The sequence below is a fragment of the Ovis canadensis genome, chromosome 5 (genome assembly GCF_042477335.2).
Source record: "Ovis canadensis isolate MfBH-ARS-UI-01 breed Bighorn chromosome 5, ARS-UI_OviCan_v2, whole genome shotgun sequence".
NCBI classification, from domain to species: Eukaryota; Metazoa; Chordata; class Mammalia; order Artiodactyla; family Bovidae; genus Ovis; species Ovis canadensis.
The window spans coordinates 81,978,066-82,122,244 of NC_091249.1; the positions used below are offsets into that span (position 1 = coordinate 81,978,066).

Consider the following 144,179-nt stretch of genomic DNA (forward strand, 5'->3'; position numbering starts at 1 on the left):
GGAAAAAAAAAAAAGGAAGTATGCTGCACAGAGAAGGAAGAACCAATCTGTATACCAACCAACATCCAGATGGGCATGAGTTCTGGCCACCTGGCTCTGACATTTCCTCAGGGCTGTGTCCTTAGTGCCCTGGGCAGTGAGTCAGCAGGACCCGAACACGCAACACATCCACTGTTGTGGAGGAAAGCCAGCAGATCAAGCACAAGTCAAGGCAGCATGTGGGAAGTGACTTTAAGTGCAGCTCTAAGGGGCCACATACCACACCTCCAGCAGGCTGCGTAACAGCACAGGCTTGGGAGTCAGAAGAGCTGCCAGGACCGTGGACCATTTTCTTCAACTCTGCTGAGCCCCTGTTTGCTCCTAATCTGGAAAATGAGGCATACACTGTGGATTTGTGTGTTATTTCAGTAGCACTTGATAAAGAGTATAGGCTCTCCTCCGACTCTTTCTTCTTTGAGCATGTCTGGCCTGGAAAAGATGGTGAGAGGCCCAAGTCCGCTGTTTCCTTGGCTGGGTTCAGTTTCCACCTGACTCTTTGAGTGTGTCCTAGTGTTTAAAGACTCAGGTCCATATAATTACACTCCACTTTGCATATATTTTATTATGTGCTATACATAACTCTATATGTTTATGCATATATAGTTGTATAGGCTTATATACACAAATCCATGACTACTTAAGGGATTTTCAAGGGCAATTCTGACACTACCCAATATCGGTCATATTCCTGCTTCTACAATCAAACCCAACACAAGCTGTAACTTCATTGTATAATAATTTCAACTGACAGGACAATCATGAGAATTCAATGGGAGAATGCCCCAAAACTTTTTAGCATAATGCCTGGCACATAGATGATCATAAAAGTTAATAGAACCTTGATTATAATATTATTATTATTTTTCACCCAGAGAGGGAACTATCAGTTTTAAGTGCCTACTCTGTTGTTATTATTGATATAATTATCCAAGGAAAGAGAGAGTGATCACTTCCCTATGTTCCTCAGTCTTCACAGAGAAGTATGGGTATTTCAACAGACAATGAGTCCAGGGGAAGGCGTCTAGGATCCCAGTTCAATGACGGAAGAACAGGCGCTGAACATGCCTGCACTGGGGAGCGGTCTCCTTTGGTTGGTGCATGTGAGCAGAGCCAGTGGATAAAATCTGGAGAGGTAGCCTGTAGTTAGACGGCCTTGAATATCTAGACTTGATTCAGTTGGGAATGTTATGAGTGGAGAAAGATGCATAAGATTTCTGAAATGAAGGGAAGATTAGAAACATGGAAACCAGTTAGGAAGCTGTTACAAGGTGTTTGTGAAAGTCTTTTTGAAATCAGATGAGAGTGGTGGCAGAGGGAATGGAAAAGATGTTAGTCGATTCAGAGCCATGTTACTGCTGCTGCTGCTGCTGCTAAGTCGCTTCAGTTGTGTCCGACTCTGTGCAACCCCATAGACGGCAGCCCACCAGCCTCCCCGTCCCTGGGATTCTCCAGGCAAGAACACTGGAGTGGGCTGCCATTTCCTTCTCCAATGCATGAAAATGAAAAGTGAAGGTGAAGTCGCTCAGTCGTGCCCGACTCTTAGCGACCCCAGGGACTGCAGCCTACCAGGCTCCTCTGTCCGTGGGATTTTCCAGGCAAAAGTACTGGAGTGGAGTGCCATTTGCCTTCTCCGCAGAGCCATATTAATCCTGTGTATTTCCTGAGCAGATCTTGTATATTTTATTGTTCTTTTTAGCTACAAAGAGTTATATAGTCTCATCTTTTCAAAGTTTTTGATGTTTTTTCCCATCCAATAACAAATTTTGAAAATTCCTTTTAAAGTATAAAATATGTAATTTTGAAAGCTACAATAGGAATTTAAATAATGACTTAGAATTACTGAATAATTTGATCAACCACAGCACTGATGGCTGGTTCCTGAGAATGCACCTGGGAAGCCCATAGAAAAATCCTCAGCATGGGGCCCATACTTGCCATATAACAATAAATTGTCTCAGATTGCTCCTAAATGAAACCAACTGAACCTATTATCTGCCACCAAACAGTTTTGGAACATGGTCTAGTAAAGGGGGAAAAAAGAATAATAAAAGGAGGTTGCTTCACACATATGTTACTGAATATTATTACTTACGTGTTCCGAGTTTAAGCTATTTGTTAGTGTTTAAGATATGCAGTTGTACATACGAGATGCATGATAATTTCTTAGGAAAATTTTTCTTTAAAAACAAAAATTGTTTTTGTCATTTTTGTATTGAAAATGCTACAAGTATAATTACATCTGCTTGATAGTATGGCATTAGAATTCCTTCAAATAAATGTCTCTCCTCCCATTCAGAGTTAGAGATTTTTATTGCATATCCAAATATATGATTTCCTACTAGTTTGTGACATAGAATATTATCATAGTTACATGAACAATACAACCTGTTCTTCCCTTCTAAACCACTTCCCTTTATCACTGAGTCTATCATTGGAAGTTTTTGGTATTTGACTTTGCATCTGTAATGTGAGCATATTAAATGGGATGGTAGATGTGGTGTCAATTTTTATATAGTTTTTTGGGGAAATGGATCTTACATTCCTACAAATAATGTAATAATTTCTGTGTAAGAATTCAAGGTAATGTTTTATTTAACAAAGGAGTTGCTTGCACACCTGAGAGATTACAGAATTTTACATTTGTATTTAATACTGTAGGTTCTTTCAAAGACAACCAAAATTCTCGATTTGTGACAGAATACCTCATTTGGAATAAAACACTTTTCCTGGCATAGGGAATGGGTGGGTCTTAATTCCCATTTTAAAATGTATTCCCATGGTATGCATTTTCACTTATTTTCCAGCCATGAAATGAGAAAAAAATCAAAATAAACAGAATAAAGTCTAAGAGCTTTCTTCTTGAAAAGACCAAGGGGAGAAAACGGAACCCAATCAAGGGCCCCATATCAAGGTAAGACGAACCAAAATCCAAAATAAGCCAAATGACACTTCCTAAAAAATTAAACACAGAATTATTACATGATCCAGTAATTTCACTTCTGAGTATATACCTAAAAGAACTGAAAGCAGGAACTCGAACAGATATTTGTGCACCCATGTTCATAGCAGCATTTTTCACAACAACCAGCAAGTGGAAACAGCGTACGTTTAACTAACAGGCAGAATTTCATTCCTCCTAGGGTCGCAAAGAATTGGACACAACCGAGCGACTGAACTGAACTGAACTGAACTGAACTCAGGCTGACTAATATTCTATTGTGTATACATACTTTTACAACAACAACAACCGAAAGCATGTACACAAAATAGAATGCTGTTCAGCCTTGAAAGGAATGAAATTCTGACATACTTTAAACTTTGGGTGAACTTTAAAACATGCCAAGTGAAATAAGTCAGAGAAGGCGATGGCACCCACTCCAGTACTCTTGCTTGGAAAACCCCATGGACGGAGGAGCCTGGTAGGCTGCAGTCCATGGGATCTCGAAGAGTCAGACACGACTGAGCAACTTCACTTTCACTTTTCACTTTCATGCATTGGAGAAGGAAATGGCAACCCAGTCCAGTGTTCTTGCCTGGAGAATCCCAGGGACGGGGGGAGCCTGGTGGGCTGCCGTCTATGGGGTCGCACAGAGTTGGACACGACTGAAGCAACTTAGCAGCAGCAGTAGCAGCAAGTGAAATAAGTCAGACACAAAAGGACACATACTATATGAATCCATTTATATCAGGTCTCTAGAGTAGTCAAATTCAGACAGAAAGTAGAATGGTGGTTTCCAGGGGCTGAGGTGAGGAGCAAGTGGGGAGTTAGAGTTTAATGAATTACAGCTTCAGTTGGGGAAGATGGACAAGTTCCAGAGATGGACGGTGATGATGGTTGCAAGATAATGTGAATGTACCTAAGCCATAGAACTGTACACTTTAAAATGATGAAAATGGCAAATTTGATGCTATTTTATCACATTTATACACATAAGTTTACCACATTATACACGTAAAATATATTATGTATTTTTTTTACCACAGTTTAAAACGATAAGCCAAATAAAATAGATAGTTGAATTTCTGAGAATTTACAATTTTCCCAATTGCCCTTAATATTCTCCCAAATATATATGTAAGCAGTTACTTCAGTGAAAACAGAGTGCTGGGTAGACATTTAGTTGTGAAAATGCAAGTTCTTAGGTCTAATATCCCCTCACTTAGGATATAATCTAAAACAAGTTTTTAATGCATATATCCCTCAAGAAATCTCATCAATAAACTCAGGAAGTGTGGTCCTGATCACACAACTATTAGATGGGTGTACCACTTACTTGAGTGTCTCATTTAGATTGGTCATCAATACCTGACTCCTACCTACATGGGGAGTGAGGGATGCCTTTGAGGGATCCAGCAGTCCCCAAGTTACCTGCAGACACATAGCATTTCCATTCCAAATAGTCTCTAATTCACTTCAAGTCCATTTTGTATCAACTTGAGCCTGATATTTCCTGCCTTTCCCATCTGGAAAAGCAAAGGCTTTCCCTGCCTTTCCTTTTGTCGTTGTTTAATTTCATTGGTTTTTGGCTGCGCTGGGTCTTCGTTGCTGTGCGGGCCTTTCTCTAGTTGTAGTGAGCAGGGGCTACTCTCTAGTTGTTTCTTGTTGCAGAGCACGGGCATGCGGGCTTCAGTAATTGCTGGTATGTAGGCTCAGTAGTCATGGTTCCCAGGCTTTAGGGAACAGGCTCAATAGTTGTGGGGCAGGGGCTTAGTTGGGCATGTGAGATCTTCCTGGACCAGGGATCAAACCTGTGTCTCCTGTACTGGCAGGTGGATTCTTCACCCCTGAGCCACCAGGAAAGCCCGAGACTCCTTTGCTTTAAGAATCTTGGCAAATGTGTGGTTTAGCAGAACACAATGGAAGGCATTTTTGAAGCATAGACATTGTAAGCCTCAAATCAGGCATGCAGGAGAAAGAAGTAGTTCTTAAGAAGTGTAGCCACTAGTTTGGGGAGAGTGTTAGCACAAGTATAGAGCTACAAAGACATGAGTCGCTAACAGTGGATTGTTAACCTCCCAAACTCGATTCAATGTGACAGTGACACTTCACAGCACGTTGCATCCAATCTCATTTGAAGCTGACAAAGATTGTTTCTGCTTTACATCTATTGGTTTATTAATGGTCTACAGCCTCTTAAGCAGATGCATATTCATTAGGTAGCCAGCTGTTAGGAGGTTCCCAGATGTCGAATGTAACTCTGTCTTGGAACATTTTTTTTTTTCCTTATCATGAAACAAAGTAATTGAGGCCTTATTAAAGAACTAGTTAATTACTAAAGTGATACCTTATGGCACCCTTTTTATCATTCAAATTTGAGAGCTCTTGGGATATCTAAAAATTTGGAGAAGAGACAGCATTTAAGAGCCAATCTTTATTATATAATAGTAAATATATATAGGCAGATATTTTACATGTGGAGATAATATATACATACTTTTCCATGTGGGAGAAGTTAAAAGAAAGTGAAACATTCCTAACAACTGAAAAATTTCAACTACAGTATCCTTTCCTTTGTTCAGTTAGGTCCAAAGGACTACACTGATAAGCCTACTAAATTAATTAAAGTTACTTTAATATTTCTTTTATCTAACCTTATCACTTTCCTATAAAAGATGACTTGAAAAATGGGTCTTTCTGTAACATGCCTCACTTACGCTTTCATTAAAGCTCCTATTTTTTCTGTCAAAAATAAGATAGTTCAATTACTGGCATGCAAACTAGGATTTTCAAATTGCCAAGTATCTCTAAATACCCTTTATAGCAGTCTGTATACATAGGGAGAGAGACTGTGCCATATATATATATGTATATGTGTTATATATGTGTGTGTGTATATATATATATATATATGATTGTGTTGTTGATCTCTTAATTTCAAATACATTTAAAAACTCTGTGTTTGTACTCTCCTCCTTTCACATTTACTGTTTTTGATGTCATATTTTACATCTAATTGTTTTATGTATCCCTTAGCTGCTGATTGTGGATATAGATAATTTTACTGCTTCTGTCTCATAACCTCCCTACTTAGCTTTGTGTATGGATGACTTCCTACCTTTACTGTATGTTCACCTGTACCAGTGAGTTTTTCATGTTGTAATTTTCTTATTTCTAGTTGTGGCATTTTCTTTTTTGCCTAGAGAAGTTTCTTTAACATTTGTTGAAAAGCTGGTTTGGTGGTGCTGAACTCTTTTAGCTTTTGCTTATCTGTAAGTCTTTTGATTCCTCCATCAATTCTGAAAGAGAACATTGCTGGGTAAAGTATTCTTGGTTCTCAGCTTTTCATCTTCCATCACTTTAAACATAGTACCACTCTGGCTGGACCAAAGAGTTTCTATCAAAAAATCAGCTGATAGCCTTATGGGAGTTCCCTTGTATGTTATTTGCTGCTTCTCCCTTGCTACTTTTAATATCTAATTTTTGTCATTTTGATTACAATGTGTCATGGTGTGTTCCATTTCGGCTTAATTCTATGTGGGACTCTTCGCTTCCTGGACTTGGGTGACTAATTCCTTTCCCAAGTTACGGATGTTTTTAGCTATTATGTCTTCAAATACCTCCTTAGACCCTTTATCTCTCTCTTCTCCTTTTGGGACCCCCTATGATATGAATATTAGTGTACTTGATGTTGTCCCAGAGGTTTCTTAAACTGTTCTCATTTCTTTTCATTTTTGCTTCTTTCTGATCAGCAGCAGTGATTTCCACTACTCTGTCTTCCAGCTTGTTGATTCATTTCTCTGTATCATTTACTCTATTGTTACATCTTTCTAGTGTATTTTTCCTTTCAGTTATCGTATTCTTCATCCCTGGGCTTTTAAAAATTATTTTCTTTTTGTTAAAAACTTCTTTGTGCATCCATTCTTCTTCTGAATTCTTTGAATATCTTTAGATCGTTACTCTGAACTCTTTCTCAGGTAGATTGCCTATCTCCACTTCACTTAGTTCTTCTCAGGTTTTTTCTTGTTCTTTCACATGGAGCATATTCCTCTGTCACCTCATTTTGTCTGAGTTGCTGTTTGTTTTATTTATGTCTGTGGTTAGTTATGTTTCTTGACCTTGGAGAAGTGGTCCTCTGTAGGAAGTGTCTTATGCATCCCAGCCGTGCACTCCCCTCTGGTCACCCAAGCTAAATGCTCTAGGGGTTCTGCCTAAGAGGGATGTGTGGGACCTTCTGAAGTGGTGACTGAGCATGTGGGTGGTCTGGTAGGCTTGACTGGCCCCTCACTTGGTTGATTGCCGGGCCCTGCTTTGTGTGGTTGCTGCTGGCTAGAAGGGTCTGGTTACTAGGTGGCTGTCTTTTAAACCCTAGAAGGCCCTGGGGCTAGTGCTAACTCACTGGTGGGTGAAGACAGGGTTCGGAAGAAGACTCTGGGGCTGTTGCTCACCCATGGGTGAGCCAGTGCCAGGCTACTGTTGGCAGGCAGAGCTGGGTCCTTGAGTCTGGCTGCAGGGCTCAGGGATCCCAGAGCTAGTGTCAGATCACTGAGGGTGGGACAAAGAGGAGGGGGCTGGTTCCTGGCACACATTTGGGTATGGGGCCTGGGGTATCCTGAAGCTTTTTGTTGGCCTGCTAGTGGGCAGGGCCAGGGCGCAGCTGGTCCCAGGGCAGGATCTGGCCTGCTCTGGGTGGACTGGGTCTGCAGGCTGTGGGATTGTGGTTTTCTTGTGCCTGGTGTCTGCCCCCTGGTGAGTGAGGCTGATCCAGAGGCTAGTTCAGGCTTCCTGGACGGCAGGGCTGGTGCCTGGCCACTGCTGGGTGGAATGGCGTCTCAGCCCTCTAGTGGGCAGCAGTGTGTCTAGGGGGCAGGTCTGGAGGTGGCTGAGGGCTTGAAAAGTCTTTAGACAGACTGTCTGCCGATGGGTGGAGCTGTGTCCGGTCTGGTCCCACTCAGTCTCTTCCTCTTTTTCCCTTCCTTCCTTCATCTTACTAAATTTTGCCTGGATTTGTATATTCCTTTCCAGTGGTCAAGGACTCCTGCCACTACTCGGCTGGTGTCTTCTGCACCTGAAGATATATTGCTGATGCATCCGTGTAAAGAGATGTGCTCCACATCCACCTACTCCTCGGCCATCTTGTCTTCCCCCTCCAGGGTTTTTCTACTCTGGCACCTTGGCCCCTGAATTTCTCCAAATGCCCTATAAAAATCCTATTTTATACATGCCAATTCAGATAGTCCCTTAAGAGCACCTTAAATCTAGAAAATCCATTTCTACTTTTATTTGATGACTGAGCATCTCAATTCTATTTCTCAAATGCAAGTATCACAGGAGCTAATTAAAAATTGCCAAGAGCACATAATCGTTAGAAAACATTGCAGTGCTCTTTTTGGAAATGGATTCCCTACCTAAACAAGTAATCCAAGGCCATCCAACTGTACTGTGGCTTGTTCTTTTTATGTCTTCCCATCCCTTGAGGAGCCTTTGTGTTATGCTACTCCAAATCTATTGGTTTTTCCTGCCTTTGAGGTTTGGTTAATGCCCTACACAAGTTATATCACTATTTCTACAAAAGAAGTAAAAGGTTTTATTCTTCAGAAGAGATTAGTTTTTATTTGCTCTTTGGCTCATATCCTGCTGGTAACCTTTAGAAAATGTAAATAGATTTTAGTGCTTACTTACAAAACATAGTAGTTAACAACCATTTACTAGCTGTTAATAACCATTTACTAGCTGTCTACTATGTATGGCATCTGGCCCATTGTGGTCAGAGATCAGGGATATGCAAGAAAAATCGACAATATCTCTGTAGGACATGACAGTCTTCAGATTAAAAGATCTGAAATATTAATAGAGTAGTAATGTGGGATAGTGGAATAATATTGGATTTGGATTCAAAAAACCTACCCTAGGAGATGTGGTTTCAGTCACAGCTTTGCTCTCTTGGAGCCTGTTTCCTCATCTTTAACAAGGAGATAATAACAGTTTTACCTTCTTAGCTTAGGACTATTATGAGTATCAAGGAGGAAATGACTGTGAAGCCATTCTGTAAACTAATATGCAAATGCAGGTTATGACTATTTGAAATACTCAGCTGGTCTTTCTTTATAAATGCCTCTGAGATACCAAAATTCATATCTTTCACATATAAATGCACTATTAATGTATTTCTGATTCAACAATAATTATCAAACCATTGCCATGCGGTTTGCCACTCAAGTTTTTAAAATGAACCCTATGACACTCTGCAATGACTTATATGGGAAAAGAATCTAAAAAAGAATAGATATATGTATAACTGATTGACTTTGCTGAACAGCAGAAGCTAACACAACATTGTAAAACAACTATACTCCAATGGAAAATTTAAAAATGAATAAATTGAGCCCTGTGACAACCATGGCAATGGAAACAGGCTAGAGCTTCAGAATACACTATCTCTGGTGGTCAAAATTCCCTCTGAGGAAATTTTGAGGAAAGTGAAGTAATTACTTACTTTAGCCCTCAAAGCACCAATTATTTTTTTTAAACTTTTAAATGCTTTAGCATAAATTATTAAAAGATTATAAAGTATACATTTTTAAAGGGAGGGATCTGTGACTTTTTAAAATTGAGGTATAGTTGACTTACTGCTGTACAGCAAAGTGATACAGTTACATGGACATGACTGAGTGGTTGAATTGAACTGAACATTTAAATTATATATATATATATATTCTTTTCCATTATGGTTTATGATAGAATAGCGGGAGACCAGGGATTGATCCCTGAGTCCAGAAGATCCTGTGGAGAAGGGAACGGCACTCCAGTTTTCCTGCCTGGAGAATTCCATGGACAGAGGAGCCTGGTAGGCTACAGGCCACGGGGTTGCAGAGTCGGACACGACTGAGCAACTAATATTTGCATATGGTTCTCTGTGCTAGGACCTTGTTGTTTATCCATTCTACATATAAAAGTTTACATCTGATGACTCCAGCCTCCCACTCTACCCCATCCCTCCCTCTGGGCAACCGCCATTTTGGTCTGTCTGTGATTCTGTTTCTGCTTCCACATATCATGTGGTATTTGTCTTTCTCTTTTTAACTTCACTTAGTATGATAATCTTTAGTTGCATCCATGGTGCTGCAAATTATTTCATTCTTTTTTATGGCTAGTGGTAGTCCATTATATATGTGTGTATATATATATATATAACCACATCTTTATCCATTCATCTGTTGATGGACATCCATATCTTGGCTGTTGTGAATAGTGCTGTTATGAACATAAGGGTGTGTATATCTTTTTGAATTACATAATTTGTCCAGATATATGCCCAGGAGTGGGATTGCTGGATCATATGGTAATTCTTAGTTTTCTGAGGAACCTCTATACTGTTTTTCAGAGTGACTGCACCAACTTACCTTCCCATCAACAGTGTATGAGGGTTCCCTTTTCCTCATACCCTTGCCAGCATTTGTTATTTGTAAAGTTTTTAATGACAGCCATTCTGATCAGCGTGAGGTGGTACCTCATCATAGTTTTGGTTTGCATTTTTAGCCATGTTGAGCATCTTTTAATGAGTCTCTTGGCCATCTATATTTCTTCTTTGGAGAAATGTCTATTTAGGTCTTCTGTCCGTTTTTGTATTGGCTGTTTTGTTGTTGAGTTATATGAGCTGTTTGTATATTTTGAAAATTAAGCCCTTATCTGTCACATCATTGGCAAATATTTCCTACCATTCTGTAGGTTCTCTTTTCGTTTTGTTTATGGTTTCCTTTGCTGCTGAAAAGCTTGCAAGTTTGATTAGGTCCCATTTTTGTTTGTTTTTCTGTTGCCTTGCCTTGGGAGATTGACTGAAGAAAATATTGGTGCCATTAATGTCAGAGAATATTTTGTCTGTGTTCTCTTTTTATGTTTAAGTCTTTAAGCCATTTTGAGTTTGTTTTTGTGTATGGTGAGAGGGTGTGCCCTGACTTCATTGATTTGCATGTGGCTGTCCAGTTTTCCCAACAACACTTGCCAAAGAGACTTTTCCTATTGCCGCGTTTGTTGACAATTAATTGACTGTAGGTATGTAGGCTTATTTGTGGGCTCTCTAGTCTGTTCCATTGATCCATATGTCTGTTTTCCTGCCAATATCATGCTGTCTTGATTACTGTAGTTTTGAGTAGTCTGAAGTCTGGGAAGATTATGCCTCTTGCTTTGTTCTTTTTCTTCAGGATTGGTTTGGCAATTCTGGGTCTTTTGTGGTTCCATATGAATTTTAGGATTATTTTTTCTAGTTCTGTGAAAAATGTCATGGGTAACTTGATAGGTAGATTGCCCAAAGCACCTACTGTCACCGTGTCCTTGCTTATCTCCCCAATCCCTATCCTTTCATATGGAGCTCTAGATACACCCTTCTAAACTTTTGATGTTACTTATCCACTTGGAGTTTTCACATGCGTAGTTCATAGGGCTGGCTCCTTCTCATTATTCTTCAGATCTCTGCACGAATAAACACATGGAAGAAAATGTGGGTAGTCGTTCTCTGGTTAAGTGACTCATTACCATATCGCAGTCTTGTTTCCCAGCTGGACGGGTTTGGACTTTCTACAATTCTATCATAACTGTTTTGGGACTGTTTTCTTTGATTTAATTTTTAATGATTAAGTAAAATATCATGAAAAAAAAATCTAGGAATACTTGAACACAGTCTACTACCTAATACTTTAGCTATGTTTTAGAAAATACAGTCCAATAAAACTGGTTTGTAAATTACCAGACACAAAAGATCGACTCAGAGACCTTCAGATTTGACCCATTTTCTCTTTCTTCTCAAAGGATGGTTGAACCTTGAAAGGAGGCTCAAAAGTGTCATAATTCACTCAGCACTCAACACCCAGTTTCTCATTCTAAGCTTTCCCCAAAAATATAGAGCAGGTAAGAAACTTAACTTCTTCGTAATTATAAGAAGCTAGTAAATATACACTATGTATCAGAAGAAATAATCTCAAAATCTGAGCAAAAGCTCTGGTGTCACTAATTTTTAATATTCAGGGCCCAGACAGCAATTTCATGACAGGCATTTTACTTGTGACTAAAGTGAAAGGCAAAACTAAATTCTTTGTACCTCAAGCAGATCACCTAATAATCAGAATGAATCAAGTAAATGGAGACGTAGTTAACAGGAAATACTTACCTATTAATTCTCAATGGATAGCAGCAGTTCCCCAAGTGTGGCCAGAGGACCACTAGAAAGCCCTGAGACCCATTCGGGGACCTATGAGGTTCCACCTTTTCCAACCACTTATTCCTGAGGCCGGATTTTTTTCATGTATTTCCACCAAAACAACATGGCATAACAGATTGAATGCAGAAGCAGGTAAGAGAATCCAGCTGTGTTTCATTAATCCAGGTAATAAAGAGAAATGTAAAACAATGCCACTCTTCCCACAAATTTATTTTGAAAAACATGTTTTTAAATAAAAGTGTAATTTGGCAGATAATGGGCTTGTTACTGTAAAACCAATTGATATTTTTAAAGATTTTTCTGTTTTAAAAAATGTTTTTAAGAAATATTTTACTTGTATTTATTTTTGCCCCAGCTGGGTGTTCATGGCTGCATGTGGGCTTTCTCTGGTTTTGCTGCCTGGGGGCTACTCTTTGTTGAGGTGCGCAGACTTCTCATTGTTGGCTTCTCTTGTTGCAGACCACGGGCTCTAGGCACCGTGGGCACAGTGGTTGCATCATGTGGGCACAGTGGTTGCTACCTGTGGGCTCTAAGGCATGCTGGCTTCCATTGTTGTGGCCCGTGGGCTCTAGAGTGCAGTCTCAGTAGTTGTGACTCAGGGGCTTAGTTGCTCCACATCATTTGGAACACATGCCCCCTGCATTGGCAAGTGGGTTCTTACTGTGCCATCAGCAAAGTCCCTAAAGTTTCTGTTTTTATTTCAAATACAGTTAATATTATTAGATATGACCCACATAAACAAAAGCTCTTTGGGGTCCTCATTAAAGGCATTAAAGGGGTCCTGAGGTCAAGCTACTCTATACACCAACTATAAGCACTTTTATCTCAAAAAGAATGTGCTTGGAGCTTATAAAGAATACAGACGCAAGATGGACAGTTAGAAGAATTAAATGGAAATGTAAGGTTCCATAGTCCAGGACTCCATTACTTAATGTAATGACACTTTATTACCTATTTTTTTGGCTGAGCCGTATGGCTTGTAGGATTGTAGTTCCCTGACAAATAACTGAACCCAGGCCACCACTACAGTGAAGTGCTGAGTCCTAACCACTGGACTGCCAGGGAATTCCTGACATTTATTTTAAAGAGTAACAAATTATGTTTGCCCATCAGAACTTTCAAATCCATCCCAAATTTCTGGGAAAGTAAACATTGAATTGGCTGCATGCTGATTCCTCACCTAGTGGGGTAAGCCAGGGCAGTGTGACAGAGTGCCAGGAGTTACAAGGCTGCCACTGTCTGAAGGATTAAGGTTATAATGAGGTAAAAGTACACATAAAATTCTTTTTTTTAAAAGTCAGATTGCTTCTCTGGATGTTAGAAGAAGAATAAGATCTTAGTTAACAAAATTGCAAGAAGTCAGTAGAAAAGTTGAGATCTCTACTGCTTCTAAAAGCTGCGAACATCCTAATGAGGGTTATCTGTGTGGCAAATCAAGAGCTCACTTTCACAGTAGTCTCCCTCACATCTGCACTAATGTAGTAAGTAGGAGTCAATACATTAACAAAACAGCTCACTTACAATTTTGTTAAAAAGAATTAAATGCAGGCAAATAGGAAAATCTTCAATTAGAAATCAACTGTCTCTCAGGCTTTAATTTTTATTTTTGGTTGTACTGGATCTTTGTTGTTCTATGCAGGCTTTTCATTGAGGTGGCTTCTCATTGTCGGGCACAGGCTCGGGCGAGGGTTTCCGTAGCTGCAGCACACAGGCTCAGCAGCTGCAGCTTCCGTGCTCGAGTGCAGGCTCAGGAGCTGCGCAGTACCAATCTAGTCGCTCCCTGGCATGTGCAATCGTCCCAGGCCAGGGACTGAACTGTTGTCGCCTGCATTGGCAGGCAGATTCTCATCCACTGTGGCACCAGGGGAAGTCCTTCTCATGCTTTCTTGAAAAGTAAAAGTGTTAGGTGCTCAGTCATGTCCGACTCTTTGCAACCCCATCGACTGTAGCCCGCCAGGCTCCTCTGTCCATAGCATTCTCCAGGCAAGAATACTGGAGTGGGATGCCGTTTCTTTAACTACACTCATATTCTAGGAATATGAGGTTTTGGGGTTTGACATATAGGTTAAAATGACATGTGGTGAAATGGTTGGCACAGTGACTGGTGCATAGGACATTCCTGACATTTAAGCACATTTACATAAATAATAAAAACGAGATGCAGAGAACAAACATTTACAGCATATATGTCAGTGCTGCTGAACTCACCATTTAATTACTCAACACTTTCAAATTTTAAATTCATTACAGAAAAAAATATAAAAGTCAGATAAATTGATCAAGGTGTCACACAGAAAGTGAGAGGCTGAAATAGGATTAGATCTGCTTCCAAGTCCATGCTCTTTCTACAATGCAATGCTGTCTCCTGGGACAGCACACAAAGCCAGTTTGTTTCAGAAATCTATTCACCGTTAAGGTGTGTTCTGTGCTCAGGACAGTTAGCCTTATTTCACTATTTCATAAATATTTGAGAGAAAAAAAGTATTAACCCTTCCCTCCAAATTAAGTAACTATAGGCCTCAATTTATTAGTGACTAGCCCTTAACCAATAGCATTATGGATATCATTCAGGCAATTTATTAAAATTTTTAAAAAAGTAAACATCCAAAGTACTGTACAAGAACACTGTATAAATTTATGGTTCCTAAAGATCATAACAGAGAAGTAAAAAACATCTGAAGAGGGAAAAAAAGTGAATCTGGAATGGCAGTGGAGAGTCACACAAGTGTATGTAAATTGCAAGAACAGTAACTAATTCTCCTTCACGCCCCCAAATATTAAGCAAATGTTCATTAAACTGAATGGAACCCCAATGAGGCAAGTTTTGTTTTCCTTTCATGGGCTCTGAAACAAAAACTACTAGTAAAACAGCAAACTGTATGTTGAGACACAGTAATAACTGAGGTAGGGGCTCACTTGTCTACAGAAGTACAGCACTGGAAGAAGCCATAGTACAAAAAATGCTTGAGATAAATCTCAGTTTTATTAAAAAAATTTTTTTAAACACAAAAGTTTAGAAACAACTATTTCTTTTAAGGACTGGATATATTTGAGAAGGTGATGCTATACTTCTCAATTTAAAGAAAAAATTCAAGATTACAGATTTCAAGTATCAGTGAAGATACTCTCCATGCTGCTTACCAGAGCCTGGTTTGATTGCTCTGAAGTAACAGCACTTGAAAGCTCCTATTCTTTGAAACTAATTTAAACACATTGAATTGTTGAAAGATTAAAAACCACAGTCAGCTAATTACACTCTCTCTCATCTCTTATTCAGCAAATGAATCACTTTTCATTACTGCTTAGCAGAAGTACATGAATTTCTGCCTAATTAGAAATGTTGTAGATGGAACATTAGCAAAAATGGAGCAGGTCAGGATATCTTTGCTGCTTCATTTTTAATTCCTAACAGTAGAGTCTGATAGGAAGGAATAGAGAAGTCATTAAATAATTTTAAATTATTTATAAAAATTACTTTACCCAAATTATAATTATTTTTTCCCCAAACGGTTTCAAATGTCTACCATAATGAAAGAAAAAGCAGTTCAACATTGATTTTAATGAACATTTTAATGTTATGTATAACAGAACTTTATGAATACAATGGAAACAAAGTTTCATCAATTTAATTAAAAAAATTTCAACACAAAGTGGGGAGGTAATAATTTGATACCTATATTATTCATTTTAAAAAATATTCCCAGCTTGAGGGTGAAACAATTTTGCATTCCAAACTCTAGAATCATGATTTTCATGTGAGCCTAATGCAGAATTACAGCAGGAAAACAAAAACATCTTAATTAATTTCCTTTATTTGCATTAAATCAATAAAATCTTTGACTGCTACAGGTCTCCTTTAATAATATAGATATTTAACTCGCCTCTATTGGAACCATATTGCTAATGCCATATTATATACACTCAAAACCAAAACAAAACAATACTGTATAAAATCTAAAAGCCAACATTGTTGAGTTCTTACATTTATATTTAAGGTCTTAATGAATTCTCACCTTTTCAATTTTTTTAAAAGACACCAAAAAAAATAAATATTTTTCTCTTTGACTGTTCCTATTATGTGGTGGCTACAAGGATAAACATGGAAGGGAAGTCTTACCAAGTTAATCACTGCAAAGTGTAAATAATGACTGCTAAAACCAAAAATACTGGAGGTTTTTTTTCTTTAAAGGAAACCATAGAGCAGTCCCGAAAAAAATATTTTTTCTAGTTCTGCACAGGATAATTATAGCAGAAGAAATGGGAAAAGTCCCATAGCTGTCACCAATTGCTTAAAGAGGTTTTGTTACAATAAAAATTTGGATAGTATAATAGCAGTGTTGTTGGAACATTAGCAAAAGTATATACATTCCAGTTACCTTTGATTTAGCCATAATCACATATGTATGCCTTTTTTGGACAAAAATATATATTTTTATAAAAAACTGATCATCCAACTTTAATGATTTCATATATGGACTCAAGAGTGGTAGTAAAAGGAACAGACCCAATTGTGACAAGGTGATTCAGGGACAGAAAAATCGAGTTCTTCAGGAAAAGAAAAGTATAAAATTAGATATTCAAACATGTTTATTCAGCCCTATTCTAGTCTTCCCACATATTATGATATTAAAATTGGCTCTTCAATTTATAAAGGCTTTCAACGATCTCACTACCCCATTTGTGGTCTCACTGGAAAAATGTTTCAGACTGCCTCATCAAGTGCCCTTGCCTGGCCATCTAAAATACTAGACATTTCACTTTTATAAAACAGCCTTTTTGGCTCTTAATGTAGGTTTATTTTAATTAATTGATAAAAGAAAGGGGAGTTGATTAGCATTTTCCATCCCAACATCACCTATCTACACCACTAAAAATCCTTCACTCAATCTGTTCCTTTATATTCTCTTATTTGCTAAAGTTGGCGAAATTTGCAAAGGCATCTTGCTTGGGTTGCACAGTTCCAGAAGTCATGGCTAAGCTGGGCATGCCCATTCCCATTGTGCCTGTCAGGCCCATCCCTGTAGTTGACATCCCTATGTTCATATTCATGCCCATCATGCTCTGGTTCATCATTGGACTATTTCCAAGAGGGGCCATTCCCATGGTGCCAGTCATCACATTGGGCATGCTCATAGGCATGGGTCCCCCCATCAAAGGATTAGTTTGAGGCCGGACAGGAAGCATGTTCGATGGAGAACTGAGGTTTACAGCTCCGAAACTTTGGGTCATCATATTCATAGGCTGTTGCATATCTAACAGAAGAAGAGACAAAAGAACTTTACCATTCTGAATTCTTAGACTTAGAGAGCAGAAAAATAATACAATCTTCCTGACCATCAATACTTGTAAGCCCCAATAAAATTACTTCATAGTGATTTTATAAGAGAAGTCAATTGTCAATTAACTTGTATTGATTACTCATGAGAAATATTCAGCGGCTGTCAGCTCTGGTTTCCCCAAGATGTAGAAACATAGGAGTGGCCTAGGGGAAAACATCAGGAAATTTAAAATCATTTCTATAAAATCTATTATTGAATCCAACCTAACAAGTTGTCAAGAGCTATTGTGTATCAAAACCTTTAAAAAGGTTTTATCCTTTGACTTGCTCTATTTTTAGAACATCATACTAAGGGGGAAAAAAATCACAAGTACAAAGATTTACACAAAATCATGGAGTCATTTATAGCAAAAAGCTGGAAACAATGGAAATAGAGGAACTGCACAGTAATACGATAGATAACTATAAAGATACAAAAATCATACTTTCTTAAGAATATTCAACATAGGAAAAACAACAATTTAATGTTGAATGTGAACTCCAAGAAATATAGACATAACGCTCTCAAGCATTAAAAATGCGGTTAGCAAAGATGGAATGTGAAGAAATATCAATTAATGGTGATTATCCCTGGATTATGGAGTTCAGATGAGTTTTGTTTCCTTGACATATTTACCTATGTTAAAAACAGTATTTTTTATTTTAGTGATCAGGCTCCCAAAACTCACCATCATACAATAAATGTTATCATGCTAAGACCAGAATACAAAGCAATTTAATGTGGCAGGAGGGATACCAGATCTTATGTGAAAAAAAATCTTAATGTGAACACAAAGCTGCCTTCAATATGTTTTAAAGTAGTCCTGGCATAAGGGGGATTACAAGCACACAAACAAATGGATGTCTTGCAGTAACTTACTCTGTTGTTGAATCATTGTATTGAGTGATGGCTGCTGGGGTTTGGAAGGCTGCATACCAGGTAGTAAGTTGTCTAGGCTGATGTTTACACTGGGGTCAGACCAAGTAGAGGGCAGGGTTTTGTTGACTGACTTCTGGACCATATCTGTATTCTGATTATAGAGAGGATTAGGCTTCTGCAGCACTGTGCTAACATTTTGCAAAGGCTGGAAAATAGAAAAATGCTCTAAAAATTAAGTATCTTATCTATAAAGATTATCAAATGGCAGGTTAATCACAGTAACTCCAAATACTGATATATACTAGACTTTGTAATAAACTTCTGAAACTTTTAATGTCCTATATTAAGGTCTTCAATACCCTTCCTGTACCACTAGCCTCCCATAATATTCCTCCTGAAGTCCAAATCATATTTGGAGAAAAAACTAAGATATCTACATTAACAATTATCCTCCCATCACCTCAAGTCTAGAAGCCACCATTCCAAGGTAACTACTAACTTCAGGTTAGTACAACTTTAAGTAAATACACAAGTGGAAATTTATTCTTACAAAATGGAATTCAGGGTATAAGTTCTCATGCTAAAAAAAAAAAAAAGCAAAACCATCAAGACAGCAAATTATACTCCAGAAAACCCGACTGATATATCCTTGCTCCATGTACATTTCTATTACCTAAAGTGAACAACACCAGTGGAACTTGCTATAATATGGACCAATTCAGGAGGAGAGATTCAGGAAAAAGAAGCAGAGGTACCTGGTCATTACTACCAGAATAACTGCACCAAGGACAGAAAAAGGGAGAGATAGGAGTAGGAGGAATAATTAAAAATGGACCAATGCAAAGAATCACAACACAGATGCAACTAAGATTATAAATAAGTAGACTGGCTTTATGATAAGACCATACGAAAGAAACGCTATAAAGAATAAACTAGCTTGGGCTTGTTCAGTTCAATTTAATGGCAATGGTATGGCTTTTATGTCCTTTGTTTTTAATGTTAGGTCTAATATCTGTTATACAGATGAGTCACCTTTCTGTTTCTTCCGTCTCTCCCTTCATCCTAACACCCCAAAGAAGGTAATCTACACATTAAACTGAATAATTAGCATCATAAGCAAATATTCTGAATAGCCTGAGTCAAAAATAGCCAAGTTCCTGGTACACTTTCAGACAAATATACACTTGTTTTAGTTCTGAGTATCAGGTGATTTAGATTTAATTTTTAAAAGTGAATTACAAAGTTCCTATTCAGTTGTCTTTAGGAAAGTGAGAGTTGAAAGCCTATATAAACAGTATATAATGTATAGGAGGCCTAGAATAGGGAAGTACATTATTTTAGAGAATAATCTTCTATATTAGCAATATATCTCTATTCCTTCTTCTTAAAAACACTTTTTTAAACTATTAAAATAAATACCAATTATTTGTTCAATAAAATTTTCAGCAAATGCCTCCTCTGTGAAAGGCATCACACTTGGCTTTGCATGGACAGCCAGATGGGTGGGAAAGCCTTGCCCCGGAGAACCAGAAGACTATTCCAGGGGAAAGGGCACAAGGTAAATGCAATGTACAAAAGCAATCATGTATCACATACTTATTTTTCTGTTTTATGCCAGCCTTCCATTAGATTAGTCACAGCACATCAAAAATTATGAATTACCATTTCCAAGGGAGGCAGGTAACTTACCTGTGATCTTGACATGGGCAAACCCAGCCCTACAGTATTAGTGCTCATCATAGAGAAATTCATACTCTGGGAAGATGTCATGGTTGCCTGTGATGAGCCCATAAGATCAAATAGGTCTGAGGAATTTGAGGCAGCTGGAGGTGGACCTAAAGCTGGTTGTGAGCTACTGACAAGCTCTACAGCTGGCTGTGAGGCACTGCCGAAGAGCTCGCCACTGGCAGCAACAGGGACTGATGGGGCTTGGTTGAAGGCACTCCAGTCACCAAAGTCTCCATTCCCACTTGTTGCTGTTACTGAGAAAAAAAGAATGATAAGGGTAAGAAAGTTTCTGAGATGCCCAGAACAAATGTAACAATCTACCAACTGAAACAAATTAGAGCTGATCTGTGTCCATCCAAATTAGCATCTGTAGGTACCATCTCCATCTGGATGTTATTTTTTCTCATGAATATTCCATGAGTGTTATTTAACAAGGTGGCAAAGAAAAAATAAAAACTTCCACATATAAAGTAAAATCCACCTCTGGCCATTGGCAGGTCTAAGGTAACAACAAGAAACAATAGAAACCAAAACTTTCCTTTAACCTAAGCATGCATATCAACTATGTTTCTAGCTAAATTAATATGAACTAGCCTGAGCTCCCCTCAAAACAAGAACAAAACTCTAAACTGGTTAAACCTTTTGCTGGGAGAGTTCATTCATTATTTGGAAAGGGTCAAAGAGAAAGCAAGCTATGACTTATACCATCTCATGGAAATAAAACCCCAAATTCATTAAAACATGAAACAAAAACACAACGAAATTAAGAGCAGGACTAGCAAATTTCTGTAAGAAGTTCTCACCCATGCTTCCACTTACAATACAAAGGCTACAGAGAGCTATGATATTATAACCTTAGAAAACTGCTCACTTCAAATGGAACTGTTCAATCTATTTACATTAAAAAGTGGGGCAAGTCTTAAGAGGGGAACTCCTGCTAATATTTTTTTAAAAAGGAACAAAACTATCACTATGCTTCAAAGTATAATAAGTTTAAGAACTTAAAAAAATTTTTTTAATTAGTCTATACAAAACAAACAAATCTTACTTCAAGAAAGGGACAAATAGATACATGTGAATTAATGGAAGTTGAAAAAAGCAAAGGTGAAGAAAGAGCTACATGTAAACTGTCATCTGAAAGTGAATAATATGCAGTTCCAAGTTAATTAACACCATTTCTTTGCTATCTTCACTTACAACTTGGAAATACATTTTGTCTAGCCTAAAAGGTAAGCAACCACTTCAATACTGTATCTCATTATGCTGAATATCAAAAGAGAACAATAACATTAAGTCTTTACAATTATATTCTTCTATTACCATATTATATTATAAGCACCCTCAAAAGAGAAAATAATTCATTAGAAACCCCAAGCTCTATCAACAATTTAATGTAAGAACTGGGCTAATATTCATTACCTCAGGGTTTTGCTAAAATATGTCTTTGATCTTCTTTACAAAAACGACTGAATTAAGTTTTACAATTAGTTCTATATATTAAACAATTTAAATTAATTTAAAGAAGACTTCTGGATAAAGGTAAACTGTATGCTGATTTTCTATCTACTTGATCTAGAAAACAGAGTAAGAATGGAAACTGGGGCAAAATGTGTTGCCCCTTCTGAAAACTTTATCTGAAATGATTAATCATGAGAGGAAGAGATTTCTAGTGAGGCATATATTGTTCAGAAATGATTAATCATTGTTGTAACAGTTTCAGCCCCTTGCGTAATGGTGATCAGGTTATATTAATCACACGCATACAGATGAAGAGATGCATCACTTACCAACATTAACATATTTGAATTATTTGCATAGTAGGCAACTTTATATACATAAAACTTTTGAGAATTACACAAGCAGCCTATAAAACCGGGGCAATGCTTATTTTCCACTTTGATTTGCCTAAAGTAAGGTATTAATGTTTAGAAGTCATAGTCACCCTTTTAAAATGAAGCACTTCATTACTCCACAATGCTAATGTCTGGGAAATACTTGGAATTTATACAAGTTGTCCAAATAACCCAACTCACATTAAAAACTATGCAACTTTCTTCCTAAATCCTCACAAACCTAAACTAGCTGTTACTAAATATAAATTTTAATCTAATTTAATGGGGACATACAACTCTACTTAAAATAAGACTAATTAAGTTAAATATTTTCTCCTTGCCTCACCTCATGCTTATGATTTTTAAATGTAAGTTTTTTATACTATCTCTCAAATTTGAGATCGACCAGATTTTATAGAAAAAACATTAGAACCAACACTTTACAACCTAAGAGACACTTAATAATGAACTTAAGACTCCATTCTACACATTTCTATGGACATTACCAAGAACCATGACAAGAAGCATTATTCCCAATCTTAGAAAGGTAGAGGCTCATATACTAAAGCATATGGCAGAGGCAGTAAGATAAAACATATTAATAAAAAGGGGGAAAAATACAAGCCCTTCACTCAATCCATGATGTTTAAGTCTGTATTTGCTTAGATGTTAGCACTTTTTTGCCATCAAAAAAAAAAACTGAGGGTCTAATTGATATGTAACATTCTGTTAGTTTCAGGTAGACAACATAATGATTTGATCTTTACAAATACTGTGAATGGATCACAGCAAATCTAGGGTATTTTAAAATTTCTTATTTAACTAACATGGAATGAGGAAGTTTTATTTTCTTCACATTCAAGGATATGTCAAAATGAAGTTCAGTTATTTTTCATAAAAATTCTCTTAAGATACCTAAATTTCAAAGAAATTAATTTTGGCAAAACAGTCTGCCCAATTCCAATGTCCTTGAATTTCATTCAAGAATATCAATATTTTCTTTTGCTAAGATGAGATTTATACTTATTCACACTCCTACCCACCTACCCCCACCCACTTCCTCCCTCCAGAGGAAACTAAACAAGAGTCACTTATGAGTGAGGAGAACTTTATTTAGGTGTACCTGAGTAGTCTGCAACGAAATTAATTCATTGGGCACATCTAGGATACTAGTCTAATAAAATACCTTTGTGAATAAATTATTTGATAAGTGGGAATTACAAATACTACAAGTAGAAAAATGGCCAAAAGAAGCAGATAGGGAATAGGGTGGGGGAAGAGCTGTTTTGGTAACCTTTTCACTGCCTCTAGATTTCTGGCCAGTCAAATCATATCATACCTTGGGAAGGGAAGTTGCCTGATGCAGCAGCTGAGCCAAAGTCAGCAAATCCTCCAAATAAATCAGCTGAGCCTCCTAGAAATTAAATATGAGGGAAAAATTGTTAGGACCACAGCACAATTGATAGCAGTTTTATTAGGAAGCTATTTTAGCACAGTACTCAAAAATTACTCAATATATTAGACCCCAAGACCTATCATAAAAGCTAGTTAGCTGATCTAGCTTTTTATGCCACCATGTTCCCTTTCATCTATCACCAACTCTCTAACATCCTCAGTTCTATATCTCTACTGATTGATACAACTGTTATTAAAGTTATCCCTTACTTAGACTTCACAAACCTAATGTAGGCATACAGTTTATCTGGCTAATCACGCCCTTTATAAGAATCTTCAATGGATGCTAAAACCTGGGAAACATGTTTCTGGGTAATAAGATAATCCCATATTCTCAAATCTTCACCCTATAGATTATTTACAAATAAAAAGGGATGAAGCTATTTTTACAATGCAGAAATTAGATGGATATCATCTTAAACAATGTCAGGTGCTCAAACTTAATGTCACTAATAACTGGAGAAAATAGTACTCATAGGCCTTCTAATGTAAGGGACTGAAAAAGAGATCATCACCCATGTAGAAATTCTTTCCCAGAATATTTAACGGGAATCCAGTCATGAGGAATAAATCAGACAAATACAAACTGAGGGATATTCTGCAAAACAACTCTCCAGACTTTTCAGAACATGTCATCATAAAAGACAAAAAAGACTGGGACCACTCCAGATTAAAGAAGCCTAAAGGAACATGACAAGTAAACGAAATGCATGAAATGATGTAATTGAGATACCAGGGAAATGCGAATATGGTCTATTATACAGTAATACTATTTTAATGTTAAATTCCCAAAGTATGATCATTATATTATGATGATGATGGAAAATGTCCTTGTTGTAAGGAGACATATACTCCTTATTTTATTTTAGGATAAAATGTCACAATGCTTGTAATTCTCTCTCAAACAGTGTACAATAAGAAAAAAAAAGAACTAGAAAGAGAAACTGTGACACATTTTCTGCAGCTTGATATTTTAAAAAATAGAAATAGGAAAAAAAAAAAACCTTGAAGTTGATCTGCACAGAAGTCAGTTTTAATAACTACAGGAAAAAGAATGAATGCAATGATTTAGGTGGACCTTTTTTTTCCTCCTACTATTTACTTGCAAATACATGCATTTTTAGTATTTGAAAAAATAGTAGCTTTCTGCTACTTCCAGACTGGTGTTTCTAAAGAGGTGAGATTCAAATCATAAGGCTGCAGGTCAAACTCTGCTTGCATAACATCACATTCTCATACAAATTTTCACTTGTAAACACTACATAAATAAGAATATTTCCTTTTATCTACAATTTGAACAGTAACATTGTTAAATTTTATATTCCACTTCTTAACTCAGTTACCAAGGAAATAGCACTAGTCAATAGATCTAAAACCTTAAATAGCTGTCCTTGTTTTTTGTTTGTCCTTAAAGATTTCACCTCTTAAAAAGAGTCACAACCTTAGAAATTTAGAGCAGCAGTTCAATTATAGTGCTTTTAGTGTTATGTGAACATTATATAGGTTACATCACAGCTGCTTAGCCTGCAGTGCTTAGAAACTAGCCAGGTGGGACTAGAACATCTGGGCTGCACTCAAACACCACCAGGGACAGCTTCCAACATCTGGTGCCATTTCTGAATTGTCTTATCGCTGCAAGACATTCTGTCCCATCTGCTACACTCAACTGGGTTAATTAAACTAGAACCATCTCCCCTTCTTAATAAATGGCCAGCAGTAATAAAAGGAACAAATCAGTTTCTGATACATGTATACTTGGTATTTCTTTTTAATGCACATTTACTATAGTCACCTATCAGCAGGTCTAACAAATTCCTCATTTCTTCACCTCATAAAAGATGCACAAATTCACATATATACCCATTCACCATGAACTAACGTCCATGAAGGCCAAGGTTCTCTACTCCGAGCAACAATTACAGCTCACATGTCTACTGCTTTATCTAAAGATAAATATCATAATGACTTCTCTCTAAAGGTACATATGTCATAATATATACAAAAGATGATGGGTACAAAAGATCAGTGAGCTATATTTTTTACCTATATAAACAAGCACATATGATCCAAGTATACAGTTAGGTAACAGAAAGATAATCTTTTATTATAGCATTAAGGGATTATTAATAGAAGGAAAACTGGGGATTATTTTCATTTTCTTCATTTAAGCAGTGAATAGATATCAATATGTAATTTATTATGCCAAATAAGTTAGGGATTTTCAAATCTTATCCAGTCTGGGCTACAAAGAAAATTCATGCTGTGAAGAAAAGCACTGAATAACGTGAAATCGTAATTTCACACTGGTGACATATTTTATTTTTGTCACATCCTGAATTTAATATTTCAAGTGAGAATCTATTTTAGTTATTCTACTGCTCTACCTTTTAACACTTAAACTAAAATTATACAATGTTCATAATGTGTCTACAGCAAATATTATTATTTTCTCCAACCATACTATAGGGAATTTAATTTTAAATATGACTAATTTAAGAATAATGGAGGGGAAAGAGTAGAAACACACATATAAATATTTTACAAATAGAAGCCACCTTTCCTTGAAAGGGATTTAACTTTTCTCCATCTTTTGAAGTACTGCAGATTATGCTTCTACTTATGTTTTACATAATGTTGTCCTCAACTTTGGAAACTATCTCAGAAATTAAAAAATCTCTTATTTCATTTAGAAAAGTTTCTCACTCTGAGAAGGGACTATCCATACCTATATGCATGATGTTATGTATACCAATGCTTAAATTTAACAAAATTTCTTTATTTAAGCATTTTTCTAGATAATATCTATCTAAGGAAATTTAAATAAGAATAATTTACCAAAAATTGCTGCATGGGGAAGACTGCTAAATTTCACAATAAGAGCTATCCTTCAAGATTCCCACATGAGAGGTGTCATTATAAATGAACCATTTCCATCTGCCTTTTCAGGGCAGCAAGGAGGTTATTTACAGTCACCAGCTGGGAACATGTATTTCCAAAGCAATACTGTGAACAGGAAAAACACAGCTGAACTAGACAGTGCTTTAACTACAAATGGACATTTTCTTTAACAAAGAATTTAGATTATATTATGAAAACTTTTCCAAGAGGAATTTTAATAAATACAAAATGAAAATGCAAAAAATTATAAATATATGATGAATAACTAATACAAATAAGTTTTTTTTTAAAAATAAGGATAAACAACCCCATTTTTTTTTTAAAAAAGGACTAAAGAAATGAATAGACAAGTTACAACTGGCATATAAAACATGAAGAGTTTCAAATTCAGTCATCAAACACATGCAAAATAAAATGAAATACTGTTTTTCTCCTTACCAAAATGCAGTATTTTCAGATACTATTTCCCTACTTTTATAACAGAGGAAAGTTTGGAAACAAAACCTAATGTCCAAAAAATAAGACGCTGCCCAGTCAAGTAGATTACAGCATATTTAGATAATGTTAAGATTATAAAGCAAAGGTCTGCAAATATCAACTATTTTTAAAGAATGGTCATGAGATTTTAAGTGAAAAAGAAATTTTTTAAAATGTAGTAATAATAAAAATCTTTATCTAGAAGTCTGAAAAAGATATGAAAGATAATACTTAAATATACCGACTATATAGAAAATATAAAATAAGAATATTCACCCCAATTTATTAACAGTTAACTTTATCTCAGTTACAGTAAATCACTTTTTTTCCATAAAATTTCTAAAATGAGCATACATTACTTTTAATTAGTGAAAACAGAATATGGTAAAACATTTTATTTTTAGTAAACTTGGTTTAAACTAGAGACAACTCCCATGAAAATTCTAATATATAAATTGGTTTCTAACAACCAGTAACTTGGCTATAACAAGGTAGTTCCTATCCTTGTAAATATCCTCAACTAACTGGGTACAGGGCAACAGGTTCAAATGTATATATAGTGAAGATTTTGGATTTGATGTATGTTAATCTTATATATTTTTTAACTTAAATTCAAAACATATTGCAAGCCTTGTAAAGTCTTTCGATTTTCTCTTCAACCTCATTAATTGTACTAGAAATAACTTACAGAGTAGTATGTTAATCAAGACCTAAATTCATTAATTACAAAAGGGACAAAGGAGACAACGTAAACTTTTAGGACAATATATACTAAAAAATGAAACAGAATGACTCCTGGCATTATATTTGTAACTGGCTTATTTTCTAAATACAGCAAATATACTATACATAAAAGTCATCAAAATATCATTTGAGTACAGATCTTAAAAGAACATCACCACAGTGGGATATATCAAGATAGTCTCAAGTAAATCTTGATAAATGGGTTTCATATGTGTATTTTTAAACTTGGTTGATATTCTGCAATGATTTTACCACATATACTTCTAAAGATGCTAACAAGAAGGATGTAACAACACATTAAAAAAAGAAAATCCATTTTCTCCGAGGAGACATTTTTCTGGTGAGTGGTACAGAAGTCATATCTGCTTAGGTTTACAGTTCATGCCCATATTACTTGCATGATGGCACCATTATAAACACAGGCACATCTGGTAAATGACACCCAAATGGCATACCAAACAGCAATGTTAGTATGGTAGATTCTTTAAGACTTTCTCACATACAGGTGCTAAAGATTTAAAATACAACTTTTTTTCCACTGCTGAATTCAATTTAAAATGTTATTATTACTAAAAATATTTAAATAGAAATTCATGGTAATGAAATTCATCTTACTGACTGGAGGGGGTTCTGCACAAACTGGTTAAACAAACTGTTTCAAATAGAAGAGAACTTTAAAAAATAATTAGGTTGTCAACCCACTATCAGATGGTTTTTAGAAAATATTAAAATAAAAAATTAAGACAAGAAATATTTTGGATTTCATTCAGACTTTGTCTCAATTACTCTATTAACTACTACTTCTATTTAATTAGTCAATCTACTGTTAGCACTGGAAAAGAAAAATCACTCAACGGTTTCTTGCCAAGCAAAGGAAGCATGTTGGATTTAGTAATTCTCTCTGTTCAAAGCAATCCTGATAATACCAAGGAAAAGTTAGATTCACTCATCTGACCTTTCTAGTTAATTCTTCTCTGACTGCTCCATTAAAACTTTCCACAGATACATGAAAGAGGCTCTTAAATATTTTATACCAGGAAGTCCAAAGTAGTTGATATTATGTAACACCAAGTCTCTAGTATATGATTACATGCTAACTACCAGTTAATACTACAGTTAAAATCTTCAGCATACAAAAAAACAGCACATAAATTGTTAAACAACTAATGTGGTTGTTTGTTACTTTGGGCATGACAGTTCAACAGAGTTTAAAGAATAATTTTAGGAACAGTTATAGTTACAGAAAAAGAGAGACTGGGAATTGAAGAATCTCAGACATTGGTTTGAACCAGACACCCTAGTACGTTAACACCCAATCTAAGAATTAATTTTATGGTAATAGGTAAGGAGTGGGAGAAAATAATCCCACTGTAAATTAGTAAAATAAATTAATCACATGTACTAAACTATCAGTGAGAAGTAATTTTCATCATAAACATCCACTTAAACTCTACTGTAAATTTTAAAATAATTAAGTTTTGAAAAATCATTACACACAACTAGAAACAATAGATTTACTTTGACATTATTTCTATGCCTATCTTGCCAGTTATATTTTAATGTGAAGTGAACTTTAAACAAAGATTTATTTATTACGCTACTTTGACTTGTAGTAGTTTATTATGACTCCACAATCCTCAAATGCAACCCTAAAATACCAATTTTCTTGAAAACAACTTATAGGGGATTAGTAAAAAAAAAATCTACCACATATTAGACATCAAACTGAAGAAATCATTGAACCTCTCTGTGAGAAAATCATGGTAAATGGACTATTATTCTTTTGATATAGCCCTCTTAAAATATGTAAGGTAGATAGTTACACACTTTCACAGAATGCCCCTTTCCTCTGTATGTCTGTAACTATTTGTGACTCTTTACTAAGCATTATATCAATACCTCAAGCACCCAGGCCAGTGTCTGGTTCAATAAATGTTTACTGAATAAATGAATGAAAAGTGTAAATGAACTCTAGGCATAGCTAATTTGAGAATATGAAAAGACAGTGAAATGGGAAGAGCAGTAAATTTCACTTACAGAGAAAGTAAAGGGACCCCAAATACTCAGGTCTAAGGAAATTGAGAGATTACTGAATTATCAAATACTCGTTTTCCTTATTTTAGGCAATTAAATATTTCCTCCTAAATAATGCTTAAGGCTCATTAATTTCACTTTAAAAGTAAATCTACTGTAAGAAAAATTTTTTTAAAATGTTCATTCCATCTCTTATTTGCCATTAAAAGAAATTACTTTGAAACCAACAAAAAGCCAGTGTCGAAGCTTACCTGTTGATTGGCTGGTGCCATCAAACAGATCGACAAGGTCACCAGATGACTTGCTGCTAGGCACTGAAGTCTGGAAACACACACAGAAACTAATAAGCTTAGGAAACAAATTTCTACTACTGAAAAAAAATCTGCTCTATTCATCTCTAATTCTCAACTTAGACACAAAAACCTGTGATTATCTGAATAAAGGCAGATTTCCTTTTCTGAATAAAGAAAAGTGAACTTGAATCCCTTTAAAGAGATATTTTTAAGTAATTCTATTCCTAACTTACCCACACTCCTCTTTCCCCTAACTCCTTTCTTTTCAGAAATCAGATGAGTTTGGCATGCCCACTACTCCTGGATTACTTTCTCAATTCTTTTCTTATTGTATTTCACTATGAGAAAACATACCTTCCAGATCCCACTCAAATATTAATGCAGAATCATTTGAGAAGCATACACACACACATATATTTTATATGTATATATACATATACATATATATACAATGTGCTGAATCATAACTGCCCAGGGTGGGATCCTGGTCTGTAAAGTCTTACAAAGCTCCCTTGGTAATTTCAATGTGTAAGGAGGTCTGAGATCTACTAGATTGGAGGCCAAGATCCTATCCAGCTCTAAAATTTTATGACTTTGTGAAGTTCAGCAACACTGTCTGTATATCATGTTTGTCAGTATAATTCTATATTGGTTTGATATACCTTGACATATGTTTTATATTTAGTTTCCAAACTAAACTGTGGGGCTAGAGTTGTAATGTAATTTCTCTCTTCTCCATAGTCCTAAACACTCTAATACATAGGTTCAATACGTTCAATACAAACACACTAAATTAGAACAAAAAGTGCTAGCAATAGGGAAACACTGTAAATAAGTAGGCATATTAATTTGAGGTTTGAAGATTAAAACACTGTATGCTGCTGCTAAGTCGCTTCAGTCGTGTCTGACTCTGTGCAACCCCACAGACAGCAGCCCACCAGGCTCCCCCATTCCTGGGATCCTCCAGGCAAGAATACTGGAGTGGGTAAAACACTGTATACTGTGGGTCAAAAAGGCCTTGAGATTGAAAGATATCTGAAGTGGTTGAGTAACTTTTCAAGAACTTGAGAGTTCAAGACATCTGTTCAGCAGTAAAAGAAAGTCAAAAAGCTTATATACTACAAATATAAAATATTTTTGGTGTGACATACATTCAGGCTGTACTACAAATTTATATTCAAAATCTTTTAAGATGAAAAAAGTTTCAGTTTATTGTTTAAAAAATATATACAGGTTGAATGATTGTCCCCATACAACCTGGAATGAATTCTCCATATGACAACCATCATGTATTTGGGTTTTAATTATGACTACCAAATCTTAGAGTCCTCAGTTAACTAACTGTATCCACAGCAGGGGAAAGCTAAGACCACAAAGAAATAACAGCACCATTTCCCCCTTTTAACTGCAACTAAAGTTGAGTTATAATTTTGAATTTTGAGGTTTTCATCAGATCTATACAGAGGACAGTATGAGTGAAACACCAGAAAATATTTGGGAAAAGTTGACACAGTTCTTGCCAGTAAGTAGGACTAGCTTTATTTTTAGAGTCACCTGCAGTTCACAGAAAACATTAGCAAAATATTTTCCGTAGGCTACATTTGATGAGAAGGTACAAACTGTGAGAACACTAGGAGGGGTATAGTAACAAAACAACTATTTAGCCTTTTGGGGTAAACCTCCCTCTTTGGCAGATTTCTCCCCAAAAGACTAGCTTGCAGTCAGGTATCTGGCGAGTGGATTTCATCTCTTTGGTGGAAAAAAAAACGATGACGGTACATGAAGTAATGCTGCTACTGATCAATACTGGCCACAAGGCAAATTAACCTCCCATCACAGGCACCATCCCTGTATTAAACAAGACCATTTCCCCTATAAGCTTGTCATATATACACATTGTCATTGCTTACAACTTTCCACTACCACGTTTGCCTTAATGAATCTGGCACTTGGCACCAGTGGTAGTGTCTAGTAGGAAATAAAGGCACTACATTCTGATTCACAACTTTTCCCAAATGAACCAAGAGTGTCATTACTATTTCCACAGAAAGTGCATAGATAATCTTTCAGCAACTGGACAGGTTTCTTCCTCCAAAGAGATTTCTTATTATTAATGACTGACTAATATATGCCAGTCACTTCACTTCAATATATGCCAGATGATGTATAATTAATAAGATTACCTAGAAATGCCTGAGACTACGAATGCAATAAATCTAAAAGTAATTTTTTAAGAATAAAGTTGTGTATAATGTGTAAACTTGTGCCATTCGCACCTTAAGTGAAGACTGAGGTGTATGAGTTGAAGCATTCTGATCTGGACTTGCTTTGTCCCCCGTGTAATGTGCTGCTGCGCCAAGATCAATGGTTTTGGAAGGATTTGCTGTGCGCTTGTGTCTTGTGGTGGTGGTCTCTGTGGCCTGTGTGATATGGATATGCTTTGTCGTCACAGTCTCCTCTTCATCTTTGAATTCACCTTTGGGAGATCTGCCTCTTCTTGCTTTCTTTTCCTCATCACTGTCACTAAAAGATATTTAAAATGAAGGAAAATAATAAGACAAGGGATTATTTTTAAATGGAGCCTTCAGTGATTTGAGCTAAAGAATTTCAAATGCAGTCACTCCAAAATTCTGTACTTTGACTTACTTGACAGTGATCAAGACAATGTTATCTAAGCTATCTGAATATGATATGTGTGCAACGGGGAGGGGAAGTGGGAACCCATCAAATTCCCCAGGTAAGACTAAAACACTGCTACAAAAAAGCATTTACATAAATGTGTACAAACAAAAAGGCCTGAAATAATTCAGGTGCTTATTTATTACAGATTTAAAGTTTAATTAAAAAATAAAATAGCTGAATTATTATCATATCAGAATCAACTAATGAGACCCTGGGAGCTCAAACAACTGCAAGTTACATTTTCTTGAAATGGATTTTGTGCAACAACTACAGTTTTATTTATATAATTCTGTCAGTGACTCTCATATACTAAGCAAATATATAATAAAATACTATAATTTCAATGAATATCTTCTAAATATCATCCTATCTGAATTCAAATGATTAAACTCTCATCTGTAAATGCAGAAAAAGGAGATAGTGCACTTTACAACAACTGTGCTCTAATTTACTATATACAGAATCAGGAGATCAAACTTTTACAAAACTATGAAAACTGTTCTACAGAAAATTTAAATGTATTTTAAATGTTTTGAAATAATTCTTTTTTGGGCACATTAAAAAAAAACCAAACTTCTTTTCCTTAACAGTGTGAAAGTAAAAAATAAAATAAAAATGCAGAATGAGTAAAAAATGCATATTTCATATGCCACGAATAGAAAATGTCAGCAATAATGTATTCTCCAGTAATGACGTATTGAGGGTTTTTTTTTCTGGTACAAGTAAGACAGAGAGAGAAACTACCTGAAATAGGTTCCATTACCTTTATTTCTTAATTTTAGAGTAGGTGGTTTAAATTATAAATATTCTGAAATAAAATACTTAAAATTCTCCTTAAAATTATGAGTATTACTACTGATACAAATTAACTAAGACTAAAGCAATATCTACTTAAATATAAATCAGTTTGGAGTCTGTATAAATCAAGAATCAAGAAGAATGACTTCCCACACTGAGTAAACGGGTTAAATGTATTTTTATCTACAAGCATTTTAAGGAATCTACTAGTTCTGATTAAGTATTCAAAAGCCCTTGTCACTAACTTCTAAGCAACAAATGACCTGAAGATTCCCATCATCAGTACTGTATCTAAAACTGAAATTTCTTACCTTTCTCATGTTCAATTTGATTCCAGAGCAAGATAACTTCTTTACAAGTTGAGAACAGAAACCTGACTAGCACACAATGAAATGGAAGCTTCATATATGATCAGTGTTCAAGAATTTCTAAATATAATGATGAACGAAAAGTCTGAAATTCTGATAACATGCCGAAGAGGTCCCATGCAACTTTGTCTAAAAATCCATTCTTCTCTCACAAATACTGCAAGATATAAAGTCCCTAGCGTGCTCTTTAGCTACTAAAACAAACAACACACACTGAATTTTCACTCTTTTAAACCTGAATACTCAAGATTTAGGAACTCTAACAGATCCTGTCTTAGAGGCAAACATAGAAAAAAAAAAAATCAAGGGAGAAACAGAAAGAAAGAAAAAGGAATAGGAAGACAAAGCAAAACAAAGCAAAACTGAATGTGGAGGGCAAAGAGAAAGTAATAGAACGAGAATGTACATAGTTAGATCTCTAACCAGCCTACCTACCTGATTGCCATACTTCTTCAGAATATAACAAGAGAATATGTGGCCATTATGTTTTCTAAATCAAACCAAAAATGTAAATGCTAAGGCCACAAGAACACTAATGAGGGAAAAATAGCACAGAGTATTTGAAGTAGGCATAATTTTCCAAAGTTCAACTATTTATTATTACTATATGCATATACTTTCAGTATAAAAGAGCTGGAAATCTAGTTGTAAAATATATTCAAACTATTAAAAATAAATTCTGATTCTTCAAAGACCATATTCCATAAATAGACAGGAATTCCATAGATGAACCTTAATAGTTTCAAAATTATATTTTTATTTCTTTTTCATGACCCCTAATCTGAACTGTCAAAGAGTGTTTTTAATAAGAGAAAAAGAGATGGTACTTAAGTTAAATGAACTCACTTGAAGTTGTGGTTGCATCTCTGTGTAACTTTAGGCAAGTTCCACACAGATGATTGGGCCTCAGGTTTTACTTCCAAAAAATAAGGGTAAAATCCTTGCTCTAGACTACCTACTAGCAATATGGTGAGACACAAATGACAAAGATCTTATAAAACTTGCTTTGCAAATTAAATGCTATATATTTTACCCTCTTAACTGGCAGAAAGACTAATTAATAGCTATCCTGATAGGTAAGAACAAAAAGTGAATGCTAAAAAGTTCCAAGTACTAGTCTATGTAAAACTAAATACAAATACCCCACCATCAGAAAATAAATCTATAAAAATACCGGCACTATGTGAAAATATTTTAGCTCAAAAATCAATCTGGATTTTTTTTTTTTCTGGTATACAGTGACACATAATTTAAATGAAATGTCGCAGAAAGAATTAAATTTCAACCCCCTTAACTTCTGTTTTAAACCTAATATACTAAACTTCATCATCCCTCACCAATACCTTAGGTCCCTGGATCATCAGATGCTCAAGTACAAAATAAACCATCAAAGTTCTTACCGGAAAAAAAAATCCAATTAAATAGCCTGAATAAAAACATATAGGAAATGTGATCAAATTTAGAAATAAATGGACATAGACAAGGAAAATGTGCCAATACTAAGTGCAAATAATGTCTGATCTAGCATCTTATAAACAGCTATACTGTATACATTATGTATGTATGTGTACACACACACACACACAATATATGCATAAATCAGCATATATAGAAACTGGAACAATACAGAGAAAACCTGCGTGTCCTGGGAACTGCCTGGTCATCCAGTGGTTAGGACTCAGCACTTTCACTGCCATGGCCTGTGTTCAATCCTTGGTTGGGGAACTAGACTAGTATGTCCCTGTGCAAGGACAAGAGTTCACAAACTATTCCATATTTTCACACAAGCACTTTTAGGAGAGTGAAACTACTCTGTGTGGTTCTGTAACGGTGGATACTATGCATTTGTCAACTGTACAACACTGTGAACCCTAATGCAAACTGAAGAGTTTAGTTAACAATACTGGTTCTCAATTGTTAATAAATGTACACATGAATGCAAGATGTCAGTAACAGGAGAAAGTGTGTGTGTGAGCACGTGCTTTTACTCAGAGAGGTGGGATTATGTGGCAGCTCCCTGTACTTCAGGCACAATTTTTCTATGAAACTAAAAATGCTTTAAAAAATAAAATCCATTAAATAAACAAACAACAAAAGCTGCATTTCAGATAATGCCAACACTCAAACACAAAAACCCAAGACCCACCTGAATAAATCTAGTACCCTTTCCCAGAGACCCAGGAGACAGAGTGTTAATACCTGCATCTTTCTGGAGAGTCTTCTCTATCTTTCCTCCGGAACTTGCTGATGGTGTCATCAATTGTGCTTCCAATTTTATCACTCAGTTCACCTAATTTATCACTGAATGGAAAAGCACTCTTGTTTTTATCCCACTCCTCATCCCATTTTGATTTGGGCTCAGGATCGTATCTTTCACCTATATAAAGCATTAAAAAGAGAAGCGAGTGTAAGGACATTAAATTCAAAAGGGGTCTATAGTCCTTATTTCTGAAGCTTTTCCTCATAATAAAATAGTTTTCAAAGGAAAACAGAAAGCTCCCACAGTGCTGAATCAACACAATTACAGCAAGGCACAGCATGTAGTGCCAGTCATTAAGTGGCAGGAATGCAGATTCAAAAGCTTTTGTTTATGAAAACTTACACAACCTTAATGCAAAGCACAGCATATCCAGAAGTTCTTAAGCGCTGTTGAAAGGAGTAGAAGAAAACACAAAAACCAACACAGGATGTATAAGCAAAAGAGAAATGGAAATCTTTTCGTTTTTATGTGGTTTTGTGGGGTTTTTTGTTTGTTTTGGCCATGAGGCACGTGGGATCTTAGTTCCCTGACAGGGATGGAACCTGCACTCCTGCAATGGAAGTGCAGAGTCTTAACCACTGGACTGCCTGGGAAGTCCTGAAATCTTTTTATTTTTACAGAAGTCACTTACTGCATTATATTTCATTCTCATCTCTTAATGGTTTTTCATTTATTGGGAAAGTATCTGGACAGCAACAATCTCTTAAAAGACACAAACTATAGGAAACACTATTCTGAATGCTACATATCTCAATATAGTGTAAAGACTCATAACTGTCATTCTTTACTATCAAACTAGAAAAATAAATGTCTTTCATCGCCTGGGAAAGCACCTTTCAATTATTTTAAAAAGAAAAGAATATTCTAACTACCAAAAACTATACAGACTAGAATGATGAAATATGCTCAAGTGGTTCAGAACAGTGATGATCTATACAAACACCAAGTCCAAACATATGCTGGGACTGGCAAAACCTAGGGAGCCTCTGTGTGAATTTGTGAATTGAGTCAGTAGATCAGTGGAAAAAAGCCCCCAAATCTGTTTTAGTCCTTGTCCTTGAGGGCCTAGAGGAGAGATAGGAATTGTAGGCATTAACTGGAACCTTTTCCATTTCCATGTCCAAACTTAAGAGCCAAGAGTAAAATGTTGGAGAAATCACGTGAGGTTAAAAAGAAGAAAAGACCGAAAACTAAGGCAGGGTGCAGAGAAAAAGAAGAGACCAATGAGAAACAGCAAAATAATCAAAAGGTGGATAACTGAGCTTTTATCTTAAAAGTTGGTTAACAAGTTCGGATGGCATACATGCTCATTGGAGATTGAACAAAATCATTTTGTTGAATTACTAAGTAAAACTACAGAGCAAAATTTTCTGTAAGAGGTAGAGGATTTAAAAATATGTCTACTAAATCTGAAAGTGATCACCAACTTAAAGAGAACATGACAAAATGTTTTCTAAACAAAATTTAAGCCAGGATGGTATTATAAAAGTGAGTAGCTTTCCAACAATGTATATGTACACTTTAGTAACAATGTGATGAACTAGGCATTGAAAAAAACAAGTTTATAGGAAAAAATGAAAAAAGCACATGAAAACTAAACTGATTAGCATGATAAGCATCATACTAAGAAAGTGTCAAAGAGACTGCATATTGGCAAAGACATTTTCTAATGTCAAAATGAAAACCAGGTAAAATAGTTACAAAGTTGACTACTTAAGTCTCTGAATAATACATATAGCATTAAAAACAATGTATAAAAGAAGCCAATGCAGATACACAGGACACCGAATTCTATCTCGAATGCAAATGCTGTAATTAGTTCACTCTGAAGTCTAAAAACTTATTCAATTGTCTAAATGCATCTAATTATATATTGCACTGATTTAAAAAAGGACTACTAGCAAGTAGAATGCGGAAATGAGTGGCAAATAGCTATTTCTGCTAAAAACCACATTGATCTGCTAAAGCTACCTTGAAAAATCTAAAGAATAGAGTATCTATTGAATATGTGGGTAAAAAATTAAAAGACTTACTTCCCTAAACAAGAACTCCAAAATATATTTATGTAATTTATTTGAGAAACATTTTTGCCAATTCAAGGACTGACTTGTATGTGCTATGAGACATAAAAGGAATTTTTCTGCCATTAGAAACATTAGCCTATTAAGTGTAGTACTTTTTCTTTAATGGCAAGAAAAGCAGAGGAGCAAAAGAGTGAAGATATTTTATAAATACTCACAAAGTAAGAAATAGAAGATTTTTACATGTTTACAATGAAGAATCACAAGATCTCAGTGAAATTCAAATATAAAAAACAGCTATGGTTGTGGATGGTTAGAGAGTTCCAATATGCAGCTGCTAAGCATACAAAGCATTGGCCAGTCCCTTACACAAAATGGCAAGGGACTGTCAGCATTCACAGAAGACAGAACGAGTCCAAAGGAACATATTGTGAAACAGAGTTCTTACTTTCTGTATCTGTTTCAAGCACCTACCTAGTGACCTATTTTAGGAAAACTATATTATACATTAAAAATAAACATGAGAGATGAATGTTCTAGCTGTCCTTAAATATATTAAGAACATATATGTGACAGGCCTAGATGAAAAACTGATGGGTATCGTTAACCTTTTTCTACATCAAATTAACATAGTGCTTAATTAAGGGAGGGAATTAAGGATGGACTAACTTGCAGCTCTATTTTTAGCCAAAAATATAACTAAACTGGTTTTGAATTAACAGGATGAATCTCCTGATCAAACTTTTTTTAATTGCTCTAAATGGTTAAGTTAGAGGAATCCTTTTCTTCTCAGAATGGGAACTCCAAGAGGAAAGGACATATATCTATTTTATTCTTTGTATGTTAACTCAAAGTTTGGTCATTCAATAATGCTTAATGATTAAAATCATATTCTCGAACCACAAAAGTAAAAAAATAGATCCAGAGGATCCAAAGGAAACAAAATGAGTATTACATACGTCTTAGTATCATATATATTCAAAATAGCATTTTTGTCTTCTGTGATTCTTAAAATATACCCAAGAAGCTAAACTGATGTTCAGGTGCTAATCTGTCTTTGATACTCACTATATCTGAATCCTCCAACACTGTCTGAGGAAACCCCAACATATTTGTCTTTGTTCTTCTTGGCTTTCTTTCGCTCTTCACGAAGCCTGTCATCATCCTGGGCAAATTCAACCAATTCTTTCACCTTCTGGCGAATATTTATACCCTGATCCTTGCCATGCTCATCTGTGAGGATGGTAAGGGAGAAACAAAACCTTAAGAATTCAGTTAATACGTATTACACCTTTTAACACACACGCAAAGACATGAAAATTTCAACGTAAGAAACCACCTTCAATATTTTTAAATTAATAAAAACAGGCAAACTGTGTTACTGAATTTTGTCTTTTCCTCATCAAATCCTAAGTCTTGAGAGGCAATTCTGGCTTATAAGAGCTTGCAGAAATGAACTAAAAAGGAGCACAGATAACGGTGCCATGCAAAATCAATTAAATATCCACTAAAAATGATTACTAACAATAACTATACAAAAATGGACTAATATCCAAAAATGTTTTCTCTTTCTATAGTATTTTAACAAAACAAAATCTACATTTTAATGACTGAAAAGCACCTAAATGCCTTCCTCTCCCCAATACAAGTTTGAAAACACTAATTACCAGGATTTAGTATAGCTGAAAAACTGAAATTTTAAAGTGTTTTCAACTGGGGTACACTACAAAATGAAATCTGGTTCATTCTGTATCCTCTTTCACATTCAAAACACACTCTGGCCTTGCTGCCTTTGCACAGTAAATATTATTTGGTGGGAGGAAAAAAACCCCAGCTTCAAACAGATGTGTGTGTTTTGGAGCTCTAACCTTTTCTTCCCATATGATTAAAGCTATTCCTTTATGGACACCACAGGGGACCAGTCTCCAGTGCATATTTTAATATAAACCCGAACACTCATGTTGTGTTGGTTCTGTTGTTATTAGCCAGTCTTTTCTGCAAGTTCTTGTCTTCACTAATTAATACTCTAGGGCCCCACGTCTTGGATTCTGCACTCGTCACACAACCAGCAACAGTCACATTCTAATTAGAGCAGAGAAGCTTCTAAGCTGGTTCAGGTGACTGACAACTCCAACTACTGTTTTAATTTGCTTATAAGGTTTTTCTATTGCTCACCTACAAAGTGGTAATTTTCCAGGGATCGCAAATCATAAATGTGTTCTCTGGCACTTGTAACAACACGCTCTGATCCATTCCTTATGAGGTAAGCTAGGAGCAGCAATGACTGTAAAAATACAAAGCACCAAATGATTTAACGAAATAAATTCTGGTAGAGCTCTGGTAAATAGCTTAAAAAAAATAAAATCTAACAGCAAATAAATAATCTGTGTGTGTGTGTGTGTGTATGTGTGTGTGTGTGTATGTGTGTGGGGGGGGGGGCTGGGCGGAGGGCGTTCTTTACCATACATTAGACTTTAAGTACATTTAAAACCTCGTATTTTCAATTTAGAGTTCCTCTTACACCAAGCATAATAAATAATTATAAAATGTCCACTGGATACATGTGTCAAAAGATTTTAAAAAAATTAGATGTTAGGAAAAATCTGAATGTATGAGATAAATGAACACTAAGCTTTTAGAAAGCTGATTCAGTTTTACTGTTAGAAACATTAGTTTAAAGAAAATAATTATTTGGTAATTATATGATCTCACAGCACTTTTCCCAAATAAAATTTAACTTGGGAGGTTTGTGATGTGGCTTTTGTTTAAAAAACTTGCTACCAACAAATATGAGAAAAAAACATTAAGAATTTCTTTTTGAGATGATGAAAACTGTTCTGATTTAGACAGTAGTAACAACGCACAACTTTGTGAATGCACTAAAAATCACTGAATTCTCAATTCTAAACTTTGTTTGGAACAAACCTCACATAAAGATGATTAGACCTATGAAAATCTAGTTAGGCTGGAGAATTGAGGGACAAAAAACTCATCTGAGCAGGAATTTATTCTTTAAAAAAGTAGTTTACTCTAGAATTATTAAAACAAAACCCTCTAATTATAAAAAATTAATTTATAGGAATTTAAACTATTTCATCACTACTGCTGTACAAGCTAAAGAAATGACAGTAAATGTTTTCAGAAACAAACAACATCAAAAACATAGAACTAAATAAAGCAACTAATTTTTAACGCTGAAAGCCAGAAATGTTACTTTTAAAGTTTCATATATGAATATTATAATGACATTTTGGAAAGCATAAAAAAACTTCGCAAGCAGCAAGAAAATATAGTGGAGGTGGAAGAACCGATTACTATCTTGTTTAGAATTCTACACTATATGATGAGATCAGAATTAAATGAAAGGAATCTAACAGAAGAGTACATATATGCAAGTTTTAAAATGTTAGAATTTTAATGATTTAGAATTTATTATATTTAAAAATGACACATTTCTGGTGCACAATACTCTAATACTACTGGAAAAGTTTTATGTAGAGATGACAAATGATATTAGAGGGTGGTTTTTATCTTAAATGCTCAAACACTAAACACAGATACTACTATAGATTCATTACTTTCAATATGCTCAAATATATGAATAGCTGTTTATGGTGACTAAAAAACACAACTCAAATAGCAAATCAATTTTTTATCTGCTTTAGAATATTCTATTCTAGGATTCAGTGTCCATCATAATCACTTCTGTATGTACACTTTAAAATTTCACGTCTTCTACATGTCAAGTAATAAACACAGACTAATACCCATACCTTATAAACTCTTCTCCAATTCTTTTTGTTGTCTTTTAACATTCGTGACCAAAGCATGTTCATAAGTTCTGGAAATTGTTCATACATAAAGGTAGCCCTGAAAAAAGAACAGTTTTCCTCAAGAGTTTGTAGTATGTTGATTTTGACAGTAGATGGCAGGCTTGTTCTAAGTTACTGTATTTTCCTAAATAGCTTTAAAAAATAAGTTTAATTAAAAAAAATTTAGATATGGTACCTTAAAAATGTCTATTTTATATAGTATCTAGCATGTAAATCCCACTAATATCATATTTCATAAGCCCTTCATTCAGTGGCATAGTCAGCCAGATGTTTGTCAGGAAAAAAATTTCCTAGTTTTAAGTCATTTTATATGCATTTGTCAAAATTTTACATAGTTAAGCTACAGGAAGTCTCTAAACTTCATTGAAAAAGAAAAATTTTGTTTTACTTTATTGAGCTAATATTTAGGAGGAATGGATCCTTATAAAATTTCCTGCACTGATATCAGAACGATTATATGCAAAATTTACTATATCTGGCAGTTGAACAGTTTAAAACTGAAAGCAAATTTCACATTTCTCGGTAAAGTTAGTTGCATTCTTTCTGCACCGCTGAGTCAAATTATCACTTACTTGGCAATCTCTCCCATGAGTTGCCCAGAAGGTCCCCAAGGATCGTCATTTGTTGCTTCTCGAACCTTAGACTCGATCTCTGAATAATTCATAACCACATTGGTGCTGAAGACAAAAAAAATGCAAGCACATACACACAAAGATTAGCATCAAAATTGAGAAACACATGAAAACTTAATAATGGCACTACTGGGTGTCCTAATGAGATACCTCTACAGGGTGGGAAAGAAAACATCTTTTGTGCACAAGCTACCCTTAGGACACTATATAACACATTTAAGTTATATTTAGGAAGATTTTACTATTCCATTAGCCTTCAAGAATATAAATGAGAGATTACATTAGAGCTGGCATAAGTCCAGTAAAAAATGGCTTTAGGTCAAATTAAAAAGGAAATTGAACATGCTAAAATCTATTATAAAACTAACTTGTCAGTTTGCTGACCAGACCTGGTTTACATTCAGTCTTAGGTTCCCTGTTTACAGAAATTCTTTAAGTTAATGAGCAAAATTATGTAGAAGCTGAATGTTATTTATACTGTATTTAAATTAACACACAATAAAAAAATCAAACATAACACTAAAGATGTCTAGAATCACTATGGATTTTAACTGTAATCCTTGCCTTTTTTCATTTACTGTACCACATACATTTTCTATGTCACTGTAACCCTTACTTTTAATGGCTACATAATATTCCATCAGAGGATTATATGACAATGTATTTAATTTTCACTTAAGACTTCATCAGTGGTCCAAAATATGGGTTCTAGGAGTCAGAGAGATCTGACTACAATTACTTTGTGATCTTTAGCAAAATTATTTTACTTCTCTTAGTTTTCCTAAATGTAAAAATGGGAATAAGGAGGAATACTATTTACTACCTCAAAGAGTAACATATCAAATGGTATACCATGGTACAGTGTCTAGCTAATATCCCCTATTAGAATTTTAAAATATTAAGTAATATTTTTATAAGAAAGAACTACCATTGAAAAAAAGCACCTTACAATTAAGATATGAGATGGCAAAACATCTGGTTGTTAAAAAAGAATTTCTCATGCTTAAATGGATTTAAGAATTCAAAAACATCCTGAGGAATAAATACTTTGAGAATGTGACATACTGCAGTAGTGCTCATTTGACATAGAGAGCTCCAATTATTACACAAAAAATTATTGTAACAGATGCCTGTGAATTTGGTAATTCAAATCTTCCACTTAAAACTGAGTTTTAGCAATAATCAAAAAGTGAGAATTTGTTAACTGCTACGGGCAGAGACATTACTTTGCCAACAAAGGTCCATATAGTCAAGGCTATGGTTGCCAGTGGTGACGTATGGATGTGAGAGTTGGACTATGAAGAAACCTGAGCGCCGAAGAATTGATGCTTTTGAACTGTGGTGTTGGAGAAGACTCTTGAGAGTCCCTTGGACTGCAAGGAGATCCAACCAGTCCATTCTGAAGGAGATCAGATTTCTTTGGAAGGAATGATGCTAAAGCTGAAACTCCAGTACTTTGGCCACCTCATGCGAAGAGTTGACTTACTGGAAAAGACTCTGATGCTGGGAGGGATTGGGGGCAGGAGGAGAAGGGGACGACGGAGGATGACATGGTTGGATGGCATCACTGACTCTATGGACGTGAGTCTGAGTGAACTCCGGGAGTTGGTGGTGGACAGGGAGGCCTGGCGTGCTGCGATTCATGGGGTCGCAAAGAGTCGGACACGACTGAGCGACTGAACTGAACTGATGGGCTTCCCTGATGGCTCAGATGGTGAAGAAGCTGCCTGTGATGCAGGAGACCCTAGTTCGAAGGTTGGGTTGGGAAGATTCCCTGGAGAAGGGAATGGCTACCAACTCTAGTATTCCTGCCTTGGAGAAACAATTCCCATGACAGAGGGGCCGGGTGGACTATAGTCCATGGGGTCACAAAGAATCAGACACGACTGAACAACTAAACATGATGTGACAATGACATTAGCTATATCTATCCCACTTTTGTTATATGGTTTTTCAGTTATCAAAAAAGTTACATGTTTTAAGTAATGAAGTTTTGTTAATAACTGGCACTCAAATCTCTCACATATAAACTTCAAATTTATTACAAATAATTAAATTAATAAACAGTACTAGTTCAAATCTTAAAGGAACCATTATGTATAAATGACTTGCCAAATCACAAAACTAATCTGGCTTCTAGGTTTACATTCAGAATTCAGTTCTATTAAGGTAGAAAAGTGAAATTCTATTACTTTCTTTCAAATCTTAGAGAAAGCTACACTGGTTTGATAACACAAATACAAATTATTTCCCTAGCACTAAAATAAATCCATGGTCTCTACTGCCTCTTTAAAATTTAAGACTATTAATGAATGGACTTTTATAAAAACCCAGTAATCATTCTATTGGCAATTTTATGTATAAATATAAACATAATTTTTTTCCTAATTTTTGCTAACAGTGGAACCAAAATAAAATCAAGGCAGCCAATGGCATATTTGCAATTTAAGATGCCACAAAATAACAGATTTCAAAATGCTTTTGTTTATCTTACTGGTTGAAAAATGCATGCATTAGGGAGTTAATAGTGTCAATGCAGTGTGGGAATGAACAATAGCAATTAGGATTATAATTCATCCAAGAATTTCATGACCAAGAAAGCACTTGAAATTGTTTGCACTGTTTAATTTGTTGAAGAACGAGATGAAAAGAGTTAATCTCTAGTCCATGTACATGAAATATTTTTACAAGAGCCTTCATAAATGCTGCAGCTTTCAGAACACTACTTTCCTTGTTCGAGTTACAAAAGCCCATGGGTCAAATGAGAAAGGTCCTGTTTCCCTAACCCTTCACAAGATCCTTAACTGAAGGCCTGTGTGTTTGAGCGCTGTGTGTTCAAGAGGAAGAGGTGGCAGAAAGCCAATAGCTTAAGAATCTCCTATTTCCTTGGTTGAAAAACAATGGCAACTATGTAAAAGGACAACTTGCCATTAGAATACACTCACAATACAAAATGGCAACAATATGGAAAAATATGGCAACAATAGTAAGAAAAAGTAACAAAGTTAGAAAACTCCATGAAAAGTATCAGGTTCTGTTTTGAAACCATTTTCCAATGAAACCATTGCTTTCCAGAAACTAAAACCACTCAGGATAAGATCTAATGGCATCAAGAATTCCAAAATGAAGTATTTTAAAGCTACACTTAATTCAGGAACAAATGTAAACTAAAACAAAATGACACCGTATAGTTTGGCCTTATTCCAGGTTATTTAAAAATAATTATTTCTAAAAAGGTAAAAATAGCGTTTTGATCCTTCCCGTCCATGTTTTCTATTGCCCCCAATCCACACCCTGCCCATAATTCTAGCGACCTTTTTAAGAAAGGAAAAGAACTCCCTGCTTTCTCCCATAAATGAAAAGCTAAAAAAAAAAAAAAAAAAAAAAACATGTCCAGATGTGAAAGGAAAACACAGCTAGCTTAATTCCTAAAACTTACCACTGACACAAATGTTTTAAGAATGGATAATTTGGACACTAGAGGGGGATCTCTCATCAGTTTTTTAAAACACAGAAAATTCAGACAAAGGTTGAGGATCCACTCCACAAACAAAATTACAGGAAATTACCAGGGAATGACCATGTGCTAAAGATTTTTACCTTAAAGCAATACAGAACTACTGCTTTTTATAAGGATAAAACCCACAATTGAAATCAAACCACTTATACACTTTCACATTTGCTCCTTATAACATCCCAGCAATAGGATACAAGACTGACTACCAGTCTCCAAGAGGAGTACTTAACTCTGAACAACCCAGCACTGCACTCAAATCACTGGATTTTCAATTTCCAACTACTAACAGTTACATCCTCAAGTCCTCTACATACACTTCTATGGCTATATGAACAGTCAATATTCAATTAAGGTCTAATATTCAGTTATTCAATTTGTAAACAATTAGTGTTTATTTTGGCCCTCCTCTTTATTCCCCATTTTCTACTTATTTCACTGGTCACTACTGATAAAATACCACATTATTTTACTTGGTAATAATTTTGGTCCAGGGTTTAGAGGCAAAATTGGTTGAAAGTAAAAGCTAAAATGGAGTTTTGACCTACAGATGGTCAATGATTCTTCCAACGTCCTTAAAGAAGAATCAGTAAAATAACAGACAAGAAAAAACAGTCTTATGGAATTTTTTTCCTGCCAAAAATTCAAGAATATTCTTTGCTAAAACAAAACTACAAACCAAGAGAAAAGGTAAAGTATGGGTATAATCCAGTCCTAACTGCTAACAAAGGATAATGAAAATTGAAACTGATTTAGTAAAAAGTCTTTTTCCTAGCCTGCTTTTTAATTTTACCTTTAAAAAATGAAATTAAATGGGTCCATATTTTTAATAGTTTCTACTTTTTGTTTCAAAGTTACTATAAAGACTATTCATTCTGAGTTCAGGAGAAAATATTTAGCAGTATTTTCTATTAGACGGTTTTCAGTTTGTGTTTTTTCATACGAACATCCACACTTACATACATAAGAGAGTCAGAAAAACAGAGGCAGAGACAAGAGACAAAAGCAGCATTCAAACTAATGGTTTTAAATAATGGGTTTTTTTTTTCTTCAAACTATTTTCTTTTTCCCATATTTTCCAAAATTTCCCCCATGAATATTATATTGTAACAAAGGGGAAAGTATTAAAATGCCATTAAGAATACAAATGAGTACTATATCATCATTAGCAACATTTTAACTATTAATAGGCAAATAAGCATCATGGTAGATCAAATGAGTATTATTTGTACTTCCAATGTCGGACTGAGCGATTGAACTGAACTGAACTCAACTGAATGTCTTATTATTATCAGACTAATAATTGCAGCAAACTAGTAACTACACATATGTATGTACACATCCTAAAATACGTATACTGAATGCTACCTGTGTAAAACCACAGGGATCAACTTAGGTACCCAATATTGAAATTAACTTGCTTTTAAAAACACTATTAGAGAAGAATGATTCTAGATATTAAAATCTATATTTAAAAGTGACCTCTCAATGCCACAAATTTCAGAATATACTTTTATGATATAGGTAAAATTATCATGCTCCCTTTAAAATATTAATCTTTTTAAAACATTAAAAACAATAACATACTCTTAAACACTGATAAAAGACAGTTTTCTCAGGTAACAAGTTACATAAACCAGGAAAATCTGTTCCTTTTTAAAAATGTTTCTAACCAAAATAGCAGGGAAATAATTTTAAAAATACTTGCTCTAAAAGCTAGTTAATGGACCATGTGACATTCATTTTTCATCAGGGGACGATGGTCTTCACCACATTGCCCTTATTTGCAAGCTGAACAATTACAGGTGCAATACTCATATTTTAAAACCAAGTTAGATGTTACTACAATCCTGTGAGTGGTATCAAATTTATGGTCAATAACCAAGAAGTCTAGTACTCCTAAATTCGACAAATACATAACTTTCATTTTTATCAAAAAATCTTAATGTATAGAAATGGGGAGGGGAGGTGGGAAAATTGGTTCATCTACTTGGCTGGGTATTTGCTACCCATTAAAAAAAAAAAGCCCTTTCTGGATCTGAAAATGAAACACAAAGCACTGAATAATGTCCTAACACAAGTAATGGTTCAGTACAGAAATTAATGCTGCTAAAGCCGATATTATCATGTTTGATTACATAGCATCTTAGTTATAAAATAGCTACAATGCTAAAACAAAGAAAAAAACTACAGTACTCCCTCCATAAGAAAACTAGTAAGTTAACTATTGAAAACTACCGAAGGAAAAAAAAAAAAAAGAGAGCTACCGAAGAAACAAAATAACAAGCTCAATGCTTTTGCCACTTTCTCTGCAGCACTGCCACTACTAGCGAAAGTCCCTCTACCAAAAAGTAATTTAAAGATTTGAGAGAGGAGGAAGGGAAAAATATTTAATAGCATCTCTTTAGTAGAGAAGTTTAAATAAACTTACACTCAGGATGAAAAGACTAGTAAATACCAATAGATATCCAAACTGTCAGGGTTTTGAATTCTAATTAAATGTAACCCATTTCCTATTATGCCATAATGCTATAGAATCAGAGAATTAATAATATCACCTAAGCTAAAAGTCTACTAGTTAATATAGTTTATATGTAAGATGATATCACAAGTTATGCTACAAAAAGAACTAAATGCTGAATTAATATTTTAAAAATATATTCTTGGTCATGGAAATTACATTTCCTTTGGTTTTACTAAAATTAAATACAAACAAACCAGTTAAAAGGAGGAAACCAATGTACTCCTCTCTTAAACATACATATTCTTAAAAGCCATGTAAAGAAAACATCAGTTTAAATAGGAAATAACTGAGACTGAAGACATCTAAAATCTGAGGCTCTGTTAACCATGCCCCTGCAGTAACAAGATTTCAGAAAAGAATAACCAAGCTACTTTTAAAAAATTACCTTATATCAATCTACTTCCACTTATAAATATGTACTGACAATATGCTCATGTGCATATTATTTATGACCACTTATTTACACAGTGGACTATGCTGATTATGTACCTTCGGTTTTCCTTTTCATTTTTCAAGAGAAGAACATTAAAATGCTAAAATATTTAACCTGCTACTTTTAAAAATAACCAACAAGAATAAGAGGCACTGAAATATTATATCTCATTCTTTAGCTCTCACAGTCAAGAAACATTAAAACCAAATAAATATTAAATAGCAATTTACCAGGTTTTATTGAGGGAGGAAGGGAGTCCCATAATCATTTTTAAAGCTTCTAACTTTTAAAATAATTCTGGATACTTAAAGATCAAGTTATGAAGCTCATACTATAGCCAGATACTGAATACATTTTAAAAATATGGCACAGGCAGAAAAACTAAGTCCAAAACTCAAGCAGTCTGCCTATATGACATTAAAACCACAGAAAATGTATTAATGTTCAGAAACACCATATTAATTATTCTCTCTCCACATAGTACTAGGTAATATAAAAGTTGTTGTTCAGCTGCTCAGTTGTGTTGCGAGCCCATGGACTGCAGCATGCCAGGCTTCCTTGTCCTTCACTATCTCCCAGAGCTTGCTCAAACTCATGTCCATAAAGTCGGTGATGCCATTCAACCATCTCATCCTCTGTCTTCCCCTTCTCCTCCCACCTTCAATCTTTCTTGGAATCAGGGTCTTTTCCAATTGGTCAGTTCTTTGCCTCAGGTGGCCAAAGTATTGGAGTTTTCAGCTTCAACATCAGTCCCTCCAATGAACATTCAGGATTGATTTCCTGTAGGACTTACTGGTTTGATCTTGCAGTCCAAGGGACTTGAGTCTTCTCAACACCACAGTTCAAAAGCATCAATTCTTTGGTGCTCAGCCTTCTTTATGGCCCAACTCTCACATCCATATATGACTACTGGAAAAACCACAGCTTTGACTAGACGGACCTTTGTTGGCAAAGCAGTATCTCTGGCTTTTTAAAATGCTGTCTAGGTTTGTCATAGTTGTTTTTCCAAGGAGCAAGCATCTTTTAATTTCATGGCTACAGTCACCATCTGCAGTGATTTTGGAGCCCAAGAAAATAAAGCTTCCATTGTTTCCCCATCTAATTGCCATTAAGTGATGGGGCCAGATGCCATCATCTTCGTTTTTTGAATACTGAGTTTTAATAGAAAAATACCCCTGATATACTTTTAAAAATTGTAATTAAGTTGTAAGAAAATTAAGGACTATATACTTTTTTTTAATCAAAAGCTATTATCACATCAATCCTACTACCAAATTCTTTGATGCATTCTGAGTGATGCTGGCCATCAATTTCAGTAACAGTTCAGACCAGTACTATTTTGAGGTTGGAAAACTGAACTATAGAATTTTAATCACCTGTGGTGTTTTCCTATTATTGAACACTGTTGATAGATACAGCTCAATATTCTTATAATCTTAACTCAAAATTTTACACTGCATTTTGTACTACATACAGATAAAGTGGAAGGATAAATTCTACAATACTATTTTCTATATAAGTATTTTTCATTGCAGTGGCATGGCGGGGGGGAGGGGGGAGGGCAGGGAGTAGCATGAACAGAGAACAAATGAAGCACTACTTTGAAGGCAGAAGAAGCTACAGAAATAAACCCCTAACATTGTTGAAAGATAAACTGAAGGACTTTGGGTATAAAAATACAGACTCCTGACAACCTCCCAAATTCAATCAAGAATTAACCATCCTCTGCATATTATACTTCCTCAATACAAGATAACCAATATTTAAATTAACCAAATTATATTTCTTAGGTAAGCAACTTTTGCATGGCAGAACATGTTCCATTAATTTCTTCCACTGATTCCATATAGATTTGATTGTGTCATCAATCCAAGTTACTACCAAACCCAATGTGTTCCTCTTTAAATATGTATAAAACTGCTATTTTCTATCTGTGAATTTTACAAGGCTCTGCCACATTCAATACCAATACTAAATACAGGCTTTCTGTGAGTCGTTTTTCACAAAAAAGCTAAGGTGTTACCACAGCCCGAGAGCTGGAACACAACAAAGCTGAGCTGCAAGATGGATACCAGTGACTGACTTAGCTAAGTGACTACTTTCCACACATGCAAGTCAGATTTGGATCATAAAAAAATTAAACATTATTTCCTGTTAACAAACCCTCTTTAGGAAGAGTTTAAAAACTCAAAACTCTGAAGAGAAAAATCTATCAAGACTCTACTGTACTTTAGAAAGAACGCTTACAACAGTAGGAAATGTAATGCAAAAAAAATTAATCTAAGAACTTTTATCAGTAACTGACACTAACCAATTTATAATGTACAATCTCTTTTAATCTCTAAAAACACCCATTACAGATTTTCAGTATTCTAAATGATATCTTTATCTAAAGATTACAAACTCAAAACCAGCACTCCAAAGCCACACAATTTCACAATGTGTGTTTAAAAAATAACTTAGTTCTTTGCTTTAGTAAATTTACCAAACATTCCATGAACATTTCCAGTATTGATTCAGTATCAGTTTGCATACGCCAAAACGAACCAGACCCACATCTACTATTTCTGAGATTTCTGATTTTTTCATCATTTAAGTGTAAACTGGTCCTAACATGTAACTAGTAGAAATAATTAATCTTACGAATTTCCTCCCCCCACAAAAGAAAAACACAGAAAAATCATTATTCTATGGTTTATGCAGAATTTAAGGTCAGGAAAGGGCAAAGTCGTTAAGGAAACCAACATTCCAAATTTAGTTTCAAATAGCAAACTTTGTACCAGACTAGAATGTATAAATAAACTGATCACTGGAAAGATAAAAACTTAACAGAAGCAGTAACTAAAATACCTCATTTTATACAAACGATCATTAAATATTTACAGTCCAACATAAAGTCTTTTGGGAAACACATTAGAAACCACATATAATTTTATTTCAATGCCTCAAAAAAATATAGGAATTGATCCAAAAAAAACCCCAAAACCTTAAATTGGGATGGTAGTTGGATTTCTGCCCCTCAGAGTCTGTCATTTAATTCTTTTTTCCAAAAGATACCACCCCTTGATCACTACTAGTGTGACAAACTGGCAACTTTTCAAGGAAGAAGTAGTTTAGTAATTTATGTAACAGATGTGCAAAGGAAAACTATATGGATCAGATAAGTCAAGAAAAACATCCTGATGTCCACAACTAAATTATGACCTGTAGGAGGAAGAAACTATAAAACTATTTCCCTTCCTGTACAACTTCAGAGGTTAGCAATACCAAATTAAACAATCCATTTGATGGCAGCCCATATTCAGACATTAAAACGGGCTTGGGCTTGACTCTGACTCTAGGAACTGGTCCAAAACACAAGGCCACACTAGAGGAAAATATTGTACAACCACTAATTTTCACAATCTGCTTCATCTCTTACGGCTGTTTTGTAGAAAACATGTATAGTAACTGACCAACAATTTATTAGAAACTAATAGGGCCCATATCTTATCTCTGATCCCTGGACAAATCAACCACTTATGTGTCTCAGCTACCTAATCTGACCTTGTATTACTGAGATTAAATTGAACGGCATGTAAAGCATTTAGCACACATGGTTATTTTTCTGCCAATATTTATCATTTTTAGTTTGAAGATACTCTTTATATGGCCCCTTAGAATATACTGGCATTAATACTTATTACTTACCTATGCTATTCATTGTTGTGGAACTTTATAATCAAGGTAACTGGCAGCCTATCTGACCCACAGTATACATGCTGAAATGAAGAGTTCAAAGATATAACTACACTTCAAGGCAGGATGACTAGTATTTAAAAATGGCCAAAGATCTGGAAATGAGTTTCTCTAAGGGACAGGACAAGTATCAATACAAGCCATTTTACAAACAGAGTTTGTATTTTGAAGTTCACTCTCTTTAATCTCAGTACCACCAACCACGTTCTAGGGTTTTATTTTACATTAAGCAGCAATTTCTCCTGTAGTGGTAATCTGTTATCATCTGATAATGTCTTTAACATTTTTTTGCATTTACTAAACTAACTCATCTGTATCAGCTACTCGAGACAGACATCCCAAAAGCAAATTATGTGAAAAACAAAACATTATTATAAAAAGAAACTTTCTCAGCATGAAGTTTACATCTACAATTTAGATACTGCAAGTTGTAGAATTTTAAGCTTTCAAAATGCCAAAAATAAGGTCCATGTAACTGATTCCATGAAGTGTCTACCTGAACAAAGGATGTTAGAAAAGCCACGACAACCAGTTTCTCCAATCGGTTTCCTGTGTAACAGCGCAAATTATTACCCTAGGAAGTGTCTGAATATTCACAGGTCTTATATGGAAGCCCTTCTCTCTAGCACAAGTGCTGCTAACATGAACTGGACAGCAGATGATAGGATCAGAGAAAAGCTTTCCCAACGTAGGCTAGTCCCATGATGCTACAAGTTATTATTTTCAGAGAGGCACTCTGGCAGCAGTAAGATTTGAGGAGGGTGGCAAAATGGAAGACTTTTATTGTGTGTGGTTCAGAAAAGCAGAATGAGAAGCTGCTCCCAAAATGTTGCAGCAGTGTGCTTGGAACAACATAGAAACAGAACAGGCAGAGGCAGCCACCAGCAGGAAATTCTTCCCTTCATAGCCATAAGAAGCTCTCACAATACAAAATTGTATGAACACTAACTATTACCAACTATATAAAAACAACTTTGTGCATGTGGACAAAGCCTAAAGTTAAAAAGCCCATAAAAAGTGTTGTGGTGGAGGCACACATTTAAAATTTCATTTATACACTGAAACAAAAACTAGTTTGGGGGGGAAGAAAAATAGTACTTCTATATACAACTTCTTTACACTTGCTAAGTGCCCGCCGGCTAGGCTGATTTAATTCTGCCGAGGATCGGCTTCCACTCCCCTGGCTCAGCAGCCTGTGTGTTGTATCAATGCCCGGTGTGCACAGATAAAAGCTTTCTGAAAAGACAGCTATGGATAGCAGGCCAGAAGATAGAAGTATCAAGTTACTCTCGGCCCCTTGGCTCCGAAGGACACTGCTGCCTCAAAAGGAGCCTGTTCCCAAGGAATGAATGCAAGCCCCAACCCAAAACCATTTTCTATTTCCAGATGACTTTTTTTTTTCCTTTAACACATATCTCTGTAACTGTTAAGATTTTCAGTTTTTATTTTCTTCTGAAACAGTACTCTAGTGTTTTGTGAAAAATACTCTGGGAGACATTAATAGGTGTTATGTGAGAAACGTGTTCCATGGTCAGGTTTAGGAAATGTTACATAAAACAAAGGCAACTTTATTACTGCAACACTTCTTGGAGACTTTACTATTCTCATGTGCATTATGAGTCTCCAAGAGGGGACTATATTAAATATTTCTAAAACTTTGGGGACAACATACCTTTTCCCTGGAGCATATTGTAAGTGTCCCAAGAAACCCATTTCAATGTATTTTTTAAAAATGGCCCTCTTCCCCCAAACTTCTAAAAATATTGTCAGCTGATACCTTTTATTTTACCATTGTTTTTACTTTCTATTATTTCTTATCGTTAACCTCATGAATAGCTTTTCCTTTAACCTTTTATGTTTTTAAATTGTTGGTTGGCTTTCAGCCTTTTGTCTTGCTTTACTTCTTACCTAGTTTTATCATACTTAAAAAACAAACAAAAAACCTTGACTGATCTTTATTGTTAATGTTAGTTTTTTTTTTTTCTTTTTTTAATATGGCCACATCACTCAGCTTGAGGGATCTTAGTTCTCTGACCAGGGATCAAACCGTGGCCCCGGCAGTGAAAACCCAAGTGCTAATCACTAGACTGCCAGGGAATTCCCTCAATACTATTTTAAGTCTCATCTGTTTTACTCTTTTTGAACCCTTTCTGCATTGGGTTTTTTAAATGTTTAAAACTTTATTCCAACCTTTCCAAAGTTTTCACTTTATTTTAGCATCAACTTTTAATTTCTTAATTTTCATTTAATAACCATGTTAAATCTTATTTAAATATCTTTATCAGTTAAATAAAGTTAAATATATTTATTTCCTGCATATTTTACTTATTATATGATATTTTATGACACATAGCTAAACAAAGAGCAAGAACACAGAAAAACAAAGAAACACAGCAAAGAGCTCAGCAAGAGATGGATGACCTCTCCCTACAGGCCTTACTCTCACACTAGTAGCTGCTTTTCTGGGCTCCCTCATGCAGACCTAACATTTTTCACAAGGATCAATACCCATATGAGATACCCCAATAGTCCCAAAGTGGAAAAAATGACTATTCTTACAAATTAGAGCTGGTTTTTAACAAGAAAATGTCTCTATGTATTTTAAGAGGTAGCAACACGGAAGCAGCTTCACCATTTTTCACCCTGATACATGATCTCAGAGCACATGATAAAAGCTGGGCAGGCTGGGTGCAGTTGTTGGGATGTTTGGAGTTATCTTTGGGAGTCTCTTCCCACAGTGCCTACTTCTTCTTAATTTCCAAAACCTGTTCATTCTGCATTTAAAATATAGGTACTCATCTCCAGCCTAGTCCTACAAAAGCACTTAACACTCTCTCCAATTCAGGTGTATTATCCTTTCATTCATCTTCCAAAGCAAAACAGATTTGTCTTCCTAGTGTTTAGTGTTGGTCATGTTAGCTTACCACAAACTCATTAAATCCATCTTCCCCTGAAACATCTTCCTCCTCCTGTGCAGTGGACAGTACCATCCAGGGTTACAGTTTGAATATCACTATTGATTACTTCTCTCCCCTCTTCTAGCCAGCATCCAATCCATTCCCAGGCCTTTTCAACTCCGTTTTCGAGGTATCTCTCCAATATGTCCATCTGCTTCTCCCACATGCACCTCCACTACCTTAGTCCAGGGTGACCACCATTACTCACAGGGACTATTGCCAACAACCACGTAACTAGTCTGCTTCCCATCCATCTCCCAACAGGCTAGAGCCAACATGAACTCCTGCCGAAATAAAAATCCTATCTATTTGACCTCCCATTTTAAATCCAGCAAAGATTTCCTTATTACCTTCAAGATGAAGTCCTCAATCCTTCATATGAGATATCAATTTATTTTTTCAGTCCCACCACTGCCATTCTCTCCAGGTCTTTGCACATACTTTCTTCTGCCCATCCATCCCATCCCCCCACCTAATTCCCACCTTATTAGATTTTAGCTTAAATGTTACTTCTTCCAAGAAATCTTCTTTCAACTTTGGGGAACTGCCTATATGCTCTACATAGCAAAGAACAGTATATGCTTTCTATTACCTTGAACTAAAACTAAAACTGGGGCACTATATAATGGGCATGTTTGTTTCCTTGCTTGTCTCACCTTCTAGACTGAAAACATCCAGAGGACACAAATTTGTCTTTCTCACTTAAGAACCTCAGTACCTGGAACAGGTTTAGTGACAGCAGATGTTTAGTAAATATTTATTAAGTAACTGATCAAAAGGATTATAATTCTTAAATATTTTCTTTCCTCTGACTAAAAAAGTCCTAACTGACTTTTGATAGTAGTCCTCAACCAATCTCTCCAGCCTTTTCTCCCACTACTTGTTTCATTTACTTTATGAGATAATCATAGTGTATTACTAGTTGAAATTTAAGCATGCTTCCCTGGTGGCTCAATGGTAAAGAAGCCACCTGCAATGCAGGAGACACGGGTTTGATTCCTGGATCAGGCAGATCCCATGGAGAAGGGAATGGTAACTCACTCCAGTATTCTTGCCTAGATAATTCCAGGGACAAGAGGAGCCTGTGGGCTACAGTGCATGGGGTTGCAACGAGTCAGACGCAACTAAACAACTAACACTTCACTTTACTTTCTTATCTGACTGTTTACTCCTGGAATCCCCACCTCTTCTTTCAGTTAAAATCAACCCTAATTTTAAACAAAGATGCAAAAATGAAGTCTTCCTGACTCTTTCCAACCCATAATCTTCCTTTCCTATGAAGAAATAAGCATTACATTTATAACTCTTATGAATTATATTCTGCCTTGTACAATGGTTATAACTGAGTTTAATTTCCTTAATATGTTTAAAAAGCAAGTAGAGTTGACTATTTGAGGACTCTGTTAGTGTATTTCCTCACCAAAATATATTTTTAACACCAAAATCAATATTCATAGCACTTTCATGGTCATTTGTGAACAGTGTGCAGCAAAACTCTGAGTTAACTGTCTTACAGTCCCAGATGAGGTCAAATAGGTGAGGCTCTCATTTCAGTTCCCATACTGTAAACAAATGTCCTTTCTCTGGCTTACTCAGTGTCATATTTTTTTACATCTTTATGATTTCTCTTGATTTTGTTATTTAACATGGCCCCCAAACTGGGTGCTGAAGTGCTGTCTAGTGTTTCCAAGAGGTTATGATGTGTATTATAGAAAAAATATCTTCATATAAGACATGTAATATAGTTGGCCTTGGGTTCAGTGTTAATGAATCAACAATATATGTAATCAAGAAGGTATCTTTAAACAGAAATATACATAAAACAAGGTTACATACTAACTGGTTGATGAAAATGTTGTGATCAGAGGCACACAGGAACCTAATCCTGTATTTCCTCTAAGAACAAAGATTCAGTGTTTGCAGTAACTTTTAAAAATATAACTACCTCAATTAATCAGAACTGACTGTACTATGTATTATGCATTTTTGTTTCCCTCTCAGTACCTAACAATGGATGCCTCACATAAAATGGGATATTTAATAACTGACCAGTGAATACATAAATGAAATCTATGATCTCTTGGTAACAGAGAGTAACAGAGAGGGGGGATGGAAGATAAGGACTTTGAGATTAAGATATGAATAGAGAGGACTAAAATAAATACCCGCTGACCAACATATACACAAACAGAATGACATGAGAAGTAATACCCTCACAAAATTTCTTTTTAAAGAGCTGTCACAGATGTTTCAATCCCAGGCTTTTTGGAGGCACAGTCTGAAAGATTTGTTAAATTATTATAAGCCCTAAAATTAGCTTATTGACCCCCAGTAAAGACTTCAAAAGGTAAGATACCTTGGCCTAAGACTTCTGTGTCCCATATAAATATATGAAAAGCTAAATATGAAATTTAAGGCTAAAAAATTTTGTTAAATCTCTTACTCATGCTCAGTATCAACTATGAATTGAAAGCATCATGGATTTCACTTCTCCAGATGCTGGAATTCTAATATACAAGGCTCCTTTCACATGGCATCTTGTTAACTGAAACTCCTACATATTGGACCAGGCTCTCACTTGGCACAATCTATTACCACAGAAGAACAAAGCAAAGCAAATACTGTATAACAGTAATTCTCATGTATTCTTTCCAAAGTAACACAAATAGGAGGCAAACACACACATTTTATTGCCCACTTTACATCCTATTCCATAACCGTTATGCTATAATCATGATTTTAACCAGTGCCCCTTTCTACTCATGTCCCCACCTCAACCTCCAATCCATTATTCAACTCAGCACCAACAGTAAGGTACATATATGGGATCACTTCACTCCTTTGCTTATCAAAATTCCACTGTTTAACATACTTAAAATAAATCCAAACTCCATGCAATGACCTACAAATCCCTGAGCCTACCACTCTTCTTCCACACGCTCTTGCCATACTGTTCTCTGATATTCTCACCAGCTCCTTCCTTATTTGCTCACTCTATGAGTGAAATACTCCAAGGATAAAACATTCTTCCTTTATTCTATGTGCTATAAATTCTTTACAAATACCACATCCGCAGAAAGGCCTACTGCTGCTGCTGCTAAGTCGCTTCAGTCGTGTCCAACTGTGTGTGACCCCACGGGACGGCAGCCCACCAGGCTCCTCCGTCCCTGGGATTCTCCAGGCAAGAACACTGGAGTGGATTGCCATTTCCTTCTGCAACGCACGCATGCATGTTAAATCGCTTCAGTCGTGTCCAACTCTATGTAACCCTATGGACAGCAGCTCACCAGGCTCCTCTGTCCACAAGATTCTCTAGGTAAGAATACTGGAGTGGGTTGCCATGTCCTTCTCCAAAAAGGCCTACTATCACCACCCTAAATGAAAGAGCCCCATTCATCACTCTCTACTTCAGTCCCTTTTCTTCATAACACTTGAAAAATGTAATTAATTTGCTTACTTTTTAGTCATCTCTCCCCACCAAAACTTGCTTACAACTGTACTTTAAGTATCTGAAAGAGTTCCAAATGCTCAGTGAACAGTCATTTAAGTGAATGCATACATGACACATGCTAAGTCACTTCAGTTGTGTCTGACTCTGTGCAACCCTACTGACTGTAGCCCACCAGGCTCCTCTGTCCATGGGATTCTCCAGACGAGAATATTGGAGCGGGTTGCCATACCCTCCTCCAAGGGATCTTCCCCACTTAGGGATTGAACCTGCATCTCTTAAGTCTCCTGCATTGGCAGGCGGGTTCTTCACCACTAGCGCTGCCTGGGAAGCCCTTGTAGGTGAATAAGCCAGGATATCCTGCAGCTTCCCTGCAACCTTTAGTGTACTTCATTCTCCTTGTCATATGAGTAATCTGACATGAGAAGCAGACCTATAATTTGAGTTTTCGTTATTAACAGATTATCTAAGTATTCGGTTCGGTTCAGTTCAGTTGCTCAGTCGTGTCCGACTCTTTGCGACCCCATGAATCGCAGCACGCCAGGCCTCCCTCTCCATCACCATCTCCCAGAGTTCACTCAGACTCACGTCCATCGAGTCCATGATGCCATCCAGCCATCTCATCCTCTGTCGTTGCCTTCTCCTCCTGCCCCCAATCCCTCCCAGCCTCAGAGTCTTTTCCAATGAGTCAACTCTTCCCATGAGGTGGCCAAAGTACTGGAGCTTCAGCTTTAGAATCATTCCTTCCTAAGAAATCCCAGGGTTGATCTCCTTCAGAATGGACTGGTTGGATCTCCTTGCAGTCCAAGGGACTCTCAAGAGTCTTCTCCAACACCACAGTTCAAAAGCATCAATTCTTCGGCGCTCAGCTTTCTTCACAGTCCAACTCTCACATCCATACATGACTACTGGAAAAACCATAACCTTGACTAGACAGACCTTAGTTGGCAAAGTAATGTCTCTGCTTTTGAATATACTATCTAGACTGGTCATAACTTTTCTTCCAAGGAGTAAGCGTCTCTTAATTTCATGGCTGCAGTCACCATCTGCAGTGATTTTGGAGCCCCCCAAAATAAAGTCTGACACTGTTTCTACTATTTCCCCATCTATTTCCCATGAAGTGATGGGACCAGATGCCATGATCTTCGTTTTCTGAATGCTGAGCTTTAAGCCAACTTTTTCGCCCCCCTCTTTCACTTTCCTCAAGAGGCTTTTTATTTCCTCTTCACTTTCTGCCATAAAGGTGGCATCATCTGCATATCTGAGGTTATTGAGATTTCTCCTGGCAATCTTGATTCCAGCTTGTGCTTCTTCCAGTCCAACGTTTCTCATGATGTACTCTGCATATAATTTAAATAAGCAGGGTGACAATATACAGCCTTGACGTACTCCTTTTCCTATTTGGAACCAGTCTGTTGTTCCATGTCCAGTTCTAACTGTTGCTTCCTGACCTGCATACAGATTTTTCAAGAGGCAGGTTAGGTGGTCTGGTATTCCCATCTCTTTCAGAATTTTCCACAGTTTATTGTGATTCACACAGTCAAAGGCTTTGGCATAGTCAATAAAGCAGAAATAGATGTTTTTCTGGAACTCTCTAGCTTTTTTGATGATCCAGCAGATGTTGGCAATTTGATCTCTGGGTCCTCTGCCTTTTCTAAAACCAACTTGAACATCAGGGAGTTCACGGTTCACGTATTGCTGAAGCCTGGCTTGGAGAATTTTGAGCATTACTTTACTAGCATGTGAGATGAGTGCAATTGTGCGGTAGTTTAAACATTGTTTGGCATTGCCTTTCTTTGGAATTGGAATGAAAACTGACCTTTTCCAGTCCTGTGGCCACTGCTGAGTTTTCCAAATTTGCTGGCATATTGAGTGCAGCACTTTCACAGCATCATCTTTCAGGATTTGAAACAGCTCAACTGGAATTCCATCACCTCCACTAGCTTTGTTCATAGTGATGCTTTCTAAGGCCCACTTGACTTCACATTCCAAGATGTCTGGCTCTAGATGAGTGATCACACCATCGTGATTATCTGGGTCGTGAAGATCTTTTTTGTACAGTTCTTCTGTGTATTCCTGCCACCTCTTCTTAATATCTTCTGCTTCTGTTAGGTCCATACCATCTCTGTCCTTTATCAAGCCCATCTTTGCATTGAAATGTTCCCTTGGTATCTCTAATTTTCTTGACGAGATCGCTAGTCTTTCCCATTCTGTTGTTTTCCTCTATTTCTTTGCATTGATAGCTGAAGAAAGCTCTCTTATCTCTTCTTACTGTTCTTTGGAACTCTGCATTCAGATGCTTATATCCTTCCTTTTCTCCTTTGCTTTTCGCCTCTCTTCTTTTCACAGCTATAAGTATTAAGAATATATAACTCATTCATGAAAAGATTATCACCATTTATTCTAGAAAACTCATATCTTAAAAATGTTATCATTCTAGGATTGTTTCTCTTGTGTTGCCAGAATGCCTCTGTATCTCTGCCCCCTTGTCCCCTCTGGCTATCTCTTTCTGAAAATAAAATGATGGATCTTCAGCAAAAAAAAAAAAAACCTTATCAGTCTAAAAGGAATGTTAATTATATATTGTTATTGTTTTCAGCTTATTCCTTATATATCTCAACACAGCCAAAGGCAGATTACCTATGTTAAATTCCAACACCAGGGCTATATCTCCAGCAAATTTCTCAAGTTCTTTTAACTCTTAATGTTCATATTACTTGTATTTGTTTTAATTATTTAATATTATATAATCTTGCTGCTTTTTACATTTATACATATATAATTAATTTGTTAATTGTTCAGAAAATGAGATTCTCAACATATGGACCAGTTCTTTCCAATTTAGGTCAAAAGGATTTCATATTCCAAATGAGTTATCTATTTGGTTTGGGAGTAAAGTAGGTATTATGTCTACACTTAAGATAGATATCCTAAGATTATCTACAGAAAATTATTCTTCAATACTTATTTCCACAAATGTCACAAACAAGTATTTTATATTTGCTTGCTAAATAAAGTGCCAACATTCAGCACTCTAATTAGAATAGTACTGCCATAATTAAGTGAGACTTAAATTACTCAGTAATCAGCTGCTAGTATAAACAATTCAAAAGCCAAACAGGAATTTAGTATATGAATTACAGGTTGTAACATGAAATACCATTAGGAAAAGTACATTCTAGAGGGCATTTTATTGACATAATCACATTATCTACAATATATATACTTGTACAGAAAATGCTTTGCTATTTGTCTTTTCATACTTAAGTGATTTACAGAAAGTAAATTACATTGTTGGGGAGAGAATGGCAATGTAGCACCCTTCACAAATCTTAATTATCTTAAGGTTTAAAAATATGAAACAAAAATGTAAAACCTTAATTATTCAAAAGAAAAATACCACCACTGTACTTCCAAAGAGGTCTTTATCCCATGTGCCAACTCTTTTACTGTAGGTGTTCCTACACATAGGAAATTCTAGCAACATCTTAACTGTGACAGAAAAATTTCTCTAGTCCACCATACATTTCCTTTAAAAATGTGTCCCACTGCTAAAAACAACCAAAGCCAGGGATCCTTGCAGAAACTGCCAACTCCAGGGCTGAAGTAGTGAAAATACAGGATAAGCTTGAAACAGCTTGTACCAGAATGTTAGAAAGTGCTCAGAAAAATAAAACAGCATGACAAATATAATCATTCCTCCATTAAAGCATTAAAGAGTTTTAATAGAGTGAACATTTTATGTTATGCTTTTAGATACAGAATGCATCAATTTTAATGTAAAGGAAGTTTATAGTTATAACATGATATTTAGGCTCACCTGATTTTTTATAATTAATGTCATTTTATAATTAAATTACAATAAAAAGGAATAACTAGTAATATAATATAGGAAAATCTTATTTTTTTGGTACATCAACCATCACACCCCTTGTCTCACACCAGGTTAACATGTCAAGCAATCTTATTCATATGAGTAAAAAATCCTAAAGGTTAAACATTTCAAGCAACTAATAGGCCAATCAACCTCAATGACTCTATAGGATTATTCTAGTTACAAAGTGTTCATGAAAAATAGTAATCTATTATTATTTTTAATGACAAAAGTTAATAAAAGCTAGTAAAATGTTACATTTAGATACAACAGTAATATTCTATTTATGACTTTGAATAACTAGAGCACAGATTCCCACTTGCCAGAATAACTTTTAGTGAAATATTCAGCATAAAACATTTGTTTGAAAATTGTTCTGGAAATACCAGTCATTATAAACTCAACTATATATGTTATGACACACATTATCAATGCAAGCACACGTTTCTCAAATGCCATTTCTAATAAATTTTGAAAGCATATGCTCCTGAGGTCCATATTTTTTTTTAAGTACAGGAATATTATTTCTATTCAAAAACCAGAAACAGTCCTATTCTGTACTTAAAGCAGCTTCAGACTTACATTGTTTTGTGTATAAGTTTACTTGTGAAACTATCTTTCCTATTGCTGACAACTGCTTAAGGTCACTTAAATAGGTTATTTAGTAAATCAATTTCTTCTCAAAAAAGAAAGGACAGTGTGATGTTTATCTTTACCAAGAGATGTGTATGTTAAACTGGTCTCAGAAACAAATCAAACATCCCAGGGTATTAAAAAATGGATATAGCATAAGAATTATTAGCATTATACATCCCAATTCTAGTTTTTACAGGTACAATAAAATAGTAGCTACTAAAATTAATAGTAAAGATTTTGTTAAGGGGGTTTATGGTTTATTAAAAAGTTTTGCCAACTTTTAAATTCCTACTCTTTGGAACTAATCTAAGGAGTGAGTTTTTGTTCACCTTTATCTTTTAGTTTACAGCTTTTTAAGGTTACCTCATGACTAAACAAGACCAAAGAACCAGAATTTATTGACAACACAATGGTAAACCTTTTTATAATATATTATTTCATTTAATTCTAATGGTCCTAGAAGGTAGTAGATCTTATCCCCATTCTATACAGAAATGTACAAAGTCTCTTGACTTATGTCCTCCCTCAAATTACTCCTTCCACCCCTCATTTAAAAACAAAATTAAAACTCAAGCTAGCTCAGCTTGGGCATACTCATAACAAATCATCTTTTAAAATATGTGGCAACCTATTTAAAATATCCTATTAACATAATTTTATTAACTGTATTGGGTTTCCCTGGTGATTCAGTGGTAAAGAATCCACCTGCCAGTGCAGAGGATGCAGGTTCAATCCCTTCTTCAGATCCCCTGGAGAAGAAAATGGCAACCCACTCCAGTATTCTTGCCTGGGAAATCCCATGGACGAAGGAGCCTGGTGGGTTACATACAGTCCATGCGGTCACAAAAGAGTCAAGACACGACTTAGTGACTAAACAACAACAATTATTAACTGTATTATCAGACTCCTTCAGGAAAATAATGTAAAATAAAGTACCAAAATTAGTTAAGCTTTAAGGAAAAGCATAAAACCCTTCTAAGAGGAGAAAATGATGAAAGATCCTACACTGGGACAACATATGAAAATTACACCTTTGTAGACACAAATGCTTGACACTGTACAGTTTGACCACATCACTTATAGGTATTTCCACTTCTATGTGATTAAGTTCAGATGTACTCCCAAATATCAAACACTAACTAAAAGAATATAAGACATCCTATCAATAGAATAATGAGAAATCCTGCACCTCAGCAGTGATAGTTTGAGTTTATAGAACTACCCGTAAGTGAACTCTAATACTTATTATTTTTAAATTTTAAGTGTTATTTAAAATTTTTAAATTAAGTCAGCAATATTTTCTCCCACTTTCATCCATGATTAAACTTAGATTTACTCAAATGACATTCGAATCCCAAAAACTAGACTCAACTTTTCTGACATTAAAGAAACTGTTCCCAGAACGTTACTACTAAAATTCTGAAACCTATACAATTTATTTCCCCTCGAAGTCTCAAACAAACACACACCATCAAACACCAGTACTTTATTTAATCTGGATTATCTGGGGATAAAAGGGGAACTTCCTTTTGAAACAGAACAGCTTCTGAGACAGTATCACTGATGTCATCCTCTGCTTGGAACCATTCAGCAGTAGGTTCTTATTAGCGACCACATCATTTGACCTGTGTTTCAGATGTTTCATTCCATGTTTAATACCTTTTTCGGCCTTATTGTCCTTTCGGCAGATACGCATTTTTGAAATCCCAGGATTTATCTATTTCATTAAGCTTTTGCTCAGTCTTAATTGTTCTTTCCATTCCCTGAATTTCTACAGTATTTATCTATACCACAAATTTGGCTATCATAGCATCTTATATTATTCTGTCTTTTTCATGTGCATCCACTTAACAGAACCATAAGCTGCCCTGGAACCGTAAGGTCTGTCACTCAGTTTACAGTGCTATCCAGTGCTCATGGTAGATATTTAATAAGCACTCACTGAAGGATCCCTATAAGATTAGTAAGAATACCAGCAATGTACTTTCAGCTATTGTATACCATTTAGATATTTACAACCTATGCCATCCTCCTTGGATAGGCACATACTGAACTAAGGAAAATTATTTTCAAATTACCCAATTTAAGCTGAGTAAAGTTGGGAAACTCTGGACATATATCAGGGATTAATACAACACAGCACTACAGGCACAGCTAACTGACATAATATGAAGATCAAAGAATTGAGGGAAGTTTATTAAAGCTGTGGAAGCTGATTACAGGGTAATTTTGAACCTATGATACAGCTTATGACTGTCATGAACTTTTTTTTAGGATTAATTACAATAAGTAAGTTCATTATAATAGCTAAGATTTCCTTTTCCACTGACAAAACAACTGTTTGCTTCTCGACCATTGAAGGGCATCCTACTTATAGACAATATTCAGAGTCTAGAAAAATTTTCTTTTATGATCAGTACCCATAGGGGAAAAAAGAATAAAATGCTTATTGAATTTGATTCAGAAGCTTATAAACTTCTTCCAAGTAATTTTTAACTGCTTTAAGTAAAACCAGTAATTCACCTTTATTACAGTAATGTCTTGTACAAGTTAACAAAAACTGTGAAATATATGTTCTAAAAGCTCACACTAGATTTAAATCTAGACTCTATTTTCTAGATGTGTTATTTCAGGCAAGTTTCTGGACTTACCTGTGGCCAATTTTCTCAACCACAAACTAATACTAATAATAATGCTGTCACTATTGTTACTGGCACATGGCAAATACTCAATAATGATTTATTAGAAGTATCTGGACTTGCCCTCAAGAGGCTTACATCCCAGAGGCAGCAGATGGACAGACGTGAATAAAAGTAGCAGAAGTGGCTTGTGCTAAAATAATAGCAGAGCAGCTTCTGTGAATGCAGGCATCTTATTAGACTGACACAGAACAGTGAATGAGGGAGAGTGGTGGTACATGAGGTCAGAGGGAGCCGCAGAGCTAGACCATGTAGAGGCTGGTAAGCAGCAAAATAAAAAGTGGCCGGAGAGTTCTGAACCAATGTGACTTAAACAGTTTTAAAGAATCACCCTTGTTGCTATGTGCATATTACAGGATTACAATTTTTATCTGGCTTCATGAGAAATGGGCCACACTTCAGAAACCCATTCAATACCAAACTTATAACTATAAACCAAACATATCATACCATTATGGTTTAACTGTTAATAAAAAGTTTTAATCATACTTAAGTTACTTTTAAAAATTACAAGTGATGAATGTTCTTTAATGATTGCTAATATTGTATGAAAACAAATAGCAAGAAAAACAAATTGAATTTTCAATGTATATCTTCTTTCTCTTACAAAAATAAAGGCTATCTAAGGGAATTCCTTGGTGGGCTAGTGGTTAGGACTCCACGTTTTCACTGAGAGGGTCTGATTCAAGGCCTGGTGGGAAAACTAAGATCCCACACGCCACGATGGTACAGCCAAAGAGAAAAACAAAAGTGGGGCCAGGGTGGGGTGTGTCGCCAGTATCTAGATAAGAATTTTTTTTTTTGAGTGAAAAATTTTACCTGATGTGTGGAAGTTTGTGTGGAAGTTATAAAATGTTGGGCTTCCCTTGTGGCTCAGCTGGTAAAGAATCTGCCTGCAATGCAGGAGGCCTGGGTTTGATCCCTGGGTTGGGAAGATCCCCTGGCGAAGGGAAAGGCGACCCACTCCAGTATTCTGGCTTGCAGAATTTCATGGACTCTATAGTCCACGGGATTGCAAAGAGTTGGACACGACTGAGTGATTTTCACTATAAAAAAGTATTCATAATTAGAATTATGTATAACTTACTAAAGCTGAAACTCCAGTACTTTGGCCACCTCATGCGAAGAGTTGGCTCACTGGAGAAGACTCTGATGCTGGGAGGGATTGGAGGCAGGAGGAGAAGGGGACGACCTAGGATGAGATGGCTGGATGGCATCACTGACTCGATGGATCTGAGTTTCAGTGAACTCCGAGAGTTGGTGATGGACAGGGAGGCCTGGTGTGCTGCGATTCATGGGGTAGCAAAGAGTCGGACACGACTGAGCGACTGAACTGAACTGAACTGATAACTTACTCTCCGGGTGTGTGCATGTGTGATCAGCTGTATTTAACTCTTTGAGACTCCATGGACTATAGCCAGCCAGGCTCCTCTGTTCATGGAATTTTCCAGGTAAAGAATACTGGAGTGGGTTGCCATTTCCTTCTCCAGGGGATCTTCCCAACCCAGGGATTGAAACTTACTCTCCTGAGAATTTATAAACTAAGCAAAATTCCTATGTCAAAAAAAGACACTTCAAAACAGGGCTAACTGGACTTAATCTTAAGTACAAAACACGCCTGGCTATTGTTGCACATTAACAAAATTATTCATATTTAATAATTCATTAGCTAGATCTATGCACAGTCATGAGGAGCTACCAACTTGTTCCAATGTAGGAATGCATTATGTTACTCTACCTATATTTAATTTTCTGGCTAATGGATTCTGGTAAGCCAAAATGAAGCCAAAATGATTTCTTACCAACTTGGGACAGCGTATCGAAAAACTGGAAAGCACACTGTAACGTGCTTTCCTTGTACGTGTGTGCTCACTCAGTTGTGTCTGACTCTTCACAACCCCATGGGGACTGCAGCCCACCAGGCTCCTCTGTCCATGGGATTTCCCAGGAAAGAATACCGGAGTGGGTTGCCATTTCCTTCTCCAGGGGATCTTCCTGACCCAGGGATTGATCCCATGCTTTCTGCATCTCCTGCATTGGCAGGCAGGTTCCTTATCCACAGAGCCACCTGGGAAGCTCCCTTTCTTGCATATACTGCTCATCTACTATCAGAGACTATGAACTGGGAATCACATTTTAGAGTTACTTTTCTTGATTCTGTTCAGTTTCTTTAAGGATAGATTGTCCACTTCAATTTGCCTTCATAAGTCTTTATAAATTTTAGAAGAAATATTTTATATTAGTAGCATCTTTAAAACCTTGAGAAATACAAAACAAGCTGAAAAGAAATGAGCAGATTGAAACTGCAATATGTCTTTCCAAAGACTTTATTCCTCAACGTGTTTTTCAAAAGACTTTCTGTAATATGCTTTACAGTATTAAAGGCATTTGTGATTTGCTAAACACAACACAAGGCATACATAACAGAGATATTTTTATGAGTTCTATGGGTTGCTTAATGTGTCTATTTAGGTGAATACACATTGAAAATAATGATTTATGGATTAAGACACAGTTCTTACACACTTGTAAATAATTTAGTTTTGACATTTTCTTTATTCCTTCAAACACTATATCTTTTGATTTTTTTCTACAGGTTATAAACTGTTATAAATTATTTTGTGCTTTGCACAATAAAAGTAGCATTTCAAGAGTTTATTTTATGTCAAGCACTATGCTAAGTGTTTCAAATTTAATTCTCACAAGAACTCTGTAAAACAAAATATCATCCTATTTTATAGATGGGAAAGTTTGGAGATACTGTCCCAATCCCCAGGATCACTATTTCTTAGTGATGGACCTAGGATTTCAATCCAGTTCTGATCTCTGAATCACAAACTTCTTCCCAGTTTCACTCAATACCAGATGGAAGTACCTAAGTATAAGACAGTGCATATAGCTAGAAAAGTAATATAAAAATATATACAGGGACTAGCATACATAATTAGACTTAACAATGAAAGGTCATAAGAAGTGACACCTTAAAAAAAAAAAGATAAACAGTTAAGTATACTGTCCCAGAATGTTAGGTAATGTCAGCTAAGACTAAAAAGAGATAATCTTTATACATAAGACTTATTAAAAGTACTACAAATGTACTTTGACTCTATGAAGTAGTCCTGTTGTCCCCAAAATTGGAATTTGAATTTATCAAGTGAGTAGATACAATTACCAAATTGCAGGACACACAGACGTTAGAGAAACAAACAACCTTACGGGAACCAACTAACAAAATCCAAAACTGAAGAAAGTACAAAAAACTTAATTTCTTCAGCAAATAAACAGTATGAGTGAAAAAAAAGACCAGGATTGAACTTAGACAAAAAGAGAATCAAGAGATACACCCACCAACTCAGAAACATCAAAGAAGAATCATGAGGTAAATGAGAAAGGAATGATGACTGGACATTCGATATAAAGTAATCATCTTTTTTAAAAGGCATGATAATGATATTATGGTTATAATAAAAAAAAGATGACTCTTTACCTTTTGGAGATTGATACAAATGAAATGATACATTGTCTTGAATCTGCTTCAAAATAACATGGAGTGGGGATTGTAGGCAGAGACAGAGATAAAGCAAGACTAGCCAAACTTTGAAGCTAGGTCTGCGTAAGCAGGGATTCACTACCTCCATTTTTGGATATATTTAATTTTCCAAAATAAAAGCCCAAAATTAAATTCCAATTAGATCTAAATATGAAACATAAAATTTCTTCACGATTAAAAGAAGTTACTTAAGTTGCCTATACTCTTTCTTTTTTCTTAAAGGAAATATTAAACACTGGAAATAGGAAGAAAATAACACAAGAGCACAGAAAAAGGTTCAACTATGGAGCCATACTGTAAAACCTAGGAGTATTAGTTAGAGGTACCTAAAATTTAAAAAGCCAACTACGTTTAGTGGATGTATCAGCGAACAGACAAAAAACTACTTGAAAACACTAGGGCACAGGAAAACATAAGACGCAGCTAAGAGCTTTTAAGAAGCACCTTGGCAACAGTACTAACTAGGCTAATTTAAACTAAAGAAAAATCACTCCTAAGATATGGTCGCAAGATAAAACTCCTCTTTCTTTGGAATTTAATTCTTAGTATTTACTTGTGTCCAGTTACTAGAAGAGAGGAAGAAAGAATAATGAATTTACTGTTTCAGCAATAACAATTGGTTTAAAGAAAAGTTGATATGGAGAGACTAGAAAGCTGAAAATCACCTTTATTTTCAAATTCTAAGAAGCAAACTGAACAGAGATTTACTGGTAAGATAGGGAAGTTAGGGGGAATACATCTGAGGACTGAAAGGGAAAACCAATGATAAGTTCAAGTTGTAGCATATCTGTACTGGCAAATTTTTTTAAGACAGGTATTGTATTTTTCAAGTCCAGAAAATACAGTACTATTCCAATAAATAATAAATGTATTATCTGTTGAAATAACTGAATGAAATATTTTCTATTAAAAGCAAAGGGTTCTCCTTCTGGGGTCAGCTAGATTAGAATAGCAATTTGCACAATTCTATTATGTTATGCAAACATTTAGAAACTAAAAACATGCAAATACACCAACAAAAATCATCTTAAAGGGGAAAAAATGCAAGTTTATGCTTAACAGAATAACTTAAAATGGACAATCTATAGCAATTGCTAGCACTGTTTGAATCACTATCTTAAAAAGAATAAGGGCCACTGATGAAATAGATTTACCATTAATATTACTCCCTGCATGAAAGAGAAGCGTTGGTTGGCCTTGAACAGGAAGCAGTAGTAAGTGGTTTGATTCTCCACTACCAGGTTATCTTCACTGCATTTCCAAAATTTGAAGACGACAACAGAACTGCAGCAACTTTCAGTTTATACCAAAAATGGGATAACAAAAAATAAAAGTGCTCAATTTTATTTCACCATCACATGAAGGGAGGCAGGTCAAAGGATGACAGTGGTCAAGCTAGTCCCAGTTGGTGGGAGTGGTGCCACTTATCCTTTCCTGCCACAGCTCCCTTTAATGCAACTTGAGTACAAGTGGGAGGAAACTGGCACTCCAAGCTCTGGTGAGCTTTTATCTGCTTTTCCTCAGTTCCACAATGTCCTGCAAAACAGAGGCATTTAATACCACGAGCAGGTTCAAAACTTGTGGAAAGTATCTCCCTAACCCTCTGTGAAAGTTTTCAAATTCTCAAAAGTCAATATTTAAAATATATCATTATACTTAAGAACTGCCATCATACTGGATCTAACAGTAGCTTCAGAGGACACAAAAGCACATTTTTCCTTCTGAAGTAAACCTCATTGGGTAGGGATATATACTAAATAAAAGTCCTAATTTTCCAGAGTCATGGATTGCACTTATTTATTGCATAAAGCAATTAAATATAACATTTATTGATTGTCACATAAAAAAAAAGTCTTTTCAGCTGAAACTGTCTCTGGTGGATAATGATTTTCTAAAATGTATCTGCTGTTATGAAATACTTGCTCCATTTTTCCCCTGACAGAAATTTGTATCTCCAAAATGCCAACAAGGTTGGAAAAAGTCATTCTAACACAATCCCATCATTTTAAAGATAAGGAATCCAAGCTCTGGAGAGTCATATGATTCTGCCTCAAATTATACATATGGCTAATTTAAAAAGCAGTATCAGAATGTGAACCTAGGTCTCCCCAAACCTCTGCTGCTGCGGCTAAGTAACTTTAGTCGTGTCCGACTCTGTGCGGCTCCATAGATGGCAGCCCACAAGGCTCTCCGGTCCCTGGGATTCTCCAGGCAAGAACACTGGAGTGGGTTGCCATTCCCTTCTCCAATGCATGAAAGAGAAAAGTGATCCAGTGCTATATCATATAAAGCCTCATTTCTATTCAACACAGCTCTCAGAGCAGTCCTTAATCACTTTATTATTTCCTCTTTTGCAAGTTTCCTCATCACCTTATCCCCTTGATAATCTGAATAGCTGTTCTATGGATCTGTTTCACTTCCATTATGGCAATTTAAGGTGAACAGTCTAAATGGGCATAATGCCACAGGTACTGGTTTTGTAAAATGTTTGTATTTGGGGAGGAAGAACTATTTCTTTTCTGCCAGTGAAAGATGAAAATTAAGTACTCATCAGTAAAATAACCTCATGTTCTAATCCTAATATGTGTCAGACACCACTGAAAGTTTTTTAAAAAGTCCTTGGTGGCAACATTTTTACATGTTCTTGAGTAACTTGGTTTAAATTTCCATTCTCTTTAAAAATTTTTAAGATACTTATTTGGCTGCACCTAGTCTTAGTTGCTTGCCTAGAGAGTCCTGTGGACAGAGGAGCCTGGTGGACTACTGGCCATAGGTCTGCAGAGAGTTAGACATGGCTGGAGAGACTTAGCATGCATGCATGAACTGGAGGAAGAAATGGCAACCCACTCCAATATTCTTGCTTGGAGAATCCCAGGGACAGAGGAGCCTGGTGGGCTGCTGTCTATGGGGTCGCACAGAGTTGAACATGACTGAAGCAACTTAGCAGCAGCAGTCTTAGTTGCTGCATGTGGGATCTAGTTCTCTGACCAGGGATGGAACCCGGCCGGGCCCCCTGCACTGAAGCCCCAAGTCTTTGTCACTGGACCACCAGGGAAATCCCCAGGTTTCCATTCTTATTTGGGTAGTAAAAAGGAAGACTGAAGTTATTTTTCAACAGCAGCTCTTCCATTAGATTGACTTGATAGCTATTTATGTGACAAATTTAATCTGAGGTACTTGAAACTTAGTAACAAAGGTGAGAACAACAACATGAAAAGAACAAGAGCAAGAATATTGCCTTGATTTGTCTCCTGAAAAAGTGTACCTTGTCTTCAAATTTTTGAGTACCACAAATTTAGTCCCCTAAGGTAAGAAGGTGGTTTTTTAGTGATTTTTCTTCCACCGACCTCTGGTTAAGAAATAGTTTTGTAGAGATTTTTGGATCTTCAAAGACTGTTTAAGCTAGTAGCCTTTACACCAATAAACTTGGATTAAAAAAAACAAACATGATTTTATTTTTACCTTTGGAAAGCAAAGGATATATAAATAGCAAAACAAAACCAAAATAAAGGACCAAGGACTTAATGGTCAAATAAATGGTTGACAAAGCAAAACCACCAAATCACTTTTCAAACATGGATTTTTTCTCTTAACGAATTTTAATATTACTCTTGATGTAGAACATGAGCTATAATTATCAAAAGCATACTGATCTAAACTTACTGCGTTATGGCCTTTATACGCTATTTAAGTTCTTCACCCTTAATTCTCACAACATTCTAAGGTAAATATTCATCACTATTTTCATATTTCACCTGAGAAAACTGGGACACTTCAAGGTTAAGTAATTTGCCAAGGTTACAGAGCTTGAATCCAGCTCTGCAGGTTCAGAAATCTGTGCTCCTCAGGCATTCTACTGCGTTCTCGATAGCACAGAAAACTTGAAAATACAGTCGAACTGTAAATTCTATGTGATGCATTATCCAAGCCACTGAATTTTTTCTTACTGAAGTATAGTTGATTTATTAGTTTCAGGTGTACAAACAGTAATTTGATAATTTAACAGATTATACTGTTTATAGTTATTATAAAATGGTGGCTGTATTTCCTGTGCTGTACATTATATGCTTGGATCTAATTTATTTTATACATAGCAGTTTACAATAAGTTATTTTTTGGGAGGTTCAAGAAAGCCAAGAATTTGCCATCCTCACTTCCTGATTTTAGATCGGATGAGTGGCACAAATGAACTGTTTTTGCCATTACTTATTATATCATCACTAAAACCTGAAAAGAAGGGGACGAGTTAAATTCTTAAACTTTACTTCCTGCTGTTCTAGAAGACCTTACTTAACCACTGTTTTAATCTATATGATACACTCAATATAAATGTTAAGGTTTCCCTAGGGTAGTAACATACTAAAGTGATCACTTAAATCTTAAAGAGTATCAGCTATGCATTAGTCATTTTACCTGTCTGTACTTACAAGCAGATCAACAGGATATAAACCTTGGTTGTTTCCTTTTTAGGAGCCATTTCTTGTTAATTCAATGATTAGTTAACTAAACCAAATGGAACAAATGGCCCTCCAAAAATGAAATGTAGTGGAAAAGGAAATAGAGGAAAGGAATCACAGTAAGTTACACGGTGATCCACTCTCACTAGTGTTAGAAAAGCAAAGGAGAGAGTCTTGAGTAACTTCAGTCTGACCACAATGACCACTTGTTACACCTACCACCCACTACAATATCTCAGGCTCATTAGGAATTAAAAGCAGCTCAGCAAGGTAAAGGACACATCCCAACCAGGCCTAAGGTCTCTACAACCGCTGAGGAGCACAGGGAGCCACTGAAGTAAGTTTCCCCACCCTCAAGCTTTCACTGCTGCCCAGGAGGCAAAGACCAAAAGCCAGGGGCCAAGACAGTTCTCCGGCCAGGGCAGTGACCCAGCTCGAGACAACCCTCCCCCGCCCCTGATCAAAGTGTCCGCGCCTAGAGGGGTGGGGTAGCTGCAGGGTGAGGAAGGCCTGGATAGGAGATAAGGGGACTAAGATGTTTCGACAGAGAAAAGGTCCCTTCGGTTGGCGGATCGGGACGCGGGCCCGGGTCGAGAAGAGTCGCCCGCCGCCATGATAGGGCCGGCCCATCTGGGGGGCGTGACGCGGCCAGCCCGGAGCGCAGAACCGGCTCCCCTTTCCCCCCGCCCCTCCCCCGCGTGGGCCTCGGCCACAACTGCCCCCCGATACTCACGCTTTGTCCACCAGCTCCCGCACCTTCCACATGTTCAACATCTTGCCCGAGCGGGCCGGGCCTCCACCTCCCTCTCCTGTACGCCACGGACCCCGGAACACTTCCGCGCCGGGGCAGATCCAGGCCGGGGTCGCTGCCGCTGTCGCCGCCGCCGCCCGCCGCCTCAAACTCCCCCAGTCAGCTCCTTCTCTGGCCACAGCCGCGGCGCCGCCAGTGACACGTCGAGACGCGGGGGCAGAGGCGCTGCGTGGGGCGGAAGTGCCTGACTTTCCGCCCGCTGCGCACGGGGCACGCTGGGACTTGTAGTTCTCTGTGCGCCAAATTAGGCTGAGAGTTTCAGAGGAAAGCTAAAGTTAAGATTCTTCGGTAAAAGAGCTCTCTGGATTCTCCGCACCCCTCCGCAGTAGTCATGTATGGATGTATGGATGTGAAAGTTGGGCCGTAAAGAAAGCTGAGAGCAGAAGAATTGATCCTTTTGAACTGTGGTGTTGGAGAAGACGCTTTAGAGTCCCTTGGACTGCAAGGAGATCCAACCAGTCAGTCCTAAAGGAAATCGGTCCTGAATGTTCATTGGAGGGACTGATGCTGAAGCTGAAACTCCAATACTTTGGCCACCTGATGCGAAGAAATGACTCATTAGAAAAAACCCTGATGCTGGGAAAGATTGAAGGCGGGAGGAGGAGGGGAATTCAGAGGATGAGACGGTTGAGTGGCGTCACCAACTCGATAGACATGAGTTTGAGCAAGCTCCAGGAGATGGTGAAGGACAGGGAAGACTGGTGTGCTGTAGTCGATGGGGTCGCAAAGAGTCGGACACGACTGAGTGGCTGAGCAACAACAACAATGGACAGAGGAACCTGCCAGGCTGCAGTCCATAGGATCTCAGAGTCGGAAACGACTGAAGTGACAGCAAGCACGCGATGACTATAAGAAGTATAATTGGCATATGTACTCCTCATTGACAGAAGTAATTCTGTAGTTGGTTCCAAATGCCCAAATATACTTCCTTCCCTGGGCTTTAGTTTCCATCCTTGTACATTGAAAAGGCTGTATCTTAAAACCTATTCCATTCTAATTCTACCATACAGTGCTCTTATATTTAGACAGATACTTAATATCCTTGTTAGATACTTACTATAAAGTTCAGAACCTCAGTTCACACTCCATGGGAAATTGTAGAAAAACAACACCAGGACATTAGGACGGGCCCAAGAAGCTGACACGTGTATATTCTCAAAGTGTAGATATACATCTATGCTGCATTCATTGTTTTATTGCAATGATTATTGTCACTTTATTTTTCACTTATTTTTTGACAATGTTCATGTTAGAGCCACAAACACTCTTAAAGTTCATTTGGTCAAACTGCTTAAATTTTACAGTTCTTTACATTCTACAAATTTTTATTGAATATTTTCTATGTGCCAGGAGTGTGGAGAAGGAGAAGGGGATGACAGAGGATGAGATGGTTGGATGGTATCACTGACTCAGTGGACATGAGTTTGAGTAAACGCTGAGAGCTGGTGGTGGACAGGGAGGCCTGGTGTGCTGCAGTCCGTGGGGTCGCAAAGAGTTGGACACAACTGAGTGACTGAACCGAACTGAACTGAAGGAGTGGAGAACCCAGCTGGGAAGAAGACAGGCAAGGCCTCAGCTCTCTTGGATCTTAAAGGTCTTTGGAGGCAAACATAGTAATTGAGGGAACATTTAAGATAATTGCTGATAGAAAGTGCTTGAAGAAAACAGAAGATAATATTATAGAGAATGATGTTAGAGGAAAATAGTATTAGGGAATATTTAGGGTGTCTTTGAGAAGGCAATGGCACCCCACTCCAGTGCTCTTGCCTGGAAAATCCCATGGATGGAGGAGCCTGGTAGGCTGCAGTCCATGGGCTCGCTAAGAGTCGGACATGACTGAGTGACTTCACTTTCACTTTTCACTTTCATGCATTGGAGAAGGAAATGGCAACCCACTCCAGTGTTCTTGCCTGGAGAATCCCGGCAACGGGGGAGCCTGGTGGGCTGCCATCTATGGGGTTGCACAGAGTTGGACACGACTGAAGTGACTTGGCAATAGCAATAGCAGGGTGTCTTTGAGGACAGTTTTTTTAGGGGGGAGGTAGGATCTTAGTTCCCCCACCTGGGATTGAACCCACCCCCCTGCAGTGAATGCATGGGAAGTCCCCTGAGGACATTTTATTTAAGCTGAAACTTGAATGCTATAAAGGAAATGGCAAAAAAAATTTTTTTTTAATCTGCAAGAAAAGAATTTCTATTGAGGACTGATTCACAAAGGAGACATGAAATTGATTGCTGCTAGTCATGAAGCTAGGTAAAAATGATCCCAAATCAAGAATCTAGAACACCTGACCCTTAGTTCTTCAGGTCAAATCAGTTCCTCATACTGCATTCATTAAATAACTGGAAGGAGCTCTGGAAGATTTCCTGAGAAATCTGTATGCAGGTTCAAAAGCAACAGTTAGAACTGGACATGGAACAACAGACTTGTTCCAAATCAGGAAAAAAAAGTATGTCAAGACTGTATATTGTCACCCTGCTTATTTAACTTATATGCAGAATACATCATGCAAAATGCTGGGCTGGTTGAAGCACAAGCTAGAATCAAGATTGCCAGGAGAAATATCAGTAACCTCAGATATGAAGATGACACCACCGTTATGGCAGAAAGTGAAGAAGAACTAAAGAGCCTCTTGATGAAAGTGAAAGAGGAGAGTGAAAAAGTTGGCAAAAAACTCAACATTTGGAAAACTAAGATCATGGCCAACATTCAGAAAACTAAGATCATGGTATCTGGTCCCATCGCTTTATGGCAAATAGATGGGGAAAATGTGTAAACAGTGGCTGACTTTATTTCTCTGAGCTCCAAAATCACTGCAGATGGTGATTGCAGCCATGAAATTAAAAGACGCTTACTCCTTGGAAGGAAAGTTATGACCAACCTAGACAGCATATTAAAAAGCAGAGACATTACTTTGTCAACAAAGGTCCATCTAGTTAAGGCTATGGTTTTTCCAGTAGTCATGTATGGATGTGAGAATTGGACTATAAAGAAAGCTGAGCACTAAAGAATTGATGCTTTTGAACTGTGGTGTTGGAGAAGACTCTTGAGAGTCCCTTGAACTGCAAGGCGATCCAACCAGTCCATCCTAAAGGATATCAGTCCTGGGTGTTCATTGGAAGGACTGATGTTGAAGATGAAACTCCAATACTTTGGCCACCTGATGCGAAGAGCTGACTCATCTGAAAAGTTCCTAATGCTGGGAAAGATTGAGCACAGGAGGAGAAAGGGACAACAGAGGATGAGATGGTTGGATGGCATCACCAACTCAATGGACATGGGTTTGGGTGGACTCAGGGTGTTGGTGATGGACAGGGAGGCCTGGCGTGCTGCGGTTTGTGGGGTCACATAGAGTTGGACACAACTGAGCAACTGAACTGAACTGAACTGAAGATCATGGGATCTGGTCCCATCACTTCATGGCAAATAAATGGGGAGCAATAGAAACAGGGACAGACTTTATATTTTGGGGTTCCAGAATCACTGCAGATGGTAACTGCTGCTGCTGCTGCTGCTAAGTCGCTTCAGTCATGTCCAACTCTGTGCGACCCCATGAACCGCAGATGGTAACTACAGCCATGAAATTAAAAGACGCTTGCTCCTTGGAAGAAGAGCTATGACCAACCTAAATAGCCTATTAAAAACCAGAGACATTACTTTGCCAACAAAGGTCCGTCTAGTCAAAGCGATGGTTTTTCCAGTAGTCATGTATGGATGTGAGAGTTGGACCATAAAGAAAGCTGAGCACTGAAAAACTGATGCTTTTGAACTGTGGTGCTGGAGAAGACTCTTGAGAGTCCCTTGGACTGCAAGGAGATCCAACCAGTAAATCCTAAAGGAAATCAGTCCTGAATGTTCATTGGAAGGACTGATGTTAAAGCTCAAACTCCAACACTTTGGCCACCTAAAAAGAACTGACTTACTGGAAAAGACCCTGATGCTGGGAAAGATTGAAGGTGGGAGGAGAAGGGGAAGGCAGAGGACAAAATGGTTGGATGGCATCACTGACTTGATGGACATGAGTTTGAGCAAGCTCCGGGAGTTGGTGATAGACAGGGAAGCCTGGCATGCTGCAGTCCATGGGGTCACGAAGAGTTGGACAGGACTGAGCGACTGAACTGACTGACTGAGCTCTAGAAGGGCTTTCAGTAAGACTTCAGGATTTTAAAAAGACAAATTGAAAGAATTGCCAGGCAGAAAAGTATAAAAAGCACAAATCAGATCAAAACTGAGAGCTTTGTCAAGATAGGAGTGCTCAGGCAGATAGAAGTAAAGTGAGTCGAAGAGGTGGGTGGGGAGGTGCATGTAGAGATAGGCAGAGAAACAGGGCTTTCAAGTGAGAATTTTGTGTTTCATATTGAATGGACTGTCCAGCTCAAGATTCAGAGGGTGGAATGTGGCCAGGGAAGATAAGAAAGAGAACCTGCTTTCCGTAAATAAGAGCTCAGCAAGTTAACTTTCAAACAAGCAGGTCCAGGGTACACCAGCAGAAAGAGCCTGGCATGAAAATAACCGCCTTCCCCGCCCTAGGCCTGTTTACACATTCATAGTAATTCATGATCAACTTCACCAGAGTTACCCAATGAGTACAATGTTGTCACCTGCTTTGCCTGTTCCGATAACAAGTTTGAAAGTGTCTAGACTTATTCCAATGTTGTCACCTGTGGTCTGTTCACAGTTGACCAGTGCCATCTAGAATGTAACACCAAAACCCTGCGTGTCTACCTTTGATTCAAAAGAGCCTTTAATAGAAGAACCAAACAAGGAGAGTTTGTTAAAAAGTGGTCTGGTCTCCAAAGACTAATCATTTGCATTTTAACAAAGTGTTCCATTTTTACCCTTTATCTTGCAACTTTTAGAGCAGTTTCCATAGTAACATAGTTGTGGCAATTTAAATGTGTCCACAGTAGAAAAATAAACAAGAAAATGTCCCACCTACCCCTCTTCAGGAAAACATATTTTTTACTAAATGGGTTTTTAGTGAGGCCAAACTGGCACAAGGTTTGAAAGCAAATGTACTCAGCAGTGTTACTTATGTGTGAGGAGCAATTATAAGTATGCTTATCTCCTATGGTTGGCTCCTTGGTGTATCCTTCAGAGGAGTTTAATTCCTAGTACAAGACTGTGGTAGCCATGGGAAGGCACCTCCCAGATCTTTCTTCAAGAGAACCCATTGAGGGGAGTGTGGATGGCCAACAGCTCCAGCAGCCACGTCTACTTCTTGGGAATGAGGCACAGCATTTATGCCAAGGCTGTGCTGTCAATGGGCTACTCCCAGGCAATGACTGAACAAGGTGTTCTGGAGCCAGCCATTGCAAGACTCCTCTGCTGGGCCAGCAATTGCCTTCGGCTCCCCCCAACCGCAACCTGGCCTACATTTCCTCAGTTTTGCTGCAACTGAACGGATTATCTTCCAACCCAATCTTCCTTCCTTCTCCTTTCTCCCTTGACAGAACTTCTTGTAGCTTGAGACTCTTCCCGTGTACTCTTGTTCCTTCTTCCATTTAGCTATCCTTTAATACATCTCTAATCTATTCTTCTAATTTCAGCTTGGCTTCTGCTTCTTGCAGTATCCAAACTGAAACAAGAGGAAAAGAGTTATACCTTGGTTTCAGTATTTGACCCAGTGACTGTTGTTTTTGATCACACATAACTGCTTTTCTCTAGAAGTCTAGATACTTGGTTTCTGATATTAATATGAGGGTTGCCACAAGAGGTAGGCAGAATATGTATTGTACAACCCCAGAGTCCTATTTATATGTAGTACCGTGAGCTGTCAGTTAACCACAGAGAGAAAGTATAAAGTAGTGGTTCAAGAGTGCAGGATCTGTACTCAAACAAACCTAGGTCCAAATTCTGTATCTGCTATTCAGTAGCTTGGTCATTCTGGATAAATTAAGTAAACTCGTAAAGCATAGAGGTTGTGAATTAGATCTCTGGAGCCAGATTGCCTGGGTTTGAATCTTAGTTTTGCTACTTACTAGCTGTAAATATATGACTTTGGAATTATTTGACGTCTCATATAGATCAGTTGGTAAAGAGTCTGCCTACAGTGCTGGAGACCTGGATTCAGTTCCTCAGTTAGGAAGATCCCCTGGAGAAGGAAATGGCAACCCATTCCAGTATTCTTGCCTGGAAAATCCCAAGGACAGAGGAGCCTGGCAGGCTACAGTCCACTGGGTTGCAAGAGTCGGACACAACTTAAGTGTTATCTTTTCTTTTCTGTGACTTAGTTTTCTTATTATAATGAGGAATAACAGAAACTCATCTTAAAAACTTTCTCAGATAATTAAATAAGCTAAAGTTTAAAAATAACTTAGAATAAAATCTAACACAAAGTAAACACTCAGTAAATGTTAGTGATCCTCCTGCTACTTGGGCTTCCCAGGTGTTGCTTATGGTAAAGAACCTGCCTGCCAACGCAGGAGATGTAAGAGACCCAGGTTCAATCTCTGGGTCAGGGAGACCCCTGGAGAAGGGCATGGCAACCCACTCCAGTATTGCCTAGAGAATCCCATGGACAGAGAAGCCTGGTGGGCTCTGGTCCATAGGGGTGCAGAGAGTCGGACACAACTGAAGTGACCTAGCACAGCACACTGCTGCTACTAATACAATTACTGCTGCTAGTAATTATATTAATCTTCAAAATTTATTCAATATTACAAGTATTTAGTAAGCTCCTACTATGTTCTACACACTGTGCTAGGTGGTGAGGTGGTGGGCATATAGTCAGAGATAAAATAGACATATTAAACAAGCAAATAGATTTGGTAAACATAGTAAATTCAAAGTGATATGCTGAGGATTGAATGAGGTAGTACATCTAACTCATTTCACACTGTGTCCTGCACGCAGTAAGTCCTCACTAAATTCTGCCTTATCATTATTATCAATCTGTTATGTGGATCTCTGGCTTCCCTGGTGGCTCAGATGGTAAAGAACCTGCTTGCAATGCAGAAGACCCAAGTTTGATCCCTGGGTTGTGAAAATCCCCTGGAGAAGGGAAAGGTAACCCACTCCAGTATTCTTGCCTGGAGAATTCCATGGACAGAGGAGCCTGGCAGGATACAGTCCATGGGGTCGCAAAGAGTCAGATAGGACTAAGCGATTAACACTTTCACTTTTTTTACTATGTGGATCTCAACTTTTTCCTTATAATGAAGAGTTGGTCTATCAGAGTATCCTAAGCCTAACCAGAGTAAGAGAATTTATTGACCCAGGAGACAGAGAAGTTCATAGATTGAATTTACCTCAGGATCTTAGCAAATACTGGAGAAGGCAATGGCACCCCACTCCAGTACTCTTGCCTGGAAAATCCCATGGATGGAGGAGCCTGGTAGGCTGCAGTCCATGGGCTTGCTAAGAGTTGGACATGACTGAGCGACTTCACTTTCACTTTTCACTTTCATGCATTGGAGAAGGAAATGGCAACCCACTCCAGTGTTCTTGCCTGGAGAATCCCAGGGACGGGGGAGCCTGGTGGGCCGCCATCTATGGGGTCACACAGAGTCGGACACGACTGAAGCGACTTGCCGGCAGCAGCGGCAGCAGCTTAGCAAATATAGTCAGAACTCTCTCTGATTTTCATGTTCCTTTATTGCAGTTAAGTTTCTTCTAGATGGCAGGAAATAGGGCATTAGCTTGTGGAGAATAGGTTCCATTTTTTGGTTAGGCAACCAATAGGAAAGAAGCACTTTAGTCTTTCATCCACTGAGTCTAATAGCACAGGGAATGACTGACTGGCCCAATTTGGCTCTTGTTGCCATGCATTTTGTGATCGCTAGCTCTAGGAGAACTGTGTAGAGTGAAAACCAAAAAGCTCTCTGAAGACACTGAAGAAAGCCATAGTAGTTTACACAGACAAAAGCAATAGTTGTTAACTACTCTAAGTCTAAGTTAGGGTCTGCGTGAATGCGTGCATGCTCTGTCGCTCAGTGGTGTCCAATTCTTTGCGTTTTTTTTTTTTTTTAAATTTGGTCTACATTACAGAAAAGTTGGGTTGTGGAGGGCGAAAGAGAAAAGAATGCCATGGAGGATAACTGAAGAGAAAAGGAGGCAGTGAAGAAGGAAGGAGTTAAATGGAGCCACAGCATCATGTAGCAGGCAAGCTGGTAGCCGGGCGTACCCTTGCCAACTCTCTGTTCTGGTCTTGGCTGAAGTGCAGTTTCATTTCAGGGCTGTCAGCAGGGCTCAGGTGGATCTATGCAGAGGCCCTGGTATGGGCTCCAAAGGGCTAACACATTCCATTCTTGGAGTCCTCTGCAAGAGTGTGCAGGTGCTGGCAGGAGTGAGATGGGGGCAGAGGTGCTCTTGGAATCATTTTCCTGTCTTCTGGAGTGCTCTCTCTCCTTCTGTCCCCTGGCCACAGGTGAGCCCAGAGTAGGTGCACTGTTTCTAGTGGTTGGATCTCTGAAAAGTCCATTCACAGGAAGCCAGAGTGCCATCAATGAAGCAACTATGTGGCTTGTGACTGTGGGAACTTATCTGACTGTCAGTCAAGTCAGATTCAGGAGTGACTGGGGTGGATATCAGAAAGGATAGGCTGGCTGGTGTCTGAGGCAGAGTCTTTCTGGATAAAGTCAAATGTCCTGGTAAAGCCCCCAGATGTCCAGACTTCACAAGAGACTTTGCTGATCCTTGAACTCTTATCAGTTCAGTAAAAGAATTGTGCTCTAGGAAGAGCACACTGCAGTGGACACCGAGAGTCCAACTGGCAAATCACTGCTCTTTAATAAACAGAATGAATGTGGCTAAAGTCTGGGAGTAGGGCAAGAGGTCGGTCAGCACAAGTCACTCCTTTCTGGTAGCAAAGAGCTGACATTTGGTGTCTATAGGGCATCATGTGCAGTGGGGTTAAACAGATAACTGAAACCTGTTGTTATCCAAGGGGATTGTAGTCTAATATGGAAGACAGATTCATAAACAAATAAGAGCACTGAATGGTATTTATGAGGCAGTATAAAGGGGGAGGAGCAGGGAGGAAGGTAAGGGCACTGTCTAAGGTATCGGTAGAATCTGGTTTACACCATAAAGCTGTATGATGTTGATTAGTCATCAACTGGTGCCCTCATTGAAAAATAGGGCTGAAAAGAGTCCCTGACTCAAAGGGTTGTTGTAGGCAGTGAATGAGATCAGTTCAGTTCAGCTCAGTCGCTCAGTTGTGTCTGACTCTTTGCGAGCCCATGGACTGCAGCATGCCGGGCCTCCTTGTCCAACACCAACTCCTGGAGCTTGCTCAAACTCATGTCCATCGAGTCAGTGATGCCATCCAACCATCTCATCCTCTGTCATCCCTTCTCCTCCTGCCTTCAGTCTTTCTCAGCATCAGGGTCTTTTCAAATGAGTCAGTTCTACATATCAGGTGGCAAAAGTATTGGAGTTTCAGTTTCAGCATCAGTCCCTCCAATGAGCATTCAGGACTGATTTCCTTTAAGATGGACTGGTTGGAACTCCTTGCAATCCAAGGGACTCTTAAGAGTCTTCGCCAACACCACAGTTCAAAAGCATCAGTTCTTTGGCTCTCAGCTTTCTTTATAGTCCGACTCTCACATCCATACATGACTACCGGGAAAACCATAGCCTTAACTAGACAGACCTTTGTTGGCAAAGTAATAAATCTGCCTTTTTATGTGCTGTCTAGGTTGGTTATAACTTTTCTTCCAAGGAATAAGCGCCTTTTAATTTCATGGCTGTAGTTACCATCTGCAGTGATTTTGGAGCCCCCCAAAATAAAGTCTGTCACTGTTTCCCCATCTATTTGACATAAAGTGATGGGACCAGATGCCATGATCTTAGTTTTCTGAATGTTGAGCTTTAAGCCAACTTTTTCACTCTCCTTTTTCACTTTGATCAAGAGGCTCTTTAGGTCTTCTTCATTTTCTGCCATCAGGGTGGTGTCATCTGCATATCTGAGGTTATTGATATTTCTCCCAGCAATCTTGATTCCAGCTTGTGCTTCATCCAGCCCAGCATTTCTCATGATGTACTCTGCATAGAAGTTAAATAAGCAGGGTGACAATATACAGCCTTGACGTATCCCTTTCTTAATTTGGAACCAGTCTGTTGTTCCATGTCCAGTTCTAACTGTTGCTTCCTGACCTGCATACAGATTTCTCAAGAGGCAGGTCAAGTGATCTGGTATTCCCATCTCATTAAGAATATTCCACAGTTTGTTGTGATCCACACAGTCAAAGGCTTTGGCATAGTCAATAAAGCAGATCATTCTGTCGTTTTTGAGATTGCATCCAAGTACTGCATTTCAGACTCTTTTGTTGACTATGGTGGCTATTCCATTTCTTCTAAGGGATTCTTGCCCACAGTAGTAGATATAATGGTCATCTGAGTTAAAATTCACCCATTCCAGTCCATTTTAGTTTGCTGTTTCCTAAAATGTCAATGTTTACTCTTGCCGTCTTCTGTTTGACCACTTCCAATTTGCCTTGGTACATGGACCTAACATTCCAGGTTCCTATGCAATATTGCTCTTTACAGGATCAGACTTTGCTTCTATCACCAGTCACCTCCACAACTGGGTGTTGTTTTTTCTTTGGCCCCATCTCTTCATTCTTTGTGGAGTTATTTCTCCACTGATCTCCAGTAGCATATTGGGCATCTACCAACCTGGAGAGCTCATCTTTCAGTGTCCTGTCTTTTTGCCTTTTCATATTGTTCATAGAGTTCTCAAGGCAAGAATACTGAAATGGTTTGCCATTCCCTTTTCCAGTGGACCACATTTTGTCAGAACTCTCCACCATGACCTGTCCATCTTGGGTGGCCCTACATGGCTCATAGTTTCACTGAGTTAGACAAGACGCTGGTCCATGTGATCAGATTGGTTAGTTTTCTGTGATTGTGGCTTTCAGTTTGTCTGCCTCTGATGGAGAAGGATAAGAGACTTATGGAAGCTTCCTGATGGGAGAGACTGACGGGGAAACTGAGTCTTGTTCTGATGGGTGGGGCCATGCTCAGTAAATCTTTAATCCAGTTTTCTGTTGGTGGGTGGAGCTGTGTTTCCTCCCTGCTATTTACCTGAGTGAATGAGATGGTATACATTAAATTCCTAGCACAGTGATTGACATGTAACAGATTAAATAAGATCTATTATCATTGCTACACTGTTAGTATCCAGAGATCATGGGTGATGTGGAGAGGGTGCTAGAACAGGTTCATTAAGTCTTAAAATAAATATACATTGATATTTGGGCATTTTTCCCATTGCAAGAACTGTACTGTGAAAGATAGAAAGTTAAGTCGCTCAGTTGTGTCCAACTCTTTGCAACCCCGTGGACTGTAGCCCACCAGGCTCCTCCATCCATGGGATTCTCCAGGCAAGAATACTGGAGTGGGTTGCCATTTCCTTCTCCAGGGTATCTTCCCAACCCAGGGATCGAACCCAGGTCTCCCGCATTAGAGGCAGACGCTTTAACCTCTGAGCCATGAAAATAGACACAAATTCACGTTCTCATGAAATTTAGTCTGAGGGTAGATGGATGTTAAAGAAATCATTCCTTGATAAATCTGTCATTATGTGTGATAAAGAATGCTGTAGGAGAAAAGAACAGGGTGGTCATAGCTAAAAGATCCCCTGTTTTACAGCTAAGACCTGATACAGTCAAATAAATGAATTTCTTTTAAAAAGAAAAGGAAAAAAAAAAAACCACCAAGGTGCTATGAGAGAATGAATGTAATGGTGGTGTTTCCTTCAGGTGGGATAAGACCTCTCTGGGAATGAGACATTTAAAGTGAAGGTGAAAATACAATTTTGAGTTAATGAGGTGGAGAGGGGAAGAGTACTCCAGACAGGAAGAACAGCTTGTGCCCAGGCCCAAGGCAGCATGCAGCTTGACTTGTTTCTAGATGTGAAAGAAGGCCCAGTGGTGGGAGCGGGGACAGGAAGAGTGATCAGAGATGAGCCGAGGAGGTGAGCACGGCTTGTTGGTGATTTTCTGGCTCAACCCACTGCCATGGATTTTTCTGCTTTGCTCTGTGCCCTCCTGACCTCTGTGCACAGCATCGGACTTTGAATGAATGCAGTTCATCACCTGCATTCTCGTATGTCAGGTTAAAAACATGGCCTTTAGATTTCTATCTGCAGTGTAACAAGAAAGCACAAACATGCTATAGTCATTTCCTTGTCACTTTATCTTCTTCCTGCTACAGCCCCGTTTCTCTGCTCTCTTTAAAGAAGGTTGTCTTCTTCACAGATAGGCTCCTTGTCATTGCTCCTCAAGTCACAGTGGATAACTTCTTCCTTCTCAAACACTCCTTCTCTCTTGGCTTTCCTGACCCCGTAGTCTTTCAGGCCTACATGTCAGCTACTTCAGAAATCCTCTGTTCCTCTCCTTGGCTTGTAGATGTTGAAGGGCTCTCTAGGGCTTCTCTCGCACTGCCACCGCTGACCTTAAGTATCTCTCACCTGAACTACTGCAAATGCCTCCTAATTTATTCCTCCAAGACCTTTTCAGTTCTTATATCAGACCATGTTACTACTTGCACAAAATAATTCATTGGCTTCCCATGATACTTAGAACCCAAACTTGAACTGTAAGAGACCCATCTCTGGTCCAAACAGCCATATCCTAGAGGAAATACTGATACTCTGACCCTCCTATGGGTTAAAACTCGAGGCCACTTCTAAGAAAAAGGGTGACAGTGGGCCATGGGTTTAGCAGGTACCCCTAAAATCTGTTATTGATGGTGTGAAAGTGAAAGTGAAGTCGCTCAGTCGTGTCTGACTCTTTGCGACCCCATGGATACCAGGCTTCTCCATCCATGGGGTTTTCTAGGCAAGTGTAGCAGTGCCCTTTAATTAACACTTTTAAAAAAGCGTTTATTCTAGCCAATTTTTCCTAGAATAGGTTTTCATTGTTATTGACTGGATTTTTGTAGCATTCTGGACTTTCAGTTTAAGTTTGGCAAGTTACCAAGGTTTAGTTCACAGTTTGTTTATAAACTCTCCCTTGCAGTAGGGTTACTTCTGCTACTGTTTTTCTTGATGTATTGATTTGACTCAGTTCTTCTTTTTCATGCTAAGTATCTGTTCTGGTGGCATCTTGTTATTATAGAAAAGGAGTGTTATGAGTTTTGTTTTGAAGTTTCCGATTATGGAAGCTGCTTTTCTTGTGTGTTAGCAGTTCTCTTAAATTATCATTTGAATCTGAAGGCTTCTCATGGGTGTTATCTAAATCAAGTTCCTGTTGAGCAAGTATAGCATTAGAATTTCCTCATCTTTGATGATTCATCCTGAAAAGTAGTGGGTCACTGGTCTGGCCTGGGAAGCCTAAGAACTGACAGACAGACGCGAACACCTATTGGGAGGGGAGGGAGTAGCAATGATTATTATCTTTTTGAAGTACAGATTCATTTTCTTTCTTCAAAGTTTTCATTGGAAATGTTTTTATTGTTTTTTTTTTAAATTTTCAATAGTAAAATATGTTCTTGCATCCTTATATATCTATCATTTGAGTCAGTAATTCAAATACTAGGTATGTATCCAAGAGAAATGGAAATCTATGTCAAAATTCTTGTGCAACAGAGAACTATATTTATCTTTTGATAAACCATAATAGAAAAGAATATAAAAAAGGATGTGTGTATATGTATAACTAAATCACTTCTCTGTATAGCAGATAGTAACGTAACATTGTAAACCAACTATACTTCAATAAAAAAATTATTGTGCAAGAATGTTCACAGCAGCTTTATTCACAATAGTCAAAATCTAGAAACAACCCAAATGTCCATTAGCAGGATGTGGACAAATTGTAATATACCACTTGAATGGAATGCAACTTAGCAACAAAAAGAAATGAACTACAAATATATACAACAATCTGGATGAATCTCATAGACACAGCAGTGAACCAAAAGAAGCCAGACACAAAAATGTATGAACCCATTTATGTAAAATTCTAGAACAGTTTAAATTAATCTAAAGTGAAACAAATTAGGTCTGCTTGCCTAAGGTGAAAAGAGGGGTGGGGACAGGAGAACTAAATATGAATGTGACATATACTCAGCAAGTGAAACAATCCAAAAATACATAAAGGAACTGTAATCCTTTTCCATTTGCTTTCACCCCACTAAGGTAATCTTGTTAAAGCATGATAGGTATTTTTCTGTACTGTCTCCATGTTCATACAAATATAAACAAATTTATGTACACATATGTAAGTTTTGCTTTAGGATCATGCTATACATGATGCTTGCTAAGGCAGTGACACCCCACTCCAGTACTCTTGCCTGGAAAATCCCATGGATGGAGGAGCCTGGTAGGCTGCAGTCCATGCTAAGGGTCGGACACGACTGGGCAACTTCCCTTTCACTTTTCACTTTCATGCATTGGAGAAGGAAATGGCAACCCACTCCAGTGTTCTTGCCTGGAGAATCCCAGGGACGGGGGAGCCTGGTGGGCTGCCATCTATGGGGTCACACAGAGTCGGACACGACTGAAGTGACTTAGCAGCAGCAGCTTTTTAAAATATCTGCTTAATAGTAGATTATAAATACCCCTTCAGTTCAATAAATACAGATCTAACTCATTCTTTTTCATACAAGTGTGATCCCTTGTGAATCACACTTAATGTGAATGTCCCATAATTTATTGAACCATTTTCTTATTGGTGGATAATCAGGTTGTTCCTACTTTTTATTTTTGCCACTGTAAACAGTATTGCAATAAAATAGATCTTTGTACCTCCATCTTTACATATGGTGGTTAGAATAGATTCTCAAAAGTGGGGCCAGGGAAAGATATGTTGCATGGTTTTTAAAAAAAATTTATTTAAAGATGTTGGCAAATTTTGTACCAAAGAGAGGATAGCAGTTCTTACTCTCACCAAGCCACATATTGAAAAGCCTACTTTGTCACATCCTCATCAGCACTAGATGCTATTGCTCTCTACAGTTTTTGCCAATTGTATTGATAAAAATATGTTGCCTTAATTTCAAATTACTTCTAACTGTGGGAAAAAATATGCTTTCATACCTTACATAAAAGTCCCTTTTAACGTCCTTCCCATTTTTTAGTCCTGGCTCTTCTTGGGCAGTATGGCTCACACCCATCAAAGTTGTACTTTCAAGACTTCCCTGATGGTACAGTGGATAAGAATCCACCTGCCATTTCAGGGGACATGGGTTCAATCCCTGGTAAGGGAAGATTCTGCATGCCACAGGAGACTAAAGCCCATGCACCACAACCACTGAGCCCGAGCGCCTCAAGTCTGTGCTCTGCAACAAGAGAAGCCCCGCAATCAGGGGTCTGTGCACCACAACAAAGAATAGCCCCTGCTCACCACAACTAGAGAAGGTCAGAGAGCAGTGACTAAGACCCAGTGTAACCAAAATAAATAAATAAATTTAAAAAATCATACTTTCAGGTATATTGGGAGATGAGAGGAAGCATACATGGCAGGGAAAGAGCTGTTCCCATTCTTTCTGTTTTTCTTCTACTTCAAATATCCCGCCTAGTGGGACAAATGAAATGAGTACTATACCCAGAAATATGAAAGCAATTCCAAGCTGTAGCTCTGTGGCCCGGGGCAGAGACACCACTCTTTCTTGTGAAACAGAACTCAAAAGGGTTTATTTCAAGAGAATGAAGTCAATGTACCATTCATGGAGTCAAGGTCAGGGTTAAGGGTATTAATAAGGATGCCGACTATTTGGGACTAGCAGCAGTGAGGACCCATTACTGTCAGTTTCAGTTGTCTGTTGCTGTGTAACAGATTGCCCACCACTTGGTAACTTAAAAAAATAGCCACCATTTATTTGCTCACAGTTATTCAATTTGAGTAGGGGTTGGTAGAAATGGCTTATCTCCACTCTCTACTTGATAGAGCTGGCTGGGGAAATTCACCTGGAGCTGAGTGAGGATCCAAGATGGGTGCATTCATACATCTGCTGCCTCTGTGCTGGAGCGGCTGGACTGGTGAGTGTTGGACTAGGCCTATATCTCTTTCTCTCCTTATTTAATAATTTAGCCTGAGCACTTATTAGGTGTCTGGGTCCCAGGAAAGTCAAAGTGGAAGCTGCTGGGCCTCTTAAGGACTTACCCCAGAACTGACAGAGCATAACATTTGCCACATTTTCCTGGTCAAAGCAAGTCAAAAGGCAAGTCCAGTTTCAAGGGGGAGGTGAACTGGATACTACCTATTAAGAAGAGGATCAGTATGAACATAAAGGGTTGAAATGAATCATTGGTAGCTATCATCTCAGATAATCTTCCTTTCTTCCTTGGTGGCTCAGATGGTAAAAAAATCTGCCTGCAACGCAGGAGACCGGGTTCAATCTCTGGGTCAGGAGTATCCCCTGGAGGAGGAAATGGCAGCCTACTCCAGTATTCTTGCTTGGGAAATCCTATGGACAAAGGGACCTGACAGGCTTCAGTCCCTGGGGTTGCAGAGTTGGATACAACTAAGCAACTAACTCTTTCAGATAATTTACCACATGTGCTTTGGTATAAAAAGTCAGAGGAAGAAAGTAGAATTTCCAATGAGATCTGGCACTGTTGAGAAAGTCTATTTTATAGGAGATGTAGTAGCTGAAATCTGCCAGAACTGTAGGGCTGAGGCAGGGAGAAGAAATACCCTGATCTCTCTCTTCTTGCTGCCTGTTTCCTGCTTGTAAAAGGGAGTCTGGTTTATACCATCCACAGACATGCACCCCACCTCTCTAGAAGCAGATCAGAAAAAGCTATTGAATAGATTGGGAATGGGAAGGCCCTTGAAGACATTTTCATATTAGAATATGAGTTTAATCAATGGAGAAGAACATCCATCTTGATCATGATGGATTCCCTGGGTCTAAGAAGTATCTGGCACCTCAATAAAATATACTGAATGAATTGAGTTCATTTATATGAGAAGGAGTCATGACCTTGACCTTGCTTCTTTCTGATACTGTGGAGGAAACATCTGAAAGATGGCAAGATGGAGGTTAATGAGATCAGCTTTGTCCTAAGACTGTAGCCTCACTTTGGGGCTGGTCATGGTATAAGCATGATGCAGATTTCCTAGAGACTGATGCGGAGTGCTCCTAGAATACTTTTAGAATCTTAACAGCCAAACTGAGCTCTCTGGTGGTTTTCTGAACATTATTCTTTTCTTACTGGGTTCCCTGATGATGGTTTTGTGTGCTAAGCCATTTCAGTCATGTTCAACTCTGCAAATCTATTAACTGTAGCCTGTCAGGCTTCTCTGTTCATGGGATTCTCCAGGCATGAATACTGGAGTGGGTTGCCATGCCCTCCTCCAGGGGATCTTCCCAACTCAGGAATCAAACCTGCCTCTCTTAAGTCTCCTGCATTAGCCTGCAAGTTCTTTACCACTAGCGCCACCTGGGAAGCCCCAGGTGATGGGTTTGCTGCTGCTGCTAAGACGCTTTATAGACAGCAGCCCACCAGGCTCCCCTGTCCCTGGGATTCGCCAGGCAAGAACACTGGAGTGGGTTGCCATTTCCTTCTCCAATGCATGCAAGTGAAAAGTGAAAGTGAAGTCCCTCAGTCGTGTCTGATTCTTTGCGACCCCATGGACGGCAGCCTACCAGGCTCCTCCATCCATGGGATTTTCCAGGCAAGAGTACTGGAGTGGGGTGCCATCGTCTTCTTCAAATGTACTCTGCATATAAGTAAAATAAGTAGGGTGACAATATACAGCCTTAATGTCCTTCTTTCCCTATTTGGAACCAGTCTGTTGTTCCATGTCCAGTTTCTAACTGTTGCTTCCTGACCTGTATATAGATTTCTCAAGCGGCAGGTCAGGTGGTCTGGTATTCGCATCTCTTTAAAAATTTCCCATAGTTTGTTGTGATCCACTCAGTCAAAGGCTTTAATAGCATAGTCAATAAAGCAGAAATAGATGTTTTTCTAGAATTCCCTTGCTTTTTCTATGATCCAATGGATGTTGGCAATTTGATCTCTGGTTCCTCTGCCTTTTCTAAATCCAGCTTGAACATCTGGAAGTTCCCGGTTCACGTATTGTTGAAACTTAGCTTAAAGGATTTTAGACATTACCTTGCTAGCATGTGAAATGAGTACAATTGTGCAGTAGTTTGAACATTCTTTGGTATTGTCCTTCTTTGGAATTGGAATGAAAACTGACCTTTTCTAGTCCTGTGGCCACTGCTGAGTTTTCCAAATTTTCTGGTATATTGAATGCAGCACTTTAACGGCATAATTTTTAGGATTTGAAATAGCTCAGCTGGAATTCCATTACCTCCACTAGCTTTGTTCGTAGTGATGCTTCCTAAGGCCCACTTGACTTCACACTTTAGGATGTCTGGCTCTAGTCCAGTGATCACACCATTGTGGTTATCCAGGTCATTAAGACCTTTTTTGTACTGTTCTTCTGTGTATTCTTGCCACCTCTTCTTAATATGTTTTGCTTCTCTTAGTTCCATACCATTTCTGTCCTTTATTGTGCCCATTTTTGCATGAAATGTTCCCTTGGTATCTCTAATTTTCTTGAAGACATCTCTAGTCTTTCCCACTCTATTGTTTTCCTCTATTTCTTTGCTTATTCACATCCCACTGTGTAATTCCTGAACATTGTCATCAAACCCATATTTATTAGCAGTCACTTACCATCTCCCTCTCCTCCCAGCCCCTGGCAACCACTAATATACTTTCTGTCTCTGTGCCTTTGCCTATTGTGAACATCTTATATAAATGGAATCATGTGATATGTGACCTTTTGTGTCTGGCTTCTTAAACTAAGCATGATCTTTTCAAGGTTCATTCATTTATGGCATATATCAGTTCTTCATTTCTCTTTCATGGCTGAATATTATTCTATTGTATGAATATGCCATATTTTGTATATCTATACATCAATTAAGGTACATTCTTTCTGCTTTTTGGCTACTTTGAATAATTGTAATGTGAACATTTGTGTACAACCTTTTGTATGTACATATGTTAATTTCTTGAGTATAAACCCAGGAGCAGAAACCCAGTCACATGATACTTTTTTGTTTATCTTTTTGAGAAACTGACAGAGTGTTTTCCAAAGTGGCTGCACTATTCCACATTCCTACCAGCAATGTATGGAGGGTTTGTTCACATTCTCTTTAAGTCTTGATTATAGCCATCCTAGTAGGTACAAAGTGGTACCTCGTTGTGGTTTTGATTTGTGTTTCCCTGGTGGCTAATGATGTTGAACATCTTTTTATGTGCTTATAAGCCATTGTTATCTTTTCCAAAGAATTATGTATTCAAGTCCTTTGCCCATATATTCATTGAATTTTTTTTGTCTTTTTATGGTTAAGTTGTAAGATTTCTTTGTATATTCTAGATATACGTCCTTTATTAGCTAGATGATTTGCAAATGATTTGCAAATACTTTTTCCCATTCTATGCATTGTCTTTTTACTTTCTTGATATTGTCTTCAGAGACAATGTCCTCTGAAGCACGACATTTAAAAATTTTGATGAAGGCCAACTTATCAATGTTTTCTTTGGTTACTTGTCCTTTTGGTGCGGATTCTAAGAAAGTATTGATTATTTCAGGGTCCCAAAGCTCTACCTCTGTATTTTCTTCTAAGAGTTTTATAGTTTTAATTCTTAGATTCAGGCCCTTGATTCATTTTGAGCTAATCTTGTATAATGATACAGGGCCCAATTTCATTCTTCATGTGTGAATATCCAGTGCAAATGTCTCAACACCATTTGTTGAAAATATTATTCTTTCCCCAATGACATATTTTAGTTGATTGATGATAACTCTCAGAAGTTATTCCTAATGTCAATAATAATATCTAGAATTCTTTTTTTGCTGGCTCCTAGTTTCCATAAGGAATTTTTGTCTTCTCCAATTTGAGTATTTTTCTTTCAGATGTCATTCCAGGATCTCAGACTTGTATTCTTTTTTCCCCATGTCTACCTTTTAATTTTTATTTTATTGGGATATAGTTGCTTTACAATTTTGTGTTAGTTTTTGCTATAGTGAAGTCAATCAGTTATACACATAAGTATATCCACTCTATTTTAGATTTCTTTCCCATTTAGATCACCACAGATCATTGATTAGAGTTTCCTGTGCTATACAGCATGTTCTCATTAGTTACCTATTTTATACATCATAGTGTATATATATCACACTTGTATTCTTGATTAACACACTGCTGAACCCACTAAGGGAAGTGGCTGAGGAAAGACAATGATGTAAGTTCCAGGCCTAGTCCGAAAGCCCAAGAGCCAGGAGTTCTGATGTCGCTGGCAGGAGAAGAAGGATATTCCAGCTCACAGGCAGAGATAGCAAATTCACCCTTCCTCCACTTTTTTGTTTTATTTGGGTCCTCAACAGATTGGATAATGTCCACCCACATTGAGGAGGGCCATCTGCTTTACTCAGTTCACCAATTCATATGTTCACCTCTTCTGGAAACACCCTCAGAGACATTCACAGAAGCAGTGTTTTACCAGCTATCTGGGCATTCTTTAGCCTAGTCAACTTGATGCATAAGATTAACAATCACAAGGATTAAATGAGTTTTAATAGATGCCTTTAGAACTATACATTAGGGGAAGAACTGAAATGCTTTACAGATATTGAGAAGGCAAACATCAGTGCTTTGGCAAGAGCTGGACTAGGCTGTCTGAAAGCAAGCTTTGCACGTTAATTAGCTGAGTGACCTTGCCCAATCACTTAAATGTTCAATTTCCTGTTCTACTGAACGCAAGTAATAATGCCAAGTCTAACGACCTTTCTGCATTGTCATGAGACTGAAACAATGTAGTTGGTGTAAAAGTGCTTTGGAGAACTTATTATTCTGTGCATTGCTTTCATTCTGAAAACTGACCTTGAATTGTTTATAGTGCCAATCTATCCCTGTGTTTAAGCCAGCCCCAAATAATGTTTATCATAATAAAACATCAACACGAGATTTCTTACCACTTAGCTGGGTAAGGGCCAAGCCCTGGTACTTACCTTAGAGAGAGTAGTTATACAGTATTTATTAACAACCAAGCCCTCAGGGATCTCTCAAATACTTTTGGTGCTGGGGTAAAATGTAACTGGGTAATATCAACCACAATCTTTTACTGATGTCTTAGAATACAGAGGAAGTATGTTTTTAAAAAAAGTCTCAGATGACCTTATTTATACTGTGGTGGGGCTGGAAGACCTAAGCCTTCATACCCTTGCCGACATACTTCCTTTCCACCCCAGACAGTTATGGAGAGGAAGATGGTTTGCCTAAGGGAACCATACTGAGGGGTGGGGGCAGTGAACCCAATCAAGGAACCACAGTAATTCAGAGCACTAACTCTAGTGTTGAGACAGATACACTTGCAAATTATGAAGCATTTTGGTACAGTTCTTTGTAACCCTATGGTTTAGATTTAACTGCCTCTGATGATTAATGTTAAGCTTAGGGAGATACAGGTAGATTCAACAGTTATTGACAGGCCAAGATAGTCAATCTTGAACTGTCACCTATCATGTCAGAGAGACACCAAAGAGGGCTGGACACCTGGAGTACCAACATCCTGCTCCCCTACTGCCCTCCTCCTTGACTTCTGAGTGTTATGCCGGACTGTGTAACTTAGAATTTGAGATATTTTCTCTAGTGGCAACCCTCTCCAATTTTCTTGCCTGGAAATTTCCATGGACAGAGGAGCCTGGCAGGCTACAGACTGTGGGGTCGCAAAGCGTCAGACGTGACTGAGCATGAAGGCACTCCCTAGTGGAAAGGTCAGAGAGGAGGTATGGCCCTGTAAGAACAGTCCCTGTAAGGAAAGGTGGGTTTTCTAGAGATTGGTAGAGAGGAGAGCTGTTTCTTCATATGAGAATATGAGGGTCCAGAAACAACGATAGGATCTGGGGGGTTTCCAGGAAGGAAATTCCCTTTATGAAGGGCTTAACCTTAGCAGCTTTCCCTTTTAGCCACAGACAGCAATAGTTAGTATTTAGTTTTATACTATTTCCCTCACACTCTGTAATTCCCTTTGGCTTCTGCCAGCTCTTCAGTAAAGTTTGATACACAGCTTCTTATCATCTGTGCCTCAATTTCCTTATCTGTAAATGGAGATAATATCTACCTCTTAGGTGAGGATTAAATTAATTAATACATGTTAATTAACATGCTAATTAACCATTTAAATTAGGATACCAAGCAGCATTTGGCTCATGCAAATGCTTAGTATATGTACACTGCTGTGACTGTTGTTACCATATCTTCTCCTCTTCCTCTTCTCGGAGGCCTTTCAGATATCCAAAGAGGCCAGAGCAACTTCCATTTTTTGAGGCTGCCGTTGTATTAAAAAACAAGGAAATTACAAAATATGATTGCAAAATATTGGTATGCTTTAAACATTTACATATCACAAATTAGTGCTTTGCAACACACACATGCAAAATATAAGCAATGAAAGTGTGCTCTTAACAGGGTAATTAGCTGGTATACAAATTGCATGCTATGGATGCTGTAGCTCAGGGACTGGATACAAGCCTAAAGCTGAAAGGCAAGGCAAACATCAGTATCTCCCAGTCCTGTCAGCCTTTTTCTATCTTTATATTTAACCCCACTTAGAAAAGTCTGTAAAGGAAAACGTTAGTCCTTTCCTAAATGAGATGTCAGACTAAAAGGCCTCTATGTATACCTTTACTTCCAATGCTTTGTATTTGATTTGAGGCAGATTCATAAAGGGAAAGTAAAGGCTCTCTTTCCCCAGACCCCTCCCATCACGTTGGCAGATAGAGAAGTGGCCAGAGAACAAGCAGCTTGAAGGAGCAATCCAGCACATGATTCTGGAAGGGACAAATCATTAGTGTCCACCTCCACCTCAACTCTTTCCCTAACCTTCATGAGGGAGATAAAAATCTGGGGTGAGAGAGAAACTGACATTCTAGTAGCTTGAGTAATGCCTGGTTGTGTAGAATCACCGGTGAGCCAGGCTTCAGCTTCAAGGGCTGATCCTTTCATTGTTACCTGTCTTGGTGGAGATCTTTTAAAAATGGAGTCTACTTCCCTGTGTTATTAAAAAGAGTGTAGTGAAAATAAAAACGGAACCAAAGCATACTCTACAAATGAAAAAGATGGATGCCATTCTATTTGAGATAACATGTGCATATGAATCATGTCTGAAGAGTTTTATTTTGGCGGAAAGGAATGCCTAGAAACTCATAGCATAAGATAAAGAATGCACATATATTTTCCACACTATCTCTGTTTTCTTTATCCTTTTCAAATTGGTGTTATAGCTCTACATATATTACTATGGAGGTGAAAAAAAGGCATGGTGTTCATTACTGTAAAAATGAGCCTGCAGGAACTTCCCTGTTGGTCCAGCGGCTAACAATCCTTGCTTCCAATGCAGAGGGCTTGGTTTGACCCCTGATCAGGGAACTAGATCCCACATACCACAATTAAGAGTTTACATGCCGCAGCTAAAGATGCTGCATGCTGCAACTAAGAGCTGGCACAGCCTAATAAGTAAATATATGAATTTAAAAAATGAACCTGCAGAAGAAATATGACTGTAAACATTTCTTTTGTATGAGGACCATTTAGTGTGCTTTTTTAAAAAAATAAATAAATTAAGAGTACAAGTAGAGGACAAAGCAAGAGAAGCTCTTAAAACACATTTCTATAAGAACAAAGAAAGAAAACAAAGTTTTATTTCCAGATAATAGAAGACCACTCCCTCTTGACTCAAGTTTTGGCCATTGTTTCATTCTCTTTTGAACCCCCAGAGGCAGAATGGTGTAAGGGAAAGGGGATATATATAGTAGATCTAAGTCCTGGGTTTGTCTCAGGTCCTTACCAGCTTGTGGTTTCAGGCATCTCTGAATCTTGGATTCCCTATTTGTAAAATGACCCAATATGTCCCCTGCTCCAGGAATATTATAAAGATGAAAAGCAGTAGAAATTTGTGACTATGCATGTAGATGGATGATGTTGCCTAGTCTTTGTCCTGAGAGCTTTCTATTACTCAACAAAGGGCAGTTGCTGTCATGTGTTATTCTCATTTTATTTCTAATTGCTTCCCTTAGTATGTTGATCTTCCCTGTTTCCATCTCAGTTGTTTGGCTCTTGCCCAGTGGGGTACATGGTATGACCACTCATTCATTCATTCCTTTACAGTTTGCTTTATTTGCCATTAATTATGGAACACTTAAAACATACCCACAAGTAGAGAGCATGGTATTCATCACCCAGTTATCAGCATTAACTCATTGCTGCTCTGTGTGCTTCCTTCCGCACTCAATTATTTTAAAATGGATCCCTCACATCGCATCCCAGATGATGAAGTAGTAAAGAATCTGCCTGCCAATGCAGGAGACACAAAAGAAGTGTGTTCAATCCCTGGCTTGGGAAGGTCCCCTGGAGTAGGAAATGGCAACCCACTGTGGTATTCATGCCTGGAAAATCCCATAGACAGAGGAGCCTGGTTAGCTACAGTCCATGGGGTCTCAAAAAATAGGACAGGACTGAGCACACACTCACCTGATACCATATTAAGTAAGTAAGTAATTAAGTTCAGTCCCTCAGTTGTGTCTGACTCTTTGTGACCCCATGGACTGCAACACGCCAGGCTTCCCTATCCATCATCAACTCCCAGAGCTTGCTCAAACTCATGTCCATTGAGTCAGTGATGGCATCCAACCATCTCATCCTCTGTTGTCCCCTTCTCCTCCTGCCTTCATTCTTCCCCAGGATCAGGGTCTTTTCCAATGAGTTCTTCGCATTAGGTGGCCAAAGTATTGGAGCTTCAGCTTCAGCATCAGTCCTGCCAATGAATATTCAGGACTAATTTCTTTAGGATTGACTGAATCTACTGACATGACATGAATCTAATGAATCTAATGTCATGACACATGAATTGTTTTAAAAACATAACCACAGGAATTATCACACCTAAAAACAATCCCTTAATAATGTAAAACAAATTCTCAGAATTGGTTAATATTCAGATTGACCAATTGTCTCACAAAGAGGTCCTTTAAAAAACTGCTTGGTTTAATTGAGATCCATAGGAGGCACATAGATAGCATTTGATTCATGTATTTCTTAGGTCTCTGATACTCTGTGGGTAACTTTCTTCCTCTTTTCTTTTGTCTTTGCAATTTATTTGTTGCAGAAGTAAGTCAGTTGGAGTTTTGCAAATTGTGAATGTTGCGAATTGTGTGTGTATGTGTTAGTCACTCAGTTGTGTCCAACTCTTTGTGACCCCATGGACTGTACCCTCCAGGCTCCTCTGTCTTTGGAATTCTCTAGGCAAGAATACTGGAGTTGATTGCCATTTCCTTCTCCAGGGGATCTTCCCGACCCAGGGATCAAACCCAGGTCTCCTGCATTGAAGGTGAACGAACACTTTACTGTCAGACCAACTAGGGAAGCCCCTTCCCAATATATATATTCCCCCCCCAAAATATATATATATATAACATGCTTCTCTTCTCCCCATATTCCCTGTAAACTGGTATATTTCCTGTAAAGTAGAGGTTTGATCTGATTCAGATTCTAGTTTTTGGTAAATTATGTTGTGGATATTGTTAGGGGCTGAACTGTGTCTCTCCCAAATTTGTATGTTGACATCATAATCCCCAGTACCTCAGAATGTGAACTATTCTTGGAGATAGGATCCTTAGAGAGGTGATTTAGTTAAAACGAGGTCATTAAGCTGGGCTCTAATCCAGTATGGCTGGTGTCCTTAGAAGAAGAGGAAATTTGGAAAAAAGACAATTTCAGAGGGGAAACCATAAGAAAACCTAAGAGGGACCATCTACAAGTCCAAATAAGAGAGCTTAGAAGACATTAACCCTGCTGAGACCATGATTTCACCCTTCTAGCCTCTAGAACTGTGTGAAAATGAATCTCTTTTGCTTCAGCCACTCAGGTTACATTTCTTTGTTTCGACAGCCCTTGAAAACTAACACACATGGTGTTGGGAATTTCCATCATGAGGCACATAGGTTGTCTTTCTCTGTGGTAATATAAGCTGACATTGATGATTATTAATTAGTATTATTTCATTCAGAGTTTGCAAAATGATCACATTCTGATTCGATCATTACTTCATGCAACTGGAATTTTTTCTAAAGAGAAATATTTCCTTCATCAGTTGTTTGGAAACCCTAAGAACAAAAATCTATGCTTGATTTTCTTTGTGTTTACCAGTGTTTAGAATACTGAGCTGGTTCCTTGGCATCTTTCAAAAATGCTTAAAAAAAATGAACTCATGAAGCTTAATACTTTTGATTTGTTTGAATTAATTACAGATGTTATTCTTTTTAATGTTCAAATTATTTCGACTTTGTCCAAGGGGAGCTTTTTCACTATGGCTCCTGAGTCCTTTTGACGCAACACCAAACTTCTTTAATTGCTTCCTTGATTTTTATTATGACAAGATATCCAAGCTTGTCTTTACATTTTCTGCTCCAACCTCAAGTCAAGCATTTCTCCAAGGAAATGGTATTTAGAGACCCATGATCTGAAGATTAGCAGTGTTCATTGTTATTGGAGTTATTATCGTTTTTATGACATTTCAGTGGAGAGATCTTAGCCATACTTTTTTTTTAAGAAGAAAAGACATCATGAGTTTATAATAATACAGAATTTATTGTTACAGAGTATTACATAACTTCTTTGCTTTTCATAGTATTTGTATTTATTTTTTTCTGACCTGAAAATATTGGTGCCTAACAATATTAACGATAATTTATTTGCTTTATTCTACCATGAGTATAATAGTTTCAGAATAATACTAGCAGTATGATTACTAAACATAGTTTAAGGTAGTTTTGCAGTTCTTTTTCTCCACTGGGGATTTACAGCCAAATTACTACGTTTTAAAATCATGTGAAATAATTCTTTTCAATATACTGTTAATTTTTGTCTTATTTTGTTTTTATTTCTCAGGGAGTGCTTTTATTTTTGTTAGTTAATCATCTAAACATTTAAATGGTTAGAAGTCTAATCTATAAAACAAATTATATTGAGTCTAGTTTCTCATCTTATTCCCTCTGTCCTTTTCCCTCTCTCTCTCATAGGTAACATTCTGTTTTAAATATATGTAATCTCTTATATGGGCTTCCCAGGTGGCTCAGTGGTAAAGAATCCTCCTGCCAATGTCCGAGACACGGGTTCGACCCCAAATCGGCAAGATCCCCCAGAGAAGGAAATGACAATCCATTCCAGTAATCTTGCTTGGAAAAACCCCATGGACAGAGGAGCCTGTCTGGCTACAGTCCATAGGGTCGCAAAGAGTCAGACACGACTTAGTGACTTAACAACAATCTCATATATGTGTGTGTGTGTGTGTACCATAAGTATCATATATATATAAACATATATGTATTTAAACAGGAGTTTACTGAAATAACTTCTCTGCCTTGTTTTCTCCCTCATTGTTATACCTTAGAAATCACTTCATAGTGTGTTTACAGCTTAGAGAACTCCATTGTGAGCATGTACTGTTATTTATGCAGCCAGCTTCCTACTGATGAACATTTAAAGTTGCATGTAGTCTTTTTCACTCCAGGTAATGCAATTTGCATTTGACATGGTATACACAGAACTTCTCATACTTTTAAAGTGTAGTTTTGGGATTGATACTTGGAAGTGGAATTTCTGGGTCAAAGAGAAAATAAGAATTTTGTAGATATTGCCAGTTAAGCTCCATAGAGGTTGTACCATTTTGCCTTCCCACCATAAAGGAATGAAAGGATCTGTTTCCCCAAAGTAGTATTACAGAATATGTTGTCAGTCTTTTGGACCTTTTGCCATCTGATAAGTGAGAAGTGATACCTCAGCATGGTTTTAGTTTTCTCTCTCTGAAAGAGATGGAATATCTTTTCATATGTTTGAGTTGTTTGCATTTTCTTTTTTTTTATGAAAGAATTCTTTCTGACTCCTCCCTTTCCATGAGCTCCCTGTATTTTCCAGGTCCCTGTTGTTCCCCTGTTCAGTCCTCAGGCCCTTAGGTATAACTCGGCCATGGACTTCCTACAACCATGAGTGCATCAGTGCTGGGAGGACAGCGAGATAGAAGAAAACAATAGGTGCTCTCCCCATCTCCCTAGGACCAAATTTCCTCTGATGAGAGAGAAAGCGTCCCTTCCTCAGAATGTAGGCATCTGTAGGCCCTGGCTGTTGTTACTATTGTTATCAATATTAACAATTATTGTGGAATTAATTGTCTGAGGACTGGTTCATGGGAAAACAAACGCAAAGACATTTTCCTTTCTCCCTTAGCGTTACCCTAGAGCTAGAAGGCTTCTTCTCAACCTCTATTTCTGTGCCGACTGCCCAACTCTGGATATCAGGATGTCTAGAAACCAGATTGAGGATACAAGAGGAGAAATTCACAGCTGGTTTTTTGGTACTTCAAATTCTGGTCTTCTCCAATCTGCCTTCTGTTGTTTAAGAAAACCTGGGGCTTTCTAGCCGCATCTGTGGGAGAGAACGTGCTTACATCGTCTTATCTGGAGCTGGAATTCTGGCTGCAGGGATTTTGCACTTATTTTTTTCCCTGCTTGAAATGCTTTTCACCTAGATCTTTGACCAACTCCTACTCAAATTTTAAGTTTTAACTCAAATGTCATCTGGGTCAGTTAAGCCTTTTCTGACTGCTCTCTAGAAGGTAGCCTCTTCTAATCCTAGACACCCTTTGCCACATTAGTATATTGTCTTCATAGCATTTATTACCATCTGAACTTATCTTCTTCACTTACTCCTTGTCTGTATCCCCAAAAATCTATGAAGACAAGGACCACAACTTGCTAATTACTTTCTCACTTTCATTTAGAACATTGACATCTAGAAAGTACTCAGTAAATAGGTGTTGAATAAAAAAATACAAAGGAATTAAGCAGTATTGGGGTACAATAAAATTTGTTAGCTGATGGTCTGAGGGAGTGTAATATCATAGCATTTAGGCTTTCATCTTCTCATATGAGAAATGCTAGATTGAGAGTTGTTGAACACGAAAGTCCTTCCAACTTCAGTGACTTAGTATTCTCAAACACTTGCGTCAACAGCATGCCTTTAAAATTTACTTACATGATCTGAAAGGATCAGTTTTGCCAGAAGAACCTGTCTCTCCGCTGTATGAAATTTTCCTTTGGCAAGAAAGTGCATGAGATAATGACAGGAAAAGAGGTTTTGGTAGCTTCTGACACTGAAATGACCTGCTCACTCTTGGGAGTATATATCTATTTCAGTCTTTTTTTTTTTTCTTCTTCTTCTTCAGTTACAGATACCACAACTACTCTAAATATAAGGCTCCACTTCCATACTACAGTGTCATTTTAACTTTAGGAACTGTTGGGTGTTTCCTTTTCCAAATTCCCCCCACACACAACACACAGAGAAGAGGGAGTTTCCTGAAACACTTGGCACTACCAACCTGTCTCCTCCCCACACGTTTTCCCCAGCACTGATTCTCTACTTAAATCTGGATTAGTAGTCATAACTTCCCTTCCCACTGTAACAGGTGTGGACACAGAGGTCCTATCATTATTATTATTAGCTTGCAGCAAACACCCTGGGCCCCTCCAGTTTGACTCAAATAAATTTGTTTCCCTCAAGTTCCTTGGGAGTTTGGATTTGGGAGATTTCAGGCCAAATCCAAACAAATACACCAAGGCCCTAGAAGGCTGCACCACATGTGGTGGTGTGTAAATGAATCACTTTGCTATTTATATTAGTCTCTAGTGTTGGTGGATGAATCATATTCAAATTATTTGCCTCAATGGGATGAATAGCTTTTTTCAGAGAAGTCTGGAAAAGGGGCCTGTTTTCTCCTTTTCTCTAGTCTCTCTCATGTTTTCATCTACTAATTGGTGTTAGATGGATGTGTGCATGCTCAGTTGATAAGTTGTGTCCTACTCTCTGTGACCCCATGGACTGTAGCCCACCAGGCTCCTCTGTCCGTGGGATTCTCCAGGCAAGAATACTGGAGTGGGTTGCCATGCTCTTCTCCAAGGGATCTTCTTGACCCAGGGATCAAACTGGCCTCTCCTGCATTGGCAGGCTCATTCACAAACCGTTTGCTGTGTTCTAGACTCTGTCTAGCCTTTGGGATAAATTTAGATGCAAAGAGAGCTTTTATTTTCCTTCATAAATATTTTGACCTTTTATTGCTATTCAGTTCTTCCTTTACTGCATCTCTGAATCTCTGATGATGGTGCCTGTGGTTTCCTTAATATAAAGCTAATAAAATTGTCACTTAGAGTATTTTTAAATGACTTGTATAATTATTAGATAGTCTTATTGCTGGACTGGAGGGCATAATTAGATTTTGCTGTCATAAAGTATTAAAGCAAGAAAGTTTATTGACTGTATGTACAGTTTGGAGAGAGTTATTTTTCTTTATTTATGGGGGACCATGTTAAAGAATGATGCAGAGATTTAAAACTGAAGTGCGTTATCATCATGCTTTAAGTTCAGAGATGTTCATTACCAAGTTATCATACAAAATGTTGGATATAATCTGATTGTTCAACATGAAAACTGATTAAATTATAAGTGAATTCAGTATAACTATTACCATCATTTTAGAGTTGAAGTAATAGTGGAATGTGTATATATTATTAAATAAAATAATTAGGCTATAGCAGCATATGACCCAATTTTATTTTTTAAATTGTAAAAAATGTATTTGTAAAAAATATAAAGATAATTTAAAAATGTAAAAACTATTAAAATTATTTACATGTAAATAAATAAATTATAAGTAAATATGTTTGCCAATATATTATATACGCATGTAAATGCACAGATGTGAGTGCATATATATATATTTTACCAACCTGAAGGAAAATTCTAAATTCTCCATAAATATTAATAATCAGTGATTATCTCTAAATTATGGGTGATTTATAGTATAATAGGGTTAATCTCATAGATTTTGGAGCTAGATTGCATGGATACAAATCTTGGCTCTATCAGCCATGTAACCTTTATTTGCAAGTTACATAACTTCTACATGTCTCAGTTTTCTCTCTGAAAAGTGGAAGTGATAATAAACCATACCTACTTATGGGATTGTTTTGAGTAATAAGTCATTTAAGATAGAAAGAGTGCTTAGAATACTGCCTGGTATGTAGTAGTACTATGTGAGTGTGATTACAATTCTCAGCATTATACATATTATTAGCAATGATCATGTACTTGTCTATACTTAGAAAATAATTCAATAAATATTATTTTTAACCAAAAGCATATTGTGTTATTGATGCAATCTTTCCAACAATGTACCCACCTTTTATCATAAATATATCAAGTTAGAAGGAAATAACAATGAAAATAATATTCATTAGGTGTCTTGAATCGGAGAAGGCAATGGCACCCCACTCCAGTACTCTTGCCTGGAAAATCCTATGGATGGAGGAGCCTGGTAGGCTACAGTCCATGGTGTCGCCAAGAGTCGGACACGACTGAGCAACTTCACTTTCAATTTTCACTTTCATGCATTGGAGAAGGAAATGGCAACCCACTCCAGTGTTCTTGCCTGGAGAATCCCATGCCTGGTGGGCTCCCGCCTATGGGGTTGTGCAGAGTCGGACACGACTGAAGTGACTTAGCAGCAGCAGCAGCAGCAGCAGCAGGTGTCTTGAATAAATTATTTAAAAGATATCAATACATTCACTCTGTCCCTTTTGTTTCAAATGTAAGCAAATGATGAAGAGTTTCTCCTTCAACAATGAGGTCTAACTTTGGCACACATCAGAATTTCTTGGAGGTCTTGTTAAAATCTTGTTAAAATGAGTCCCTGATTACAGGGACTCATCTCCAGAGATTCTGATTCAGCAAATCTGGGATGAAACCTGAGCATTTCTAACAAGTTTAACTTTTCTTATTAAAAAAAATTATTTTGTATTAGAGAATAGCTGATTAACAATGTTGTGATAGTTTCAGATGGATAGCAAAGGGACTCAGCCATACATATACATGTATCTGTTGTCTCCCAAACTCCCTCCCATCCAGTCTGCCACATAACATTGAGCAGAGTTCCCTGTGCTATACAGTAGGTCCTTATCCATTTTAAATATAGCTGTGTGTGCATGTTGATACCAAATTTCCTAACTATCCCTTCCTCCCGTTCTTCCCCCTGGCAGCCATAAGTTCATTTTCTAAGTCTGTGAGTCTAACAAGTTTCCACTTGATGCTGATGCTGCTGGTTCTCAGGCCATATGTTGAGAACCACTGACCTTGACTACCCAATACCATGATCAGATGGAAGGATCTCTTTTCAGTCACTCCCAGCTGTATGATGTTCCTCCTTTCTTTCCTCCCTTTCTTCCACAAACTCATGGAACATCTACCATGGGCCAGATACTGTGTTGCTACTGCTGCTGCTAAGTTGCTTCAGTTGTGTCCGACTCTGTGCGATCCCATAGATGGCAGCCCACCAGGCTTCCCTGTCCCTGGGATTCCCCAGGCAAGAACACTGGAGTGGGTAAATACTGTGTTAGCTGCTGGGAATTAAAAAAATGTCTTGCTTCCAGTGACTATACAGTTTAGGGGTAAACTTAGATAAGTTATTTAACCTGTTATCTGATATCTCAACCAGAGAATGAAGAGTTTAATCATTCATTCATCTAAATAACACCATTGGATATTTACTATGTCCCAGGCTCTGTGAAAAGCAAAATAAAACCATTTAATTGTCTAATGTTTTTAGGATTAATAAATATTCTCTTAATTGTTTCTCACACAAACCATTCATGGTATTAATAGATAAGATATGATTCACCCTGTTCCACAGATGAACCAACAGAAGCTTAGGGAGTGCCTGAGCTGGAAAGTAGGTACAAGGGATTTGAACTCAGTTCCTTACTTCCCATTCCAGAGTTTTTCATCTATATGCCATCCTGAATTTTCTCCAAGGTCTCCTTATGCTTTTTTAAGTGACTGTGAAAAATACTGGTTAGATTAAATGGTGACCATTTTTAACTTATTGTTCCAAAACTGTAGGTAATACTTTTAGATAAGCATCAGAAACACACTTAATGTTGTTGGAAGTGGAAGTCAGCAAATATTTATTGTGTATCTAGTATACAATAGAGAATTTATGAAGTGTTGGAGATTAAAAATATATATAAAATACAAATATATCATAAAATATAAGTTTAAGGTATATGACAGGACATATGTATATATTTATATGTCTATATATGCACATAAATACTATTTGACTGATTGATATACAGATATGCTTTGGTATTTTGACATAACTCCCTTTGTCATTCATCTGTGCTTGGATTAACAGTGGACTCAAGGGTCTTGTACATATTATATATATGATATAATGTATATTATATAAAATGTATATTTCTATATGTTATATAAAATCTACATATATATTACATACTCTTGTCTCTGAAGGAGCTCAAAGTCTAGTAGGACAGATGGATAAACAGCAAATGTAATCCTATGTTTCAGTGTAAGTGCAAAGACAGAAGAATGCCTAGTGTGCTAGGGGACAATAGAGTGAGGAGACAAACCCAGCCTGGTGAAAGGATTGGGGAAAGTTCTGGGGAGCTTATGTCTCAGCTGACTTGTGTGAAATGAATGAGCAAAAGTAGTGGGGAGCAGGTGATCCTAGCAGAGACACCCATAGGAAAGAACTAAGGCTCCAAGGCGTAAAACAACAGGTTGTGTTCAGGAGTTGCATATTCTTTGATGGACCTGAAATTATACTTGTGGCTGTACAAAGTCAGAGGGTTTGGTGGGGGCTTGGTGAGCCACACTTGGGCTTATCTTGTATGTGGTAGAAGACGATGTATCATAGAGGTTGAAAACTTGGGCTTTCAAGTCAGACAAGGTATCCTTGACCCTACTAGTGTAGTAGCTAGTGATCATGGGCAATTTAGTCTTTCCATGCTTTGATTTTCACAACTGGAAAATGGGGATAATAACATTTACTTCTATGGGTTGCTCTGAAAACAAAATTAGATAATGCAAGTATAGTTTTTAACATAGGGCTTATCACAAAATAACCTCTCAATAAAGGGTAATATATGATAATGATGATTATTAGAAGGGATCATTATACATGAGTACCTAGTTTTGCATCATATTGTAATTATATTGAAACATAAATAATTGGTGATGACTCCCTGAGAATTGGCAGTCTTAGAGACCATAGTAGCTTGGACAAAGAAAGCATGGACAAGTTGTCAAGCAACTTTCCACATCAAGAAAGTATCAAGAAAAGTTTACTGTTATTTACCAATGGTGGAAGTACAGAGAAATGACCACGGTTCAGCATCAGACAGGCTGCCATTTATAACTATTTAGTTTATGCTTTGTTTTATTTATTGTGGTAGACTCAGAGCTGAGGAATGAGGAGGTAGATTTTCCATTCACATCTGAGGAAGGACAGGCAGCCTTGAGTTTCAGGTTCCTGCTCCACAGGTGCGTTGACAACCTTGTTTATTTTCCAGATGCGAGGGCTGTACTGAAGTTCCGTCCTGGAGACGAGGGCAGGATGGGGACTGTAGACTTCTGTGCAGGGTGTCTGAAATTTGGGCTGCCACTTGTACAAAGCCCTTCAAAAATCTCAGGTTGAAGTTCTGCCCTGGAGACAAGGGCAGAATGGGGATTATAGACTTCTGCGTAGGGTGGCTGAAATTTGGGCTGCTTCTTGTACAAAGCCCTTCAAAAATCTCAGGCCTTTGGCCACCAAGTGGTTGTGTGAATGCTATGCTCTTGGGAAGGGTGTCTCAGCCTTTGTGGTCTGGGGACATAGGGAGAGCGAGCAGCTTTTCATCATGGCACACAAAAGGCATAGTCGTGATGAGAGTGATGAAGGGACTGGCCAGAGCTTTTACCTACATTCCCCCCAGGAAGGCACCTCACCCATGCTGTGACACAAACCAAGGCAGAAGAGAGAAGCCACAAAAATGACTGATGATGGGTGTCATCTTCTCACTGACCTCGTTGTCTGGGGCATGAAGGTGAATTTTGTGTGGTTTATAAACATAAAAATATGTGACATTGCTCATGTCTGGAGTATCAAGTCACAATTTCTACTCATTAAAATAACTTTCATACAGACTTCCATTCATAGCAAGTATTGGCAAGTGTCAACTCATATGCCAAAGAAAACTGGCATAGGAGTCACCTTCCCCACCCTACCGCCCCAGCTAAAGCACCCGGTTATGGGGATTATCGACTTTCTTACTTCCTTCTATACTCCCTGTCCCGAGCGCCCGCGGCACCCTGTATAGGAGGCACAGTCTCTGAGAATGGAAGTGCATATGCTGAGGTCTTGAATGGGTGCTTTTGAAAGACTGCAGGCCCTGGCTGATTGTATTTCCTGCTGGCAGTCAGGACGTTTATGACGATCCCGATTTTGGACTGTTATCAGCTCTGCTGCTGCTGCCATCACAACTGTCTTGGCAAGAGGATGTCACACAACCCTCACCCCTGCCACCACCCACCTCCCATACCCCTTTCTCCTTGTAAATCTCAAAGGACTCCAAGGAAGGAATAAGTTACCACCCGTTGCACTGCCCCCCACCAGTTTGACTGGTTTTTCCTGCTGCAGCAGACCGGTCTCTGAGGCCTTGGTGACCCATGGAGACCTATGTGGTTAGCAGCCATAGCACAAAAATACTCAGGTTTGGCAGGCAAACACTAAAATTGGTCTTTTCAAGTGATTCTGAAAACCTGAAGAGCGACTTTGTTGTAAAACCTGTGATTTTCCTTTTTCCTTTCCAATGAGTTGGATTTTTGAACTATACTTAGTATTCAGAACTCAAAGTCCTCTCTGTGCCCATGGCTTGAGAACAAATTACAAAGTGAACCCTTTCTCTCAGTAAGGGGCAGAGGGTTTTTGAAGAACCCTGCTGTTGTCCTTCAGATGGTAATCGTATCTGACATACTTCAACTGGCCGTCCTCACACCAGGTTCTTAGTACATTTCTGAACAAGGAAAAGGGGAAAACCATTATCCTACTCTTAAAGAGAAATGTGAAAAAATTACTGATTTAATTTAAGCCTTACCTTGATAGGAACTGATTACCACAGAAAATGAGGCAAGAAACTCATATCTACTCTAATACCTACTATGTGCTAGGGACTCAGGACATATTCTCCTGTTTAGTTTTCCATAGGGACTCAGTACATGTTCTCTTGTTTAATCCTGAAGTTGGCTAACTTGGCAGGCTCTCTGGCAGATTCTCATGAATTAACGTGGCAGCAGCTCCAAGAAAGCCATACCAGAAGCTGCAAGGTCAGTTGAGATGCCAGGGCCAGTTATGCCATATTCTGTTGGTTCAAGTGAGTGATGAGGCCAAATCAGATTCAAGAGGTGGGGAAACAGCTTCTATTTCCTGGTTGGAATTCCTGAAAAAAGGATATGTGATATAAAGGGTGGGCAGACTGTCTTTGCAGATCAGTTGTCACACTGGACTCGAAAACAAAGAAATAATGACAGCTGACTCATACCTGTCAAGGTGTACTATTAAATGAAAGAACTCCTTGCTAGAAAAGTGCAATGTATGGTCGATTGTGGGCTTACCAGGTGGTGCTAGTGGTAAAGAACCTGCCTGCCAATGCAGGAGACATAAGAGACACAGGTTCGACCCCTGGGTCAGGAAGATCCCCTGGAGGAGGGAATGGTTACCCACTCCAGTGTTCTTACTTGGAGAAATCCATGGACAGATGAGCCTGGCAGGCTGTAGTTCATAGGGTTGCAAAGAATTGGGCACGACTGTAGAGATTTAGCACTCATGCATGGTCAATTGTCTACAATAAATAAACAGAAGCTAGTTTCTGTTTGTCACCTTGATCTACAAAACCAATTAGGTGGACATTATCAGATTTGGAGGCTATGCTTACAAAGATCAGACAAAACATTGGTTTGGCATGCATGGGATTGACTTGTGAAGAGTTCTGGAGAAGTCATTCTTGAACTGAGACCTGCAGACTGCTGGCTGAGAGAGACTGGCCAAAGGACTGAGATGCTGTGGGCAGAGAAAAACAGAATAGTTTCAAATATGAGTGAGTCCTAAATTGAAAGTCCAAAGGTAAATGCTCCTGATAACAGGTGTTGATTTGCAACTGAGCTGCTTCTCACATAAGCATCTTTGAGAAGCATGCTCCTGGGAAAGCAATAGTCGTGATTTCTTTATCTAACAATGGTTAATGATTTTCCAGGCCACACCAGGTGGATACGCATGTTATTGGGGTCTATTGTTATTTCTCTATCACTAAAGGCTTTCTACCGCTGACAGATGTGATAAGCAGGGCTTCATATCTCAAAGAGGTTTGCTTCTTACAATGGCCTTGGTGCCTGTTTCCTGGTAATGGGTTTAGAAAACAATCAATGAAACACTAACTGGTAGGGGAGGGATGGAAAAATCTATGAACTTAAAATACTATATACTTAGGGGAAAAAAAGATAGTGACATGAGATTGCAGTGTAGAAGGCCTGGCTTTAAGCTCCTCCACTCACCAGCTATAAAACATTAGATGTTTCCCTCTTTTTCACCTCTATGACAGGTAGCATCTGTAGTTATCTCTTAATTCCAACCACTGCAATCCATCTCTCCTGCCATAATCCAGGCCTTCCACTATCTTTTGGGTTAAAGTAACACCTTTCTACTGTTCAAATCTGAACATGCCACTCCTGCATGTTTCTCCATTGCCTCTCTGAACACTTGAGTTTGGAAAATTAGGTTTTTTATTTCTTGGCCCTGTCTATCTTTACAGTTTACTTCTTGCCACTGGTCTTTCTCTGTGGCAGTTTGACTTTTTAAAAAAACAGACTAAATCCTTCCCCCTGATATGCACATGCTTTGCAAAAAGATTGTGTAGCTTCTCCCGTCAAGAGACAGAGTCTGTTTTCTCACCTCTTCACTCTGAGCTGTCCTTGTCACTTTGGCTTACTGAATGCACTGAAAGTGGCACTGTGATTTCTGAGCCCTGGCATCAGAGGCTTGGAGTGCTTTTGCTCTCCCTTTTGGAACCCTGCCACTGCCATGTGGACAAGGCCAGGCTAGCCTGCAGGGGCATGAGAGACTATTTGGAGGACAGCCCAGCTGTCACAGCCAGGGCTTCCCTAAGTCAGTCTACAGCTAGCTAATGCCCAGACCTGCAAGAGAAAGGCTACCTGCCCAGCTCTCTGCTGACACGTGAATGAGCCAGCCAAAATGAGAACAATAGCTCACTGACCTACAGACTCATGAGCAATAATGATGATGCTATTATTTTAAGCCACCAGGTTTTAAAGTGGTTTGTTATACAGCAGTAGCTGATTGATACACCCTTGATTTCACCTCTCTGTATTGTGGAGTGCAGTCAGGCTAAATAGAATTCTTACTGTTTTCTATGGATTGCCATCTTGATCTTTACCTTTTGAGTTTTACATAGGTTGGTTCCTCTGCCTGAAATGTTCTTATCCTTCAGCTTCACCCCTTGCTTGGCTAAAGTTTGTCCATTTTTATGATTAGTGGAGATGCCTGTTCCTCTAGAAAATTTTGCCTAGCCCTCATCTAGATCAGGTTGGATATAGCAGGTTGGATATCACTGCCAGGTTCTCCCATAGCATCCCACCCTTACCTCTTTCTTAGTACTTGTCACAGTGCATTGTAACTACTCTCCTCTCATCTGATTTCCACTTTCCTTTAAGTTTCTGGAGGCAGGCCTGTAACTTGTTTGAAGGAGTATTGTCTAAGATTAGCATTTCTAGTGTATAGTAGGGACAAGAGAGAACTTTTTCAGTGAATGAAGTTATTTTACTTCCCCAAGTTTTAAATTCCTTCGTATATAAAATGTGAGATTAGGGGAAAAAATTATGTGATTCTTGATGAAAATAGATATTGTATTACAAGCTGCTTCTGATCCATTGGTCCTGAGTGTCTGTATACTGTACTATATATCTGTATCTATATACTATTTTGTACTGAGAAGGATTATGTGGCTGTGACTGGAGTAATAGGGGAAAATGTCATGATTAATTAGCTCTTTCTGTTATGGTCAGGAAATGGGAAGTGGCAGCAAACTTGGCAAGGACATGGCCATCTAGGGGAAGAGGATTCCTATGAACACTCTGAATTTGAATCTTGTTCAACACAGCCATGATCTGCATTATATATTGTGCTAATAGAGGGAAAACCAAATGGGAAACTGACTAGATGCTAAAGTGAATGTTACTTGCTATGGCAGAGATGAAGTGCTTGCCAAACCATTTTCTCTTCTGCCTGAAGACATACATTTCTCTAGCTTCTTGTATTAAGTCTGGGCCATGTGACTAGTTCCCATATCAGTCACCTCTGAGCTGAGCTGTTTAAGCACAGGATAACCTTCTTTGGGTACTTTCCTTCTGCCTTCTTGATCAACTCCAAAGAGAAATCACTGGAAGGATCCAAGTACCTGAGGGACTGCATTCCACACTGGACTGTGGTGGGAATGAGAAATAAACTTTTCTCTCTCAAATCACTGAGATTTGGGGTTGAAGGGGGAGAATTTTTACCTTACTATATGTGCCTACATTATTTTCCTCTTTATTGTTAAGTGTGCAGGCATCAGGGAGTTAGATGCCAAATGTTAATGGCATCTATGGAAGTCAAAGAAATCACATTTCATACTTCAGCTGCTTTAAGTCACCCAAAGTAATAACTTTATAAATTGAGATACCTTAGAAGTCTGTGTATTCTGATCTGCGTTTATCATTGCTTTTTCTGCCCTTGAATTCTTTCCCCATATAAAGCGAACCACCAGAGGGACATGGGAAAAGCCCCTCATGGAGTGCCCTCCCCTGCCCCTTTCTTCTGCTGTAAGTTACCCAACAGATCCTGCAGGTGGAAAAGGTTATTGTTCTTTAAGCCCCGAAAGACAATGATTTCTACCCTCAAACTTCCTGCCTTCCATAATTTGATTGAAAAAATTTTCAAGCTCCTGACAGAAACAGAAAATATAGATTTAAAATATTCACACCTTTCTGTCTGCAGCAGCATGGGTTCATGAATATGCACAGCCAGCCAGCCAGCTGTTGCCTTCTGGTTCAGGGAGGCAAGATTCAGGCCGTAAGTCGGAAAATGGGAGAAACTGACCTTTCCTACTTCTCTTCCCTACAACCTTGGGCCTCTTACATTCTGAGTTTCTGCATATCAAGCCCGCACACTTCCCCCAATAATTATGGTCCTCAGAGCTGCCTGTTTTTCATACAGCAAAATGTTTTCTCCCTGTGATCCCAGTAAAACTTCCCCATCTGTGACCCAGCTCTCTCAGTCTTCTTTCTTTTTGATGCACAAATCTGATCAGTTTTTGTAAACTAGTGACTCATTGGATATCTAGTAAGAGAAGTGTCTTTCCTTCGTCTCTCATGTACTAAATGAACATTTCTATAATAGTTCCTGGGTTAGTTGATGTTATCTAACTGTTTCACACTGGACCTTTTAGGTCAGTAAGGACAAATGGAAGGCTCTGAACTGACCAGGGGGGAGGTCCTCGATCAAACATAGCCTCCTGACACTCCTCAAGTCACCCTTTGAAGGTGGTGGTATGACCTGTCAGTGCCCAGGGCCAGCCCAGTGGGTATGTTGTGATGCTGGAAGAGACTAGAGAGATGGAGACGGCAGGAGTTTTGCTGTAATGGGCAGCAGGATTTTAATGTGTGCCAGGGTGCTTGTGATAGGGCTGACTGAGTGAAGGTCAAAGAGTGGTTCTAGCAAAAACAGGGCAGGAGTAGGGCACTGGGACTGGAGAGTGATAGAGACAGGTTTTTAGAATGCAGCAGGCAAACAAGAAAATGAAGCAACTTGGAGTTTGGACTTTTTATTTATGATTGATTTTTGTGGGTGTTATAGAGTGGGCCTGAAGGCTTAAATTTGGCATGCCTTTGATTGACAGGGGAAGCGCAGACCGTTACCACCACTATTCAAGGTTCTTATTTATTGAGTCCTTGCTGTGTGCCAATGGTTCATTTATTGCTCCCTACCACTCTTTGTGGTCTCAGTATCAATATACCCCATTTATAGAGGAGGAAATTGCAGTTAAAAAGTAACTTGTGTGAGGTTACAAAGCTAGTAAAGTGGCAAAGACTTGAGCCCTGTTCTTAACCACCACACCTTATTATTACAAGCGTCCCCTAGAGGTGATGGCACCCCACTCCAGTATTCTTGCCTGGAAAATCCCATGGACGGAGGAGCCTGGTGGGCTGCAGTCCATGGGGTAGTGAAGAGTCGGACACGACTGAGAGACTTCACTTTCACTTTTCACTTTCATGCATTGGAGAAGAAAATGACAACCCTCTCCAGTGTTCTTGCCTGGAGAATCCCAGAGATGGCGGAAACTGGTGGGCTGCCATCTATGGGGTCGCACAGAGTCGGACACGACTGAAGTGACTTAGCAGCAGCAGCAGGAGAGGTGAAGAGGACAGAAACCTTTGTAGGGCCTGAAACTCCTGTTATCAGCCTCACCTTTTTCTTGAAAGGTAGGGAAAAGTCAAAAGGGTGAATAAGCCAGTACTGAGCTGTTCAGAATCAATCCTGCTGGTCAACATCTTTGGCTGGCCACATTCTCTCTGGGCAAGTCTTTGTGACCAGCATCCTTTGACCGATTTGAGAAAGCAGCTGCCAGCTCGCATAAGATGAAGCCTCATTGGTGCCAGAGGAAGGGAAACACCAATGTGAAAGCCCCAGAGAGTCTGAGATTGTCACAAACCTCGTCAATCATGCAGAGTCCCAGATGGAGGGTTCCAGCCATTAAGTAGCCCTGGAGGAAGCTGACATGCTGCCCTTCAGAGAGCCAAGGTGATGACAAAAGACATGCAGACCTGACTGTACATTTGTGAGTAGAAAATCCATTGTGACAACAGGCTGCATTTGAGTTACCAAATGAACTCGGCCACCTGGCTGGATCTCAACTGCCATGGCACGCCCGGAGAACTCAGCGGTGGCTCCAGTGCTCGGGAAGCAGTTCAGCAATCAGGTCTTTCAAAACCAATTTAGCTCATGCTCCAAAGTCCTGACTGTAATTGACAGCAACTTCCTCCCTGGTTTCCTAAACTATTAGATAAGAGTGCTGCACTGTTTTAAACCTTTTTGAGTCCAGGACTCACTTTCAAGTGGAGTGTTAAAGAGGCACATGAAAAGAGATTTGACTTAATTCTAGACCTTTCCTTCCCTCTAGTATGAATAATTAGCAGAGTAGTCCCCACCTTTGGTACCTGGAGTTTGTGTCTAGTGATCCAAAGAGGGAAATATTAAAGAAGCCCGCGTCTAGAGGTGGTGGAGTAAAAAGATTTCTACCCACCTTCTGTGTTTTATGAAATGGGGATAACAATAATGAACTGTGCTGGGTGAGTGCAGACCAATTAGTCCAAGTTTGTAAAGCTCGGAGCCTTATTACAGCTTCCCTGCTCGAGGAGAGTAGGCAGGACCTTCCCGTGACTTTGTGTGTGAAACTAATTGCCCTGGAAATGTCGGGAATTTGATCTTCCATCAAATCCTCCGGCCCTTCAGATCCCTTGACAATCTCAGGCTATTTGCATCTCAAGGTTAAAGGAGGCTGTTGCTTTCTGGATACTAATCAGTTGTGAAAACTTTTGATCTCTTGGAAACGAAAACCCATTGCGATCACCTGATTCTGAGCATGGTGAGAGCTGAACAGAAGAAGAGCAGACAGACAGGCTTTATTGGAATAAATAATGTGTTTAGCAGTTGTGAGCTTTAGTTCTATTTTCCTTAAGTCTCTGTGAGGTCCTGGAGAATCACTTGCTATTTCTGAGTATTTCCCCCCCCAAATTTGATTTGAATTTCATCATATCTGCCCTGGGAGAAATTGGAGAAATTACTATGATAAAACTCTAGATCATTACAGCTTGTAGATTTAAATGAGAGAAGCTTTGCAGACATATTTTCTGGGGAAAATAGGTATGCTTACATATACATACACACACTGTTTTCCTATGGTGCTATTTTAGCTGTACTAGATACTTTTTAGAGATGAAAATGATCTTTCTACATCATGGCTTCTCAACAGTGGCAGTGTGGACATTTTGGACCAGGTCATTCTCTGCTATGTGGAGGGACAGTTCTGGTCCTTGTAGAATGTTTAGCAGCATCTCAGGTCTCTACCTACTAGCACCCTGTGAAGTTAATTATCAAAGAGGCCATTAAACTGAAGTGGTTATAATACCTTAGCAGTCTATGAAAGCAACCACAACTAAGCCTGTAAATGCCCCAAGGTTATGGGATCAAAACCTAAATTTAACCAAGCACAAACAGCTAAACTAGGCTTTCCCAAATAAGGCAACTGCATATGTCATAGCCAATGAAATACTTTCCTTGTATTGCTTCTATGTCTTGTCTCTAAAAGTCTTGCCCCTGATCCTGTTGGAGGGGGTTCCTGATCACTTCCCTTTGGCACTGCCTGATAGGAATTGATTTTTGCTTAAATAAACTTAAAAATGTTAGCATGCTTCAGTTTATCTTTTAATAACCCCCAAGTTTTGACAATCAAAAATGCCTCCAGACATTGCCATGTGTCTCCTGGCTAGGATTGTTGGATTTAACAGTTAAAAATACAGGGTGCATAGTTAAATTTGAATTTCAGAGAGACAATGAATAAATTTTAGAATGGAATATTAGTAAATTTAACTGGAAGTATTTGAGCTTCCCAGGTGGTGCTAGTGGTAAAGAATCCACCTGTCAATGAAGGCAACGTAAGAGACTTGGTTCAGTCCCTGGGTGGGGAAGATCCCCTGGAGGAGGGCGTGGCAACCCACTCCAGTCCTCTTGCCTGGAGAATCCTATGGACAGAAGAGCCTGGCAGGCTATGGTCCATAGGGCTGTAAAGAGTTGGACACGACTGAAGCGACTTAGCATGCATTGTATTTAATGTGGTAATCCACCGGGTGGGACAGAATCTCCCCCTAGTTAAGAACCACTCTTCTAGATAAAGATTTGCTTTTATCAGTGAACTCACATGACCAACCACTGCATTTTCTTCTTATTCCTGTCCCACTTTTCCTTCTTTCTCATCTCTCTCCCTAATTCCAGCCTTTATGAAACACAATAAAATAAATTACATCGTGGATGTCACAATTGTTGCTAGCCCCGGGCATATGAGCAGATAGAAACAAATTGCTATTCTTTATATAGTACTGTGATAAAATGGGAGTCAGTCAAAATACAAAAACAGTTTAGGCCAGTCAAAAATCATGCTTCTTTAAGCAGAATCCTACCACGAATGGCACAGGACCCAATCAGATAGGCTTTTGAGGAAAAGGAACTCTGTGTGCTTCTAAGATCTCCGCAGACCCTTTGAAAGTGAAGCCCAAGGTCACTGCGAGTTTTCCTTTTTGCCGTTTCATCAACAGGTATTTTCTGAGCACTGGCTGTGTCAACCAGGTGCTGCATAGTGTGCAAATAAGGAAAAGGCTCAGTTTGTGCCTGGTAGAGAAGAAGCAACTTGTCTCTTCATAGAGAGGTACTGATAACAGGTGGGACATTCCCAGGGTCTAATCAGGTTACAGATGATAAACAAGAGGAGAAACAGATAACAGTGGGCAGGGTGGGAATCAGGAAAGCTGTTGTCGAGTATTTAAGATGCAAGGATGGTAGTAGAGTTTGGGCAGGGGTAAACAGTACTGTCTGGAGACAGGGAATTGCCTCCTGAGGATCAATGATTTGGTGCTTAGAGCAGAGCAATAGTATGGTGATACTTTAAATTGGCAGTCCTTAGATACTTGTTCAGGATCAGTTTAGAGGCAAAGTGGGATGTATGTGAGGGAAGGACCGAGAGAAGGCTAGCTTTTGTTAGCCTTCACTCTCTCCTTGATTGTCGCCAACAATTTATTATTGCTCCACTTTTCAAAACAAAATTAATTAGACCCCCAGTGTAGAGACCATCTCTCGGTACTGAGCCCGCTCCTTCGCAGGACCCTTGCTCTCCACTCCTACCGTAAGCAGCTTATTCACTGTTTCATCCAATTCCATGTGGAGGTTTCGCTGAGACAAGACCTCCACTTCCTTATATTTGTCATTGTATTTCAGGGCCTCTTATAGATGATTCATTGCCAACTTAGTCCCAGGTTAACCCAGCTCTAAAGCGATCAGTATACTATTAATACATAAGCTGTGATTAAATCATTTATGTAGTAGTCACTGTTTGAAAGGGTCTTCCCCAAATCCTCTGTGAAGGGCTTTCTCTAGTGGTGTCAAAAGAGACAAGATACAGTGGTCCCATAGAAGACATGTTAGACTGGGAGGCAGAAAGCTAGTGTTGAACTCTGGCTTTGCAGCTGACTTGCTGCAGGTTCCTGTGTTGTCACATCCCTGCCTTAGACTTTCATTTCTTCCTCTGAAAATGGATTGGATTACAGACAGGGTGGCAAAACAGATTTTATCTGACTGATTGTTAGCAGCTCCCTTGAATGCTTCGTAGAGAAAGTTTCTTAGATCACATGTGGGCTCTGAAAGAAAGAATAATCAATTAGCACTGTCTAATTGGCTCAAGAGGTCGAGAATCTGCTGACAAAGGGGATGACCCAGGTTTGCTCCCTGGGTCAGGTCGATTCCCAGGAGAAGGGAACGGCCACTCACTCTAGTATTCTTGCCTGGAGAATTCCACAGAGAAGCCTGGCTGACTCCGATCCATAGGGTTGCAGAGTTGGACATGACTGAGTGACTAACACATACACCATGAATGAAAAAAGGGTGTTGTGGTGGTGATGTTAGCATGGGTGCCTCATTTTTAGTATTCCTTGGTTGAATAGGCTTTAAGAAATTCCAGTCAGAGTTCTGAGACTTAATGCGATTATTGGTTAAATATTCAAAGAGATTTTCTGTATTCAGAATTAGGATTCTGTGGACTTTCTCAAAATTATAGTTGGGTTGTTTGGAGCAGAGGAATAGTTACAGTTCTTTGCTTCACTAGCACAGCTTTGCTTCCAACCTGCCATCAATAGGATCTATACATCTGTGCTTTCTCTTGAAGTAGGGAATTTTTACATTGACAGAGTTACAGTATCACTAAGCCCTCTAGCCCAGATTGAAATTTTTATTATTAAATGATAGGATTGTAAGCAAAACAAATTAAAAGTCAAACAGTATAAATCATATTAAAATGTAAACTACGGGCTTAGTGGAAATATCTGCAAATATTTACCTAAAATACACTTAAAAGATAAAGAACTCCTAAAATCAACAAGAAAGAGACAAGTGTGTATGAAAAGAGAAAAGAATATAAACATGTCAAAGAAGAAATATAAACACCTTGACATTCAAAATATATAAAAGACTCAATCATTTTAATAATCAAAGAAATGAAGCATTGGCAAATAATAGTGTGGACAGGAAGAAAGGCAGAAAAGAGTGTAAACTGACATAACCATTTTGGAGGACAATTTGGACTCATCTGTAAACACTTGAAACGCATATGTCCTCGACCCAGCAATTTTAATTCTAAGAATTTATCTTAAAAATAAAATTCTAATTTAAGAATTCATCTTAAAAATACTGGTTAAAATATTAGAATATATATATATATATATTCAAGGATATTTGTAGCAGCAATTTTAAACAGCTTATAAGATCAACTCAAGTATATGTAATCAATAAAGGAACAAAGAAAGCATGAGACAGCTATATACTATATGTGCTAAATTACGCTGGGCCAGCTTGGTTTTGCTGGAAATCATTTCCCAGAGTTCCCTTCCTATACGGTTCTGTGTTAAGAGTTGGCCCAAAGAGGAGCTTTTGTGAAATTGGGAAGACGGAAATGAAGACGTGGCCATTACTCTCAGGGGACTGCTGTGGTCAGCTGTAGTGACAGATGCTGGGAGGGTCCCAGTTTGTCGTTAGTGCTCTCGTGTGTGCATGCTCAGTTGCTTTAGTTGTGTCTGACTCTTTGTGACCCCATGGACTGTAGCCCGCCAGGTTCCTCAGTCCTTGGGAATTCTCCAGGCAAGAATACCAGAGTGGGTTTCCATGCTCTCCTCAGGGGTATCTTCCTGACCCAGGGATGAAACCCACATCTCCTGCCTTGCAGGCAGATTCTTTACTGACTGATCCACCAGGGAAGCCCCTTGGTGCTCTCAGTTCCTCGTAACTGTGGGCCCCAGACTCAGCACCAGATGCTTGGCTGTGGACCCACAGAGGCAGTAGTAGCACAGAAACAACAGCTTTCAACAGACCTTTCCACGAGCTCCTTGTTTGCAGTTATACTTCAGAGGCTGATTGTTCTTGGCCTCTCAGGTTGACGGGTTAGCGGCTCTTCTGATCATCTGGTTTTCCCTACTTCACCTTTATTTCCCAATTTCTTTCACAATTGTGTAAGATCCAATTTCTATATTAAAGTATTTGTTTTATATACTCAGGGTGAGTGCACTTCCCTGACTGAACCCTCTCTGATAGAGCTGTTGGTATTGGAATGGTTCCAGGAAATTGAACCTTAAGGATTTGAATCTGGAATCAGCTCTGATCTGATTTGATTTTATGACATGAATGAGCCTGTTGCCAGTGGTAAATGGGACACTGATATATATGGTATATACTGGCTAATCAGTTACTTAACTGATCACCTGTAGTCACCTGGAGCCAAGTGCCTACTATGAAACATAACAAGTAGCTGCTACCAGAGAACACTGTAGTGGAAATAAAAATATAAGGACAGTGGAGTTGATTAACTACTTGAAGGGCACCAGAGAATTTGGATAAAGAACATAATAGGCTCAGGGATTTTCATTCTTGGCTCAAGGGCCAAATAAGGAGACACAAAGCTTCTATAACTTCTCTGGAAAAAAAAAAAAAGCTTACCTTTTGTAGCCATGGGGTTAGGTTTTTGAAAATCAAACCAGAAGTCTAATTCTGTGAGTGGCTGAATTATAACACAAATGGTGTTCACAAATCTTAAAAGGTCTCCTGTGTTAAATTTATGCCTTGCATAGGCAGGAGTGGGATACTGAAAATTAAGGTAGTGATATTTGGGCAGATTCTAGTAATGTTCAGTACTGTGCACCTCCGTTTTTAAAAAAAATATTGGTATAATGAGTTCAGTTGCTCAGTTGTGTCCAACTGTTTGTGACCCCATGGACTACAGCACGTCAGGCTCCCCTGTCCATCATCAACTCCCAGAGTTTGCTCAAACTCATGTCCATCTTGTTAGTGATGCCATCCAACCATCTCATCCTCTGCTGTGCACATCTCCTCCTGACTTCAATCTTTCCCAGCATCAGGGTCTTTTCTAATAAGTCAGTTCTTTGCATCAGGTGGCCAAAGTATTGGAGTTTGAGCTTCAACATCAGTCCTTCCAATGAATATTCAGGATTGATTTCCTTTAGGATTGGCTGGTTTGATCTTCTTGCGGGCCAAGGGACTCTCAAGAGTCTTCTCCAACACCACAGTTCAAAAGCATCAATTCTTCAGTGCTCAGCTTTCTTTATAATCCAACTCTCACATCCATACATGATCACTAGAAAAACCATAGCTTTGAGTAGACGGACCTTTGTTGGCAAAGTAATGTCTCTACTTCTTAATATGTTGTCTGGGTTGGTCATAGCTTTTCTTCCAAAGAGCAAGCATCTTTTAATTTCGTGGCTGTGGTTACCGTCCATATTGATTTTGGAGCCCAAGAAAATAAAATCTGCCACTGTTTCCACTATTTCCCCCTCTATTTGCTATGAAGTGATGGGAACGGATGCCATGATCTTGATTTTCTGATGCTGAGTTTTAAGCCAGCTTTTTCATTCTCCTCTATCACCTTCATCAGGAGACTCTTAATTCCCCTTTACTTTCTGCCATTAGGGTAGCATCTTATGCATATCTGAGGTTATTGATATTTCTTGTGGCAATCTTAATTTCAGTTTGTGATTCATTCGGTCCAGCATTTTGCATAATGTACTCTACGTAGAAATTAAATAAACAGTGTGACAATATATAGTCTCGACATACTCTTTTCTCAATTTTGAACCAGTCCATTGTTCCACGTCTGGTTCTAACTATTCCTTCTTGACCTGCATACAGATTTCTCAGGAGACAAGTAAGGTGGTCTGGCATTCCCATCTCATTAAGAATTTTCCACAGTTTGTTGTGATTCACAGAGTGAAAGGCTTTAGCATAGTCAGTGAAGCTGTTTTTTTTTTTTTTTTAAATTCCCTTGCTTTTTCTACAGTCCAACAGATTTTGACAGTTACATCTCTGGTTCCTCTGCCTTTTCTAAATCCAGCTTGTACATCTGGAAGTTCTCAGTTTATGTATTGTTGAAACTTAGCTTGTAGGATTTTGAGCATTACCTTGCTGCCACGTGAAATGAGTGCAAATGTGCAATAGTTTGAACATTCTTTGGCATTGCCTTTCTTTGGGATTGGAATGAAAACTGACCTTTTCCAGTCCCGTGGCCACTGCTGAGTTTTCCAAATTTGCTGGCATATTGAGTGCAGCACCTTAACAGCATCATCTTTTAGGATATGAAAACTAGAATTCCATCACCTCCACTAGCTTTGTTCATAGTGATGCTTCCTATGGCCCATTTGACTTCACACTCCAGGATGTCTGGCTCTAGGTAAGTGCCACACCATCATGGTTATCTGGGTCATAAGGCCTTTTTCGTATAGTTCTTTTGTGTGCTCTTGCCTTTTTTGTGTCTTCTTAATCTCTTCTGCTTCTGTAGGTCCTTGCTGTTTCTGTCCTTTATTGGGCCCATCTTTGCATGAAATGTTATCTTGGTATCTCTAATTTTCTTGAAGAGGTGCCTAGTCTTTCCCATTCTATTGTTTTCCTCTATTTCTTTGCATTGATCACTTAAGAAGGCTTTCTTATCTCTCCTTGCTATACTCTGGAACTCTCCTTTCAGTTGGGTGTAACTTTCCCTTTCTCTTTTGCTTTTCATTTGTCCCCTTTTCTCATCTATTTGTAAAGCCTCCTCAGACAACCAGCTTGCCTTCTTGCATTTCTTTTTCTTGGGAATGATTTTGGTCACCACCTCCTGAACAATGTTACAAACCATTGTCCATAATTTTTCAGGCAATCTCTCTACCAGATGTGATCCCTTGAATCTCTTTGTCACCTCCACTGTATAATCATAAGGGATTTGATTTCGGTCATACCTGAGTGGCCTAGTGGTTTTCCCTACTTTCTTCAATTTAAGCCTGAATTGTGCAATAAGGAACTGATGATCTGAGCCACAGTCAGCTCCCAGTCTTGTTTTTTCTGACTGTATAGAGCATCTCCATCTTTGGCTGCAAAGAATATAATCAGTCTGATTTTGATACTGACTATCTGGAAAGAATACACAGAAGAACTATACAAAAAAGATCTTCATGACCCGGATAACCGCAATGGTGTGATCACTGGACTAGAGCCAGACATCCTGGAATATGAAGTGGGCCTTAGGAAGCATCACTACAAACAAAGCTAGTGGAGGTGATGGAATTCCAGTTGAGCTATTTCAAATCCTAAAAGATGATGCTGTTAAGGTGCTTCACTCAGTATGCCAGCAAATTTGGAAAACTCAGCAGTGGCCACAGGACTGGAAAAGGTCAGTTTTCATTCCATTCCCAAAGAAAGGCAATGCCAAAGAATGTTCAAACTACTGCACAATTATACTCATCTCACACGCTAGCAAAGTAATGCTCAAAATTCTCCAAGTCAGATTTCAACAGTATGTGTACTGTGAACTTCCAGGTGTTCTAGGTGGATTTAGAAAAGGCAGAGGAACCAGAGATCCAATTGCCAAAATTCGTTGGATTATACAAAAAGCAAGAGAGTTCCAGACAAACATCTACTTCTGCTTAATTGACTATGCCAAAGCCTTTGATTGTGTGGATCACAACAAACTGTGGAAAATTCTTAATGAGATGGGAATACCAGACCACCTGACCTGCCTCTTGAGAAATCTGTATGCAGTTCAAGAAGCAACAGTTACAACTGGACATGGAACAACAGACTGGTTCCAAATTGGAAAAGGAGTAGGTTAGGACTGTATATTGTCACCCTGTTTATTTTACTTATATGCAGAGTACATCTTGCGAAATGCCAGGCTGCAGGAAGCACAGGCTGGAATCAAGAGTGCCCGGGAGAAATATCAATAACCTCAGATATGCAGATGACATCACCCTTATGGCAGAAAGCAAAGAAGGACTAAATAGCCTCTTGTTGAAACGGAAAGAGGAGAGTGAAAAAGTTGGCTTAAAGCTCAACATTCAAAAAACTAAGATCATGGCATCTGGTCCCATCCCTTCATGGCAAATAGATGGGGAAACAATGGAAACAGTGACAGACTTTATATTTTGGGGGCTCCAAAATCACTGCAGATGGTGACTGCAGCCATGAAATTAAAAAGATGCTTACTTCTTGGAAGAAAAGTCATGACCAACTCAGACAACATATTAAAAGCAGAGACGTTACTTTGCCAACAAAAGTCCATGTAATCAAAGCTATGGTTTTCCCAGTAGTCATGTATGGATGTGAGAGTTGAACTATAAAGAAAGCTGAGCACTGAAGAATTAATGTTTTTGAATTGTGGTGTTGGAGAAGACTCTTGAGAGTCCCTTGGCCTGTAAGGAGATCAAACCAGTCAATCCTAAAGGAAATCAGTTCTAAATATTCATAGGAAGGACAGATGCTGTATCTGAAACTCCAATACTTTGGCTACCTGTTACAAAGAACTGACTCATTCGAAAAAACCCTGATGCTTGGCAAGATTGAGGGCAGAAGGTGAAGGGAACGACAGAGGATGAGATGGTTGGATGGCATCACTGTGTCGATGGACATGAATTTTGCCAGGCCCTGGGAGTTGGTGATGGACAGGGAAGCATGACATACTTCAGTCCACGGGGTCACAAAGAATCTGACATGACTAAGCAACTGAACTGAATTGAACTAATCTGGTGATGTCTATGTGTTGAGTCATCTCTTGTGTTGTTGGAAAAGAGTGTTTGCTGTGACCAGTGACTTCTCTTGGCAAAACGTTTCATTTTTGTACTCCAAAGTACCTTGCCTTGCTTCATTTTGTACTCCAAGGCTAAACTTTCCCTTTACTCCAGGTATCTCTTCATTTCCTACTTTTGCATTCCAATCCCGTATGATGAAAAAGACATCTTTTTTGGGTGTTAGTTCTTGAAGGTCTTGTAGGTCTTTATAGAATCATTCAACTTCAGCTTCTTCAGCGTTAGTGGTTGAGTCATAGACTTGGATTACTGTGATTTTGAATGGCTTGCCTTGGAAATGAACCAGGATCATTCTGTCATTTTTGAGATTGCACCCAAATACTGCATTTCAGACTCTTTTGCTGACTATGAGGGCTACTCCATTTCTTCTAAAGGATTCTTGCCCACAGTACTAGATATAATGGTCATCCGAATTAAATTTGCCCATTTCTTTCCATTTTAGTTCACTGATTCCTAAAATGTATATGTTCATTCTTCCCATTCCCATTTCATTCTTCCTGCTTGAGTACGTCCAAGTCATGGACCTAACATTCCAGGTTCCTATGCAACATTGTTCTTTATGGCACTGGAGTTTATTTTCACCACCAGACACATCCACAACTGAGCGACATTTCCACTTTGGCTCAGCCTCTTCATTCCTTCCGGAGTTATTTCTCCACTCTTCTCCAATAGTATATTGGATACTTACTGACCTGGGGGACTCCTCTTCTGGTGTCATATCTTTTTGCCTTTTCATATTGTTCATGGGCTTATCAAGGCAAGAATACTTAAGTGGTTTGTCATTCCCTTCTCCAGTGGAACACGTTTTGCCAGAACTCTCCACCATGACCTGTCCGTCTTGGGTGGCTCTTCACGGCATGTCTCATAGCTCCCTTGAGTTTCACAAGGCTGTAATCCAAGTGATCATTTTGGGTAGTTTTCTGTAACTGTGGGTTTTGTTCTGGAGGCTGTGGGATTATAGTTCTTGCTTCCTGATGGGAAGAACTGGCTATGGGCAAAACTTGGTCTTGCTCTGGTGGGCAGGACCATGCTTAGTAAATCTTTAACCCAATTGTCTGGTGATGGGTGGATCTGTGCTCCCTCCCTATTAGTTGTTTAGCCTGAGGCGACTCAGTCCTGGAGTCTACAGGATCTAAGGTGGGGCTACTGGTGACTTCCAAAAAGGACGTATGCAAATATGCAGCTCCCAGTACTGCTGCTGCCAGTGCCCCTGTCCCCATGGCAGGCCACTGCTGACCACACCTCTGCAGGAGACCCTCAAATGCTCAAAGGCAGCTTTGGCTCAGCCTCTTGTGTGGTCACTACCCATTTCCCCTAGGTTTTGATGCACACAAGATATTTTTGTGTGTCCTCCAAGAGTCTCTGTTTCCCTCAGTCCTGAGGAAGTTCTGTAATCAAATCCTCCTGTCCTTCAGTCCGATTTCCTGAGGATTCCCAGTCCTTTTGCTGAATCCTCAGGTTGGGAAGTCTGATGTGGGGCATAGAACATGCGCAGTACTTTTTTTCATTGTACAAAAAGAAAATGTTGATGTTTGTTGAGTATGATTAGTAGGATACATCTAAAAACTGTCTGACCACCCAGGTGGCAACTATGTGAAATAATCCTGTTATTACTTTGTGTCTTCCTCCCTACAATGGCAGAAATCATTCATTAGTCCTGGCATTCTTTCTCAGAGAATTTGCCGCACACAGGTATTTTTTTTGGTTAGCAGTTGTCCTCAGTAAACTCAGCTTTTCTTTTCTTTAGTATAGGGAATTCCTCCACCAGTAATGGGAAGTTGAGTTGACTTCTTAAGCTAGTCTTAGGTAATCTCTGCATTCCTTTTACCTGGTTCCACTAGGTCAAGGGTATTCCAGTTGCTTTTGCAGCTCAAATGCTTTGGGCAACTTTTGAATTTGTACTAGAAGAAAGTATATTTGGTTAAAATTGTTAGTTGCTCAGTAATGTCTGACTCTTTGCACCCCGTGGAGTATAGCCCACCAGGCTCTTCTGTCTCTGGAATTCTCCAGGCAAGAATACTTGAGTGGGTAGCCATTTCCTTCTCCAGGGGATCTTCCCAACCCAGGGATTAAACCTACGTCTCCTGCATTGCAGGCAGATGCTTTACCATCTGAGCAACCAGGGAAGCCCATATTTGGTTAAAGGTTATCCTTATTAACTCTAGTCCATCCCCACATGAGGATTGAAGTGGAATCAATGAAAGGTGGGGCTTCAGTGTACAATGACTTAATTGCAAGGATTTGAACATTTCTGTAGGATCTCTTGATTCCACTTTCTACAATGAAGACTTTAGACCTTTTGGTGTTCCCTAGGTGCAGCTGAATATGTGTCCACTGTACTTAAAGCCCTGATTTGTAGGGCACTCTACTTCAGACTCGCCCAATCTGACTGTCATCCTATGAAATCAATTCTTTTACTGCTAGTTTGCCCCTTAGTGTCTTTCTTTCTTTTCCGCTTTGGTTTCTTTCTTCTCTGAGAGAATAGACACCAGGAATGCTAGCTAGTTTGAAAGGGTGAAGTCCATGGAGAGATTCCATTTTAGGGTTGGTGAATTGAGATCAAGTGGTAATGGGATGTCCAAGTAGGAAAGAAATGCAGAGTTGGAGTTTAGGATAAAGGTCCATATTAGAGATAGTAAATGTAGGAGGCATTTGCACAGAGGTGACTGTTTTAAGAGGCTATGGTAGATTGAAATCACCTTCACAGGTGGAAATGTACACAGAGAGAGGCCTGCAGCTGGACCTTGGGGGAACTCACATTTGAGAGTCAGAGGAAAAATGGGGGAGGTTGAGAAAAATTGATGAGGAGAAAAACTGCATTGGCACATTGGGACCCTTCCTGGTTCCTGCTTGGCCATCAAAACTTTGCATTCACTGCCCTTAGAACAGTGCTGTTGTTTGGTCACTGAGTCATGTCCGACTCTGCAATGACATGGACTATAGCCCACCAGGCTCCTCTGTCCATGGGATTTCCCAGGCAAGAATACTGGAGTAGGTTGCCACTTCCTTCTCCAGGGGATCTTCCTGACCCAGGGATAGAACCCACATCTCCTGCATTGGCAGGCGAATTTTTTACCACTGAGTCATCAGCAAAGATCTACCTTAGAATACTGACTGGCATATAACTGGTGCTTAATAAACTTCTGTTGAATGACCGAATCTAAAAGACATTTTCTAGGGGAAACATTTTCTAGTTCTCAATGTTGAAGCAGGCGTGAAATGAATGAGGAAATGTTTCACTGAAGAAAGGATTTTAGATTTGGGGATTAGACAACTGTAGACTTTACAGTATGAAGATTATTAATTCTTGTCACCTCACAGATTATGGGACCTGTAAAGTGTAGATAATAAGAGTTAATTCTTTGGATTAATGTGAGGATTCAGTGATATAACCTGTGAACGGGGTTAAATACTTAGCTCAGCTCCTCATTCATTCACTAAACTAATATTTAATGTGTTTGTTATGGAGGTATAGTTGGTATGGTCTGTGGATAGATCAATGAATGAAACAGATAGTTTGTGCTTTCATGGACCTTATAGTCAACTTGGAGTGGGGACAGGTAGTAACAGAAACATCTGAGAGTGACAGGTGCTGTGCATTTATTAAAGGATGATGATCTTCTAGTGAGGGGATGGCTACTTTAGATAGATTGGACAGATAGATTGGACTCTGAGGAAGTGATATAAGCTAAGAGCTGAAAGACAAGGAGAACTGATATTGATCATGATGATGATTCTCTTCTTCCTCTTTTTACTTCTGATTCTCTCTCTTTTCACTTCAACTGTTTACCTGCCTCACACACCATCCTGTCTCATCACATCACTTTTGTGTTCAAAACCCTTCCATGCCTCCTGAATGACTCTGCAAGTTGTTATCTGGACTCAGCCTGCAGAGAAAAGTGCTGCTCCCGCATTACAAGCTGGCTGGCAGCTCCACATGGTGCTGTAGAAAAGGCATCCTTGCCCGAGGCAAAGGCATTTACACCTTCCAGGGACACATATGATTAGAGACAGAGGAGATGCAGACAGAGAGGAGGGGGTGAATAGGAGGCTAACAGGAACTTAATCTGTTAGAAGAGGAAAGGCCTTTAAAAAGTGAATTAACGATATTTATAGCTGCATCAGGTAAGTAGCTGGCAAGAGCTCGCTGATAATGAGGCCAAGGTTGAATTCCCATATGGACCAGAGAGCTTCATGTGGAGAAGCTATGCTACTTACTCTCTGGCTATGAGACTTGGGCAAACACTCAGAAGCTCAGGTCCCCAGTCTAAAAGGGGACATGTATCCCACCTGCCTGCCCCCTATGTTGTAAGGAACAAATGAGAATGGATAAATGCTTTTTACAATAATACATTTTAAATATGATGTGCTATTGTTACTGGTTGCATTATTTTCATGGCTGTAGGTACCCTTCTCTCCTACTTCTTCTGCAGCATTATCAGCCAGCTATTTCTCATAGTGGAGACTCAACCGTACTGTGAATGCTTCTTATAAATCAATCAGTAATAGCCCTTCTTCAAGAGACCCATTATATTGACCCTGACAGGAAGATTATTCTCATAGAAAGAAAACAACATACATTTTCAAGTGCTGGTGCTTGAGTGTATTCTACCATTTGTTTTGGTGAAATCTTTCTCTTATTTTAATGTTATACTCAATTAGAGTGCTCCTAACCACTGATCACTAGTGTGGATTTCCTGTGTTCTCCTCATGATTAAATCCTAGGCTGAGTCACCTCTGATCTTTTATTTGCCTAATCTTCAGAGAACTAGTAATTAGGCCATTTAGTGTCACTACCCAGTGATGATGACTATATGGCACAAACACAGGTGCCTCCTCTCCAACTAAGCCCGTTGTGGATGCTTCTATTTGATAACTGCACTATCTCCTATTGATGCAGCTTCACAGCTCTGTCTAATTTGGTGACCACTGGTCATTTGAAATGTGACTAGTCCAACTTAACCTAGTCTATACGGATAAATTTCACACCAGATCACAAAGACCTAGCACAAAAGAAAAAAATGTAAAATATCTCAATTTTTATATTGTTATTTTATATATTATATTTAATTTTACAAGTTGAAATGAGAATATTTTGCATGCATTGGGTTAAATAAAATGTTATTAAAATTAATCTTACCTGTTACTTTTAACTTTTTTTAAGTGGTTATAAATGTAAAATTGTATATGTGGCTCACACGTGTGACTTGTGTTTTGTTATTACCTGCCTTCAAATCATTTTTAAGACAGTTCTTCAGGCAATCAGTTACCAATAAACCAAAATTAAAGCAGTCCTATTTTATGGAAGTGGAAAAGAGATCAACACATTTTGAGTTTTAAATCTTAGAATGAAAATAAGAACTTTTGAGTGTATCTAGTTTAGTGGTTCCCAAACATGTCTGTGCTTTAGAAAATCCTGAGATCTTAAATTGTAAAATGATAGATTTGTAGGTTCTACTCCTAAAGATTCTGGTTTAGTTGGTCTGGTTTGGGGCCCCAGATTGTGTTTTTAATACGCAGCTCTGGAGATCCTCTGATGTGCAGCTTGGTCTGAGAACCCCTGAGCTAGAAGTTTTTAACATTTTGATGAAGTGACTTGCCCAGTGTGACAAATTGTTATTGGCAGAGCTAAGACCAGAACACGTGTTCCTCACGGATTATGTTTTGTACCACAGATCCCTAGGGTATTTTGTACTTCTGCAACCTAAGTGTCTTTCTCAGAACTCGGGTTAGAATGAGGAACTTGGGCTGCATCTCAGCCCACAAGAGTACTTCTTTTGCTTCCTTATTTGGAGAAAACAAATAAGGTTTGGCTCAGCAACCCCCTCTGCTGTCAATAATTCCTAGCACAGCTTGGCACAGCTGGCTTTGGGGAAGGGAGCAGGGAGGGAAGACAACACAGAAGGATATAGCAGAAAGGACAGTGCAGTGAGGAAATTATTTGCAGTCTGGCAGTGGTCAAGAGGAAACATCGCAGTTTAAACTTGTAGAGCCAAGCCGGCCTGTAGAGGTTGTTTACCTGACTGTCTCCTGTCTAGAGGAGAGAATATGGGCAAATCATTTCATCTCTCTGGGCCTCAGTTTCTTCCTCTGAACAGAGCAAAAGGACATGCTCTGCTTCCTCTCCCTCATTGGAGACTATTTGAAGAGTCCAATAAAATAACGGGCATGTTGTTGCTAATGTTTTGGTCCAAAGACACACCACTAGTTAGAGATGGAGCCAGACTTTGATCCCTGGTCTCCCAGTTAGTTAATTGAGGTGTCTTATACAATTTCATCTAACAAGGGAGAGATGTGTTCAGCTGCTTCCAGAGCGGTATAGGGGCAGGAAAAATGTACAAGGGAGGTTGAGGCTGGTCTTAGGCCTAGATGAATTGAAGCCAGGTTGCTACCCTCTTCTTTATATATCGCTCATCATTTATTCAGCTTGTATTTATTGAGCACCTCTTATGTGATTGAATCCATGCGAGATATGGTGATACCAAGTCAAATCAGATATGGTCCTTGTTATGACTATGGTTCTTGCTTTGCATCCCTGAGTATTTCCTTTGTCAGATATATTCTCAACTAGCTGTCATAATATACAAGTAACATGGCTGGGTGAAATAATAATCACTGTCATTTATGGGGAGTTATATGCCATGCATAGTGCTAGGCATTTTCCACTAACCTCCTCAGAGCACAGAAGAAGTAGATCTAGAGACATTTAGAAAACTTTTCAAGGTAACGTGGAGTAGGTGGTAAAGTTGGGTTCATGCGCACTCTTTAAACCACAATGCTGTACTGCCCTAAAAACACTTCCTTTTGGTAAAAGCATTAGGTAGTTATCAGGCCCCAGGCAAAAGGTATGTTCATCCAAATGTTAAAACCTAAAATATTTGAAATATGTTTACATAAATTGTAATACAATATTTTTGAAGAATGCTGAATGATCTGGAAAAAGGCCATTGATAAAATGCTACTTCATAATAGAAAGATATAAATCTGTTTGATACTAATTTTGTGAAACACATATTCATATCCATAAAAACAGAAAAAAAGGATGGAGAGCAGCTCACTCTTGTTTTCATTTTTGCTGTTGGGCAGGCAGTAGTATTTTGGGAGAGTCTTATTTTCTTTGAACTTTGTGAATCTTTCATGATTTCTATAATATTTAAAACTTTTCTCCCTAACATTTTATTGTAACGATTTCCAAATCTACAGATAAATTGGAAGGATTTTACAATGAATATTCATATACTCACCACCTAGATTCTACAATGAACATTTTACTACACCTGCTTTATCACATGTCTATCCAGTCTTTTATTTAATCCATCTTATTTTTTGATGCATTTCAGGGTAAGTTGTTGACATAGGTACACTTCTTCTCAAGTACTAAAATTCAATATTTGTTTGTGTATTTTTTCTTATAAAATTCACTTACAATGAAATACACAAATCTAACGTAGCATTCAGTGAGGTCTGACAAATGTATTCACTCGACACATCCTTATCGAGATATGTGACGCTGTCATCACCCCAGAGAGTTCCCTCATTCCTAGTCAATCTCTGTCCTCAAAGCAACTGCTGTTCTAATTCTTTCCAGCAGAAATTAACTTTGCTTGTTACAGAACTTCATGTAAATGGGATTGTATAGTATAGTATATAGTCTTTGTAGGGTTTCTTTTATGCAATATAATGTTTTTGAAGTCTGCCCAGTGAGTTGCTTGTATCAATACTTGGTTTCTGTTGCTGGGGATAGTATGACTACATCACTGTTTGTATTTCTAGTCTCCTATTGATGGACACCTGAGCTAGCCCATTTTGGGCTGTTATAAATAAAGCTGTTATGGGTATTCTTTCTGTGTGTGTGTGGAGATATTTTTGTCTTGGGTAAATATCTGGGTGTGGGATTTCTGGGTCATAGGGTAGGTGAATGTTTAGTTTTGTAAGAGACTGCCACACATTTCCCTAAAGTGGCTGTACTATTTTGTACTCTTGCTGACTATGTCAGCAAACTCTAGTTGCTCCATATCCTCGCCTATATTCTATTCTGAAGTGTATCTCATTTGTGTCAGTCTATTCTGAAGGGTATGTACGGGTATCTCATTGTGGACTACATATTTTTATAATCGTAAAATAGCAAGTTTTATTTAAAAATAAATAAAACTGAAATAATGTCAAGGAAACGAAAAAGTCCTGGAAGTAAATTTAATAAAGTTAATTGTGCTCTTCTCTAGGTGGATTATGAATGGGTTTCTTTCTTGTACTACTTACTTTAGTTCCTAAATTATCCAAAATAAGCTCTTATTAAGAAGAAACATGTGTTTTTGGTTAAAAGAAAATATCCATGAGAGTTAATACATTGATCTAAGGGAATTCAGATATATTTTAGTTGTCAATGATTTTATTGATATGTGACAGCTTAAAAAGAGATATACATAAATATGGGCTATATTTGGGCCTTACCTGTAAATACTCTGTGACATTGAGCAAACTGCCCCTTCTGTCTTCGGTTTCTTCCTCTTTTTTTATAAGTGGAATGGAATAGATGCTAAGTCCTCCAACGGTTAGAGAGAAAATGCAGTAGTGGTAGGAGTTGTAGGGAATGAGAGCTAGGACAAGTGAACTTTGATAGGGAACAGAGGCTCGATACTTAGGGGATCAAGCTGAGTGAAAGCCTTTTGTCATGTGATTCATAGAAGTGGTCCAGGCCCACAGGGAGACTGCAGGGTGAAGTCAGAATGTGAGTTTGAGAGTCAGATGGTTCTAGATTCAAATCTAGACACAGAACTTTTCTTGATCTTTGATCTTAGGTGAGTGCTTCCTGAATCTCAGTTTTCTGCATCTACTAAGTGACGATACTAATCTTTATCCTGTTGACTGTGTGTGTGTGTCTATTTTATAATGGATAATATTTACAGAGGGCTTCCCAAGTGGATCAGTGGTAAAGAATCTGCCTACCAATGCAGGAGATGCAAGAGACGTGGGTTCAATCCCCGAGTCAGGAAAGTTCCCTGGAGAAGGGCATGGCAACCCACTCCAGTATTCTTACCTGAAAGATTCCATGGACAGAGGAACCTGATGGGCTACAGTCCATGGTGTCGCAGAGAGTTGGAGACGGCTGAATGACTATGCGCACATACAGTATTTACAAATGTAGTCATTTACAGAAGTACTTGCAATAGATTTTTGCCTTGGAATTTGTAGACAAGTGATAAAACTAGGAAAGAGGGACGTGACATAGAGGGAAATAAAAGGGGACCACAGATAAATTTAGAAACCAAGAGTGTGAAGATTTAGAGGAATGCTAGAGATGATCTAATCAAACCCCCATTGTAGAGGAGGAAAGTGAGGTCTAGAATTGATTTCCCCATGGATACGGTGGCAGGGTGAGTGGGGAAAACCCATGTGGTTTATTTTCTGACTTACCATAATGTTTTGGTTAACTTCACAACTTGACCCTAGCCTGGTGTCAGTTGGATGAAGTGGAATTTTCCTTGCACACCCGACTGGGCCACTTAGCTTGGGGGATTTCAAATGCTGTAATCAGCAGGGGAACAGAAACAAACACTCCAGGAGTCTTGCCAGTGGAAGACCGAACTCTTCAACTCTAAATTTTACAAGCTCAAGCAAAAGCCATGCTGTTGATCAGCTTAGCTCAGACCTGGAACAGTTTGTTGCTTTTGACTCTGATTCTTTCTGAGCTCATGCACCAACTTCCCTGGGAAGTACAGATAGCCCAACTAGGGGATTATCTGTGCATTAATTTCACCCATGAGAAGTTTTCTCCTTTGTCCTGTATTGTAGGCTAGACACTCAGTATCTGACAACTATATTGTTTTCTGTCACTTTCAAAGGAGAGCAGATGTCCTTGCCATACTGATTTGCCCCAGTCAGTTTCTTTCAGGTTGTTTACCACTGTTCATGTGGCATTACCCTGTTTCTCTGCATAATTTCAGAGAAAAGGATTTCTTTTCAGAAAGCTAAAAATTAAGAGCTTAGAATCCCTCTTTTCAAATCTTTAGTCTTTTGGTCTGTAGAAGGAATTTAGGAAATCTCTTGGGTGGTGTTACTGGTTGAGAGAAAAGAAAAGAAGAAAAATCAAGATCCAGCTTGAATTTTCTCTTGCTCCTTAACCTGAGTCTCTATAAAAAGTCTTTTCTCCTTGCATACCACATTCCTCCTGACTTTGCAAAGGGGTGCTCTCTGCCCTGGAGATCTTGAGGCAGGAAATAACATTAAGCTATCCAAAGAAAGGCTGTTTTCACAAGAGAATTTTTACTCCAGCCTCATTTAAAAAATAATGAACCTCTTGTGAGCAAATCTCTTAGGAACCATATAGCCTAATTTTCTAAGATGTTGGATGGTGGTTAGAGGATTGAGAGGGCCATGGGAAGCTATGAAGACTGACTTTAGATTTTCATCTTTGCTTACGTATCTCTTATGATCAGGGTTAGCTTTACCCTGGAAGGAATAATTTCTGTGAAGCTCCTCCAAACCAAGGCATAGAAAGCACAAAAGAAATGTTGATGCATTCTTGTGCTTTCCAACACAAATGTATTTCATAGAATCCTTGCTGCTATAAAGAAATCCTTTGAAAGCAAAATGTAAGAGAGCATTGTTCATGGAAATGGCCTTTCTTCCCTTGGCTAAGGGCTCCTTGTTCTTTTGCTTTCCTCACTGCCGCTCTGGCTTGCTTTGTTTATATGACAAAGTCAATATTGTACTCCATTTACTGACATTGACTAAAGTAGGGAAGATGGAGTCATGGCCCCAAAGGTAATGTGGTGGAATAGAAAGGCCTGGAACTCAGTCTGGTGTCATCAATTTGGTTTTGGTAATGACGTCTCAGACTTCAGTCTCATCCAATCATATCTGAGAAATAGATTTTACATGTTATAATGCACATGAGACATTTGGTACAGGTCCAGGCAACAGAGTAAGCACCCAGTAAATTCTTGCTAGAGTTGGCATGAAAGTTTGTTTGCTATAATGCTTTCTTCCTTAACAGGGGTGTGTGGCAGGGGACTGGAATCCTCCAAGAGCATAAGAGACATGGCTGCTCAAAGAGGGGCAGGGTCCAGGAAGAACTGCTCAATAATTGTTGAAGAAAAATATCAGCTAGTTCTTTTCCTGGGAGCTGACTCTATAGCTGTGGCCTAGTACATGATGTAGAAGAATCAAGAGATTTTGATTAAGACATATTTGGGCTCTGGATTCTAGTCTATTGATTTAACTTGTGTAATATTGTGTGTTGTTCAGTCACCAAGTTGTGTCTGACTCTTTGCAACCCCATGAATTGCATTATGCCAGCCTTCCCTGTCCTTCACTATCTCCCAGGGTTTGCTCAAACTCACGTGCATTAAGTCAGTGATGCCATCCAACCATTTCATCCTCTGTCCTCCCCTTCTCTTGCCCTCAGTCTTTCCCAGAATCAGGGTCTTTTCCAATGAGTCAGTTCTTGTTGCTTAAAAATATCTCTCTTCCAGGTTTAGTAGAGTGACCCAAATTTTCTGTGCTCTTCCCTGTCTTCTACTTTTGATGCTGGGAAAACTAGATTAAAGCACTGGAAATGACTCCATTCTCTGTGTGAAACCAGCCCTGAAGAAGCAATTAAGGCAACCCGAAGGTGTTGGCAGAAGTGTAATAAACCTTATGGGAGTGTTATTTGGGGTTGCTAACCTTCCTCACATTTGGACTCTTCTATTCACAGATTAGCACCAATAATAAGCTTCATTGAAAAGAACGGCTCTAATTGGTTCCTAGTTGTTGCTTTGGGACAAAAATTGAGAATGATCTGTTTGAGTCTGTGTCTACAGTTTCCCCAAGTGAACTGATAAATAAGTGAAAAGATTCACTCCACATCCTGACTGTTGAGTCTGTGGAAAGCCCGCCCAAGCAGTCTGGCTGGATTTCCTCTGTGAACCCATAGAGTATCTTGGCACCATGTGGATGCTTGCTTTGTGTGTGGATGTATGCACGTCTGCTTGTATGTGTGTTAGGATGTGTTTTAGAGTGTGTTTAAAACCATGATGCAGACAAATGAGGACACTTAGAAAGATTAACCAACCAAAGGCTCAAGTAGACATTTGATTGCTTGACTGCTCTCTTCTGTATTAGTTTAACTTAAAAAGCATAATGAAAACATTTTGGCTTAATGAACATAACCTGTGATAAATTGTAGTGCTTTAGGAGGCAAATAAATTAATGGGAAGAAAATTCAGCCCTAAGACCGAGGATGCTGTTTCCTGTTTAGTTACTAAGTCGTGTCTGACTCTTTGCTGTAGCCTGCCAAGCTCCTCTGCCCATGGGACTTTCCAGGCAGTAACACTAGAGTGGGTTGTCAATTTCTTCTTCGGGGGGGTCTTCCCAACCCAGGGCTTGAACCCACATCTCCTGCATTGGCAGGCTGATTCCACACCTTTCTCTTATGGGAATTGCAATAAGAAGGATATTTATTTAAGTCAGATGTTATGGTTTTGGTCAAGGGCTATGGTATAACTTTTTTCTCGATTTTATATTCTTTGAATTAAGTCTATATTCTTTTATTGTGGTTTTATATGCATATTAATATTTATGTAAAATGCAACATTTACAATTTTTAAATTGTTTGTTGGTATTAAGTACATTCATAGTGTTGTACAGCCGTTCACCACCATCCATCTCCAGAACTCTTTCATTTTCTCAAACAGAAACTTGGTACTCATTTAATCCTTTATTTGTAAGAGACAGCAAATTATAAATTTTGGAACCACCCATACCTTATTTACATGAGAACTTATCACAGAAGTGGCACATCATTTGCTCAGTTATTAGATAAATGTTGGGCTTCCCTGGTGGCTCAGAGGTTAAAGAATCTGCCTCCAATGTGGGAGACCCGGGTTCTATCCCTGGGTTGGGAAGATCCGCTGGAGAAGGAAATGGTAACCCACTCCAGTATTCTTGCCTGGAGAATCCCATGGATGGAAAAGCCTGGTAGGCTACAGTCCATGGGGTCGCAAAGAGTCAGACACAACTGAGCGACTTCACTTTAACTTTAAACAGATGTTGACTGAGTACTGTTGATAAGCCAGTAGTGTGCTGAGGATGGTGTTGAACAAACCAGATGAAGTCTTGCCCTCATATCTTACAATCTGCTTTCTTATTGTGACTGTGGGAGCCAGAATAATGCCCTGCCCCTCAAAGATGTCCATGTCCTAATTTCTGCAATCTGTGACTGTGTTACTCTGCATAGCAGAATGGGATTTTGAGGAGTGATTAAATTAAAAATATACAAGCAACCCCTGTAGCTCAATTCCAGAAAAATAAACGACCCAGTCAAAAAATGGGCCAAAGAACTAAACTGACATTTCTTCAAAGAAGACATACTCATGGCTAACAAACCCATGAAAAAGATGCTCAACATCACTCATTATCAGAGAAATGCAAATCAAAACCACAATGAGGTACCATTTCATGCCAGTCAGAATAGCTGCTGTCCAAAAGTCTACAAGCAATAAATGCTGGAGAGGGTGTGGAGAAAAGGGAACCCTCTTACACTGTTGGTGGGAATGCAAACTAGTACAGCCACTATGGAGAACAGTGTGGAAATTCCTTAAGTAAGTAAGTGAAGTCACTCAGTCGTGTCTGACTCTTTGTGACCCCATGGATGGTAGCCTACCAAGCTCCTCTTTCCATAGGATTTTCCAGGCAAGAGTACTGGAGTGGGTTGCTATTTCCTTCTCCAGGAGATCTTCCCAACCCAGGGATCGAACCCAGGTCTCCCACATTGTAGGCAGATGCTTTACCATCTGAGCCACCAGGGAAGAGATTCCTTAAAAAGCTAGAAATAGAACTGCCATATGACCAAGCAATCGCACTGCTGGGCATACACACCGAGGAAACCAGGATTGAAAGAGACACATGTACCCCAATGTTCATCGCAGCGCTGTTTACAGAAGCTAGGACATGGAAGCAACCTAGATGTCCATCAGCAGATGAATGGATAAGAAAGCTGTGGTACATATACACAATGGAGTATTAGTCAGCCATTAAAAAGAATACATTTGAATCAGTTCTAATGAGGTGGATGAAACTGGAGCCTATTTTACAGAGTGAAGTAAGCCAGAAAGAAAAACATCAATACAGTATGCTAACGCATATATGTGGAATTTAAAAAGATGGTAAAACGATAACCCTGTATGTGAGACAGCAAAAGAGACACAGATGTATAGAACAGTCTTTTGGACTCTGTGGGAGAGGACGAGGGTGGGATGATTTGGGAGAATGCCATTGAAACATGTATATTATCATATGCGAAACGAATTGCCAGTCTAGGTTCAATGCATGGTACAGGATGCTCGGGGCTGGTGCACTGGAATGACCCAGAGGGATGGGATGGGGAGGGAGATGGGAGGGGGGTTCAGGATGGGGAACACATATACACCCATGGCGGATTCATGTCGATGTATGGCAAAACCAATACAATATTGTAAAGTAATTAGCCTCCAATTAAAATAAATAAATTAATATAAAAAAAAGATCTTGACGGGGTTGTGGGGGGAGAGATGATCTTGGATTAAGGTCAATAAGCCGCCTGACAGTGCAGGAGATGCAGGTTCGATTCCTGGGTTGGGGAGATGCCCTGGAGAAGGAAATGACAACCCACTTCAGTATTCTTGCCTGGAAAATCCCATGGACAGAGGAGATTGGTGGGCTACAGTCCATGGGGTCACAAAGAGACAGGACTGAGTGACTGAGCATGCACATATGTACATACATACATTCATACAATTACGAGCATCCTTATGAGAGAAAGAGGGAGACAGGAGAGTCAAAAAAGGAAATGATACAACAGAATATAGTGATGGGAAAGGGGCATGAGCCAGGGAAGGTGGGAAGCCTCTAGAAGCTGGAAAAGGCAAGAAATGAATTTGCACCTAGAGTCTCCAGAAGGAACATAGCCTTCTTGACACATTGACGTTAGCCTGTAAGACTCATTCTGGATTTCTGATCTTTAGAACTGTAAGATACTAAATGTGGGTGTTTAAGGCCATTAACTTTGTGGTAATTTTTTTATAGCAGCAATAGAAAACTAATACGCTTGTCTTTTTATTTAGTCAGTTTTAAGTTAAGGACTTTCTTTACTGTGAGTTTTGCTTGGTTGGTTCAGGCAAGTGTGAAGTTTTTTCATAACACAAAATTACGTTTGCCCTAGAAGCCCTCCCTGCCTCATGTCATCAAGCCTGTGCCCAGACTTAGCCTGTAATTTATATTTAATTCACTATGGTTAATCCATCATATTTCATTAATTCATCATTCTTTAAACCATCCTCATTCATTCATTAATTCTTACCCCCTGGCACCATGCTGGGTATACTTAATGTCTAACACTCAATCTAGGAGACATCTTCTACTTGGTTTGGGTCCTTTCTCAAGCAGGGCAATTTGCAGTAGTGGTGGTCATTCTGTTACCTGGTAAATTTGCATATGCGTAACTACTTTGTCTACAGTAAAAATGATTACTACCAAATGATGGTAGTATAGTCACATGTACTCTGTACTAAACTATAAGATACGTGATTTTTCTGAGACTCAGATAAATGTCATAAATGTCCTAAACAGGAGTCTTTGTTACATTAAAAAGGAAACCTTTGATAGTCCTAAACTCTCAATGTTTACCTTTTCCTGTGCTTTTTAGAAACAGTAATCCTTACCATTTTGGCTGGACAGTTCTCTCTTGAAAATGAGCAGTGATGTTTTTCACTCTGTGGCCTCCCTCTCCATCTGCTGGGCAGAGAGTTCAGGGCTGAGTGGATAAAGGAGTAAATAGCTACTGGTCTTTGGAAGAAAAACACGTGAACTTGAGAATGGGAACTCCATGTTCTCTGTCTTCTTGACCTCCAACCAGAGAAGAACTGATTATCTTGTTTATCTGGTTTTTAGAGATCTTCATAAAAGTGAATCTCTTAAAAAATTCTGAGGCTAGTTGAACATATATATTTTGTGTTAAAAATAAAATCAAGGGAATGGAAAGTTGAACATCTTTAAAATGGCATACAAAGCCCTCCATGACCTGACTGACCCTTTTCCCTACCTGTCCAGACTTACCTTTCATCATTTTACCTCTTAATGTTTCAACCACTCTGAATGTTTTCAGTTTCTCTAACATCCTGTCTCTCCATGTCTTGGCTGTACCTGGCTCAGTCTGGACAGTGTTTTCTTTTCCCCCACCTTCCTTTGACCTTGGCCTTGCTGAATTCTTCGCAATGTTCAGCTTAGAGGCTGCTTCTGTGCATTAGCATTCCCTGACCCCGCACCATTCTGAAGTGCAGCTCTTAGGCATTGTGTTATTGATACCCATTTACTTGTCTTTGTCCCCTATGAGACTATGAGCTCCAAGAAGGCATGTTTCATGAGGGCCTGTGTCTTTTTCATAGTTTTCACCACTATGCCTGGCACTTCCTTTAATAGACTGGCACTTGCCCACAGGCCAAATCTACCTCAAGCAGCCTTCTATGTGCCACCATTTGTTTTAATTGCACAGTTGAACATGACCGAGCAAATGACCGACGGGTACCTGTAATCAAACAGTCCGGAGATTTTAAGCACTTCCATTCATTCCTGGAGCAGTCACTGAGCCTTGGCAATAAGTAATTTAAATTCTGGACAGTGAGTTTTCAAGCTGCTTCAATGGCTGCATTTTGAGAATGGCGGAAAAACTCTGACCCTTTGATAATTAGACTGAATCAGTTTTCATAATTCTACTTTATGTGCTAGAATAGTTAGCAGGCTTCATTATCAGCAGCCTGATGAGACAGCCTTCAGCTTCTGATATAGATTTTGTGAGTAATTTCAATTTGCAAACAAACTCTGAACAGCACTGTTTCTTAGACAAAATAGTCTTATAGTTTCATTATAAATAATTTCAAAGTAGGTGCAGAACACAGCATATAATTAGCATCTTGTCTGTGTATGTCTGATCCAGAGAAAGGACCGATGACTGCCACAGTTGAAAGCAGCCACAAACAACCCCTGTAACCTAGGAAGCCTGTATTTGTTGAACTTGTACATTGATATCTTTTCTTTTGCTCTATATGTCTGGAACAGTGCCAGGATCTAAAAGACCCTTACAAATTAAGGGGAATGTATCTTCAAGACATTTCCGGAAAAGACATTTGACTTATTATCTGACAGAACATCCTGAGCTTCTTTTGTAATACTCACAAACTACTCCCTCTGACCCACAGTGTCTCTCTAACCCACAGTAGCCTGAATGGTCCAT

The 144,179-nt window shown here is 38.4% G+C and overlaps 1 protein-coding gene across 2 annotated transcripts; it reads right to left on the reverse strand.

Annotated features, from left to right (window-relative positions):
- Window positions 1–15,742: 15,742 nt before the first annotated feature.
- CLINT1 (clathrin interactor 1) lies at window positions 15,743–75,527 on the reverse strand. Of its 2 annotated transcripts, none has more exons than XM_069590015.1 (12): window positions 75,007–75,527; window positions 42,384–42,488; window positions 41,752–41,848; window positions 40,154–40,262; window positions 39,047–39,211; window positions 35,897–36,074; window positions 32,126–32,372; window positions 29,808–29,877; window positions 23,288–23,362; window positions 20,078–20,370; window positions 18,389–18,539; window positions 15,743–17,443 (listed from the first exon to the last, which is right to left on the reverse strand). In XM_069590015.1, exons 1-12 carry the CDS (start codon window positions 75,045–75,047, stop codon window positions 17,097–17,099), a joined length of 1,878 nt encoding a protein of 625 aa, XP_069446116.1. In that variant the 5' UTR covers window positions 75,048–75,527; the 3' UTR covers window positions 15,743–17,096. The 2 variants fall into 2 exon arrangements, with proteins under 2 accessions (XP_069446116.1, XP_069446115.1); XM_069590014.1 differs by having other exon boundaries at window positions 18,389–18,593; window positions 75,007–75,525.
- Between the last annotated feature and the right edge of the window lie 68,652 nt (window positions 75,528–144,179).

Bases quoted from the DNA above. Each gene is read 5' to 3' on its own strand.
- CLINT1 (XM_069590014.1), bottom strand. From the start codon at position 75,047: ATGTTGAACATGTGGAAGGTGCGGGAGCTGGTGGACAAAGC. The intron at 41,849-42,383 runs GTAAGTGATAAT...TTCTTTTTTCAG, and splicing joins CTCATGGGAGAGATTGCCAA to GGCTACCTTTATGTATGAAC. The intron at 18,594-20,077 runs GTAAGTTACCTG...TCTATTTTCCAG, and splicing joins TGCCCATGTCAAGATCACAG to CCTTTGCAAAATGTTAGCAC.